At 34.4% G+C, this 144,179-nt stretch overlaps 1 pseudogene; it reads right to left on the bottom strand.

Annotated features, from left to right (window-relative positions):
- TXNL1P1 (thioredoxin like 1 pseudogene 1) lies at positions 20,634-21,152 on the bottom strand (annotated as a pseudogene).

Raw genomic sequence — 144,179 nt, 5'->3', positions numbered from 1 at the left:
TCGTATGCTAAGAAAGTTGAATCATACAATTCTAAATTAGTGTGACAAAAACTTCTTTGAGTTAATATTTCTGTCATATTCAGATTTTTATAGAAAATATGAAGTATAAAAAATACACTTCACCAGCATCTGTTGTCTCCCGACATTTTGATAATCACCATTCTAACTGGCGTGAGATTGTGTCTCATTGTGGTTTTGATTTGCATTTCTCTAATGACCAGTGATGATGAGCTTTTGTTCATATGTTTATTGGCCACATAAATGTCTTCTTTTGAGAAGTGTCTGTTCATAATCTTTGCCCACTTTTTCATGGAATTGTTTGCTTTTTTTCTTGTAAATTTGTTAAGTTCCTTGTGGATTCTGGATATTAGATCTTTGTCAGATGGGTATCTTGGAAACATTTTCTCCTATTCTGTTGGTTGTCTTTTCACTCTGATGATAGTTTCTTTTGCTGTGCAGAAGCTCTTTAGTTTGATGAGATCTCATTCATCAACTTTGGCTTTTGTTGCCATTGCTTTCGGTGTTTTAGTCATGAGATCTTTGCCCATACCTATGTCATGAATGGTATTGCCTAGGTTTTCTTCTAGGGTTTTTTACGGTTTGAGGTTTTACATTTAAGTCTGTAGATAAATAGAAATGCTTTTACATTGTTGGTGGGAGTGTAAATTAGTTCAACCATTGTGGAAGACTGTGTGGTGATTCCCCAAATATCTAGAAGCAGAAATATCATTTAACCCAGCAATCTCATTACTGGGTATATACGGGAAGGATTACAAATCATTCTATTACAAAGACACAAGCACACGAATGTTTATTGCAGCACTATGTCCAATAGCAAAGATTTGGAACCAACCCAAATGCCCATCAGTGATAAATTGGATAAAGAATATGTGGCACATATACACCATGGAGTAATATGCAGTCATTAAAAAAAGGATTAGTTAACGTCTTTGCATGGACATGGATGAAACTGGAAGCCATCATTCTCAGCAAACTAACACAGGAACAGAAAACCAAACACTTCATGTTCTTACTCCTAAGTGGAAGTTGAACAGTGAGAACACATGGACACAGGGAGGGGAACATTATACACCGGGGCCTGTCCATGGGTGGAGGGAGAGTGGGGGAGATCCTTAGGACAAATACCTAATGCATGTGGGGCTTAAATCCTATATGACGGGTTGATAGGTGCAGCAAACTACCATGACACATGTATACCTGTGTAACAAACCTGCACGTTCTGCACATGTATCTCAGAACTTAAAGTAAAATGTAAAAAATACACTTATTCACCCCTCCCTCACCAAGAACAAATATCTTGGTTGATCTGGAAATCTGGGATTCTTCAGTCTCATGGACAGATGTATCCATGCAAATAATCAGCTCATAAAAAACAGAGTTTAATCGTCTGAAAAGAAAGTCCATCCTCCCATAAAAATCAAAACTGTAAAAAAATTTATTTTAATACAGAAGAATGAAAAACAGTAAAAGAAATGAACAGAGGAATAGAAGGATGGAAGGACAATATTCATGTTCTTTAAAGATATTAATGGAAAACAAGATGGGCTTTTTCATGTTCATTGTGTATAGGAAATATTTAGCCACAACTTCTACTCTCTGGAATTCTAAAACTAAAACTTTAACAGTAATCAACCTCAAGTTTTGCATATCTGTAAAAATTGCAGCAAAAAGAATAATTGGTCCTTGATAACATTTTTGAATTTCGATAATCACATTAAAGCTCCAGATTGATCTTTGGTGATCTAATAAATATTCTTATTACTTAACGTAGCTCAGATAAAGTATTCTTTGACTTCAAGCCCAAATAATTCAATAAATATATAAATTAGTTATACTTGTCAATATTGTTATTTTAAAATATATTCTTCAGTAGATTTTATCATGTTTATAATCTAAAATACACATTTTGCCACTGAGTTATTTCCTAATTTATTACCTATAGAATCATCAAAACAAAAACAAAAAATAGATCAACAAATTATATTGTTCTTCTTCTGTTCTTGCCATTTTAGTATATGTTTCAGAAACTCATTTGTATTCCTCAATATACCTAAAAGAAGTCAAATACAAATTTAGAAAAAATAGATTAGTCTGTGTAATTAAGACTAGATATCAGAAATATTTTGAATTTTATAAGCAAAGTTGAATTATATTGACCCTTTTTAAAACATTCTAATGTTTAAAAATATAAACATTATTAAATTTGAATATTCATTTCTTTCCAAATAAACAATTTGATTATTGCATTTTTATAAAAACTTGAAAAATCAATGTAACCCCTATAGTGTCCTTAAAAACTAAATAACTTAAAAAGTAAAAATGCCGATGTAAACTTTATTTATGGCGATGAATTCCAAATATATGTTTATTGCAATTCATGAAAAAATACAATTTCTTCTAACTCCAAGGAAACATTTTCAATACATTTCAAATAATGTATCTTGAAATATTAAATGTATGTTTTGTTGGGTATTATTATTTTTTAACTTTATTTTCCTTGAGGAAAGAGACAGACGTTTTATATTTCACATGCTGAAGGAGGGATTTACCTTGGAAATGTTACCTTCCTATCTTTTTGCAACTTTGGTTTGGGTTTGATTTTTTTTTCTCCTACTAACACTTTGTTACTCCTTCAAAGCTTTTCTAATTTATTTTCCTGCAATTGTAATGAATAAACTGTCGTTCTCCTGGCAGTAAATATCAGGAACCTGGAGATCATTCTTGTCTCCTGAGTATTTATCATACTACAACTATTCTTACTATTGAAATGTCAAAGAAAACATACACCTAACAGAATTAAACAGGTAAGGAAGACTTTATTCAACACGGTTGCAGTAAGTGGGGAGAAATTGAACTCAACTTCTCTGAAACAAAAGGCTGAAGGGTTTTGAAGTTGTGAGGTGAGTTGTGAAATAACTGGAGGACTTCAGGGGTGGGTTGGTCAATGGAATGTGTTGGGTGCATCAAGCAAGCATTTATTCCTGCTTTTTTTTTTTTTTTTGAGACGGTGTCTCTCGCTCTGTCGCCAAGGCTGGAGTGCAGTGGCGCGATCTTGGCTCACTGCAACTTGCGCCTCCTGGGTTCAAGCAATTCTCCTGCCTCGGCCTCCCAAGCAGCTAGGACTACAGGCGCCTGCCGCCACGCTCGGCTAATTTTTTGTATTTTAGTAGAGACAGGGTTTCACCATGTTGTCCAGGCTGGTGGTGAACTCCTGAGCTCAGGCCATCCGCCCGCCTCGGCCTCCCAAAATGCTGGGATTACAGGCGTGAGCCACCATACCCGGCCTATTCCTGCATTTTCATTCCTGTTTCTCTCTGTAATTAGGTCATTTGTGTTTGCTAATTAGAGCTTATGGATGTTAGGCCCTTACCCTCCCACAGAAGCTGGGAGATTTGGATGCTAGCTTTCCTGATGAGTACATTTCAAAGGATGGCTTCCAAGTCCTTGAAAAAGACTGTGGGTTGTAAAACTGGCAAGAGGCTTTCAAGACAATATGTATACATTTCACGAAGGGGTCAGGGTAAGAATTCGCAATGTTAAGTTTTTAAAGTGAATGCTCTAAGATAAGGGAGGTCTAGCGCTTATGGTCAGGAAGAAACATTTATAAAATTTAGTGAAGCTTAGGGGAATATTAAGGATGTCTTGGTCACAATCAACCTCTATATACCATGAATTTGGCTTTCAAAATATACCTCTCAAATTTATCCTTGTTTTTCACTCCATCCTCACTGTTATTACTCAAGTTCTGGCCACCATTATCCACCACCTGACTTCTTGCAACAGCCTTCTTCTCATTGTTGCTTGAACGTATAGCTATTATATACCTTGCAAGTATACCTGCACCCCACCAAATTATTATTTATAAAGTCACCATAATAATATTTCTAGCACGCAAATCAATTTATGCTCAGCCTTCTTAAAAGATAATCCTTTGACTTCAGGGTAGAGCCCAAATGCCTTTTCCAGGCTTCCTGAGTCCTTCATCAACAGGTCCTGATCACCTCTCCAGTCTATACTTTGCCAATACTGCTCCAGATTCCAAACATTACGTTCTAATTATTTGAAACTCCTTTAATTTTCCAGAATACGGTATAGTCTTCTGAATATAGGCAATACTCATACTGTTTTCCTTTTCTTAATTTTCCTTGTCTACTGGATTTGCCTAGCTTGATTTTCTTTATCTACCAGATCAGAAATGAAATATTACTTAATTTGGAAAGCTTTCCTTGAGCATCTTTGGCTGAAATAGATGTTTTGATTTTTCTATAAGTTCCTATGGCACACTGTATTTTCCCCTTCAAATCACTTATATCTTGAATTTTCATATCCCATTACAGTTTGGCTTTCCAGTTACATCATGTCAGAAATGTTTGTGATTGGATCTCAGTCTTTGTAAAATGCAGTGCATATAATAGCACCACTGTTGAATTAAAAAATTTAAATTTATTCAATTTGTTCTGATTCTACTTGACCAAAACTTTTAGAAATACATTTCTCAAAGAAAAATTATCACAATTCAATATCCATCTCTTTATATCTTTTTTATTTTATTTTTATTAGAAAAGAGTCAGCAAGATTCAATTGAGAGCAAGCTGTTTTGGACAGAAATAACTCTTCTCCTCATCCCCTCTTTCTTCCCCTCCCTCCTCTCCTCTCCCCCCAACATCCCCCACACCCTTTCTCAAATAAAATCCATTTTACCACCTCTAGGTGGAGTTCTTCTTTTCTGACAGAATGCCCAAAACTCACATTAGTATTATATTTGCCACTACAAATTTTAAATTACCAGTCTGGTCCCTGACATTTGAATTATTCCTGGCATATAGGATTCTTCATAATGCTTCGCATAGTTTTCACCTGCTTTTGATATATTAGAGAAAATTGGAATCCACGGAGGGCAATAAAATATTATCTATTCAGCAATGTCTAAATTCACAAAATTCTTCTAAATGTTCATGTGACTCAGCAAGGATTTGATGGACTATAAGAGCCTGCTATTCTGCTTTGTCTGTGTAAAACATAATCCTTAACCACAAATGATTATCATTCTTAAATACAAAAGAGATTTACACTGCTAAAAGTGGCATTGCTTAACAAATAATAATATACTAGAGTCATTTCCAATATCATTTTATTCTATTAAAAAATGAAAGTAGCACATTCTGTGTGTGAATCTATGTGAGTGAATGTGAGTTTTAATTTAGGCAGGATGTAACTAATAAACTGAAAACTCATTAACCTAGTTTAGTGAAATGTATGTTTGATGTCCAAAGGAAGACTGCTCTTAAGATTCAGGTATTGTATGCAGTCAAGATGTAGCTATAAATCACACATAAATATTTGACTTCTTTACTCCTACACCTTGACTGTTCAGCTTACTGCAGAAAATTACAAAGTTATGCAGATTGGTGCCCTCATTTGTAGTCATGACTTCAATAACCATCTATATGATGCTGATGCCCAAATCTATAACCTTAGGATAAATCTTTATCCTGACCTCTAGCTTGAAACATATTTTAATAGTTTATTTATTTGTTTGCTTGGTTTACAATATTTTTCCTTGATTGTGCCCTACATATCTGCAAATAGTTGTGCCCTGAGCATTACACATAAAACTAATCCAAATCTAAACTCATTATAATCCTTGAAAAATATATTCTACTGTATACATTCCATATTTTACCATAAACATTTCCTATTGCCAGTCACCATAAAAAGGAACCCCAAAGAAATGTAAAGGTGCATCTTCTATGCACTATTCACATTAAAACAGTCAAGAAATATTTTTGATTCTACCTCCTAAATATTTTATAAATACATTAAATTTCTTCCATACTTAGTATATTTCTTTAGTTATGGTTTTCATTATTTCATATCAGAAAAATAAAAATTTTCATTGCTTCTTTTTATTCAGCTTCCAAACTAATACAGACACAAATATACATTTATACACTAAAATTAGAAATGTTCAGTTAAAAGTAACCTTTATTTAAAATTCTGATAGCAATTGCTTAATGGCTCTGCATAACCTTTGTACCAATCTATACTTCTAGTATTTCTTCCAAAGTGTTATATTTTTTATTTTTTGTGCTGTTGTTAGCTAATAATAGTAATACATAGAAAAAGTGTTCATATACCCTCCTTTTAATATTTTTTTATTGTCATAAGTAAATTTCCCAGACAATGTTCAAGTCATGATATAAAAGCAGGTATATTTGTCTTGTTTCTGAATAGAGGGTTATCTCTTGAATTCAGTAGATAGGAGAAAATTTGAGATAGAATTTTGGGTATGTTTACACAAGCAAATTAGAGGAGATTCAAAAAAGTATTTAATCAGATTAATTCATTAAAATTATTAAAATAATTTTAATTTTAATTTTAATTATTTTAATTTTAAATTTAAAAAATAAAAATTTTAAATTAAAATTATTAAAATTATTTTAATAATTTTAATGAATTAATATATACGTGTATATTCTTAAGTCAATCATAAAGAAGACCATTGTGGAATTCCTAGAATAAAATACAGTTAACCAAAATATATTATTCCTGATATACACTGAAAAAATAACAATATTGCTGAAAATATTTTGATAAGATTTTACTAAGGAAGTGTTATTTTATAAATTAAAAAATGTTATGTTTTGTTTTCTGCTCTCTTCCTTCTCATAATCCACAAGTGATTTGAACTACTTGTCTTCATGTCTCATCTCCCATTAAATGTTGAAACTATTCCAATTATGCTCTATTTTCATTGCTACTTAGAAAATTGTTCATTAACTTCAACGAAGACATAGAGACCACATAATTCTTCATATATATAAATATACACATATGAGTTTATACACATATATAAAAAACGTATGTGTATGTAAGTATACATATATACAAATACACATAAATACATATACACATACAAAATATGTGGTACAATGGCAAGTTAGTTACATAAATTCTCTATATCTTGATTTTAACACATCTAAAATAGAGATACCATTATTTCATAAAACAACTTATGATGAAATATTTATATGATGTATTATATATGGAATGTTTGAATAAAATATTTTAAACTGCTATATAAATATTAGCTAATCCCTTCACACAAAATACATGCAGTTATCAATAATGTGTGCTTGTAATTCATGGATGTCTTGAGAAGACTCACTTGAATAAACTGAAGAAATAAAAGAATATCTATTTCTCACTACTATCTAATATTTTTGTGTGAAGGTTCTGATGAATTTAATTGGCAAATAAATATTACTAGATAATAAAAATTTGGAAAGAAAATATTTTTTGCTAAAAATATAAATACACTTTCAGAATGTTCAAAAATATATAATACAAATTTATTAGAACCAGTATGTTTTATTATTAAGTAGCCCCTCATAAATATAATTATTAAATATTTTCTGTAGATCTAGGCATGATATTATACATGTAAGAAATATTTAAAATAAATATGAAGTCTAAAAATACTTTCCAGACTTAATATTTGAAAATGGATAAAAATTTAAAAATCATGATTTTTTACTTTTAGGGAAGAAATCGGCCAGTTATCTTGCATAGCTTAGATAAATATGTCTAAAAATTGAAATGTTGCTTTTAAAACATTTAAATTAGAAAAAAATGCTCTAAATTATTGATATAGAAGTTTAGTTTATATAAGGCAGTGTAAAATATCAAAAGGGAAATATTCCTACATAAACAAAATTTTTTAAATATCTTGATACATGTTTGAATCTTATTTTGATATTTTTTTAGTATTCTATAAATCCTGTTTTTGTTTGTTTATTCCACAAAGTAATCATAATTTCAAAAGTCAGTAATTAATTTTATTTCCTAATACATTATTAATATGGTTAAGTGAAGTGGTGATTTTCTGCAGAGTTCATCTACTCTACAGATGAATTATTTACGCCAATATTTTGTTTTCTACTAATATTATGCATGAATTGTGGATTGTATGTACAGTTTTATACCAAAATTATGCAACCTCTATGAACCTGATTATATTAAGGACAACAAAAGAAATCAGACAAAAATTTAACAGAAAATAATAATTTTTTGTCTTATGCATATAAAATAATTATTCTGTAATTTAATCTGCTAAAAGCAGAGAATAGAGACAACATACACCAGTGTATTTGTTTTCATTATTTATTAATGGCACATAATGTTTTATATATTTATGGAATACATATGATATTTTGTTACATGCATAGAACAATCAGTTCGAGGTATTTGAGATATTTATAACTTTGAGTATTTATCATTTCTATGTGTTGGAAGCAATACATGTCCCCTCTTCTAGTTGCTTTGATATATACAGTACATTGTTGTCAATTATATTCACTCTACTCTGCTTTCAAACAATAGAACTTAAACCTTTTATCTGTGTTTGTACCCATTAACCAACCTCTCTTTATCCCTACTTCCCTGCATCTTTTCCCAACATCTAGTATTTATCATTTTACTCTACTATAATGACATCAAATTTTTTAGCTCCCACATATAAGTGAAAACATGCAATATTTGTCTTTCTGTGCCTTGCTTGTTTTGCTTAATGTAATAACCTTCAATTTCATCTATGTTGCTACAAATGACAGAATTTCTTACTTTGTTTATGGTGAAATACTATTAAATTGTATGTGTGTGTGTATAGCATGCTTTCTTTATCCATTCATCTATTGATGAACACTCAGATTGACTCCTTATCTTTGCTATTATGAATAGTGCTGTGATAAACATGGAAATGCAGATATCCCTTTGATATCCTTGTGGGGGATCAGTCAGAGTGGTGGGAAAAACTGTAGGGAAAGGACACATACCTTCTGAAAGGTCGGAAGGTTCTGCAGAACCCTGAGAAAGAATAGCTGAAGGCAGCTGTTCTATAACCCTGAGGCAGAGGGCAAGTAGTAGATACAAGGGAGTGTGGGGGAATTTGTCTTAAACAAGCTTGTTTACTTGTGTTGACCAGGAACTGACTTTGATCATCTGTGTGTGACATTCCCTGAAAGGGGAACAATAAATGTTAATTTCCTACAGGTTGTGTTGGCTCCAGGTTTTTGGCATTGTGCCTGCACTGAATAAAAGCAAGCAGCTCCACCTTCTTGGAGCTGCTCTCTGGCCACTACAGCCAGGCAGTCACCTAGCTGCTCTTACACTGCATACCTGTGTCTGAGTGCTCATTTCATCTGTTGACCAGGGTCTGCAGGACAGACTGGGCATATCATGATTTTTTTTAATAGATACCAAATAGATTGCAGGATCATGTAATAGTTCCATTTTTCATTTTTTGAGAAGTCTCCATGCTGTTTCCATAGTGGTTGTACTAATTTACATTCCCACCAACAGTGTATAAGAGTTCCCTTTTCTCCACATCCTTGCTAGCGTCTGTTATTTTACTTATTTTTAAAAAAATAATGACCATTCTAAATGGGATGAGATGTTATCTCATTGTGGTTTTGAATTACATTTCCTGATAGATGATGTTGGGCATTTTTTCATATACCTGTTGGCCATTCATGTATCTTCTTTTGAGAACTGTCTATTCATGTCTTTTGCCCATTTTCAGTGGGATTGCTTTTGTTGTTTTTTTGAGATGTTTGTGTTCCTGGTATATTCTGGATATTAGTTTCCTCTTGGATGAATAGACTTCAAGTATTTTCTCCTATTTAAGAGATTGTCTTCTCACTCTTTCAATAGTTTCTATTCCTGTGCAGAAGTTTTCTGCTTTAATAACATTACGTTTGTCTATTTTTGTTGTTATTGCCTGTACTTTTGGAGTCTTAGCCATGAATTGTTTGCCAAGCCCAATGTCCTGAATAGTTTTGCTTCTGTTTTTTTCTAATATTTTTATATTTGGGGTCTTATGTTTAATCCTTCTTGCTTTGACTTTTGTACATAATGAGTAATGTAGTCCACCTTGACTCTTCTGCATATAGATATCCAGTTTTCTCAGCACCATTTACTGAAGGGATTGCCCTTTCCCCAGCGTATGTTCTTGGCATCTTAGTAGAAAATTAGTTCACTGTAGATGTAAGGATCTATTTATGGGTTCTCTATTCTATTCCATTGGTCTAAATATCTATTTTTATAACAATACCATACTTCATTTGCTGCAGCCTTTTAATATGTTTTGAAGTCAGATAGTGTGATGTCTCCAGCTTTATTTCTTTCCCTCTCAGGATTGCATTTTCTAGGCACTTTTATGTTCCATATTAACTTTAAGATTTTTTACCCTATTTCTGTGAAAAATGATGTACATATATTTATAGGGAATGCATTGAATCTGTATATTGCTTTAGATAGTATGGTCATCTTGACAATACTGGTTTTTTAGATTCATGAATATGGGATTTCTTTCCGTTTGATTGTGTCCTCTTCAATTTATCAGTGCTTTGCAGTTTTCCTTATGGAGATCTTTCACTCTTTGATTAAATATATTCCTAGGTGTAGCTATTGTAAACAGAATTATCTTCTTGATATTTTTCAGCTATTTTATTACTGGTTTATAGAAATGCTACTGATTTTTCTATGCTGATTTGGTATCCTGCGATGTTATTAAATATTTATCAGTTCTAATAATTTTCTGGTGGAGTATTTTGATGTTTCTAAACATAAGAACGTGTCATTGGCAAAGAGGGACAATTTGACATTCTCTTTTCCAATTTAGATGCCGTTCATTTCTTTCTCTCACTTAGTTGGTCTAGCTAGAACTTCCAGTACTATGCTGAATGGATGTGTTTAAAGTGAGCATCCGTGTCTTGTTCAAGTTTTTAGAGGAAAGGCTTTCCATTTTGTCCATTTAATATGATGTTAGCTGTTGGTTTGTCATAAATGACCATTATTATTTGCATATATGATTCTACTATTCCTAGTCTTAGAGAGCTTTTATCATAAAAGGATGGTTGGATTTTGTCAATGCTTTTTCTTCATCTGTCGGGAAAATAATATAGATTTTTGTCCTTCATTCTGTTGATGTGAGTGTCACTATTATTCATGTGTGTGTGTTGAACCATCCTTGCATCCTTGGGGAAAAATCCCACTTGATCATGGTGTGTTCTTTTCAATGTGATATATTTAGTTTGCTAGTGTTTTGCTGAGGAGTTTTGTATGTATGTTGATCAAGGATATCAGTCTGTAGTTTTCTTTTTGTGGTGTGTCCTTGTCTGGTTTTGCTCTCCAAGTAATGCTGATAGCAAATTATCTTGTTGTTTGTCACTCACAGAATGAGTTAGAGTGAAATTTTTTGAAATAATTTTTAGGAGGGTTGATATTAGTTCATCTTTCTACATTTGGTAGAATTTGGCAGTGAATCCATCTGGGCCTGGGTTTTTTTTATTGTTGTTGGAAGATGTATTTTTAATTCTGATTCAATGTCACTACTCATTATTAGTCTCTTTTTGTTTTTTGTTTGTTTTGTTTGTTTGTTTTTTTCTATTTCTTCCTGACTCACTTTTGGTGGGTTATATGCTTCCAAGAATTTATCTCTTTCCTCTAGGTTTTCAAGTTTGTTAGGGTATAGTTGTTCATAGTAGTCTCAGTTAATCCTTTGTATTTTTGTGGTATCAGTTGTAGTATTTCCTTTTTCATTTCTGATTTGGCTTATTTTGGGTTGTTGCTCCTCTTTATTGGTTAGTTTGTCTAGCCATTTATTAATTTTATTTGTCTTTTTTAAGAAGCAACTTTTCATTTCCTTGTTCTTTTGTATTATTATTATTATTATTTTGGCCTGCATTTTGTTTATCTCTATTCTGACCTTTAATATTTATCTTTGTCTGCTAATTTTGGGTTTGGTTTATCTTTGCTTTTCTAATTCCTTGAGTTATATCATTAGATTTTTATATTTGAAATCTTCCTACTTTTTTGATGTGGTGGCTATTGCTATACACTTCCATTTTAGTACTGCTTTTTGTCTCAAAAAAGTTTTGTTATATTTTCCTTTCATTTTCATTAGTTTCAAGAATTTTGTTTTTAATTTCCATCCTAGTTTCTTCATTGACACAATGGGGTACAGCAGAAATTTGTTTTTTATTTTTATTTTTTTGAGATGGAGTTTCACTCTTGTTGCCCAGGCTGGAGTGCAATGGTGTGATCTCGGCTCAACGCAACCTCTGCCTCCTGAGTTCAAGCAATTCTCCTGCCTCAGCCTTCTGAGTAGCTGGGATTACAGGCATGTGAGACAATGCCCTGCTCAGTTTTTTTTGTGTGTGTGTTTTTAGTAGAGATGGAGTTTCTCCATATTGGTCAGGCCGGTCTCGAACCCCCGACCTTAGGTGATCTGCCTTTCTCGGCCTCCCAACATGTTGGAATTACAGGCGTGAGCCACCGCACCAGGCCTTTATTAATTTTTATATATTTGTATAATTTTCAAATTTCCTCCTGGTATAAGTTTCTAGTTTTACTCCATTGTGGCCTGAGTAGATACTTGATATGATTTCTATTTTTTTTAAAGTGCTGAGTTTTTTTTTGTGTGTGTGACCTAACATAAGCTCTGTCCCAGAGAAGGCTCTATATGCTAATGCGAAGAATGTGTATTCTCAAGGTGTTGGATAAAATGTTCTGTAAATGTCTATTGGGTCTATTTAGTCTAGAGTTCTATTTAAATGCAATATTCTTTCTTGATTTTCTGTATTGGTGATCTGCCTAATGCTGAAAGTATGGTGTTACAGTTCCCCACTAATATGTTATTGAAGTCTATATCTTTCTTTAGATCTAGTAATGTTTGCTTTGTGAATCTGGGTGCTCTAGTGTTGAGTGCATATATATTTATAATTGTTATATTCCATTGCTGCATTGATGCCTTTATCATTATATAATGAATTTCTTTGTCTTTTTAAAATGGCTTTTGAAGTAAAGTTTCTTATATGTGATATAAATATAGCTATTCTTGCTTGCTTAGTTTCTATTTGTGTGGAATATCTTTTTCTATCCCTTTACTTTCAATCTATTTGCCTCTTTACAGGTAAAGGATGTTTCTTTTAGGCAACATATAATTGAGTCTTGTTTTGTCTTTGGTTTGTTTTGTTTTATCTATTCGGCCAGTCTATATCTTTTAAGTATATATTTTAATTAATTTACATTTAAGATTACTATTGATAAGTAAGGTTTTATTTGTGTGTGTGTATTTTTTTTTTTTTTTTTTTTTTTTGAGACAGAAGTCTTGTTCTGTCACCCAGGCTGGACTGCAGTGGTGGGATCTCAGCTCACTACAGCCTCTGCCTCCCAGGTTCCAGCAATTCTCCAGCTTCAGCCTCACGGGTAGCTGGGATTACAAGGCACGTGCCACCACGGTCAGCTAATGTTTGTATTTTTTAGTAGAGATTGGGTTTCACCGTTTTGGCCAGGCTGGTCTCAAACTCCTGACCTCAGGTGATCCGCCCACCTTGGCCTCCCAAAGTACTAGGATTACAGGTGTGAGCCGCTGCACCCAGCCTATTTGTGTTTTATTGTTAATTGTTTTCTGGTTGTTTTGTGTATTCTTTATTCTTTTCTTCTCTCTTATTATTTGTCGTTGTGGTTTGGTGGTTTTCTGTTCTGGTATCACTGAGGTTTTCTTTTTCTTATTTGTATGTTTGCTTTACAAGTGAGTTGTATACTTTTGTATTTTTTCATGGTGTTTAATGTCAGAGCCTCCTGTAATTAGATGAGAATCTCAGAGCCTCCTGTATTTAGATGTCTAAATCTCCTGCTAAACTTGGGAAGTTTTTAATTATTATTAGATTTTTGAAACTTTAGTTCTCTCTTTGCCTTCTGGGACACATAATTTGTATATTTGGTTGCTGCATAGTGTGCCATATATCATGAAGACTTTGTTCATTTATTTTTATTTTTTTAAATTTATTTTTGTTTGATTGGGTTATTTCAAAAGACTTTTCTTCAAGTTTTGGAATTATTTCTTCTGCTTAATCTACTCTATTATTGAAGATTTTTAATGTATTTTGTATTTTATTCATGAGGTTTTAATTTCCAAAATTTCTGTTTGATTTTTAAAATAATATTTCTTTCACATTATTTTATATCTTTGCTAAATATCTCATTCATATCTTGAATAGTTTTTCTGATTTCTTTGTATTGTTTGTCAGAAATCTCATGTATTTTACTGAGCTTCTGTAGAATCAATAACTTGAATACTTTTTAAGAGTTTCATGAATTTATTTTTAATTGAGATTTGTTTCTAGAGGATTAGTATGTTCCTTTGGAGGTATCATATGTTCTTGCTTGTTTGTGTTTCCTGTGCCCTTATGTTGATACCTTTGCAGCTTGTATAAGAGTTGCTTCTTTCAATTTTTGAATTTTCTTCCATGGGGAGAGCATTTCCCCAAAGATTTTTCTGTGGTCTTGGTTGGGTAGGGCACTTCGGCTTTGATTCTGGGTGCATGCAGTGTTGTAGCCTCTGTATGATTTCTTCAGCTATAAACAGCCTTAGTGGTTTTTGTGGTATCTACTCACTTCAGGGGCTAAGGGTGCAGTTATTAATGGATGATGTGGTCAAGTTTTTCTGGAGGTTAGGACACCATGTAGGCCAGGCCTTGGGGCCCATAGTGGCAGCAATGGGCTGAGCAGGCATGTCTTTGGGCCAAAGGACAGCATTTGTGGGCACTGATGTTAGCAGATACAATAAGGTGAATTATTGAGTTTCCAGGTGGCTTTGTCAAATGGTAGTAGTGGCAGCAGTGGGCTAGGTGTGTGGGCAGGTTCTTGGGCTTATTGTCAGACAGCATGGGACAGACAATGGAAATGGCAGTGCTAGGACCACCCTTTGGGACCTGAGCAATGCATACTGGCTTTGGTTATGGCTGCAATGGGCAGTTAAGGCCAATCTTCAGGCCTGCAGGTGTCATATGCAGGCAAGTGTCAGCTAAATGGTAGCAGCCTGCTGGCTAGTCCCAAACTCAGCTCCTGCAGAGGAGTATTCAGGTGACACTAATTTTATACTTGGCTGGGTAATCCTCTGTCCCCTGGATTGTGTTCTATGGAGCAGTGCTGGGACAGACAAAGTTGGGCTGGGCAGGCTTGTCCCCAGGCCCCTAAATAGTCTCTACCATCATCAGCCATGGTAGGCAAAGACCTCAGGCTACTGTAGAATGCTCAGATGTGAAGTGGCAGCAGTCATGCCACTACCTTGCCACTGGTGAGGGTGGTGCCACCTTTTGTGGTGGCAGTCTAGGCTGACAGTTGGGGAATGCATGCACCACTCGCACATTCTTCCCAGTGGTGCTCTTGCCCCACCTGGTGCTCTTTCCCCACCCCACATGGTGATAGACCATGCCTTGGTCATGCCTCAGCCCCTGGTACAGGAGCCTGTGCTTTGGTCATGCCTCAGCCCTCATTGTGGTAGCCTGTAGCCACTCTCACCTCAGCCCAAGTGGCAACAGTCCACATTTCTCTTGCACCTCAGCCACAGCACCCCTGAGCTCCAGAACAGTGAGCAATCTTCTGGTTATAAGGGCTCTAAAGTGGAAATTTGCTGTACCTGCCTAAGTCCAGGGAGCCTGTGGGACCCACAGAGACCTTCCTTCCTGGAGTAGTGCCATCAAACCATCTCCTGGCAGTTTCCTATGTTAGTTTCAGAGCCCAGGAGGGTCAAGGGGTTCTTCCATGGCTAGGATTACAGGAGTCCGTGGAAAGAATGTGGAACACTAAGTATAATGTCACTTATACTTTTACCATATTAAGGAGTCTATCTCGGCTTCGAGCCAACCCTGGCCAAGCAGGCTGCCCTGCTTCATTCTCCATCCTTGCTTTAAGTATTTCCTGATACTTTTCTCTTGAATTCCAGTGTTCTTTCTTGGATGATCTATTTGAAGTGTGATTATCTACTCACTATTTTGTTTCTTCTTAGTGGAGGGAGTGAGTACAAAATGTCTTATCTGCCATCTCAAAGCCCCTCCTGTCACCAACGTATTTTTAAAACCTAATTCAATCTTGAAATTAAAACTAGTAAAAACATTATAAAGTTGAGACTGGGCATGGGGGCTCACACCTGTAATCCCAGCACTGTGGGAGGACAAGGCAGGCAAATCACCTGAGGTCAGGTGTTCGAGACCAGCCTGGCTATCATGGTGAAACCCCAACTCTACTAAAAATACAAAAATTAGAGTGTGGTGGCACGTGCCGGTAATCTCAACTACTCAGGAAACTGAGGCAGGAGAATCACTTGAGACTGGGAGGTGGAGGTTGCAGTGAACCGAAATCATGCCACTGCACTCCAGCCTAGGTGACAGAGTGAAAAAAAAAATTGAAAATGCATCATTTTAATAAGATGCAAAAATTCTAAGTTAGACATTAGGAGACAAATTTAGCAATATATTTAAAGATTACTATACCACAATAATAAAATTGTATTTTTTTCACTAAAAATAATCCAATATTAAATATCTTACATAATTTTTTTTATTGGAGAAGCACAAGGAAAAACCTTGCATTTTAAAAACTAACAATCATTTAAGTAAAATCTGTGATTCATTCATTAATGAAACTAATAAGAGAAGGAAGAATTGAAACTTCTTTACATGTAAAAAATACTGTCTCTGAGTTTCATAGCTAACATCTATCCTAAAAAGCTGACATATTACATTTATTCAAATTAAAGTCAGAAACAATAAAAATTGGTAACTTTCATTGTTACTGAGTACCATTGTCTTTAAAATTCTAGTAAGAGTGAATGGTCAGGAAAATAAACATTATTAATCTATTTCTTCTCTTTCTCTATTTGAAATAAACATACAAACACCTTAATTTTACAGAAAAATATTAAAAGGCAACAAAAATAAATATTTTATGTACTTAAACTCAAAAATCGTTGCTGGTCATTTATTCTGCCTTTTCCCCTCTATATGTCTATAGATTACAGTTACTGCCCTCGCTCCTTCTTTCCTAGTTGCATTCTTATTATTGCCTGTGAGAGTCTTTTTATTTTCCATATAATCAGCATAATCAAATGTGATTGAATGGAATGCAAAATTAGTCATGTGATTTCCCCAACTTTTTATTTTTCGGAGTAGCAAGAGAAAAAATTACAGAAATGTTTTGAAGCTTTCTATTAGAAACTGCAAACATACAGTAATTTTTAAATAACATATGATCATTAGATTGTCAAGTTTGTGAAGGTTCTGAGATTTTACCAGACTACAAGTTAACCTCTTAGCTTGCTGCAGCTTTGTGGAACCTAACAGAAGACACAATACTTCTGAGTTACAGAAGTATTGCTCACGGCACAGAAAGCAGCATGGACATCAGCACATACAAGTTACTTCCCCTTGTCCACAGATCTCATGGGAGCAACAGAGAGGTGCCCAGATGACACGTGCACATGAGTGGGTTGCATCACAGGAGAAATTACTTTAAGAGACCTGAAATTTTGTAACTGGTAGTGAGCATGCTTTCCCTTGCTCCAGGCCACAGTTTGTGGAATGCTGCCTTACATCAATAACCACTTTATCATTTTCATACCAAAGGAAAAGAACAATTTTCTAATATCATTTATTATAATCAAATGCATGCATTTGGCTTTTACACATGGCAGTTTTTTTTTTCAAACTAGGATTTAGAATCCGGAATAGTTCATTGGCTATTGTTGTTATGTCTCTTTATTTCTTTTAAAATATAATATTAACACATTTGTTTTTCTTTTCAGTGACTTTATATTTTTAAAGCAAACAGGCAAGTTTCCTTTTAGGCATCAAATATTATGGATTTTCCTATTTCCCTGTGATATTATTTAATTCTGTATCCAAAGTGGATGATAACTTCTTAACTTTAATTCAACTCAGGTTTAAAAATTTGGGCAAGAATTCTTTACAGTGATTCTGGGTACTCAATATTGCATCTCATTAGGCAGCACACACTATTAGGAAGTCTAAATTTCAGTGATACTAATTTTAATTACTTTGTTAAAGTAATGATGGTCAGCTCTCTTGCTCATAAAAATAATTCCCTTTTTCAATTAGTAATATTTATAATAGTAAAGCATTCTCTTTCAACCAAGGATTGTAGCCTATATTGATGATTCTGCTGAATCTATCATTTCAACACTAGTAGCAAGATGATGATTTTCTTAGTACTCTCCATATTTTAAAAAGTGAATTACTTGACAAATTTGTATTAAGAATTCACTAAATGTGAACAACAGGTTTTTTTAGAAAGTTGTATTAAATCTTTATTTCATCTACTGCTTGTTTTTTTCATAGAAAGTAGTTTTTGTCATGGTGTTTCCAATAATGGAAATATTTTTTCTCTCTTAATCCAATGGACAATGAATATTTAGTTTTATGTTTATATTTTCTAAAATGAAGTATTGTGGCATGCTTAAAGCTGTATCTGGTGTACGATGGAAAACCCTATTGTTTATTGTAGATGTCCTTGCTCTTTGGCACAATAAAATCCCGTGCAATCATAGAGTATTTACCAAATCTCCAAAGTCTGTTTCTTTATTCACATTAATACCTGGGTGGAATGTAGTTTATTGCTTCCGAGTGTCATATTTTCTAGGTTCTCTCTGTGGTAAAGATTAGAAAATATATTTTTAAAGTTGATTATAAAAATTTAATTTTCCAAGTCCAATACAGATTTTTTCAAATGTAAACCCTTATGTTATAGTTTTACTCTGAATATTTTTATTCCTAAGATTAGAAAATATATTTTTAAGTTGATTATAAAAATTTAATTTTCCAAGTCCAATACAGATTTTTTTTCAAATGTAAACCTTTATGTTATAGTTTTATTCTGAATATTTTTATTCCTAATTTCATTTATATACTTTCTATTTCCTACCCTAAACATTTATAAAAGTTAACATAGCAATATTGATTACTAAAAGAGAAAAATGAAGAAATTTTCTTATTTTTTCACAGAATATTATTCTTAGAATTCAAGATGAAGAATATACTGTAAGAATACATGTTAGTTACTTATATATGTGGCCAAGCTGACTTATGCTTTAAAAACTGTTTTCATTTTATTTTAAATTTTGGTTTTGATTACTTTACTTTTTAATTTATTTTAGAATATTTTAAAACAATATGCATTGCCAACAAAATCTTGAAAAAGAACAGTTATAGGACACATAATTCCCTATTTGAAAACTTACTACGATGCCACAGTAACAAAAAAAGTGTGGTACTGGCATAAAGATAAACTGATAAATCAACAAAATAGAACCTTTGCATTTATGGTCTTGTTTTTTACAAAGGCACCAAAACAATTGAATGGGGAAAGAATAGTCTTTTCAGCAAATGGTGCTAGAACAACTGCACATACACATGTAAAAGAATGAATGAAGATGAACCCCTACTTCTAATTATATATAAAATTAACTCAAAAGAAATTATAAATGTTAGAGCTCAACTATGCAACTCTTAAAATAAAATACAAGAGTAAATCTTCATGAACTTAGGTTAGGTAATGTTTTCTTAGATATAACACCAAAAGAACAAATGTGGAAGAAAAACAATAGATAAATTAGAGTGGTTTCAAAAATTTAAAACCGTTGTACTTCAAAGAACACCATCATGAAAGTGAAAAGACAATTCACAGAATGGGAGAAAATATTCGCAAATTATAGATTTGATAAAAAATTGTATCCAGAAGATATAGAGAATACTTACAACTAAATAATAAAAAAGGCTAGTAAGTCCATTTAAAATGGGCAAAGGACTTGAAGAGACATATTAACCTTCAGTCTCTTCAATCAGAAGGATATATGGCTGTCAAGTAATGCATCAAATGTCTATCATTAATCATTAGGCAGATGCAAATTAAAACCACAAAGAGATATCACTAATCACTTATCTGAATGGCTTAAAATTTAAAAAAAAATGCCAAATGTTTATGAGGATGTGGAGAAGCTGAATCACTCATAAATAGCTGGTGGGAATGTAAAATGACACAGCCACTCTAGAAAACAATTTGGCAGTTTCTTACAAAACTAAGCATGCACGTTTCACATGACCAAACTATTGTACTCCTAAGTATTTATTCCACAAAAATAAAAATTATGTTTATGCAAAAACAAAAGCAATACAAACCAAAAAGCTGTACATGAATGTACCTATCAGTTTTATTTATAATACACCTAAACTAGAAACAACCATCTTTTATTCAATGGATGGATTGGTGAAACAAGCTATGATACATCCTTAATATGGAATAATACTCAGCAGTAAAGAGTAATGAAGTATTGACATACACATCAACTTGGAAGAATTTTCAGGGGATTATTCGGAGATAAGAAACCTAATTCTAAAAAATATTACATATTGCTTATATTAGATCTTTAGAATGAAAAACTTACGCAAATGAAAAACAGATTAATGGTTTCCAGGGGCTTGAAAATGGGAGCATATGGAGATTGTTTGTGTCTACAAAAGGGCAACAAGCGGGATCTTTGTAGTGATGTAAATGTCCTATAACTTGACTGTATTAATGTTGGTATCCTGGTTGTGATATTGCACTATAATTCCGCAAGACGTTTCCATTGTAATAAACTAGGTAAAAGGTGGAGTGATATATCTGCATATGAACCACCAGTACCGTCAGATACAAAGTTAAACAAACTAAACACCAAATGAGAAAACAAAAACAAAAACAAAAACGAGATCTGTGTTAATAGAAGTGTTTACAAATTTGTGACCTTGACTATTACTGTGACTTCTCAGGAACTAAAGTTTTCTGGTTGTTTTAATGTCATAATAATAAGCAGCTGTTCATCACAGATTTCAAGATCATTCCTCTTTGTAACTGTTGACAAATATCCTCCCATTACTTTGATTTAGAATCTCACAGCCAGCTTTTTTGGGGAAAATATATTATGTTTATATATTCTTTTCTCACTGAAAATTAGTTTTCTCACTGCTTTCATTGGTATTTTCTAATTGCTAGTTAATTTTCTATTGTAATTCCATAGCATCTGCTCTTTGATACTGTTTGACTCTCATTTTCTTTTGGAAAAATAATCACAGATATATGGGTGCTAGTATTTAGTTGGTGGAAGTTGCTCCATGGCACTGATTCACATCCATTTCTAGGTAGACTGCCTGTGGAAAATTATGCCTTGTGGAACTTAATGCTGAAATAATTCTTAAACAAGGTTAGCATGTTCTCATGGGGAATTTGATAATGATGAACCAACAACCTAAACTGGTGAGCTTCTCCCAGAACTTGGCAAATTCGTTCATTATGCCACCATCTTTGTGACTGAAAGTAATCAAGTCTCAGGAAAAACAGACCAAAGGCCCAGGGAGTCCATGGCAAAGTCAGGAGAGAGGGTGGCCATGGTGTCTTCACTGGCTCTCAGTTTCATGTCATACCATTTAGAAGGGGTGACGGACAGAGTGAGATACCCAGTAGCCACCACAAGGGTGGGCAGGACCACCACATTTGCACAATCAAGCATCATTTCTGTGTTGCCTTCTACATTCCTTTACCTCTTTTTATAGTTACAATTGTTTCTCTTAGCTCTTGAAATTTCTATCCACCATTCGACTTACTCTTACTTTTGTTTCTCTTGCCAGCTTGTACAACCACAGGAACATGAATATGAATTTTATGTCCTATAATTTTGAATAGTGGTAACATAGGAATTTAGGAGAAAGCTTTTTTGGGGGGAAATAATATGAAAGATCAAAACATTTCTCTTGCTATTTATTCACTTATTAAATTCTAAGATTCTGGTATCATTTTCCTTCTGGCTAAAAAACTTTCTCTAGCAATTCTTTTAGCACAAGTTCGTTTACTTCAAAGAGGTTTTTTTTTTTTTTCGTCTGAGAATGTCTTTGTTTCATCTTAGTTCCTTACGGATGTTTTCTGTATATATAAATACCAGAGTTCATTTTAGCAACTTTAAAAATATTGTGGCACTTCCTTTTATTCTCCATGATTTCTGACGAGAATTTCAGTAACCCAAATTATTGCTCTCCTATAAGCAAAGGATTATTTTTCCTCCATTGTTTTTCTTCCTCAGGATTTTTGCTTTGTGTTTATTTGATTATAATGTGTCTGGGTATTTTTTGGGGGGGTTGTACTTTTTTTGAAATTTACCACGATTCCTGAATCTGTAATTTTATGTCTTTTGCCAAACTTGAGGGGTTTTTGAATATTACTAGTTGAAACATATTTCAACAATACACGTTTTTCTACCTCATCTGGGACCCCAAGACACAAGTGTTAGACCATATGTTATTGTTATACAACTCCATTTGACCATATTCATTTCTTTTCTTTTGATCTCTTTTCTCTGTGTTGTTTGGATGAGTAATTCCTGTTAATCTATTTTCAGGTTTACTGATTATTGTGTTCTCCATTTCCTATCTGTTATTTTTCTAAATTGTTTATGTTAAAATTATATAAATAACATAAATTTAACCTGTTAACAATTTAAAGTGTATATTACATCATTGTTAATTATATGTAAATTGTTGTATAGCAGATCTCAAGAACTTTTTTATCTTGCAGTACCGAAAATATGTACCCATTGAACAAATCCCTGTTTCCTCCAACCCCATCTCCTAGCAACCTCTATTCTATTTTCTGTTTTTCTGGTTTGATTACCTTACATACATCATATAAATGGAATCATTCATTATTAGTTTTTTTGTGATCTCAAGGTTCTTCCATGTTGTAGCATATGCCAAGATATCTTTCTTTTGTGAGGCTAATTATATTCCATTGTATGTATGCACCACATTTGCTTTATGCATTCATTCATAGATGGACATTTATTTTGGATCCACCTCTTGACTATTGTGAATAATGCTGCAATAAACATTGATGTGCAAATATCTCTTTGAGACCCTATTTTTAATTTATTGGATATATAATCAGAAATGGAACTACTGGGCCGGGCTCAGTGGCTCATGCCTGTAATCCCAGCACTTTGGGAGGCCGAGGCAGGTGGATCACCTGAGGTCAGGAGTTCGAGACCAGCCTGACCAGTATGGTGAAACATCCTCTCTACTAAAAATACAAAAATTAGCTGGGCGTGGTGGTGTGTGCCTGTAGTCCCAGCTACTCGGGAGGCTGAGATAGGAGAATTGCTTAAACCCTGGAGGCGGAGGTTGCAGTGAGCCACTGCACTCCAGCCTGGGTGACAGAGCGAGACTCCATCTTATAAAAAAGAAAAAAGTGGTAGAACTGCTGAGGCATATGGTAATTCTATTTTTATTTTTTGAGGAACATTCATGCTGTTATTCATAGTGGCTATATTGTTTAGCAATCTCACCAACAGTGTGCAAGAGTCCCAGTTTCTCCAGATTCTCATGACTTATTATTTTCTGTTTGTCATTGTTGTCATTTGACAGCAGCTATCCTAACAGATGTAAGCTGATATCTCACTGTGGACTAAATTTGCAATTATTTGAATATGATTTTGAACATATTTTCATACATCTTTGGCCATTTGTATAGCTTCTTTGGAGAAAAATCTCAAGTATTTTGCCCATTTCTTAATTGAGTTTTTTTTTATTATTATTAGGTTGTAGAAGTCCTTTATATATTGTGGATATTAACCCTTTATCTAATATATGCTTTGCAAATATTTTCTCAGATTATGTTGGTTGCCTTTTCACTTTATTGTTTCCTTTGCTGCACAAAATATTTTAAGTTTAATGTAGTATAATTTATTTTAGTCTTTTTCACCTGTGCTTTTGGTTTCATTGGACCTTCTAATGCCCTGAAGCTTTTCTCTTATGTTTTCTTCTAGGAGTTTTATGGTTTTAGGCCTTATGCATAAATCTGTGAGTTAATGTATATATATGTTGTAAAATAAGACCCATCTCCATATTTGGCATGTGGATATTCAGTTTCCCAAACACCACTTGTTGTTGTTTTATGTTTAACTTTACTTTCACCAGTTTAGTATAAAGGATACAATTCAGGAACAGCCAAGAGGAAGAGATGTAAATGGCAAGGAAAGATGGAGCGAGTAGGTAACCCTGCTAAATAGCCATGATTGAGAAAATCCCCCTTCAGTTGTGCTCTCCAAGAGCAGCTTACTGCAAAGAGACATGCTTACCATTATGACTTATATGACTTATATGATGCTCACTTTGTAACTATCACAAAGCCAGACACAGACTCTGCAAATTCCCCTTTTTCTTCCACAATCAAATGAACAATTTTATCTTCAGTGGTCAGAACAAAATACTTGTTAAACAAATTTTGCTTAAGATTCTCTCCTTCCCACAGGCCTTGAACTTTGATTCACCCTCAGTCTGAGCTTACATACAACTTATCTTTATGCCTCCTCCTAAGAATAGGCTAACTTCAGGGTGAAATATCCTCTGATCTGGGATCTAATTTTGCCACACTCCATACTGCCCTCCAGCTTTCATCTTTTTTCAAATCTTTTTTGCTCCTCCCTGTAAAAGGAACCCCTTATCTTCTTAACCTTTCAAATACTTGCAGATATTTTGCTTGGTGCTTCCCATCTATTGCAATACCCCTTTAGATAAAGTCAATTCTTATCTAAAATCAAATTCATTTTATTTGACAATGTTTACAAACAACCCCAGGACGATAACAATTACACTCTCAATACTAGCATCACACCTTCACAATTACACTAACCCCAACCATATCTGCCTGTTGGTCCCTAACTTTCCAGGGCTCCATAGCTTCTCTCAGTACAAAGGCTCTGCCATGGCTGGTGTGAGCCAGCTAGCAAACCTGCAGAAAACATCCCCAGAAAGAATTAACTGGGCCTTCAGTGATCTTTTGCAAGCTCAAGATTGGCTTCAGCTGGGAGTCATTGGGCTGATGTCTCTGATAACTGGTCAAGGTTACCCACTTAGTTTTAAATGAGAAAATATCCAGGGTCTGAAGAATCAAGTAAAACCACTCAAATTCAGTTTTTATGTTTACTAAGAGGGAAGGAAATTGTAGAACACTTCCATTTCTTACCTCAACAGGAAAAAAAAAAGTATCTATTTACTTAAGACATGTAATTCAATTCTTATTTCCAGTGTAACAAATCATTTAGTAAACAATTATGTCTGAACACTTCTAGGAGTTACCAAATCTCATGACATAAAATTTAGCATTAAACTCTGACATTCAGATGACAAAATACAGAACAGATTTTCCACTGTCATAAATTCTCCAATCTGAAAAAAAAGAAAAACATATTTTTATGAACGTTTGCAACTTACCAGTTTATCTACCACACTTTATAATGGGAATGTATTCATTTTTCTGCAGCTGTAATGAGAAAGATACGTTTCCTATTTCTTTTCCTGGGTAGCATTCTCAAAATTAAGCCCTGGGATTCTGTTCAAAATTACCCTAAAACAGACCAGACTTCAGAACCTTGCCACAATCACTCTATGAAAGAAAAAAGGTAAATTAAAATATTTAACAAATGGATTATAAGACTAGATACTTATTGATTTTCTTCTTTGCAATTTTTAACTAATTTATTTATGTTAAATTTCAACTTTTATTTTAGATTCAGGAAGCACATGTGCAGGTTTGTTACACAAATATATTGCATAATGCTGAGGTTTGGGGTTCAAATGATCCCATCACCCAAATAGTGAGCATAGTACCCAATGGGTAGTTTTTCAGCCCTTGACCCACTCCTTCCCTACACCCTCTAGGAGACTCCAAGGTTCATGTGTGTCCAATGCTTAGTTCCCTATTTTAAGTGAGAATAGGTGGGATTTGGTTTTCTGTTCCTCTGTTAATTCACTTAAAATAATGGCCTCCAGCTGCTTCCGTGGTGCACAAAGGACATGATTTTTTGTTCTTTTTTATGGCTGTGTAGTATTCCATGGTGTATAGGTACCACATTTTCTTTATCCAATCCACTGTGGATGGGAACCCACCTTGATTCCAATGTCTTTGCTATAGTGAATAGCACTGCAATAAACATGCATGTGCATGTGTCTTTTTGGTAGAATAATTTATTTTTCTTTGGGTATATACACAGTAAGGGATTACTGGATTGAATGGTAGCTCTATGTTAAGGTATTTGAGAAATCGAACTGTTTTCCACAACTGATGAACTAATTTACATCCCACCAACAGTGTATAAGCATTTCCTTTTCTCTGCAGTCTTGCCAGCATCTGTTGTTTTTTGACTTTTTACAAATAGCCATTCTAACTGTCCAAACACCATTTGTTGAAGCATCATTTCATCATTGCATAGTCTTGACAGTCTTGTCGGAGATCATATGGCCAGGCATGTGAAGGCTTATTTCCGGACTTCCTATTTCTATTTCTAGATTTATTTATATTCCATTTGTCTTTGTGTCTGTCTTTATGCCAATGCCATACAGTTTTGATTTGTAATATATAGCTTTGTAATATACTGTAAAATCAGAGTGTGAGGTGTGAGGCTTCTAGACCTTTGTCTTTCTCAAGATGGTGTTGGGTATTTGAGGTCCTTTGAGATCCCATATTTCCTGTATTTTCCAAAAATGCAACTAGAATTTTGATTGGGATTGGATTGAATATAGATTATTTGGAGTAGTATGGACAGTTTAACAATACTGAGTCTTTCAAATCATGGAAATGTGATACCTTTTTATTTATTTGTATCTTTTTTCATTTCTTCAACAAATGTCTTATAGTTTTCAGTGTACAAGTCTTTCACCCCTTACATTTATTCTTAAGTATTTCATTCATTTTGAGGCTAATGTAAATGGAATTGCTTAATTACATAGCTTTTTGTATTGTTCATTGTTAGTATAGAAATATGACTGACTTTTGAATATGATTTTTTTTTTTTCAGACAGAGTCTCACTCTGTCACCCAGGCTGGAGTACAGTGGCCCAATTTTGGCTCACTGCAACCTCTGCCTCCAGGGTTCAAACAATCTCCCTCTGCCTCCTGAGTAGCTGGGATTACAGGTGTGCACCACCGCACTTGGCTAATTTTTTTTTGTATTTTCAGAGAGACGAGGTTTCACCATGTTGGGCAGGCTGGTCTTGAACTCCTGACCTCAAGTGATCTGTCTCCCTTGGCTTACCAAAGTGCTAGGATTACAGGCATGAGCCACCAATTCCTACCTTGAGTGTGACTTTTCATCTTGCAACTTTGGCAAATTTGTTTATTAGATTTAACCGTTCTTTTGTGGAGTTTTTGGGGCTTTCTACATATAAGATCAAATAATCTATAAACATAGAAAATTTTAGTTCTTTCTTTCCAGTTGGATTCCTTTATTTCTTTTTCTTGCCTATGCTCTGATTAGGACTTCCAGTACTGTATTAAATAGAAGCAGTGAATATTAGCAACCTTGCCTTCCTCCTGATCTTAGAGGGAAAGCTTTTGTTTTTCCCCATTAATACAGTGCTATCTGTGGGTTCTAATATATATGACCTTTATTATGTTGAGAAAGTTTCCTTCTAGTGCTAAATTGTAGTGTATTTTTTAAATCATTAAGGGATGTTTATTTTGTCTGCAATTATCATGCATATTAGTTTGTTTTGTGTTGCTATAAAGGAATACGTGAGACTGAGTAATTTATAAAGAAAACAGGTTTATTTGGCTCACGGTTATGTAGGCCGTACAAGAAGCATTGCACTGGCATCTGCTTGGCTTCTGGTGAGGGCCTCAGGAAGCTTTTACATATGGCAAAAGGTAAGGGGAGCTGGCATGTCACATGGCCAGAGGAGGGGCAAGAAAAGGGTAGGGATGCCATGCTCTTTTTTTAAAAAAACAGTTCTCATATAAACTAGTAGAGTGAAAACTGCAAGAATTCACTCATTACTGCAGAAAGGGCACCAGCCATTCATGAGGGATCAGCCCCCATGACCCCAACACCACCCAGTAGGCCCCACCTGCAACACTGGGGATCACATTTTAACATGAGGTTTGGAGGGGACAAAATCATGTGATTTTTATCCCTTATTCTCTTATTGTGGTGTATTATATTCATTGATTTTCATATGTTGAACCATCCCTGCATCCCAATGATAAATTTGTCTTGGTCATAACATATGATCCTTTCAATATGCTACTGACTTCTATTTGCTAGACTTTTGTCGAGAAATCACGTGTATTTGTTTATTGGGTAATGTTGGCCTTTAATTTTCTTTCCTTGTAGTGTCTTTGTCTGGCTTTGGTACCAGAGAATAATGTTGGCTTCATAATATGAGTTTGGAAGTATTCTCTTTCCTTCAATTTTTTGAAATAATTCTTAAAGGATTGTCATTAACTCTTCTTTAAATGTCTGGTAAAATTTATCTGTGAAGTCATCTTGTCCTGATGACATTTTTTTAATGCATTGGAAAGTTTTTCTTTGCTGATTTAATTCCCTTATGTCTTGTAAGTCTGTTCAGATTTTCTGTTTCTTCAGTCTTTGTATTTTCATTCTTGATTCAGTTTTGGTACCTTGTATGCTTTTAAGAATTTATCCATGTATTCTAAGTTATTCATTTTGTTGACGTATAATTGTTTGCAGTATTCTCTTATAGTCATGTTTACATCTGTGGCTACAGCCTCTTCTTTCATTTCTGATTTTGTTTATTTGAGCTTCTCCCGCTTATTTCTGTAGGTAATCTTGCTTAAGATCATCCATTTTGATCTTTTCACTAAAAATTTTGATTTTTTTTTTTTTTTTTTTTTGAGGTGGACTCTCACTCTGTCATCCGGGCTGGAGTGCAGTGGCACAATCTCATCTCACTGCAACATCTGTCTCCCGGGTTCAAGTGATTCTCCTGCCTACAGCCTCCAGAGTAGCTGGGTATACAGGACACCGCACCAGGCTATTTTTGTGTGCTTGTGTGTATTTTTATTAGAGATAGGGTTCACTGTGTTCGCTAGGATAGTCTCGAACTCCTAACCTCAAATGATCCACCCTGCTCAGCCTCTCAAAGTGCTGGGATTATAGACGTGAGCCACTGGACTGGGCCCTGTTGATCTTTTCTATGATATGAGATATTTCTTCTTTTTTAAATGAAGGTGACTAGTATTGTGTATTTCCCTTATAGTTCTGATTTTGCGTCATTGCATGAGTTTTGATGTGCTGTGATTCCATTTTCATTTGTTTCAAGATATTTTCTAATTTCATTTGATTTCTTCCATTATTCATTTGTTTTTCAAAAGTGGGTTACATAATATTCACATAAATTTTCTAATTTTCCTACTGCTATTGACTTCTAGTTTTTTTCTCTTGTGATTGAAAAAGATATTTGTATTATTTTAGTTTTCTTAAATTTGTCATACCAGTTTTAGTGGCCTAAAATGTGATCTGTTCTGGCGAATGTTCTTTGTGTGCTTAAGAATAATGTGTATTCTGATGCTATTGCATAGATTATTCTGTGTGTGTGTATTACTTTCAAATGTTCTGTAGTGTTATTCAAGTCCTCTATTTCTTTTAAGATGGAGTCTCGCTCTGTCGCCCAGGCTGGAGTGCAGTGGTGCAATCTTGGCTCAATGCAACCTCCGCCTCCTGGGTTCAAGCGATTCGCCTGCCTCAGCCTCCCGAGTAGCTGGGATTACAGGCGCCCACCACCATGCCCTGCTAATTTTTGTATTATTAGTAGAGACAGAGTTTCACCGTGTTGGCCAGGCTGGTCTTGAACTCCTGACCTCAGGTGATCCACCTGCCTTGGCCTCCCAACGGGCTGGGATTACAGGCATGAGCCACGGTGCCTGGCCTGAAGTCCTCTATTTCTTACTGATCCTCTGTCTCATTATTTTGTCTTTTTTTTGGAAGTAAAGCATTGAGCTTTTCTACTATTATTGTGTTACTGTTTATTTTCCCCTTTAATTCTATGTTCATTTCATATATTTGGTGCTCTCATATTAAATGCATATATACTTAAAATTATTGTATCTTCCTGTAAATTGACCTTTTTATCATTATATAATATTCTTCATTGCATCTTGTGACAGTTTTTGTCTTAAAATTATTGTATCTTCCTGTAAATTGACCTTTTTATCATTACATAATATTCTTCATTGCCTCTTGTGACAGTTTTTGTCTTAAAGTCTATTTTATCTGTACCTATATCCACTGCTGCTCTCTTGTGGAAAATATTTCTCATTCTTTTACTTTAGGTTTCTGTGTGCCTTGGCAACTAAGGCAAGTCTTTTGTAAAAAGCATTTGGTTCTATATATCTTTAAATCTATACAGCCACTTTATGTCTCTTGATTAGGAAGCTTAAGATATTTAAAATTAAAGTAGTTACTTTAGCAAAATTCTTAAATTATTTTAAAAATAAAATGTTGTAGAATTAAATAATACTTAGTAATAAGTTACTTTATTATTATTATTATTATTTTGAGATGGAGTTTCACTCTTGTTGCCCAAGCTGGAGTACAATGGCACGATCTCAGCTCACTGCAACCTCTGCCTCCTGGGTTCAAGAGATTCTCCTGCCTCAGCTTCCTGAGTAGCTGAGATTATAGGTGTGCACCACCACACCCGGCTAATTTTTTGTATTAATAGTAGAAATGGGGTTTCACCATGTTGGCCAGGATGGTCTCGATCTCTTGACCTCATGATCACCCTGCCTCGGCCTCCCAAAGTGGGAATTACAGGAGTGAGCCACTGAGCCCGGCCTCCATCTCTCTTAGTTATTTTTTTTCTCACTTTATTTTGTGTATCTCACATCGGTATTTTCTTTATGATTAACAGGTTGCTTATATCAAACATTCATAGTTATGATGATCTATTTTCAGTTAATAACACATTAGCTTTTATTGTAGACAGTAACTCTACTTTTTTACATCTCCCCACCCTCACTTTGTGTTATTGATGTCACAAATTACATCTTGGTGTATTATGTATCCATTAACATCATTTTATAGTTATAGTTATTGGTATACTATTTTCTTTTACATTCTGTTCTAGAATTAAAAGTGCTTTATACATCACCATTTCAATATTGCCTACGTATCTATACATTTACCTTTACCAGCAAACTTTATATTGTTGTATGTTTTGTTTGCTATATAGCATTCTTTTGTTTTGACTGACAGGATAATTGGCAATGTATATTTTCATTATTTTAAATAAATCATTCCATTCTCTTTTGACATGTAAGGTTTCTTCTAAAAGTCCACTGATAATATAAGTTCCCTTGTACATGACAAGTTGTTTTTCTTTGCTGCTTTCAAGATCCTTTGTCTTTTATTTCAATAGGTTGATTATAACATGTCTCAATGTGGTCCTTTTTATGTTCATCCTAATTGGAGTAATTTGAGTTTCCTGAATTTGGATGTTCATTTTCTTCCTCAGTTAGGGGGAGTTTTTGGTCATTATTTCTTCAAATAAGCTCTCTTCCCCTTTCTCTTTTCTTCTACTGGATGTCCTATAATGCATATATTGGTCAGCTTGGTGGTGTCGTATATGTTTTAGGCATGCTTCACTTTATTTTTTCTCTTCTGATTTGGTAATGTCTAATGACCTGTTTTCTAGTTTACTGAAACTAGAAAACTATTTCTTCTGTTTACTCAAGTCTACATCTGTAGCCATGTAGTCAACTTCTATTATTTAGCTAGATAAATTCCTTTTTTATATATTTTCTTTCTTTTATCTCTTTTTTCTTTTCTATGCTCTTTTTATTTATGTATTATTTTCCTCATTTTATTTAATTTTCTATCTGTTCTTTTGTAGATCATGGACCTTCTTTAAGATTATTATTTTGAATTCTATGTAACACAATCAGTTGTTCTCTGTTTTGTTGGGGTTCATTGTTGGAGATTTATTTTATTTCTTTGATTGGGCTGTGTTTCTCTTTTCTCCTGTGTGTCTTCTGAATCTTTACTTATTTATTTGCTGAGTTTTATGTGTTTGAAAACAACTGCCACCTCTGCCAGTCTTTATAGACTAAGGGCTTTATGCAGGGAAGACCTTCAGTAATCAGCTTGAATAATATTTGGGGAGGCAGTACAACCTTTTGGGGGGATACAAATTCTCTGGGATTTAATGTGTAATTTCTCAGTTAGAGAGGTTTGCTGGTTTCCTTTTCAGGAACTCACAAATTTTTTTCACCCTCTGGTGCCTGTCGGTGGTACGTCAGGCTCTCTGGTGCTACAGTGTAAGGCATACCTCTCTCCTTTCTTCTCAGTGACTCTGAGGCTTATAAATTATGCAAGTTCTCCATCATTTTCCTAAATCAGGCAACACACATTTCAGTTCCTTGAGAAGCTATCAGAAAACCCAAAATTCTAGATGCATGCTTCATTTTCCTCCCTCCATTCTGTGAGAGAGGCCACGACTCCCTTAGGTTGTGCTGAGCTATACCGTATCTGTAACACTGTATATGTAGACATGTATCTGTAGACCTTCTGATCCGTAGCACTGTATCTGTAGACCGTCTGATGCTGCAACAAGCCACCCTTGCCCACCTTTGCTTTCAGCAGCCTGGAGACATTCAAACTATGTTGGTTCCATTAGTGCTTTGAGTCAGGCAAACAGAACCCTGTTCCTCAGGGTAGCCCTGTATAAAAGCTACAACATTGAATGCATATTTCACTATTCTCCACCCACTAGTCCAGAAGGTACAAACTGAGCTGAGCTGTGTGGGCTTGTGGAAGGGGTAATATTGTAGATAAAATTAAACAACTCTTCTCACCTATTTCAATGCAGCTATTCTGAGCTTTGTATTTGCCTGGCATACTGCAAATTCTTAACTGGTTCCTAGAATTCCCATAAAGATTTTTTTGGTCTGTACATTTTTGTTAATTTACTTTGTCTGTGAAGGAACCTGGGCTGGGACTTTTTATTCTCTCATCTTGCTGACATAGCTTCCCCTTGTTTCTGCTATTGAGTCCATCTGGTAAGTGTTTTTAGATATATATTTTAGTTTTTATATCTTTTTAATACTACAGCTTTTGATTTTTATTATTTTATTTATAGAGAATTCATATTTTCTATTTATGTCGAGTGTTCATATTTGTATATTTGAGCATTTTTGTAAGCTGCTTTATATTCTTTAATGAATTATTTCCATTTTTTAATTCATCATACTGATATTCACTGATTTTCTTTTCAAATTCAAGTTGAAATTGTCATGATTCCTTTTACGTTCTTCTATTTTGGATTGTATCCTTCACCCAGAGGTGAAGACTTTAGTTATTTTACTAAACGTGATATATAATACTGATATTTTACCTTAGTAGGCAATCAATTTGGGGCTGCACTTTATAACCTACCTTTTGTAGTCTATGGTTCCAAGGTTAATTTTTTAAAGATGCGAAAGAGCTATTTAGTTTTGTTTGGTGCTAACAACACACGGTGATCCATCTGAGATGTTGATGGATATCTACACTTTTTTTTTCAATTTACAAAGTCTTACATTTGCTAACTCAAATCAGATGCATGCATACACAGTATGAAGTTGTGCCCAGGAGTTCAAAGCCTTTCACCTGCTTCAAAAGTCTCTTTCCTCTCTGTGATTTTTCAGAAATTTTTCGGTTTCCAAACATTCCATCTTTTAGTCCTCTGGGCAAAAGCCACTCACTTTCACTATATCGCCATGTTAGGCATTATGCAGAAAGAAGACAAAGAGAAAGAAAGTAACAAGGGTTATCCCTTTCTGTTGCAACAGCTGATCAATCTTGAGATAATTCAGCTTCACTCATCAACATGATTTTGCCGCATTGAGAGAAATCCTGTGCCACAGGACCAAGAGGAGATTTCAGGTTTCTGATGACAGAAATGGAAGGATAAATGTTTTTGTTTTATGCTGTTGTATTTTGGGATGATTTGCAGCATAGTAATAGATAACAAATGCAATCTATGATTTTGAAATAATGCCAACATTGGAAATTATATATGAGATTATGTTACTTGAAATTCTGTGAGGACTTACTCACTGATTTTATTTTTGTTCAACAAAATTCCTGAGTCAGAGTTGGAGCTAACTTCATGCATTTGCCATCTGCCTAAAATGACCCTAAATATGCCTAGAATTCAGTGCCCAAGGAATAGCATTTCAAACTTCAGGATATACAGTGTTTGAGTGGGTTTTGGAAACCCACTCAAAACCCACATTATTATTAAATATAAAAAAAAGGGGATGTCACAAGCCATAGCCTAAAGTAGTGTTCAACTTGCTCACTAAAAACATAGGCAGCTCAAAATGCATAGAAATATTTACTACTTAATTTTAATGAACAACTCAATTACCTAACGCTTAAATTAAAAAAAAACCTTTTCATTGGCATTAATTTATATATAATATTAAACTTCCAAAGATAAATAAAATGTAGTAGGTGTATATATATATATTCAAAATACTTATTAATAAAAAATATTCATTATTAATTTGTAAACTGAAGGGTCCTGTATATTGCATTGAAAAGAAAACAAGAATAGTTTACTTGGTTCTGTGTAAACTAGGAAGTTCATCTTATTAGTATGATATATATAAACCGTAACACATTTGTGTCAATTTGCCTCTTGTGTCATATCTCTTTACTGTAATAATCACATGCAATCATGATCAGTTTTTCAAAGTAAACCATTCATGAAGAGTTAAATTGGAATGTCTTGGCCTTAAAAGAATCTAATTAACTATTACAAATGCCCAGAATGATTATCCTTTACTTCCTTGATTGAATCGCTTAAATAGTTGATGATTAATCAATGTGAATGTTTAGCTTGCCTATGCCTATCGACTTCAACCAAAGAATTAATGATTTTTGAAAAGAATAGACTGAAAGCATTTGAACCAACATTTGGTAACTAGTAACTAACTTGGTATTTTAAATTGAGAAAATTGATAAATTAAAATTACTTGCTTTCTGCTGTCCAGGTTAATCCAGAATGTAGTTTTAACTTTAACAGGGAAAGGAAGAGGCAAAAATGTAGGATAACAATTTTAACAAAAATGTCAAACATGGAAGCAGAATATAATACCTTAATAAATCATGACACTGATCAAAAAAACCTTTCAGAGGAGCTACTTAAAATGTAATAATTATAATGGATTTGCATATTTTATTTTAATTGCCTGATGGTCTTCTGCCTGGAATACCTTTTCTATCATTATTTAGATCTCTGTTGAAATGCTGTATTTTTAGAGAGAAAGTTCTATTTAAGTTACACTCTAGCCGTGATTCAACATATAATATGGTGCTACTACTATTTGAGTATATTAACTGCCTCTGTAAAGGACATGGGCTTCTAAATCAAGAAGTCAGGGGTTTAGTCAATTTTATTTATTATTCCATTCTAAATGCCTGGCAGATAATAAGTTTTCTGTAAATATTTGGGGCTATGTTTATTTTTTTTGAATATTTGTCTCTTCTGCTAAACTGGACTGTTCACTTGATTTGGCAGAGAGTGATAACTTCATCGTGTTCTCACTGCCTGGGTGTGCACCTCGCACCTAACAGGAACTTAATAAAAGTACGTCAACTGAATGAGCAAATGGCTATGCAAATGGATACATTTAATTATTCATTCTAACTCCTATAGACATGAATTTGAATTTTTGGGAGAGATAACAGTGAATGAAAACCTGAAAGATATGTTGCACTAAAAATCTCTGTGAATCATTAGAATCCTGGGGTCGCTGCTGGAGAATAATTAAACTACTGTGGATGGTCGCACACCATAAAGAAACAGAGGCACAGGGGAGCAGCTTCTGCACATTTCTGCATTGGCACTGTCTGCAGTTCTGTAGGCATTAACATAACAACGTAATGCAGCAGCTGCCAGCAGTAAAGATGTATGCTCCACAGTAAATATAACCACAGGGATGGGAGCCAGAATCGAAAGGAAAAATAAAAATAGAAAAATAGTGGATCCAGAATGTTGGTGCTGACCATGGTAATGGAGAGCACGTAAGAGATGCTCCCAGGCAGCAGTGTTGGAGAGTGGTGTTTGAGGAGCCGTATAAGTCCCCAATTCCAGGCATTTAAAAAAAAATTATATATATATATATATATATATATATAATTTGCTACTGTGCCAGTAAACATATATAATAAGTTTTTCCTAGGCAACTGATAGCAGAGTAAACACACGTTACATAGACATATTTGGAGAAGGCTATTTTCAAGGAGTTAAAGGTGCATAATATCTAATCTCTGTTGATATTCTGTGCATTTTAAGAGATATTGGAAAACAAAAATAAAGACATTCAATGAAAGAGCTCCTCCTTGAACAAAAATTCCTTTTATGAGGTCATAAGCAATTACTGTTCACCTAGGATCTATGAACAGTTTATTAATACATATATTGGTGATTCTCAGAAGGTATGCTAAAGGTTGCTCTGAATATTCACTTTTAATATAGAAATAGTACTTTAGTGATAGCAAACTAATAATGTAAGTTAAGGTATTTTCTGGTGATGCAGAGAGCACACTAATGTCACTGAGAGACTGGCAGAGGAAGGTGCAAAGACTTTTTGTAAAATGTATAATTAAAACTGAAACATGAAGGATGAGCAAGAGTTAGCCATAAAAAGAAAAAGCAGTTGAGGAAAATGTCCCAATATGTGTGATTATGTGCTGTAAGAATCAGAGATCACACAGTGTGTGGCATGAAAGAGGAAATGAAAGTTTTAAGCATTTCTGCATTTGTAGGCTGATCATATGTAGAACCAGAGGATTGAAAAAGGCCAGAACATAAAGGTTTATTTTAGGCATTAAAGCTTTATAAAAATTAGTTTTAATCCACTGTTACTCCCCACAAATAAATATTGCATGCTAGGTAATTAAACTGTTTTCCAGGAGAGAAAGTTATAAGTAGGAAAACTGATGGACATCTTTTTTTGTTTTTTTTTTTTTTATCTTGTGGTTTTTAATGTAATTCAAACTGTATCGGAAGTGCCTTGCTTCCAAAACCTTGAGTTTTTCTATCCCACTTACAGAAAATAATTTTGTATTTTCCTAGTTGTACTGCAGTTTATTATGATCTAGCATTATTTTTATTTTTTGTTTACCCTGAAATTTATGGCTAATCATTTCATAGTTTTTTTTAGAATCATCCTCAAAACCTTTGACACTGCCCTATCTTTGTAAATCCTTAAAAGCCCATATCCTGAAAGTCAACCTGTTGTCTCTTTTGTGATGCTATTTCCATCATGACTTAATGGTTTACCCCAAATCTCACAACCATACAAATAGTAGAGTCTTCAAACTATGTTTTCTAATTTCTGTTGGAGGCTCAATAAAGTTTCTTAAAGATTATACTTTTCTTTATCTTTTTACTCAAGTCATAATGTAATCATTGGATCGTGGTCAGGTATGTTGGCTATTATGCAAGCTCGTTTTTGATCTGGCAATGGTCTGCTACCTCAGCCTCACATTTCAATACTGAATTAACATTTCATGACTCTATAATCCAGAAACAGCAATCTGTTTGCGGTTTTGCAAACACACTATTCACACCTTTGCACATTTGTTCATAGTACCTATGAGTCAAATGTTTTCATGCTGTGTCTTAATCCATTGAGAACTCGAAATCATCAATTCAAATGTAATTCCATAATCGACTCTTCTAGGCAGCATTGGCTAAATATCTGCCAAGTACTCAATTAAACCAGCACTGAATCCCAGTTATACTTTCTTATTTCATTAGGTACATACCTCTATGAGAATCCTCAAAAGAATATTAAAATTGCTCAGTGTATTTTCTTAAAAAGTAATAAAGAATAGGAACCATGTTATACTACTTTTAAAATCCATAGAGCATAAAATAAGATGTGATACAAAGTCATTACAAATATTAAAATGAAATAAAATAGAAATCTTATATATATATTACCCAGCACTTTGAGAGGCCGAGGCAGGTGGATCACCTGAGGTGAGGAGTTAGAGACCACCCTGGCCAATATGGTGAAACCGCGTCTCTACTAAAAATACAAAAATTAGCTGGGCATAGTGGTGGCTGCCTGTAATCCCAGCTAATCGGGATGCTGAGGCAGGAGAATCACTTGAACCCGGGAGGCAGAGGTTGCAGTGAGCTGAGATTGCGCCATTGCACTCTAGCCTGGGCAACAAGAGTGAAATTCCATCTCAAAAACAAACAAAAACAGATAGTGCATCAAAAACAGACAATCATACAATGAACAAAATATGTAAAAATCAGTTTTCAGGACATTCAACTTTAAACAACAAAGAAAAGTAATACATCAGAGAAAAGGAAAAAAATGATAAAAAATTATTCCTATGATTACACCAGATCAGTGACCTGATAAGATTTGCAGACAATGGTGAATGAAGAAAGAGCCTAGAAGAAAATAAACTGACTTACTGAGTCTTGAAGAAAGATCTAAGACTACAGGGATACTGAGACTAGAGTTCATTAAAAAGATACATACAGATGAAAGAACTACAGATAAAACTTTGGAGTTGTTTAATGGGTTCTTGTTGAGCATTGAGCAGTGTACTGAAAATAGTAATACATATATGTGAGGAAACTAGCAGAAACCTCTGAAAGAATCATCTGAAAAGACTATGACTAAGAATGCCCAGTGCTTGAGGCTGACCAGGAATATTCTCACCAGCCACTAGAGAGCCTAAAGATTCATGGGATTTTGGGGAGAGTGTGTGAAAAATCTTGATCCAATAGTGAGGAATAATTAGTCCTACAATAAATATGGCTCAATGCCTGCCTAATAAATTATACAAGCAAGACCCCCAAAAGATACAACTTCTTGCAAGTAACTAAACTGTATCACACAAAATAGCCAAAAAATATTTTTAAAAGTACAAAAATTATCAGGTGTGACAAAAGAAGGCAAATATAAACTATAATGAGAAAAAAAATTAGCTAATGGAAATTGACAGACCAGACACAGATATTTGAATGAGCAGAAAATGACATGAAAACAGTTATTTTAACTGCATTCTATATGTTTAAAAAGTTAAGTAGAGACATGGAAAATACATAATTTTTAAAAAGATAATTACACATAAACCAATGAAAATCACAATATGTGAGATAAAAAATACACTGGGTGAGAGCAGCAGTTAATTAGATATCACAGAAGGAAAAATTAGTGAATTTGAAGTAAAAAAAATGAAACCTATCATAACTGAAAGACAAAGAGAAAAGAGAAAAAAACAAATGAAAGAAACACTGCTGAACCGTGGGACAACTTTAAGAAATACAAGGTAATTATAATTTGAGCTCCCGAGGGAGAGAAATGATGATAGGTTAAAGTAAAAGTATGTGAAATTATCAGGGGCCATATTTTTCTAAATTTGATGGGAAGTAGTAAACTATGTATTCAAGATGTATAATAAAACTTAAATACTAGAAACATGAAGAAATCTACAGCAAGGAACATTCCAATTAACTTGCTCCAAATTAGTAATAAAGAAAAACTATTGACAGCAGAGTAACAAACAACTGTTTCATGCAGTGAAACAAATATAAGATTGACAGCACATTTATTTGTTGGAAACAACATAAATGAAAAGACAAGAGTGTATACCTTTAACATACTGGAAGAAAAAAATCCACCTGGGACTTTATATGTACTTTTCAAAATGAAGTCAAAATAAATATCTGCAGAACAACAAAAGCTAAAATAATTCATCACAAAGAGAAACACATGAAAAAAATGTTAAAAGAAGTTCTTCAGAAAGTCGAAAAAAGTGATAGCAGAGTAAAATGTGGATCTATCCAAATCAATTAAAAGCACTGCATATGATACATACGAGAGTAAATATGAAAGATTATTTTCTGTTAGTTTAGATATTTTAAAAAATAACTGAATGCTCAGAGTAAAATTAAAAAGTACAATAGGGTTTATAATATTGAAAAGTAAAATGTATATTAATAGTATCACAAGGTCAAGAAAGAAGACACAAAATTTTTTTCCTACACTTCTAAAAATAGTTTTCTTTTTTTATATATATATATATTTTATTATACTTTAAGTTCTAGGGTACATGTGCACAACGTGCAGGTTCGTTACATATGTATACATGTGCCATGTTGGTGTGCTGCACCCATTAACTCGTCATTTACATTAGGTATATCTCCTAATGCTATCCCTCCCCCCTCCCCCCACCCCACAACAGGCCCCGGTGTGTGATGTTCCCCACCCTGTGTCCAAGTGTTCTCATTGTTCATTTCCCACCTATGAGTGAGAACTTGCGGTGTTTGATTTTTGTCCTTGCAATAGTTTGCTGAGAATGATGGTTTCCAGCTTCATCCATGTCCCTACAAAGGACATGCATGGTGTATATGTACCACATTTTCTTAATCCAGTCTATCATTGTTGGACATTTGGGTTGGTTCCAAGTATTTGCTATTGTGAGTAGTGCCTCAATAAACATACATGTGCATGTGTCTTTATAGCAGCATGATTTATATTCCTTTGGGTATATACCCAGTAATGGGATGGCTGGGTCAAATGGTATTTCTAGTTCTAGATCCCTGAGGAATTGCCACACTGTCTTCCACAAATGCAAGAGACATAGAATGACATACAGTAATTCGTAACATAAATATCTGATAGTATTACACTATTATCCCACTCTATCCACATACTTAATTATCAAAATATCAGCACATCTCCCAGCTTTCTTCAGGATTTATCCTGTCTTTGGCCAGAGCAAAATAAAAAAGTAGTTTCAATCAGATAATTAGAAAAAAATTAGCATGTAATTCTGTTTACTGTGAAATATAATTTGTGGTGTTCAAGTGCACATCATAAGGCTATTTTGCATATTCTTCAGTCTCTGACAACTGCTGACTTTCTGGTTGTCACATGTATGTGTTAAAATTATGTTCTCTTTTTTGTTTATACCAGTACCATGTTGTTTTAGTGATTATGGTCTTATAGTATAGTTTGAAGTCAGGTAATGTGATGGATGCCTCTAAATTGGTTATTTTTGCTTATCCTTGCTTTGGCTATGCAGGTTCTTTCTTCATTCCATATAAATTTAAGGATTTTTTTTCTAGTTCTGTTAAGAATAATGATGGTATTTTGATGGGAATTGCATTGAATTTGTAGATTGATTTTGACAGTATGGTCTTTTTCACAATGTTGATTCTACCCATCCATGAGCATGGGATGTATTTTCATTTGTTTTTGTCATTTATGATTTCTTTCAGCAGTGTTTTGTAGTTTACCTTGTAGAAGTCTTTTACCTTCTTGGTTAGGTATATCCCTAAGTATTTTATTTTATTTTTTGCAGCTATTGTAAAAGGGGTTAAGTTTTTTATTTGGTCCTCAGCTTGGTCGCTGTTGATGGATAAAAGCTCTACTGATTTGTGTACATAAATTTTGTATCCTGAAATTGCTGAATTCATTTATCAGTTCTAGGAGTTTTTTGGAGGAGTCTTTAGGGTTTTCTAGGTGTACCATCATATCATCAACAAACAGTGACAACCTGACTTCCTCTTTACCAATTCGGATGCCCTTTATCTCTTTTTCTGGTCTGGTTGCTTCTGCTAGGACTTCCACTACTATGTTGAGTAGAAGTGGTGAGAGTGGGCATCCTCATCTTGTTACAGTTCTCAGCAGGAATGCTTTCAGTGTTTTCCCATTCAGTATTATGTTGACTGTGGGTTTGTCATAGGTGGCTTTTATTACCTTATGGTATGTCCTTTGTATGCCAGTTTTGCTGAGGGTTTTAGTCACAAAGGGATACTGGATGTTTTCAAATGCTTTTTCTGCAGCTATTGAGATAATCGTGTGATTTTTGTTTTAAATTTTTTATGTGGTGTATCACATTTATTGACTTGAGCCTCGGTATGGTCCCATTCAGTTCTAATGTATCAGTGAACTGGGAACAGAAGTGAAGTGGACCTCTGAGGCATAAACAGTTCCCTAAGGTTTTCATATTTTTTTTCTACGTATGTATGGCAGGCAGGCAGAACTATAAGGATGGCCACCAAACACAGGAGCTCAGTTAAGAACATCCACATCAGTCTTCAAATGAGAAAAAAAAAAAACACTTTATCTGTTAAATCGAAGGAATTTGAGGATTGCATTTTAAACCAACTAGATATAATTGCACTGATTAATTCAGAATACAAGGGGATTACATGTTTATCATAAACTGTTCCAGAAATGAATAATATCCTATTCTATGTATGGTATTAAAACATTCCTGCAACTCTGGTATGAAATCTATGAGTATATACTTTAAAGACTGAAAATATATACTAAGAAATATATTTATAAGAATTATACTACAAAATTATTTATTTAGCTCTTAGCACATAGCAATGTTAAATTGGAAGATTATTGTAAGTGTAATTACTAGTAATCCAAATATTTAAGAAAAGCATAAAAATATAAAAACAACGTTAGAATTTTTGGAAGAATGAAAAATCATAAATGCTGGGCAATATTATTTAACTAATTTGAAAATTAGGGCAATATATCCTATAAAGGCAAGAATGCATATGTTTCTGTTTTCATCATATACTCTACTCAGCGCATTGTGTGTGACACACTGAAGTTACTCAATAAATATTTATCGTATTAATAAAAAATATAGCACCACAGTGGGTCAGAACTTTTCCCCTTATATTGTTTAATAATATAACTGAAATATCCAAAAATGTTCTAGAAAAGCAAAAAAAAAAAAACATAAGAAATGGCTATATATTAGTATAATATCAAGAGTGTTTATTCTGCATTATATTTTAAAATGTTATGAAAACTATGCCATAATAATAGGCAGAACTCTAGATTCTGCCACAGACACTATGGAATTGAGAGCCCACAACTATGTTTTTGTTGGTGAATGAAGAAATCTAAATTTTTTTTTTCTGTTAAGTAAAACTCAGTCCCACCTCAACTCTTATTCCAGGCTAGCCGTTTAAATCTAATTATAAATATGTGCCAAATAAGAAAAGCAGAATTTTGTGATAATTCACATTTTCCCTCCCTCAGAGGCCTTTTATTGTAATGGGCATGTTGTCTCATTAAGTGAAGCCAAAAGAAATAAAGCAAAACACAACACAAAAAGTAAAACTTATGAAAATGTTCTAGGTGACTCAGAAAAATAAGGAAATAGAAAATCCACCAAAAATAATTTGGAAAAACTTTCTTTAGAGTGCTATAATAATTTGATTCAGGGAAAATTTATAAAAGGCTAAATAAAGAGAATGAAAAAAGTACTAAAATGATAATTAATGAAAAAATAAATGTAATCTTTAATAAATGATAAACAAATAATGTTCATTATATGTATATGACAAAACAGTTTTTGTTGTAGCAGATATTCATACATCACCAAACACCATATAATATTATATATGATGCTTTCCTTTGTTCAGTAGCTCAGCAGGACAATATATTTTGCCAAAAAATAAGTCAATATTTCAATGAATAGGGGGACATGGCCTTTTTTTAACTTTTATTTTAGTTTCAGGGGTACATATGAAGGTCTATTATGTAGGTAAATTGCCTATCATGGGGATTTGGTATACAGATTATTTCATCACCTGGCTAATAAGCATCATATCCAATAGGTAGTTTTTTTTATCCTCTCCCTTCTCCCGTTTTTCACCTTCAAGTAGGCCCTGCTGTCTGTTGCTCCCCAATTTGTGTCCATGTGTTCTAGTGGTTTAGCACCCACCTACAAGTGAGAACATCATAACAGACATAATACAATCAAAGAGTTATTTTGTGAGAATTAGCAAAATATGACACAGAAAAATAAAATGAGTACCTGCTGTTGGAAAAATGACACCAATAGACTGTTCAATTCAGGGTTTCCACAAATCTTCAATTTGTAAAAAATGTAATATTTGGGAAGAGTGATAAAGTACAGATTGATCTGTCTGTAATCTATTATTATCTATCTGCCTTTATGATTTGTCAATGTTCTATCAACTGTGATGGTTTTTATTTATTTATTTCTTTTCTTAGCCCTTACTTTGGAGTCTACATTACATAGGGCTAAATAACAAAAAATTAAAAAAAAAAAAAGATCACCAGAGAGACCTTTAAGATATTGACTTTAAACTGGAGCTGGCATATTAGAAAAAGTCATTTATAAAGCAGGGATAATATTGGCTTTGTCGTCTTTGTTTCTTAAATTAAATTTACAGGAACTTGATTGTAGTGAAATCTACATGGGAACATAACTGTGGGTTTAGCGAAGTCCAACCTGTAGCTATGTGATTGCAGTAGACAGAGTTTGGATGTGAAAATGATATATGCAGGTAATTTTCTTATGACTTAGTAATTGGTCATGTCTCATGATGTTGAATAGAATTATTTCAAGATACATAGTGACTATTTGAAGAATCATGAATGTCTGGCCATGGAAAAAATGTCTCTGAACTTAGCTACTAATCATAGATTGAGTATTATCTGATGCATGCACAGCAGCATTCCATCTTTAAATAGAAATGGCATATACAAACTAGATCCAGACAAGCCTGAGAAGATGCAAATAAATTACATGAACAGGTGGCTCAGTCTACCATAATACCTACTCATACTGTTCTATCACATTTCCTTCACAACACTGATATGACTTCATGGGGTGTCCACTATGACTGTCAACAGAAGAAAAAAAAATATATGGCCCTGGTTTGCAGCTGAGTCTGTATGTTAAACTGGCATCATCCAGAATTAAATGGCTGCTGAAAAACAGCCTTACACAGGGTTTGTTTTGAAAACCAATGTTAAACAGTGAACTTCACAGTGGGCAGAACTTTGAGCAAAATATATGATTTCCATGGTTAGGAAGAATTTGTGACTGGAGGCACAAGTCTTGGGTAGTGACTTCTGGACAGTGCTAATGGATTCACTGGCTGGTTGAGGTTTGAGAATTCAAGATTAAAGGATTGGTGACTAGGATATCCAGAGAAGATTTTATGGATATATCTCTTGAAATAAACAGAAAATATATTCTTATAGATATGCTTATTAGAAGACATTCTTTACACAAATGCATCCCAACAAACAGATTGATAAGACACATCTTGCTGTAAATGTCATCTTTCTTCATTTATTCAAGTTTATCTAACAGGCACAAATACAATATATTCATAGATGTACAACTAAAAAGGCTTCATTAACTTAAAAATGTAATAGATATAGTCTTGTATGCCACCACAGCATAGCAAGCAAACCCAAATTTATGCCATATATAAGAAACACTGACCCCAGCTAGTAATAACCTCCTCTTTAAGCCTTCAGTTCACCAACCTGAGTAACCTAAATTTTCCTAGGGCCAGGTCACTTTAGGAAAACCATAGCTGTGTTCACTGAGTTAAGTATACCTTTTTGGATGCCAGAGTTTGCATACATGTTGAATCAAAAAGTATGGTAATGGGAAGTAAAAATTCTCAAACAACATGGCTTAATGCTGGTCATCGATAAGTTTACCTCCTCTACTTTTTAAAAAATACACTATTATTCAGAGAAGTTTCAGGTTCTCAGCAAAATGAGTGGAAGGTACAAAGATTTCCCATATACTTTCTGCCTCCACCCATGCATAGCCTCTCCCATTATCAATATGCTCCACCAGAGTAATATATTTACCACAACTGCTGAACCTACATTGACACATCAGTATCACCTGGAGTCCCTAGTTTATATTATGGTTCACCCTTGGGGTTGTATGTTCTGTGGGTTTGAATAAATGTTTATTCACATATCTGCCATTATAGTGTCATTTCAGTGTATTTTCCGTGTCCTAAAAATCCTCCGTGCTCTGCCTAGTCATTCCTCCCTCAACCCAACTCCTAGCAACCACCAATCATTTTATTGTCTCCATGTTTTTTTCTTTTCTAGAGTGTTCTATAAAATTACTTGAAATTCTACAGTTTGTAGCCTTTTCAGATTGACTTCTTTTATTTAATAACATGCATTTAAGTTTCCTTCATTTATTTTCATGGCATGATAGCTCATTTATTTTTAATGTTGGATAATATTCTGTCATCTATATGTATCACAGTTTATTAGCCCATTCACTTATTGAAGGAAATCTTGGTAACTTCTAAATTTTGGCAGTTATGAAAAAAAAAGCTGCTATGAATATCTGTGTGTAGGCTTTGGTGTTTTCAGTTTCTTCGGGTAATTTTAAGAAAGGTGATTACTAGATAATACAGTAAGAGTATGTTCAATTTTGTAAGAAACCGCAAAGCTATATTCCAAAGTAGCTGTGCCATTTTGTATTCCCTCCAGCAATGAATGAGTTCCTGTTGCTCCACATTGTCACCAGCATCTATTGTTGTCAGCTTGACATTTGGTGGTGTTTTGCTTGTCCTAGATTTTGGCCACTCTAACTGGTAGGTAGTGGTATCTCATTTTAATCTGCATTTTCGTGATGATACATGATGTACGGAATCTTTTCACATGCTTACTTCCCATCTGTATATCTCCTTTGGTGAGAAATCTGTTAAGGTATTTGGTCTACATTTGGTCATGTTTTTTCATATTTTTATTACTGAGTTTTAAGTGTTCTTTTTATATTTTGGATAACAGCTCTTTCTCTACTGTATCTTTCACAAATATTTCTCCCAGTGTATGGTGTGTCTTTTTATTTTCTGGACAATGTCTTTCACAATGCAGACATTTTTATTTGTTGCTTCAATGTTTAACTCATCAATTTGTTACTTCATGGATCGCACTTTGGTGTTGCACCTAAGAAGTCATTGAAAAACGCAAGTTAACTAGATTTTCTCCTATGTTGTCCTCTAAGTATTATATAATTTTATGTTTTACATGCAGGTCTGTGAGAAATTTTGAGTTAATTGCATGAAACATGTAAGGTCTGTGTCTAGATTCATTTGTTTACAACTGGACGTCCAGTTGTTCTAGCATGAATTTTTCTTTTTTTTTCTCTCTCTTTCTTCAACTTTTATTTTAAGTTCTGGGGTACATGTGTAGGTTTGTTACATAGGTAAACATGTGCCATGGTGGTTTTTGCTGCACAGATAAGCCCATCACCTAGGTATTAAGTTCGGCATCCATTAGCTATTCTTCCTGAGGCTCTTCCTCCCCCAGCTCCCACCTATAGACCACAGTGTGTGTTGTTCCCCACCATGTGTCCATGTATTCTCATCCTTCAACTTCCACTTATAAGTGAGAACATGCTGTTTTTGGGTCTCTGTTCCTGCGTTAATTTGCTGAGGATAACGGCTTGAAGCTCCATCCATGTCCCTGCAAAGGATATTATCTTGTTCCTTTTTATGGGTGCATAGTATTTTACGGTGTATATGTACCACATTTTCTTTATCCAGTCTATCACTGATGGGCATTTGGGTTGATTCCAAGTCTTTGCTATTGTGAATAGGGCTGAAAAGAACATATGCATGCATGTATCTTCATAATAGAATGATGTATATTCCTTTAGGTATATACACAGTAATGGAATTTCTACCATGAATTTTGAAAAGACTATCTTTTCTCCATTATATTGTCTTTTCTCCTTTGTCGAAGATAAGATGACTATATTTATGTGGGTCTATTTCTGCACTCTTTATCTTCTTCCAGTGATCTATTTGCCTATTTTACACCTATACCTCACTTTCTTAATTACTGTAGCTTTATAGTCAATCTTGAAGTCAGAGAGTTTTAGTCCTCTAACCTTGTTCTTCTTCAATACTGTTTTGGTTATCATAGGAATTTTTCATCACCATAAAAATTTTAGAATCAATCTGTTGAAATCCAAAATATACATGCTTGAATTTTTATTGGCATTGCATTGAGCCTGTAGATCAATTTGGGGGCAAAAATGACATTTTGAAAATATCATGTCTTCTCATCCATGAATGTAGAGTTTTCTCCATTTAATTCCACTTTTATGTCTTTCATGAGAGTTTTGTATTTTCCTCATATAAATCTTGTACATATTTTGTTAGATTTGTGTGTAAGCATTTCATATTTTAGGGTGTTAATATCAATGTTATAGTGTCTTTACTTTTAGTTTTCGCTTGTTCATTGCTGGCATATAGGACATATATTGACTTTTGTGTCTTAATATATCCTGCAACCATACAGTGATGACTTTTCTATTCTAGAAGTATTTTGTTCATTCATTTTAGTTTTCTGTATAAACAATCATGTCACCTATGAACAAAGGCAGTCTTGTTTATTTTTTCCCAATCTTTACACCTTTTATTTTATTTTCTTGCCTTATTGGATTAGCTAAGACTGCCAGTACAAGATTATAAAGAATTATTGAACTTACTGGGAATGTTTTTCGTGTCTAACCATTAAGTATATTATATGTAGGGTTTTATAAATATTCTTTACAATGTTGAGGAAGTTCCCCTCTATTCCTAGTTTACTGAGAGATTTTATCATGAATTGTTATTGAACTCTATCAATTATAATCATGTGATTTGTCTTGTTTGGCCTGTTGATGTGTTTAATTTTCAAATGTTGAACTAGCTCTGCATAAACAAATCTCACTTGGTCATGGTATCTAATTCTTTTTATATTAGTTGAATTCAATTTGCTAATATTTTGTTAATAAGTTTTGTATCTATCTTCATGAGTTATTTTGATCAATCGTTTTATTTTCTTATAACGTCTGTCTGGTTTGGATATTAGAGTGTCACTGGCCACATAAAATAAGCTAGGCAGTATCTCTCTGCTTCTGTCTTCTGAAAGAGACTGAAAAAAAGTGGTATCATTTCTTCTTTAAGTGTATGGTAGCATTACCAATAAACCCATCTGAGCCCGGTGCTTTCTGATTTGGAAGGTTATTATTTATTGGTTCCACCTCCATTTTTAGAGCCCAGCTTGTCCACAGCAGAGGCCATTGTGGAGCCCTATGAGAAGAATCACATTGTATCATGCTTTCATGGAAGGGGCAGCAATGTGTCTTCTAGCAGGTACTTACATTATGTGGATAAACATGTACCTTCACTGCTGAAAACATTTTTCCCAACACCATAAACTCTAGTACTAGAGATGAAAATTGAATTTTCACCTGTCCAATGATACAGAAGCTAGTAGTAATTTTTTATATTCATGGTAATGGGAATAAAACTTTCTTCAACTTATGGAAGAGACTAATTGTTGAACAAAAAAGCTAATGAATTGTTCTGTTTTTCTTCTACATAACACTCTAGATAAACTACCCTTTTGATCCATATAGACTGCATTAACTAGGCATGCTTGCTCTGTGACTTTTACTTACTTTTGCTTTTACTTAGATTGAACCAAGGGCAAACACCAGAAGAAAATAAAAATGAAGAGAAAAGTCAGTTATTTATATTTTTCCCTCTTTCTGTTTTTCCTTTTGTGTGTGTGTGTGTTATTTTTGTTTTGTCTCGTGTTGTTTTGCTACATCTTAAGCTGTAATGTGGCTACATTCCACGCTGGATGGCCACTCCATTTTAGAAGCCTAAGCTTATTATATGGAAAAGCTACATTGAGATACACCAATGCTAGCCTACTGCTGGTTTTACTAATCATCCCAATTCAGATGCCGGGCATGGAAACTGAGCTGCCTTGGCTCCTCTATACCAGCACACTTATTGGCTGAATATCGCCAAATTTAATGTGATATGGATCCAAGTAATTGCTCAACTGAGCTTTACTAAAATTCTTGACATAATATTTTTAAACTACTAAATTTCAGATCAGTTTGTTACACCACAATAAATAAGGAGCAGAAATTGGTAACAGAACTGGAGTGTTATAAAAATGCCAAAAAGATATAACACTTTTTATAATGGTGGCAGGTGGAAACTAAAAGGTCCTGAAAGAGAATGTTCACAACAGTTGTAGGGGCCTCAGTAAGGCTGTTGTTGAAGGCTTGAAGGAGAGTGAGAAAAATGGTCTTGGAGTCTGAAGAAAACAGAAACATTCTAATGTACTAGCAGAAGTTTGTCAAAACTATTTGCTGTTTGCTGTATAACATGGAAAATAGAAAAAATGATCTCATAAATGTTTGTATCTCACAGGGGATATTTCAGGCATTATCAAAGAAGTCCCCTAGTCTTCTAGCTTCTAATGATAAAATATGAGAAAGAATGAATTAAATAAGTATTGGTTTAATTTTTGAAAAAATATTAGAGAAAATACACCAGCAAGACTTGCTGGTTTTACAAATGCGACTGGTTCTCATATCCATTTTTTTGTTGCAAAAGACTTTTAAACTAAGAAATGGAATAAAGGTGGAGATCAAGTCCAAGGGGACACCAGTAAACATAGCCTCAGGGCTAAAATGTCAGCTGTGTGGCTGTAAGAGCCTTTGTGCAGACCCCAGAAGAATTCATGGGCCTATCCAATATGGCTTTTAAATCTCTTAAGGGCATTGTAAAATAGCACCCTGCCTCTCAGCTTCATGTAAAGATAATTGGTCTTGTTAAGTAATGTAAAAATTAATAATAAAATGAATTATAATTGAGTACATAGAAACCCAAAATATTTTTAAAGTAGGTATACTTGTTCAACTCAAAATATGAAATGAAAAGAGGCCTTTGGATATCCAAATTTCTGTAGGGAATAACAAACTGAAGAAGTTATTTGAAAACATTTTTTATTAAAAAGTTAGAATACTAGAATAGTACTCTATTGAAATACAGCAGACAGTAGGTCCAATAGCCACACAATTTACACCAAGGAAGCATGACTGGGCACTAGTCACTGATCATATTCTCAGCTGGATTCACTTCTGTGTACCTTCCTTCACAACCTCAGTTCCACTTTTTGACTGAGAGTGTCTATTGTTTGATATGGTTTGGCTGTGTCCCCACACAAATCTCATCTTCAATTGCCACGTATTGTGGGAGGAACCCAGTGGGAGGTAATCAAGTCATAGTGGCAGGTCTTTCCTGTGCTGTTCTTGTGAGAATGAATAAGTCTCATGAGATCTGATGGTAATATAAGGGGGAGTTTCCCTGCACAAGCTCTCTATTTGCCTTCTGCCATCCACATAAGATGTGACTTGCTCCTCCTTACCTTCCACCATGACTGTGAGGTCTCCCTAGCCACGTGGAACTGTAAGTCCAATAAACCTCTTTCTTCTGTAAATTGCCCAGTCTTGGGTAGGTGTTTATTAGCAGCCTGAAAATTAACTACTACAATAAATTGGTACCAGTAGAGTGGCACACTGCTAAGAAATATACCTGAAAACATGGAAATGACTTTGGAATTGGGTAATAGGCAGCGGTTGAAATACTTTGGAGGGCTCAAAAGAAGATAGGAAAATGTGGGAAAGTTTAGAACTTCCTAGAGACTTGTTGAATGGCTTTACCCAAACTGCTGATAGTGATATGAACACTGAAGTCCAGGTTGAGGTGGTCTCAGATGGAAATGAGGAACTTGCTGGGAACTGGGGCAAAGATGGCTCTTGTTATGTTTTAGCAAAGAGACTGGGAGGAATTTTGCCGCTGCCCTAGAGATTTGTGGAACTTTGGACTTGAGAGACATGATTTAGAGTATCTGGCAGAAGAAATTTCTAAGCAGCAAAGCATTCATGATGTGACTTGCGTGCTGTTAAAGGCATTCAGCTTTAAAGGGGAAACAAAGCATAAAAGTTCAGGAATTTGCTGCCTGACAGTGCGATAGAGAAGAAAATCTTATTTTCTGAGAAGGAATTCAAGCAGAATGCAGAAATTTGCATAAGTAATGAGAAGCCAGATGTTAATCCCCACGACAATGGAGAAAATGTCTCCAGGACACATCAGAAGTCCTCAAGGTAGCCTCTCCCATCACTAGGCCTGGAGGTCTAGGAGGAAAATGTGGTTTTGTGAGCTGGGCCCAGGGTCTCTGTGCTGTGTGCAGCTTAGGGGTTTGGTGCCCTGTGTCCCAGCATCTCCAGCCATGCCTGAAAAGGGCCAATGTAGAGCTCAGGCTGTGGCTTCAGAGAGTGCAAGCCCCCAAACCTTGGCAGCTTCCACATGGTGTTGAGCCTACGAGTGCACAGACATCAAGGATTGAGGTTTGGGTACCTCCGCCTAGATTTCAGAGGATGTATGGAAACACCTGGATGCCTATGCAGAAGTTTGCTTCAGGAGTGGGGTCCTCATGAAAAACCTCTGCTAGGTCAGTGCTGAAGGGAAACATGGAGTGGAAGACCCCACACAGGGTCCCTATTGGGGAACTACCTGGTGGAGCTGTGAGAAGAGGGCCACTAGCCTCCAGAATCCAGAATGGTACATCCACTAACAGCTTGCACCATTCACCTGGAAAAGCCACAGACTCTCAATATCAGCCTGTGAAGGCAGCCAGGAGGGAGACCGTACCCTGAAAAGGCAGAGGGAGGAGCTGCCCAAGGCTATGCGAAGCCACCTCTTGCATCAGCATGACCTGGATGTGAGACATGGCGTCGAAGGAGATCATTTTGGAGCTTTAAGACTTGACTGCCCTGCTGGATTTCAGACTGGCACGGGGCCTGTAGCCCCTTTGTTTTGGCTAATGTCTCTCTTTTGGAATGGCTGTATTTACCCAATGCCTGTACCCCCATTGTATCTAGAAAGTAACTAACTTGCTTTTGATTTTACAGGCTCATAAGTGGAAGGGACTTGCTTTGTCTCGGATGAGACTTTGGACTGTGAACTTTTGAGTTAATTCAGAAATGAGTTGGGACTTTGGGGGACTGTTGGGAAGGCATGACTGGTTTTGAGATGTGAAGATATGAGATTTGGAACGGGCCAGGGGAGGAATGATATGTTTTGACTGTGTCCCCACCCAAATCTCATCTGGACTTCCCATGTGTTATGGGAAGGAACACAGTGAGAGGTAATTGAATCATGGGGGCAGGTCTTTCCCGGGCTCTTCTTGTGAGAGTGAATAAGTCTCATGAGATCTGATGGTAATATAAGGGAGTTTCCCTGCACAAGCACTCTCTCTTTGCCTGCCACCATCCACGTAAGATGTGACTTGCTCCTCCTTGCCTTCTGCCATGATTGTGAGGTCTCCCTAGCCAAGTGGAACTGTAAGTCCAGTAAACCCCTTTCTTTTGTAAATTGCCCAATCTCAGGTATGTCTTTATCAGCAGCATGAAAACAGACTAGTATGGTGTTATATATTGTCTCTATCTCAACATTGTATATTGAATCTTTCAGTCAAAGATAATCTGTTGTTAAGTTTGCAAAATATGAGATTTGTAGAAATTGTGATTAAGAAATTATATCCAAGGAAACTTATGTGCACATTAACAAGACCAGGAGCTCCATAACATTTGAGATGCTATTATAATGAAATGAGACTTTTGGGGGTTTCTGTAAGGGATGAGTGTACTTTGCACATGGAAGGGATAAAAATCTCTGGGGCTGAGAAGGCCGACTGAGATAGACAGTCTATAATGGTCCCCAATGAACCACATCTTTTCATATTCACTTAGACTATCCTTATGTTGCCAAAGGAATGTCGTAAAAATGGAAGAATGCAGCCTGAATTTAGGCTACATGAACTGTTGCAGATTTCATGTAGATCTCTTGGAACATTTTAAACTGCCATATAAGAAGTGTAAATACCCTGAGAAAGCCTATTCCATGAGGAAGCCAAAATTTGTCATACAGAAAGAACATGTAAAGGGAAAGAGAGATTTTGTCCAACCTCCATTGTCTCAGTCATTCCTAGCACAAGTGAGAGGCTAATAAGTTAAGCTGTCTTGAATTTCCCAGTCAAGGTGAGTGACCAGCTAAATGGCAGCAAGTGAATCATGTTTGCAGATGAAGGGCCCAACTCAACTCCTGAAACACTGTTCCACAAATTCCAGAGCAAAATTAAATGGTTTCTCTTGGCTACTAAGCTTTGCATAATTTATATGATAATACATCATACTACATTATTGAATGTCATATGACACAAAACAATTAAAGAAAACTGTAATTCCATGGCTGCTATTATTTAAATGCATTCTTCTCAAAATAAAAATCTGTATCACATGAATTCATATGTTGATACAATGCTTGATTATTTGAGTCATTATGCTTTTAAATAATTTTTAAATCCTTAGTTTTCACCACTAATATAAAGGTAAACATGAAAAGAACTGTGATTTTAATATTTAAAAGTTCCAAAGGCATAAAAAACAGATATAATTAAACTGTATAAAAGGTTCATAAACAATGGTTTATATCTGCTGTATCATGACACCCCTCAGAGAAACAGCTTTACATATATTTTATTTTTTGTCATCATAAAACATGAACCAATTTAATAAATGATATATATCTCATGTGGTCAGACTCAAACCATACTCTTAGTGTGAAATGCACAATTCATGAAGTTGGCTGGTACAACCAGTCCTATCTCAGGAAAATGTCCACAGGTTGACAAGTTAACTATTTTCCTGACTGATGGCCCTTCCGTGGAGAAATGAGTGACAGAAGAATAGATTAAACAACAACACATTTTATTACCTACAGTGCCTTCAAACAAAGTCAGATGTCAAAACAAATTCACGTCCATAATAGAAGCTCAATCTGTCTTGAGCATACAGTCAGAGATTAAACCTTGTAAACTACCTGCATTTCCTACAGCATGACTTTATAGCTATTTTTCATTATAAACACTTTAAAATGCATTCCCAGACTGTCCCCCAAGATCAAGATAAGTAATTAATATTCACTTTAATTATGATTTACATCATTTTTATGCTCATTATAATGTCAGTAATGTCAGGTAGATTACTATTGCCACGGCAACCTGCAGTGCTATGGATGTGACCTAAAGTCAATACTAATTAGGCCTTTGCTCCAGGTTACATCAATATAATAGACAAATGAGTGTAAAATATGGCACAGTTCTACCTTTGTTTTAAATAATTTTCTGGTCATCTACAAAATTTATCCAAATTAAAATCTCATAAGACTATCCCTACTTTTAAATCAGGAATATATATCTTTTCCACTTAAATAAAAACTCTTTCTAGATTATCCCACATTCACTTATTTCTCAGTTTCTTTCCATGGATCAATGCATAACATATACCTGAAGAAAAAGAGCTTTAATTATTTAATTTATACATTAAAAAGTGTAAATTTATAAGAAAAATGCACATTTCTTACTTATAAGACAATGTTATTGATAAACTTCACATGATAAAATTTCATTAAACATAAAAAGTGGAAATACTCAAATTCTGTAAAAGAAGAAATGGCTTCAAGTTGCATGTTCAAAATTTTTTTTTTTTCATTTTATGCTGGGATGAAAGCTGAGCATTGGAAAATAATTGTTGCTACAAGTGATATGATATACTACAATTTCTCATACTTATACAATATAATAAGTAGATTCATACTAAAGAGTAAAAACTGCTTTCATTAAAAATGTTGGTGTGTATGTCATATTTTATAACAAAAGTATTAAGGTTAAAGTATTGAATTTATTGTGATTTCGTTACTTTAATACATAAAGAACATTTGATTTCAATATCTTAATGATTAGAAAATTTTTAAAGCATACACATTAAATGTATTTATCAGTTCTAATAATAATTTTGTTTATAATATTCCTGCTATTTAAGCACATATTTAATTTTTAGCTGCAATCAATTTCCTGCAAAAGATTGTAATTTTCAAAGGGTCATAATGCAGTAAGTCTAGGAAACTCTGTCTTAACAGTAATATTGGTTTTAATAAAGTAGGCAAAATGCAAGCAACATACCAAGCGTAATCGATAAAGCTCTAAAATATATTCATATAGCTACACATAAGTCATTAAAATTCTTCTATATGATGATAGCCCATTTAGATAATACAATCATTGGCTTTACAGAGTATATTTTAAATGTTTTAAAAAGAAAATTTTTATGATTTTAGTCTTCTGTAGGTATAAAGCAGTGGTTGAAACCTTATTGTGCATACTAATACACATGATATTCAAATAAATCATAAAACTACAAGAGAACATATATATGCTAAATATTTTGGAGTGTTTTAAATTGTAATGGGTATTACAATCTATCTCTATAGGAGAGATTAATATTTAACTAACAGTCATAGGTTAAAAAGGGGGAGGAAATTAACCCAACCTAGTGTTATGCTCAGATATATACATGTAGACATATACACAGACTATTTTACACATATAGTGTAAATATTTATATGTGTATGTAGTGTATTTTATATGTGTGTGTGTGTGTGTGTGTGTGTCATTGTGTGCGTGTCATTGTGTGCATATATACGCATAAACACAATATGGTGCTTTAGTACCAGAATGTTTAGGTTTAAACTTCAGCCTCACCCTTTTGGATTGTTAATGCATCAGGCTATTTACATACATTTTCCCACTTCGTGTCTAAACTGAGGATAATTATAGTACCTGTTATACAACTAAGGTAAATATATATGTATGTATCACACTTAGAATAATAAATGATGCTTGTAAGTACTACATTAGGCTGGGTCCAAAAGAACACCAAGGATTAATTAATAATAAAGTAAAATAAATAAACAAGTCAGGAGTGTGTTTAATTTGTTTAATTCAAGATTGTTTTTCATTAACCCTTTCAACAGCAGAGTACTAGCTCAACTCTGTATTTTGATGAATGTTTTTCTTGATGCTGTTTTGGAATAAATATCAGTTGTTGACATTATCTCTGTTGCATATAGATGAGTAGAAGTTGAAAATGAATATCAGGCCACAAAATAACTATCACATCACATCCTGATGGATGATTGTTTATAAGGTTTCAACACTCCTGAGTCAGGACCAGCATTAAATATTCAAAGACCTCTAAGCACTAAATTAAGATTAATTAATCAAAACTCGCCATGAGAAACTGTGGCATTCAGATGTGCTCTCTGCTTGAGCCCAGGCTGGACAATCTGTTCACCTCAAATCAGTTTCTGAAACATTGCCACTTAAATCTCTGCCCTTCTGTATTCTCAACTTTCATCAATATTTACTACTTCTTTGAACTCATTGAAACAATTAAGGAAAAAAAGAGTCAGATTGTCGCTAAAAGAGGCTACTGAATTGAGGGAATCATTACACAAAATGAATAGTTTATAAATTTTAAAATAATTTTGTCAATCTTTCAAGTTCATTTTCTCCTAAAGCAATATAGCTATGCTAATATTGTAAAATGTACATAGCATCACTAGTAGTGCTAGCACTTGCCTGTTGAGTTACTATGTTGAATAATATTATGTGAAGTTTGTTTTATGCCCAAATGGAATTTGAAAGTTTCCTCTGCTAATTTGTCTAGTTCATAACATTTGTTTGCATGATTTTAAATTTTATTTGGATCCCATACAAGTTTATGATGTGTCAAGTGGCAGCTGTGTCTCTGAGGGGTGCCATGATATGCCAGATAAGAATCACTCCTCTAGAATATAAACAATTCCATGGCAAAGCAATCATGTTCATAATCAAAATGTCATATATATATATATATATATATATATATATATATATATATATATAAATTGTGAAAGAGTTGTTATATTTTTTTATTAGTTTCATTTCAGTTTTATTAAGTATACTTCATTTTTGAAACTTAAAAGTTACATGACATGCTCTTATAAAAGAAGCTGTGAAAAATAATACTTTTTAAATAACTTTTTAAATCCCTAAGAAAATATACAGAATATAGACTAAATATTTTTGAAATTTGATTATGAAAATATAATTATTGATTATATGTAAGTGTGTTTGATTCAAACTCTTATTTAAAAAGCAACAATTCCATATGAGCAGAACTTGAAGATTAGTATATACCTTGCAGAAAAAATGTTGAAAACATGATTTTCACATTCATATTTTGTCAGTGACTTCTCTTCTGAAATTACAAGCAAATATTCTAACATTTTTGTGATTTAAAACGAACTCTTATCATTTCTGTTGGTATTATCTGCAAAGTAAAGTAATATTTCTTACTGCATTTCACAGAAATAAAACATAAAATATCTACTCAACATTTTCAACTTTTGAAAATCCAAATTACCACCTGCAAAATCCAGTAATAAAGTATAAAATGGTGTAAATGGCTTTGTATGTCCTGATTTAGTGGTAGATTGCCTTTAACTTCAAGAATAATGTAAATATTTATGTAATTCAGGAACATTGATATAAAATAACTGGTACTAAGTACAAATATATATTCTGGGTTTTGTGCATTTGCTAACCTATTATAATAGTTTTGCATATTCTTCTTTGATACCATCATCTTTGATGGTATTCTGTAGTGTCACCTTGCTTTTCTTCTAAGTTTTTCCACACTTTAAAAGTAGATTTATGAAAATAATCTACTACTTTGTACATAGCATAAATCTCATCAGCTTCTAAAGAGTTTAAAATAGATATCAATATCCTTAGTGTTTTCTCCTAAGGAATTCTATTATGCTCTAGCTTATGACTGCTTCTTCAAACTATACTCTTCACAACCTCATACCCATTTATTATGGCAAGTAATACGCTATCAATTTTGAGATCCTTATGCCTCTCCATATCAACCACGCTGTTTTAACGTCTTTGTACTTAAAATTCTTCTCCCTTCTTCACAAATTCCCACATACACTCTGTATGCTTTGGATACTTCCAATATATTTCACACTTAAAGTTAGATGTGCCCCTTTTAGAAAAATATCATTTCCCAAAGTTCATACAGTTTTGCTGAACCATAATTGCTTTTGCAATTTTAATTTCAGTGAATTAAAAAATAATGTACGGGATGAAAATATCAGCACAATATCTACATCATTGGGTATGTATAATTTATGTGATGTAATTTTAAATTTGACTGGCATATTTTTAAGAGTTCAATATATGTTACCTATTCTCATTTCATTATTCATGTTTATTTTCATGTATTAACTTATATTAACTTGCAGCTACAAGAAAAAATAATTCTGTGATCTTTTAAGAGAAACTTACGGGGAGAGAACACTTGTCATTTAGTAAAGCACTTTTATAAATCAATTGAAATAAAAAGAGAGTTCATGAGAGAAAGTAATTTCCTGAGGAGACAGGCAATACAAGATAGCTAATGCCCTCTGCCTTAAAAAAGAAAAGGAATTTAGAAGCAGCTTAGAGTGAAGAGGAGAGTGGTGAATTGGCTGAGAACCATGGCAAACTGACTGCAGTACTTTTGAGAAATGGAATGTCTGAAACTGAAAATTAAATTATTTGTTTTGTTGCTATTCAAATCCCCTGTGACTCACCTCAAAAATGAACTTATGGGTTTGTGCAATACGCAGGGACAGGTAGTTGATTTTTGTCTTTTTTGGTTTGTTTATTTTGTTGGATTTGTCTATATTAATTATGAAAAGGGGCCAAGATCCAACTTCTACTCTATGCCAGATCAGAAATAAAGGCAAAGCTGTGGGTTGGAGAATATACATTCAGACAGGAGGGGAAAAAAAGAGCTAGAGAGACCATGACATAACCTAAACCTTCCAGTATTTGGAGAAATAGTGGACAAAACATGAATAGGGTTGCTTTAAATTATATTTAGATTTCAATTGTCAGAGAAACCTCAGCTTAAATCTGGATTACGTTTACATCTACCAAAAGGACCATAAGAATGTTTTACATGTCTGCCTCTTCTATTTAACTGTTTGGTTTTGAAGAAAGAGCTGTGAACCTTTTTATACCTATATCATTAATAACTAACATAGAATCTGGTGCAGGTGTTCACCCACAAATATGTGTTTTGAATTTAATCTATTCACTGTCAAACTCAGGAAAAATGATGTGACCGTAGACTCATAACAAGTTTTTGTTTTTTACTATGATTCTCTTCATAAATTCACTGCCAACTTTTTGTCCCTGCCAAATCCTGTTTATATTGAGACATTGCTGATACATAGCAAAGTTTGTTTTCAGCGTTATGTTTTTGTTCATAGATGGCATCATTTATAAAAGCATAGCATCCTTTTTCTTTGTAATCAGGTAAGTTTAGCTGCTAAAATGTATGCTGAGAAGGCAGTACAGAAAAACAAATTTCATAGAATTTGACATATAAATTTCTTTGTAATAAAATGATAATTCATAATGAATTTTAATATTTCCTCTATAGACTTAGGAATGTATATTCTCACCTACTAATTTAAAAATGAGAGATTTTTTGAAAAGAAAATTATTTCATAAATTCTCAACAATATGTGCTATGTGGGTAATCAAATTCATAACTATAAAAATGCAGTAATCTGAATGTGTAAACATTTATATTGTTGGGGTTTTATAATTTTTGCCATGATTTATATAGTTTTGTCACAGTACTTATTCCTGTTTTGGAAAAATGGTTGATTCTAAAATATAAAAATTCATGTGATTTATGCTACTTTGCAAATAATTTTTGCTATGGAAAGAAGAATATTAGTGTCACAGTTCCTTCTCCCAAAGCCCAATGGCATACATAATGACCCTATACATTTGGTAGCAATTTCTTATTTCCTGGTTTTGATTTTCCTTGATTTTAAATTCATAAATTTATATTATTAAACGTAACAATATGCAGTCTCCCATCTTTGGGTGTATCCATATTGAGTTATCTTCTCTATTGCATGGAAATCTCTTCATTGGTGATCACCCTTCCAAGAAGCCTCCTGCCCTCTTCTTCAATCACTGAAGTCTCATTTAAAGGCTTTCTGCCAAAGCATCATTCTGGGACTTCTTTTCATTATTTTTCTTGGTTAGAACTACACTCCTCAGTATTCTGGGTTTTTTTCCCCCAATTTTTCTCTATTATTTGGCTAGAATATATCCCCATATAAATTCATTTAAAGGAAGAATGGAATATCAAAAACACATAATAGTAGGAAATTTATTGGTACGTTCATTTATATATTAAAAATAATTTCTCTCTGAATTATTTCCTCTAACACTTGGTGTGCCTGACAGAAAATCTGTTGTCAGGTTGATAGTTGCACTTAGGTAACTCAACTGTTTTATAATTAATTTTTTAAATATTAAACTTATTGCTCATTCAATTTTAGATTTACAAAAAATTGTGAAGCTACTATAGAGTTCCCACATACCACACACTCAGTTTCTCCTATCATTAACCTATTACATTAGTATGATGTATTTGTGATATTTCATGTACCCACAGTGATACATAGTTATTAATTTCATTAATTATACCTAATGTCCTTATTCTGTTCCAAGATCCAATACAAGATATCACATTTTGTTTGGTTGTCATGTCTCCTTAGGCCTCTCTTGGCTATGATAGTTTTTTCATACTTTCATTGTTTTTGATAACATAGAGAGTGTTGAGGAGTGTTGGTTAGGGATTTACAGAATGTCCCTCAATTAGGATTTTTCAGGTGTTTTTCTTATGACTGGACTAGGGTTGTGGAATTTTGAGAGGAAGACCACAAAGATAAAGTGCCATTATCTTTCATTTATATCAAGGGTCCATACTATCAACATGATTTGTGACTGCTGAGGTTGAACCATGGTTGAGGACTGTCAAGTTTCTCAACTGTAAAATTATTTTTTTCTTATTTCCCTACTGTGATTTTTATTAAGAAGTCAAGATGTGCAGCCCACACTTAAGAAGTCAGTAGTTGTGTTCCACCTTTTTTGAAGGCCAAATATCCACATAAATGATTTGGAATGTTTCTGCTTAGAATATCTTTGTGTTCCCCTTTATTTATTTGTTTATTCAATCATTTGTATATAACATTATATCAGTATAAACTTATGAATGTTTGTTTTCTATGTTGAGTTGCAATCAATACTAGTTTGTTGCTCAACTTATTTCAACTTTGGCCTTTGGGAATTCTGTCAGTTAACTCTTTTGTACCTTTGAAACACTCCAATCTTTTTTTTTTTTTTTTTTGTACCCTTTTTACTTACTAGCACTAGAAGATGCTATAGCATCATTTTGTGTATATTTCCTGCTCTAGTTCGGGAGCCAGACACAAGCTTTTATTTGGGAGTTAAAATTTATGAGTGGAGATGTGTGTTTCTCTAGAAGCTTTAATATTCTTTAATTTTGTCACACTGTATTTTAGGGTGTCTTTTTCAAATTCATATACTAATAATACAAAGCATTTTATTCTGAAGGCTTATGTCAGTTTTTATCTTTAGAAGTCTTTTGTTTTTCCTTGACAATTATCTTATTTGACTCTTCCTTATTATCGTATCCTTTTTCATGCTTTTTATGAATGCATATTTTCTTCCTTTAACAATTCATTTTTATTCTCCTTGATTATTTTTGTTTTAATCTAACTGTTTAAATTGATCTCTCTACTTCATTCTATTAGCTTTTTCTTGTTTGTTTTTTGAGTCAGATTGAAGGAAAAAAGACTTGGTTTATTTGACTAGCTGCTGTGGTTTTCCTTGGCTGCTATGTAAGTAGGTCTGCTTCCTGAATGGACTCCTCTCATGAATGGGAAGTTGGAGCTCCTTTTTTCTGAGATTGTAATTGAGAGCTCTTTAGAGTGCAATTTAGGAGTATTATTGTCTTATCTTATGTGGATATTACAATAAGCAAGTACTGTACCTGGAGAAACAAATGCTGACTTTTCATGCCCTGCTTTTTGTGGTTTAATTCTAACCAAAAGTTTAATTACTTCTGCTAGCAACTCTATAAGCTGAAATGGAAATGAATATTTTAATAAGTGACTGGAATGCTCTACTGTTGACTGCCTTTCAAGTAAATTCCCAATACTTTTTACTTCAGAGATCTTAGAGGTTAACTTTGATAGGAAGATCTTTATGATTCTCTTGAGACAAATGACTTTCACCTTTATGAAGAGTCCTTATGTGATAATACTGTATTGCAGCCTCTTTCTTTTTTTTTATTTTATTATTATTATACTTTAAGTTTTAGGGTACATGTGCACAATGTGCAGGTTAGTTACATATGTATACATGTGCCATGCTGGTGTGCTGCACCCATTAACTCGTCATTTAGCATTAGGTATATCTCCTAAAGCTATCCCTCCCCACTCCCCCCACCCCACAACAGTCCCCAGAGTGTGATGTTCCCCTTCCTGTGTCCATGTGATCTCATTGTTCAATTCCCACCTATGAGTGAGAATATGCGGTGTTTGTTTTTTTGTTCTTGTGATAGTTTACTGAGAATGATGATTTCCAATTTTATTCATGTCCCTGCAAAGGACATGAACTCATCATTTTTTATGGCTGCATAGTATTCCATGGTGTATATGTGCCACATTTTCTTAATCCAGTCCATCATTGTTGGACATTTGGGTTGGTTCCAAGTCTTTGCTATTGTGAATAGTGCCGCAATAAAAATACATGTGCATGTGTCTTTATAGCAGCATGATTTACAGTCCTTTGGGTATATACCCAGTAATGGGATGGCTGGGTCAAATGGTATTTCTAGTTCTAGATCCCTGAGGAATCGCCACACTGACTTCCACAAGGGTTGAACTAGTTTACAGTCCCACCAACAGTGTAAAAGTGTTCCTGTTTCTCCACATTCTCTCCAGCACCTGTTGTTTCCTGACTTTTTAATGATCGCCATTCTAACTGGTGTGAGATGGTATCTCATTGTGGTTTTGATTTGCATTTCTCTGATGGCCAGTGATGGTGAGCATTACTTTAAGTTCTAGGGTACATGTGCACAATGTGCAGGTTAGTTACATATGTATACATGTGCCATGTTGTTGTGCTGCACCCAGTAACTCCTCATTTAACATTAGATATATCTCCTAATGCTATCCCTCCCCCCTCACCCCACCCCACAACAGGCCCCAGTGTGTGATATTCCCCTTCCTGTGTCCACGTGTTCTCACTGTTCAATTCCCATGTATGAGTGAGAACATGCGGTGTTTGATTTTTGTCCTTGCGATAGTTTGCTGAGGATGATGGTTTCCAGCTTCATCCATGTCCCTACAAAGGACATGAACTCATCAATTTTTATGGCTGCATAGTATTCCATGGTGTATATGTGCCACATTTTCTTAATCCAATCTATCATTGTTGGACATTTGGGTTGGTTCCAAGTCTTTGCTATTGTGAATAGTGCCACAATAAACATATGTGTGCATGTGTCTTTATAGCAGCATGATTTATAATCCTTTGGGTATACACCCAGTAATGGGATTGCTGGGTCAAATGGTATTTCTAGTTCTAGATCCCTGAGGAATCGCTACACTGACTTCCACAATGGTTGAACTAGTTTACAGTCCCACCAACAGTGTAAAAGTGTTCCTATTTCTCCACATCCTCTCCAGCACCTGTTGTTTCCTGACTTTTTAATGATCACCATTCTAACTGGTTTGTGATGGTATCTCATTGTGGTTTTGATTTGCATTTCTCTGATGGCCAGTGATGATGAGCATTTTTTCCTGTGTCTTTTGGCTGCATAAATGTCTTCTTTTGAGAAGTGTCTACTCATATCCCTCGCCCACTTTTTGATGGGGTTGTTTGGTTTTTTTCTTGTAAATTTGTTGGAGTTCATTGTAGATTCTGGATATTAGCCCTTTGTCAGATGAGCAGATTGCAAAAATTTTCTCCCATTCTGTAGGTTGCCTGTTCATTCTGTTGGTAGTTTCTTTTGCTGTGCAGAAGCTCTTTAGTTTAATTAGATCCCATTTGTCAATTTTGTCTTTTGTTGCCATTGCTTTTGGTGTTTTAGACATGAAGTCCTTACCCATGCCTATGTCCTGAATGGTATTGCCTAGGTTTTCTTCTAGGGTTTTTATGGTTTTAGGTCTAACATTTAAGTCTTTAATCCATCTTGAATTAATTTTTGTATAAGGTGTAAGGAAGGGATCCAGTTTCAGCTTTCTCCATATGGCTAGCCAGTTTTCCCAGCACCATTTATTAAATAGGGAATTGTTTCCCCATTTCTTGTTTTTGTCAGGTTTGTCAAAGATCAGATGGTTGTAGATATGCAGCATTATTTCTGAGGGCTCTGTTCTATTCCATTGGTTTATATCTCTGTTTTGGTACCAGTACCATGCTATTTTGGTTACCGTAGCCTTTTAGTATAGTTTGAAGTCGGGTAGCGTGATGCCTCCAGCTTTGTTCTTTTGGCTTAGGATTGACTTGGCAATGTGGGCTCTTTTTTGATTCCATAGGAACTTTAAAGTAGTTTTTTCCAGTTCTGTGAAGAAAGTCATTAGTAGCTTGACGGGGATGGCATCAAATCTATAAATTACCTTGGGCAGTATGGCCATTTTAACGATATTGATTCTTACTACCCATGAGCATGGAATGTTCTTCCATTTGTTTGTATCCTCTTTTATTTCATTGAGCAGTGGTTTGCAGCCTCTTTCAATCAACATAGTTTAAAAGCATGTTTATAGAATGCATTTGACTATTGGTAATAGAGGTTCTAAGTAACTCTGACTTAGCATTTACAATGACCATTATTTATTTAACAGAATGTATAAATGTGGGACAACTTGTCTGTGCACGATGTGATACCTTCATTTTCTAGTCTGCGTGTAGGTGATGCTTCCTCATATGATCACAAGAGAGCTGCCACAGGTACATGCATCACATTTACTCAACCATATTCATAGGAACCAGTGAGGCCTCTCTCTCTCTTCTTCCTCTCTCTTTCTCTTTCGCTTTCTCTCTCTCTCCCCGCCCCCCACCTTCGCCTTCCCTTCTCCTCTATTCTGAGGGTAGAAACAAATCCTAGTGTTGCCAGCAGAGGCCAGATAATATGTGTGTGCATAAATTGATCATGGGCAAAGTAGAAAGGGATACCATCATTGATTTACACTTACCATAGTTTCCTTTCCTAGGTGCAAACCTCCTTAGTAAAACTGGATTTCTCTTAGCAAGTAACAGTAATATGTAGGCAACCAGTATCATTGGCCACGAAGGTTTATCTGTATTCTACCACAGAAAGAATTATTGGACACTTTTCTCTCTACCTCTACCCTTTTTATTATTACTAACTTGTCCTATTTTATGACCTCACATTTTTATTCTAATATATTTTCAGGTTAAAAAGGAGTCTGCCATTTTAAAATGGAAAGTCTGTACTTTTTGAATAAATTAACTCTGGGAACTAGAGTTTTGCCTTGCAGAAATTATCAGCCACATCATGAACTGAATATAAATAGTAAAACCAAACAACAAAAAAAGAAATTTTCCATTATATTCAGTAATGGCTCCTTGATGAGGATAAAAATGTATCTACACATGAATTAGTATTTAAAAAATCAGAATTTTTCTTTTTATTTTATGTTTATTGTATGTGCAAATTTGAATACTATAATGTGTTTTTATTTAATTCATTTAGATGATTTTTTTCTACCTGGGAAAATAATAACTTCATTTCAGAGTTGCAAATACGCAGAGTACATGTACACATTTTAATTATTTTCTTCTGAAAATCATAAAAATTCTTATTGATTATATTGAGAATGTAAATGTTTTCATAAATTATGCTACATAAAATATAAAATCAAACATGATTTGTTCTGAGAAATTTGTTTAAAAACTTAGCTTATTCACAAATAAATGCCCTCACCAAAAAATGAAATAATATACTTGATTAAATATATTTTATCATGTTGGCATAATTAACAATTTAGAACATAGTCCCATATTAATGCACCAGTCAATGTGCTCCTGAAATTCAATGTCATTCCTACTAATACCATTTCTTTGGGCTTCTAGGCCATGGACAAGTTAAAATGAAACAACTTAATGGGCATAATACGTCATCTGATAAATTAAAATATAGCTAATTTTTTAAAGAATATAATTCCTACAGATAAAAAGCAATCAAAATGAGAGAAAAGTAGAAGAGGAAGTGGAGTGCTGCAACTTTCATGGTTAATATATAGAAACATTTACATATGAAAATGCTTCAAGTATCAATGTAATTTTTCTTTGGCTTTAATAAAATGGTAACTCTGGAAGGATCTTTATAAATGAAGGCTTTGAGGAGCTTAATTACAGTAACCTAGAATCACCCTTTTAGTTGTTAAATAAAAATTGTGTAAGGAACTCTGTCATTATGTTTTTAATAATGCATTCAAATTGAAATGTTTAGACACTTTTAGCATTTAGCAATTTTCTAAGAGTAAGTCAGCAGGTTAAAAATTAACATATTTCTTCAATGCAGGATAATTTAGTTACAATTTACATAATTTACTTAACACAGATACTTTCTGAAACATTCAATTTTTTAACCTTTAATGAAAAATCTAATGTCTTAGTAATAATGTAGTACTCTCTGAAACTGATAATTTGTAGAAATTATCATGTAATTTATCTTTTTGCTTTCAGTAATCAACAAGTTTCCATCCTTTTTTTGGAAGTAGTAAGTTAAAAATATTGCTCCTCTAAGACTATAAAATCACTTTAGATTTTAAATGTGTATATATAGTGCTCTAAAATGCATACATTGCAAAGAGAACAATCACATGAATAATAACAAATTATTTTTAAAAGTCATTCTATTCAATTCTATTTCATTTTTTAACTTGCCTATGAAAGTTTTTTGATCACTCACAAGTCTCAGTAAATATTAATATTATATTTCTTTGGTAGAGCATTTTAACTGCCATATATTAGTTTTTGTTAGAAAAATAAATTCACATAATTTACCAAATGAAATTGATGATTTCATGAAAAAATTGAGGTCAGAACACAATAATTACTTACATTTTTTCTAATTTGAGTTCTATGTGAACCTGCAGATTTTTGATAATCTAGCAAGAGTTTAGGCAATTACAAAATTAATATCCATTGAGCAGTTTAATACATTAAACATAATAGTCGAAAGTGTTTGGGCCGGGCGCAGTGGCTCACGCCTGTAATCCCAGCACTTTGGGAGCCCGAGGCAGGCAGCTCACGAGGTCCGGAGATCGAGACCATCCTGGCTAACATGGTGAAACCCCGTCTCTACTAAAAAATACAAAAAATTAGCCGGGCGTGGTCGCAGGTGCCTATAATCCCAGCTACTGAGGAGGCTGAGGCAGGAGAATGGCGTGAACCCGGGAGGCGGAGCTTTCAGTGAACTGAGATCACTCTACTGCACTCCAGCCTGGGCGACAGAGCGAGACTCCATCTCAAAAAAAAAAAAAAAAAAAAAAGAGTATTTGGGCACTAGTTATCTAATATGTAATGGTAAAAGGGTTTCTTCTTTAATAATTCTTAAGTTCTAACTCGTGTCTGAGAATTTTATGATTTTAAGACATTGTTCAAACAGAAAATAATGAAATAAAATTCTTAATAATTATGTTGAAGGCAAAGATTAGTAGTAGAAAATATGAATATATAATGCATTTTTAAGTGTAGTGGGTTGGAGAGTGGTTCCCAAATATGTGGCCACTCAGAACCTCAGAATGTGACCTTATTTGGAGTAATTGTCTTTGCAGATGTAATTAGGATAAGAATTACAAGATGAGGGATCATTTACATTTTGAGAGATCCTAAATCCAATGACTAGATTCCTCATAAAAACTATAATAAATGAGGACCCACAGAGACAGAGGAGACAGGAGAGAAGATTAAGTGATGAGAGAGGCAGAGATTATAGATATGCTTTCACAAGCCAAGAAACTCTAGGAGCTGGGAGAGGCACTTCCAGAGCCTTTAGAGAAAGGGTGTCATTGCCAGCACCTTAATTTCAGACATCTGCCTGCAAAATCATGAGAGATTACATTTCTATTGTTTTAAACCACCAAGTTAATGGTAATTTTTTATGGCAGGCTGAGGAAACTAATGCATTAAGAATTGTCTCTTGATTTCACAGCACATTAAAAAGAGTAATCTTACTTTTTACCAAGCGAAAACATGATGTTTGTATACACACACATATATATATAGTCATATATATATATAGTGACTCCTTGCCCACAAATCCACGAGTTTCAAATCCCCCAAATCTGAAAAACCTAAAGTTTTTGCTTTGGTTTTGGTAAGTTTGAGATCAACTCCACTGGGAGCATTGACTAATTGAATTTCCTAAAGTGATAAAAAATAATTATTTTGATTATACAGTAACTTTACATTTTATGACTGAAATGTGAAATAACATGTTAAGGGACACTTTAATAAAAATTTAAAATCAAAACTTGAATTAAAGTTTAATAACATGTGATATTGTCCATATATACAAGGCAAATGATGTGATGAATATATTAAAATGGGAAAAAGGAAATTTCCCTAGAATCAAGGAAATATGCAATAGCTAGCTTTATATTGAACTTCATTCATCATTGATGAAGACTGTCTCTAATACTTTCTCATCCTTAAAGTATCACCATTATTTTATAACCCTATCTTACTGCTGTTTAACTTGAATAAAATATTATTTTTTCTGTTTTTACATTTGTTTAATGTTTTAGTCTTTCATCAATTTATACACTATACATTCTCAGAAAAAATATGTATATTTATTATATATATGTATCCATATATCTTTATATGCCAATATCCGCATGTGTACCTATATGTGTATATGTCTCTGTATATTCAAAATAGGTTGCCAGATAAAAATATAGGACACCCAAATAAGCTTAAGATTTGCATAAGTAACACATTTTTAATATAAATATTCACTAATTATTACACTGCACATACTTAAACAACAAAGACAAATTGTGATGGTATTAGCAAAATGTATAGCATAGGTACTCATCCCTCCACAGCACCTAAAATAAAAAAAAAAACTGTCAGAATCAATATTGTCAGAACTCTGGAAAGTAGTTAAAGGTTAGCAGCAGCCAACCAAACAAAATTTTTAAATAGCACTTAAAAATGGTAGAAAAGTTTTGTAGTGTTTTTACTTGTTCTTGCTGTTCCTCCACCTCCCTAGCTCAGTGATGGTCTTGGACATGGCAGCCCATGTTCCCAGAGTGGTTTGATGGTCCTTTGTTCCAGAAGTAAATTAGATCTTATTTCAAATAGTAGTGTTTGTCCATTGTGACATTCTGGGAGTTCCTTAAGAGACTCAGGCAATTTGCTGGCCTTTGTTTCATGTAACTTAGAACTCTCAGGCAGAAAAGTGGCTGTACAGAGGGAATTCCTTTAAATGACTCTACAGAGAATGAATAACTCACTGCCACTTATGGCAAACAAGTAAGCAAGCTAAAAACCTGAGAGGAAAAGTTGATAATCTCTTTGAGAAATAAGGAAATGGAAAAGTTTCCACGTGTATGAGGGTTTCAAGAAGCCACACACATGCTTAAAGTAGAACACATACTTAGGAAACACTACGGAATTCAGCTTTTACCTTTACTCATCTCTAGGTTCAGAACAAGCAAAAAGTAAGACTATTGCATAGTTTCACGTGGTCTTGCTAGGTCATTGAAGGTGTGCCCAATGACAGATAATCTGTGACTACTGAGTCAGGTTTTCTTTTTTTTTTTTCTTCTGCCTTTCAATTTTTCTTTATGTGTCCTTTATTTTCTATCTTTCTTTTTATTTTCTTACTTTCTTTTCTTTCTCTCTCTTTATCTTTCTTTCCTTTTTCTCTCTCTCACTTTCATATCCAACATTTTAAGGAAATCTCTGCCAAACACTAGCTGACCACTATCTAAAAAACTTGGAGACTTCAGAAACCACTGATAAACTAAACACAACAAAGAATACAGACTTTATAAAGAAAGTTTTGAAAAGTCAAATAAAAATAAAATTACAATATACAGCAAATTATATGTAACAAACCTGGAAGAGAAGAAAATATCTAATATTATGCTGCCACATTGTGATACTAAAAATATTCAGATTTTAGAAAAGATTATAAATTATATAAAAATAAAAAATAATGGCCTTTTGCAGGAGAAGTTAAAAAAAGTTACCCCAAGGAAGCACACATATTGGTCTTCTAGACAAATATTTGAAATATAGTCTTAAATGTGGTCAAAGAGATAAAGAAAGCCATGGACAAAAAGCTAAAGGAGGCCTGGGGAAGAGTATCTCATAACTTGTTTTTAAGTTTTACAGGTCTTCAGACAAAGAAGAATTTTAGCCCCAGATGAATCATACCCAGAGTCTTACCTGTACCTGATTTAAATAATATTTGAGTGTTTTTGAATTGATATTTAAATGAGTTGTTGGGCTAGAGTTGATGTTGGAATGATTTAAACCTTCTGTGGATTCTCGGATGGGATGAAAATACTGTGCATGTCGCAGATTGTTATTGGTTGCATTGTATCTCCAAAATTAAATGTTCAAGTTCTAATCTGTAGTACCTGTAAATATAATCTTACTTAGAAATAAGATGTTTGTAGATAGAAACAAGTTAAGGTCATAATGGAGTAGGGTGGGCTCTAATTCAGTGACTTGTGTCTTTATAATAAGAAGGAAATTTGAACAGAGAGACACAATGGTAGACAGCAGTAGCAATTGGAATGAAGTGTGTAGAAACCAAGGAAAGGCAAGGATTGTTGGAACCACCAGAAACTGGGAAGAGGCATAGAACAGATGCTCTTTCAGGGTTGCCAGAAAGAACCATCCCTGCTTACACTTTGATTTAGGACTGCTGTTCTCCAGAAATGTAAGATAATACATTTATGTTGTTTTAAGACATGCAGTTTGTTATAATTTGTTACAGCAGGAAACTAAAAAAAGAAAACCATTGCCATTAATGAAAGACATGCTTTTACATACAGAATGCACACACAAACATACAACTATTTATTAGGTTCAAAAAGTAAATTCAGAAAAGTTGCAGGGTAAAAGATTTACATGCAAAAATCAGTTGTATTTATATATAAAAACAACGACCAATCTGAAAGGAAAATTGAGAAATCAGTTCCCTTTACAATAACATCTTAAAAAAGCCTGGTAATAAATTCAAATAAGGAACTGAAAACTCACACAACAAAAAGCTACAAAACATTGCTGAAATAACTTAAAGAGGATCCAAATAAATGAAAGGATAGCTCATGTTCATGGTTTGGATGACAATAATGTTAAGATTTACTTACTCGCGCAAGCAATCTACAGATCCAATGCAATGCCTCTTAAAATTTAAACAGCCTTCAGCTTTGCCTATCTGTTTTTGTTTGTTTGTTTGTTTGTTTCTTTTTTTTTGAGTTGGAGTTTTGCTCTTGTTGCCCAAGCTGGAGTGCAGTGGTGCAATCTTGGCTACTGCAACCTCTGCCTCCCAGGTTCAAATGATTCTCCTGCCTCAGCCTTCTGAGTAGCTGGGATTACAGGCGTGTACCACCACTCCCGGCTATTTTTTGTATTTTTAGTAGAGACGGGGTTTCACCAAGTTGGCCAGGCTGGTCTTGAACTCCTGACCTCAGGTGATCCACCTGCCACGGCGTCCCAAAATGCTGGGATTACAAGCGTGAGCCACCGCGCCCAACTGCCTTCCTTTTTAAAAAAGAAATATAAAAGACGATCTCCAAATTCATGTGGAAAGTAAGAAATTGTGAGTAGCCAAAACAATATTGAAAAGAAATCAATATTGGACAAATAATTTCTCTTGATTTCAAAACTTACTCGAAGCTACAGTAATCAAAGCAGTGTAACAATGGAATACAATAGGCATACAAACCAATAGAATAAAACTTAGAGCCCAGAATTTATGCCAAATGTAGACAGTCAATTGACTTTTGACAAAGGTGTCAATGTGGAAAAGAATAATCTCTTCAACAATTGGTATAGGCACAACTGGATATCCATTGTCAAAGAGTGAGGCTGGAACCATCCCTAACTCACATGGTATGCAAAAATTGACTCAAAATGGATCAGTGACCTAAACATGACCTAAAAGTGTAAACTTCTCAGAGAAAAACATAGGAGTAGATCTGCATGATGATGGATTTAGCAATCCTTCTTGGAAATGACACCAAAAATATGAGTAACAAATAATAAATTAGATTTCATTAAAATTGAAAACAATGAGCATCAAATGACATTATCAAGATAATGAAAAACAACTTACAGAACTAGAGAAAATATTTGAAGCCAATATGTCTAGTAAGGGTCTAGTCTCCAGAATTCTTATAGAAACAACTTAACCACAGAAAGACAATCTTCTTAAAAATAAGCAAAGATTGAAATAGATATTTCTTCAAAGAAAATAAACAAATTGAGAACAAGCACATAAAATGAGGTTCAACATCCTTAGTCATCAGAGAAATGCAGATCTCAATCTCAAGGAGATACCAGTTTACACCCATTAGGTTGACTATATTAAACAATTTTAAAAATAAAAATAATGAGCATTGGCAAACATTTGGAAATACTGCAACCTTTATATATTGTTGGTAACAATATAAAATGGTAACATTATTGTTGAAAAGAGTTTTGCATTTATTTAAAAATTAAATGTAGAATTACCATATAACCATGCAATTCCATTCCTACATATATACCAAGAAAGAATAAAAAACAGGTACCCAAATAATATATGTATATAGATGTTCATAGCAATAGTACTTACAAAAGACAAAAGATGGAAACAGTCTACGTGTCCATCAATGGAATAATGAATTAACAAACTCTGATAAATGCATACAATATCGTATTTTTCAGCCATTATAAAGAATGAACTATTTACATATGTTACATCATGGATGTAACTTTCTCTCACTCTCTGTGTTTTTTTTCTTTTTTATTTTTTTTTTTTTAGCTCATCAGCTACCATTGCTTTTAGTGTATTTTATATATGACCCAAGATAATTATTCTTCTTCCAATGTGACCCAGGGAAGCCAAAAGATTGGACACCCCTGCTCTAAAGCATTATTCTAACTAAAAGAATTCTAACTAAAAGAACAGTAGAGAGTGACTGTTTAATAGGTATGAGATTTATTTTAGGGTGATGGAAATGTTTTAGAAATTGATTTAGTTGGTGGTTGCAGAACACTGTGGATGTAGTAAATGCCACTGAAATGTACCTTTTAAAATGGTTAATTTCATGCTCTGTAAATTTCATCTCAATAAGGAAAAAAACCTTATTTGTTGTTTACTTGAAATTTCAATTTGACTGAGTATCTTGTGTTTTACCTGGCAATGAACATATGTATGTGTATACATATATGTGTGATATATTATCTGTATCCTTAATCAAAACACTATACAAAAATAGGCATTGAAAAAGTAATCTTTAAACAGCAAATTGCTTAATATTGTCAGTCTTTTAGTCAATTAAAATGACACAATCATTTCCCTTGCATATAATAGCTATTTTTGTCTTTCAGACCTACATATGCTACTCTGCAGAGCATAGTTTAAATATCTTTATGTTTACAAAAAATGATTTAACAATTCTGTATACAAGTCACTGTTCTCTTTTTAATTTTTGTATATAGAAAGCACTACTGTTAATTACCTTCCTGTACTCCTGTGCTACATATCTTTTTCCTTTCTGTACTCCTATTCTTCACATGTTATTTTTATTACCAATGCAGCCTTAAATTTATATTTTTAAATTGATGTTTTTGAATTTTGTTTTTTCAATGACATAATTTCCTGTGGCCACTGCACCTGTGTTTCTTATATCTGTTGCCTTTTGGAGCGTATAGCACAATACCACCAGATGACCCAAAATTATGGAGACAAGTAAAATAAAAGATTGAAATTTTTATTTTGTTTTTCTTTTATTTTACTATAACTGACTTTACCAATAGTTTCTTTGTCCAACAGCATAAGAAATATAGCAATGATTTTACAATCTCTTTATAATAGAACAAAACAAAGCGCAGAAGAAATGGCTGTGTACATAAGCCAAACTTGATGCAGCGAGAGGTAGAGCTGGGGTTACATGACAAGCATATTAAAACATGATTTGAAATGAGACTTAGCAAATTTTTTCTGCAAGATGATCCTACTAATAGGAGGGCAGCATGGATCAAGAGCTCTCTGCCCACTGTGGAAGCAGGGCTAGCTGAAGTGAGCACTGGCTTAGTAGAAACCATAGTATTCAAAGAGTGCCAACAGTGGAATTAAAACATGAAAGAGATGAGCTCAGCAAGTCAGAGGGAACAAATCTTTTTGGGTACTTTAATTTTGGGAAGTTTTTTTTAATGTTCTGAAAATAATTTCTGAAAGCAATATAGTTAAAATTTAGAATTTTAACCCCTTTAAAACTAAATTATAGTAAGAGAGCACATTTATTTTGCCTTTCCATTTTTCATAATCTCTGTAGGCTTGTTAAGAATGCTAAAAACAAAGCTAAATATCTGTCCTATCTTTGAAAGTAGATATCATACCTTCTAAACATAAATCAGTGTTTTTCTTTCACATAATATATTTTGTAGAAAACATTTTCCTTTTGAGAATGAGCTTGAATCTAGGATTTAGTGTAAGATACAGTACTAATCAAAATCAAAGTAGTGAGTGTTTATATTGAAGTGGTGATCAGAAGGTTCTATCTAAACCTTCTGAGCTTTACAATAAAATGCTATATATTTGAAAAAAACAGGTTGTGTCTTTTAATAATAATACATGTATTTTAGTTAAATTCAAGTAAAGCTCATGCAATACAAAGCTTTGAGTTTTTAAAGAGTAATGGTTATTAACTGCTGTTTCTAGGACGGGCACAATATAAATATCATGACAATTCAAAATCAGGGAACATAATTTTGTTATATACTCTTCTTAAAAAGTGCCAACTTCTTTCAGAGGATCTTAAAGTCCCTCTCTCATTGTTGTAACAGCAGAAATAACGCTGATGCTATTTAGCCAACCCAGGCATTGAAGAAAGAACATAGGCAAGAAAGATCACAGTATAGAACCAGAATAATGCAGTGATGGCTCTTAGAGGTAAAACAAATAAAAGGCATTTTGCACAATAAAAAGGAGAAAAAATAAAGCCTTCTGTAGACAGCAGAAGATTTGACTCAGCAATTAGAATTGGCCCTTTCATTTACCATAAAACATACTACTGTCTAAACATCATTTCTGTGTTTGGTGTTATGGCCACAATGTTGAATTGGATTCAACAACCAGATAAAACTGATAACCTGGAAATACTTAGATTAATACCATTTTCCCTATGCTTCACTTGATTGTGCTTCACAGATATTGCATTTTCTACAAATTGAAGATTTGTGACAATTCTGCATTGAGCAAATCTATCTAACAACACAGGTTTACTCCTTATCTCTGTTTTACCATTTTTGGCACTTTTTGCAAACTATTTTAAATTTTTCATTATTATTATATGTGTTGTGGTGATCTGTGATCAGTGACCTTTGCTGTTGCTATTGTAATTGTTTAGGGGTGCCACGAACCATGCCCATATAAGAGGACAAGCTTCATCAAAAAATGTGTGTGTTCTGACTGTCCCACCAAGCCGCTATTAACCCTTTTCATTCATTCCCTCTTCTCAGACCTCCTTATTTTCTGAGGCACAATGATACTGAAATTAGTACAATAACCCTACAGTGGCCTCTAAGTGTTAAAGTGAAAGAAAGAGTTGCATATCTCTTCAAATCAAAAACTAAAAGCGATAATGCTTAGTAAGGAAGGCATGTTGAAAGCCAAGATAGGCCAAAAGCTAGGCCTCTTGCACAAAGCAGTTAGCCAAGCTGTGAATGCAAAGGAAAATTTTTGAAGGAAGTTGAAAGTATTATGCCAGTTGAACACAGAAATGATAAGAAAGCAAAACAGCCTTATTGCTGATATGGAAAAAGTTTTAATGATCTAGATAGATCAAACCAGTTATAACACTCCCTTAAACCAATGCTTAATCCAGAACAAGGCCCTAAGTCTCTACAATTCTATGAAGGCAGAGAGAGATGAGGAAGCTTCAGAAGAAAAATCGGAAGCTAGCAGAGGTTGGTTCATGAGGTTGAAGAAACTCATCTATCTCGATCACATAAAAGTGCAAGGAGAAGCAGAAAGTACTAATATAAAAGCTGCATCAAGTTATACAGAAGATCTAGCTAAGGTAAATGATGAAGGTGGCTACATTAAACAACAGATTTTCAGTGTAGACAAAACAGCCTTCTACTGGAAGAAGGTGCCATTTAGGAATTTTATAACTAAAGAGAAGTCAATGTCTGGGTTCAAAGCTTCAAAGGACAGGCTGACTCTCTTTTTAGTGGTTAATGCCGGTGGTGACTTTTAAGTTGAAGCAAATACTCATTTACCATTTCAAAAATTGTAGGTCCTTTAAGAATTATACTAAATCTACTATTCCTATGCTCTCTACACAGATTAACAAAGCCTGCATGACAGCATATCTGTTTGTGCTATGGTTTACTGTATATTTTAAGTCTACTTTTGAGACTTACTGCTCAGAAAAAGTCTTTTCAAAATAATTGCTGTTGATCGAAGATGCACCTCGTCAACCAATAGCTCTGGAGATGTATAAGTAGACTAATGTCGTTTTCATGACTGCTAACACAACATCCATTCTTCAACCTACCAATCAAGGAGTCATTTTGACTTTCAAGTCTTATTTAGGAAATACATTTTGTAAGGCTAGCAAGGTAACTACAATTAGAAGTAGAATCTGAAGATGTGACTGAATTGGGGCAATTTTGTGATAATACTTGAATGACTGAGAAATTGCTTCTATGGATGAGTAAAGAAAGTGGTTTCTTGAGATGGAAACTGTTCCTGGTGAAGATTCTGTGATCAATGTTGAAATGACAATAAAGGCTTTAGAATATTCTATAAACATAGTTAATAAAGCAGCAGCAGGGATTGAGAGAATTGACTTCAGTTTTGAAGAAAGTTTTACTGAGGCTAAAATGCCATCAGGCAGAATCATGCTATAGACAAAACATTCATGAAAGGAAGAGTCAATGGATGTGGCAAGCTTCGTCGTTATTTTATTGTAAGAAATTGCCATAGCCACCACAGCCTTTAGTAGTCACTACTCTGATCAGTTAGGAGCCAACAATGTCAGGCCAAAACTCTCCACCAGCAAAATGGGATTCACTGAAAGCTTAGGTGATTATTAGCATTTTATAGTAAAAATTATTTTAAAATTGTGTACATTGTTTAGACATAATGCTACTGCACACTTAGTGAATTATAGTACAGTATAAACATAACTTTTTATGTTCTGAGAAACCAGAAACTTTGTGTGAGTTGCTTTATTGCAATATTTGCTTTATTTCAGTGGTCTGGAATCACACAGTATTTCTGAGGTATGTTTGTGTAATAGACAGAGTTACAATTAAGAAAAATAACAACAAAGAACAGAAGATATTACCATAGACTTTAAGAGACCTTAGTGGAGGTCTATTCTACTTTAGAGAGAAAATTTTATGATGCAGAAAGAGCATATGTGGGGTGGATTTCTGGGAGACAAAGCTGTTCTACATAGCTAAACATGGGGTACAAGCCATGGGAAAAAGTCAAAGGTGATATTGAAAAGGAAGGGCATGCTGTGAAGTGATTTTCATGCTCTGTTAAAAATAAATTTAACTGGCCGGGCATGGTGGCTCATGCTTGTAATCCCAGCACTTTGGGAGGCCAAGGCAGGCAGATCACGAGGTCCGGAGATCGACACCATCCTGGTTAACACGATGAAACCCCGTCTCTACTAAAAATACAAAAAATTAGCTGGGCGTGGTGGCGGGCGCCTGTAGTCCCAGCTACTCAGGAGGCTGAGGCAGGAGAATGACGTGAACCCAGGAGGCAGAGCTTTCAGTGAGCTGAGATCGCACCACTGCACTCCAGCCTGGGCCACAAAGTGAGATTCCATCTCAAAAATAGATAAATAAATATAAATAAATGAATAAATAAATAAATAACTATTTCATAAAAACAATGTAGTCATTGAAATTTTTTATCAGGAAATTAACAAGAATGGACTAGTACAAATTATTCTTTCTGTGATATGAAGAAAACAGTTGAGTCTTGTGTTAAAAATACAAAAGAAACACGGGCAGAATAAAAGGGTGTAATGTCAGTGGGAATAGGGAGAAGTTCAAACATTTAAAAATCAGTAGAATTTAGTGAGTGGTTAGATATTGGCGTAGGTAAAAGAAGACTCAAAAATAGCATGCTGGTTTCTGAAATGGTTGGCTATTTGAATGGTGGTAAAATTAAATGAAACAGGTCAAAGTGGGAGAAGCAGGTTTAATTTCAGATGTAGCGAATTTGAGATGCCTGTGGCTCCAGCAAAGTAAATTGATCTAGATGTTTAATCCTAATAAGTTGTAGACTAAAATATCAGTGGATTAAAAAGACAAAAAGTTTATTGCTCACTTGTGTTATATGTTCATTATGAATAAGCAGTGTTCTCTGGATTCCAGATGCCTACTTATTCCAGTGAGATCCATTCTGAATTCAAATGTTTTATGGGAAGAGAAGCAGAGGCTCTAATTATTCTAAAAGAGACACTATTTTAGAGGTACCATAATTATTGTGTTGGTGCATTAGAAAAAGCCTAGCCTGAGATCATCTATCATATTCTTATAAGCTCTATTTTGGTCTTATTCTCATTAAACATTCCTGCATAAGTCACAGTAGTTCTTAAGGAAGGAAGACTCTGCTTAATTAATGACAAACTCAGTAAAATATACTCCGTATTTAAAAGACCAACAGTAAAACTCTGTAATTGACATTCACAAGTTAAACTATCTTCTAAAAGTAGAAACTGAACTTCCATTGAATCAATATGGTTTCCAGGCTTCATTTCACACTTTTCCATAATTAGAGTTAGCTGAATGTATTTAGGCCCTGGAATTCATGCTGAATTACCAGACAAGACTTTCTTATCTTTAAAGGTAAATTATATTTTAGCACTTTATTGTATTCTAGTGTAGCTGACTTGAGACTATCTCAGTGAAGAGGTACTGTTAATGTTAAAAATTGAAATAACAACATTCAAATATTAGATATCTTAGCTTCTAGGAGTATGCTAGATTGCTATAAAGAATTATTCACCTCTTTATCTACCCAGGGGAAAAGAACTCATTATGCAAAAAAGATACTTGCACATGCACATTTTTTGCGGCCCAATTCAAAATTGCAAAAATATAGAACCAACCCAAATCCCCATCTATCAATCAGTGGATAAAGTAACTGTGGAATACTACTCAGCCATAAAAAGAAATATAATAATGACATTTGCAGCAATCTGGATGGAACAGGAGGCCATTATTCTAAGTGAAGTAACTCAGGAATGGAAAACCAAACATCGTATGTTTTCACTCATAAGTAGGAGCTAAGCTATGAGGATACAAAGGCATGAAAATAATGCAATGGACTTTGGGGACTCTGAAGAAGGGGTGGGAAGGGGATGAGGAATAAGAGACTATACACTGGGTACAGTGTCCACTGCTTGGGTGCACCAAAATCTCAGAAATCACCGCTAAAGAACTTATCCATATAACCAGACACTACCTGTTCTGTTATCCCAAAACTATTGAAGTTTATATATATATATTTCTCTCTATATGTATATGAATATATATTACTTATTCACCCCCTCTCCAAAGGCCAGCCATACATTCCAAGAAAGTCCTGAAAGATATAGTTTTGCTAAGACACATGAAAGACCTCTAGTAGATTAAGGTTGCCTGTGTGTGAATAAGGTTATGACACTTCCTCACTGTCTGATCTGACAAATTACCTAAGTTATATACCTCAGTTTCCTCACTTCTAAAATAAGGATGGAATTCTATGTGAAAGAGATTTTGTGAAGACTTTATATGCCAATTCATGGCAAATGCTTAGAGTTATAACTGGCATATAATAAGTGCTAATTATATATGCACTTATGTATATGCATATTATATATATGCAGAATAATAATATCTGTCACTGTTATTACTACTATCAATATTACAAGTATAGTCACTTGCCTGTCATCTAAAAACTGAAGGGTATCAGAAATACTCTTTCGGGACTAAATATCATCTGCAAAAAGATGATTAGCTATAAACAACTAGGGAAGTAAGTAGTTGCCAATGTTTGTATCATAGTTTGGCTCCATTGAAACATTTCAGACAATACAGTAACAGGTAAATGCCATCCATTACCTAAGGGAAGTGTTCATTATAAGGAAGATAGAAGCATATTGATCTGGGCATAACAGTGGGGAAATGATGACGTGGGCAAAATTTTCAGCATTGAAGTGAATAAAGAGCTGAAAGACTGCATTCACTTGAGAAATGCAACTCTCATAGTGATTGCATTCACTATGGAAAAAGTATGCGCATGCAAGGATCATATCGAGTTTCAACAGAAAGAGGAAGATAATACTCAGAGAAAATATTGAGGTTATACATGCTTTTTCCAGAGGGCATTATGAGAATATTTTGGAAGGGCACAAGCAGAGGGGGTTGAAAGAAGTGAAACAAAGCTCAGAAGAGAGTGATTAATTAATTCATAACTTGGTGATGATGACCATTAATTCGTAACTTGGTGATGATGATGATAATAGAAGAATAGGAATGAATGCAGGAGGCGTACAAAGAAGCCATCTCGGTATGGCACACTTAAAAGAGAAACTGGATTGGACTACAATTGTACCCAGCCAGATCAGCAAACCTTTAGTGCACTGGCTTTCAAACATGTTTAATCATGGCTAACTTAGGCAAAAATAAATATTCAGCTGTCCCATTACATAGATTACATAAACATATTTTTAAAACAAAAATGTTAAACCTGAAAATGTTTCAAAATGTGTCAGAGATTATCCCAGAAATATAGCAATTTTTAGTTTCAGAATTCCAAAATTTAGTAACATCAAACAGTAGGTTCCTCTAAAAAATTATTTGGCTCTATATTATAAATAACAGTCTAAATACCCACCACCTAACAGTAATGATCAAAGATAAAATATATTACTTGTACTTGGAAATATAGTACTTTGTAGACTCAAAAGTATATATATATATACTGACATGGTTTGGGTCTGTGTCCCCACCCAAATCTCATGTCAAATTCTAATTTCCAGTGTTGAAGGAGGGGCCTGCTGGGAGGAAATTAGATTATGAGGGCAGATATCCCCCTTACTGTTCTCATAATACTGAGTAAGTTCTCATGAAATCTGGTTGGTTGAAAGTGTGTTGCTCGTCTCTCTTTGCCATCTCTTCTGTTCCTTCTGCTCCTGCCATGTAAGACATACTGGCTTCCCCTTTGCCTTCCACCATGATTGTAAGTTTCCTGAGGCCTCCCCCAGCCATACTTCCTGTACAGTCTGTGGAACTGTACCTCAATTAAACCTCCTTTTTTAATAAATTACCCAGTCTCAGATAGTTCTTTATAGCAGTATGAGAACAGACTAATACAGAAAATTGAGACCAGGAGAGTGGTGCATTGCTATAAAGATAACTGAAAATGTGAAAGTGACTTTGGAACTGGGTAACAGAGTTTGGAACAGTTGGAAGGGCTCGGAAGATAGGATGATGAGAGAAACTTCAGAACTTCCTAGAGACTGGTTGAATGGTTGTGACCAAAATGCTGACAGTGATATGGACAGTAAAGTCCAGGCTGAGGTGGTCTCAGATGGAGATGAGAAACTTATTAGGAACTGGAGTATGGGTCACTCTTGCTACACTTTAGCAAAGAGACTGGCAGTATTGTACCCCTTCCCTAGAGATCTGTGGAACTTTGAATTTGAGTGAATTGATTCTGGGTATCTGGCAGAAGAGATTTCTAAGCAGCAAAGCATTCAAGATGTAACCAGGATGCTTCTAACAGCAAAATATCATATTCATTTGCAAAGAAATGGTCTGAATTGAACCTATATATAAAAGGGAAGCAGAACATAAAAGTTTAGAAAATTTTCAGCCTGACCATAAGAAAAACCCATTTTCTGGGGAGGAATTCAAGCCAACTGAAGAAATTTGCATAGAGGGGAGGTAAATATCAGTAGCCATGACAATGGGAAAAATGCTTCCAAGACATTTTAGAGACCTTCATGACAGCCCCTCCCAACACAGGCTTGGAGGCCTAGGAGGGAAAAGTGGTTTCATGGGCCAAGCCCAGGGCCATGCTGCTAAGTGCAGCCTCAGGACATGGTGCCCTACATCATGGCTGCTCCAGCTCTAGCCATCACTAAAAAGCACCAAAATACAGCTACGGCCATTGCTTTAGAGAGTGCAAGCCCCAAGCCTTGGCAGCATCCATGTGGTGTTAAGCCTGCAGGTGAGCAGAGAGTAAGAGTTGAGGCTTAGGAGCTTCTACCTAGATTTCAGAGGATGTATGGAAACATCTGGAAGTCCAGGCAGTAGTCTGCTGCAGGGTTGGAGCCTTCATGAAGAACCTCTACTAAGTGAGTGCAGAGAGGAAACGTGAGGTTGGAGCCTTCACACAGAATCTCCAACTGGACACTGCCTTTTGAAGCTGTGAGAAGAGGACCAATATCCTCTAGACCCCAGAATGGTAGATCTGCTGACAGCTTGCACCGTGCACCTGAGAAAGCTGCAGGCACTCAATGCCAGCTCATGAAGCAGCCACAGGGGCTGTACCCTGCAGAGCTACAGGGGTGGAGCTGCCCAAGCTCCCTTTGGGAGCCCACCCCTTGCATCAGTGTGGCCTAGATTTAAGATATGGAGTCAAAGAAAGTTATGTAGAAGGTTTAAGATGTAATGACTGTCTGCTGGATTTTGGGCTTGCAGAGGGTCTGTAGCCCCTTTGTTTTGGCCAATTTATCCCATTTGGAAAAGGAGCATTTACCCAATGCCTGTACCCCCATTAAATCTTCGAAGTAACTAACTTGTTTTTGATTTTACAGTAGGTGGAAGGGACACTTGCCTTTTCTCAGATGAGACTTTAGACTTGGACTTTTGAGTTAATTCTGAAATGAGTTAAGACTTTGAGGGATTTTGGGGAAGGCATGATTGTGTTTTGAAATGTGACAGAAACATGGGATTTTGGAGAAGTCTGGGGCAGAATGATATGGTTTGGTTTTGTGTCTCCACTCAAGCCTAATATCAAATTATAATTTCCAGCGTTGAAGGAGGGGCCAGGTGGAATGTGATTAGATTGTGGGGGTGTATTTCCCCTTTGCTGTTCCCATGATAGTGAGTGAGTTCTCATAATATCTGTTTGTTTGAAAACAGATGTGGCACTTTCTCTTTTGCCCTCTCTTCTCTTCCTCCTGCTCCCAACACGTGTGGGCTTCTCTTTCACCATCTGTCATGATTGTAAGTTTCCTGAGGCCTCCCTAGGTATGCTTTTTAGACAGCTTGTGGAACTGTGAATCAATTAAACCTCTTTTCTTTATAAATTTCCCAGTCCCAGGTAGTTCTTTGTAGGAGTGTGAGAATGAACTAATACATATACTATGCATAGCACATGGTCATTTTGTTTTTGCTTTTAGAGCTTGAACAAAAGAATAACGTAAAAATTATCTTCATTTTATCTGGTGGATTGTATGTTACATAAATCCTTTTATAGACGTTATTGAAAACCTAAATGGCATGTCTTAAGAAGGCTTCAGAGTCAACATTTGACATTAGTCATAAAAAGAATAAAAAATGTTTTGGAATTATATTAATAATTGTGTTAGATAATTAGGTCTATACATCATACAAAAATAACTGGCTTAAAATGCTATGTTCTATTTTATTTGAATTTATTATAATATAAAAATTATATTTTAATATATATTCTTGATGATTAATTATACTGTAAAAATTAATTATACTGAGTTCTTATGTTTAAAAACATATTTATGTGGTTTTCTTAATACTGGATCCAAATTTTTTAACAACAGACAGAAACAAATAGCTGGGTTTCACAATATTACTCAGTTTCTGAATTACGAAAATCTTCATAGGATTAAATAATTTGATTTTATTGCACTGGCGTCTTTTGATTATATTGTTTGCTTTGTTATATATTGTCTTTTGAAATTTTACTTTGTTAAGTTTTTTGTTTGTTTGTTTGTTTTGAGACAGAGTCTTGCTCTGTTGCCCAGACCGGAGTGCAGTCTGCTCACTGCAAACTCTGACTCCTGGGTTCAAGCAATTCTCAAGCTTCAGTCCCCCAAGTAGCTGGGATTACAGATTTACACCACCATGCCCAGTTAATTATCACATTTTTAGTAGAGACGAGGTTTCTCAGTATTGGCCAGGCCGGTCTCAAATTCCTGGCCTCAAGTGATCCACCTACCTTGACCTCTCACAGCGCTGGAGTTACAGGTATGAGCCACCATGCCTGGCGTTATTACATATTTTATCATATTTCATCATTCAACCTTAAGTGGATTTCTCTGTTTTGTACTCGACACATAATAATGAAGGATAACCCTATTTTTATATTCTGTGCAAGCACATACAAAGATCAAATTTAAAAAGCCCTTTTTAGTTCAAAAAATTATACCTGGCCAGGCACTGTGGCTCACGCCTGCAATCCCAACACTTTGGGAGGACGAGGTGGGCAGATCACCTGAGGCCAGGAGTTCGAGACCAGCCTGGCCAACATGATGAAACCCCGTCACTACTAAAAATACAAAAAATTAGTTGGGCATGGTGGTGAGCATCTAATCTCAGCTACTTTGGAGGTTGAGACTGGAGAACTGCTTGAGCTGGGGAGGCAGAGGCTGCAGTGAGCTGAGATCGCACCATTGCACTCCAGCCTGGGCAACAAGAGTGGAACTCCATCTAAAAGAAAAAAAAAGCAACTTTAAATACCCTAACCTTTTTACAGAAATATATACCTGTTCTTTACACAAACATGCATTATAAATTTTGTTAGGCTCTACTTGTACGCACAGAGGAACGTTAAGACTGAGTATACTTTATTCCCACACTCTGAGGACTTTTGGTAAAGGAGACCATAAGAGATGATAGTAGCATGTTTTCGTTTCACACAGAACCTTTTAGAACCAGAGTATTAATAGTAATTATTATATAGTAATCAACGTCTACCACATCCCTGAAATGAGCCTTACAGACTCTCTTTAAAGAGAAATGTGATTCACACTCTTTTATGTGTATGCAAACACACATATTTTGTTACTGCTATTAAACTCATAAATTGACAATTTATTAGTTATTTCAAGATTTATATATTTATTTACTACACCTCTGTGTTTATGATAGAGCATCTCAAATATTATATCATATCCTACAAATCCACTCCAAATTTTGATATGAGAAACTACAACAATAATTTGAGACTGGAGCTAATAATACAACACCAAAAAGATTCAAATATAACCTCTAAGATTAGCTTTTAGTATACTGCTCTCCATGCGAGATTTGTCAGTAATTTTTAAAAATTGTTTTGCTTGTCCAGATATTTTGAGGTTACTCTGTTTTCTTTTGTTAAACTACAAAAACCTCAATTTAGGGAAAATCCGATATATGGTTATGATATATAAATGTACTGAGATTATTTAATTTTTAAATAAATATTTAGATTTGATTTTAAAAGGGAAATTGAAAACAATAATTAAGATGTATTAGTGAGCCTTCAAAAGTATAATTTAGTAAACATGGAACTATATTTAAAATTTATACAGTTATTAGAAAATAATGCAATACTGATATTTTTTAAAGCAACAGCAACTGATTTTAAATATTTTAATTTAAATTCAAAGTACAAAATATTTTTAGATATTCACAAGTCCAAAAATTTAAGGTTAGTGAAAAAAATGACATCTTATTAGATAGACAAATATAGTTCTATATTACAATAATGTACAAAAGTAAAGTTTTTGTATAGGAAATAGAGAAGGGATCTTCAAGCAATTTTATTTATTGATGGGAAAAACTGAAAGAAATATGAGCCAGAAAGAAGCAAGCTGTGAAGAATGTTTCATATTGGAGTGAAATGTGATTTTTGAATAAGTGAGATGCAATAGAGAAGACAGTGAGAAGATGAAGTGTCACATTATCCTATTGTACATTGAAGCATAAGTGAGTCCTATACTAATCTATTTCATCTGCTAGAGGATAGATTGGCTATCATCTGAGGAGACCTGAACTGTCAGGAAAAATTCAGTGTAAGAAGAATTTTTTTTCCCTTTAACCTTTCAAAAGCAGAAATAGGTCTTTCAGTCCGGAGTGCTTATGTGGCAATCAAATGAAGAGCCAGAGAGTCCTCAAGGAATAACTGCTGGGAAATGAACTCACTTAGAATTTATAAAAGTTATCTAAAAGCTTGGTGAAATTTAAGCTCAAACAATAAATTACAGTTGTAGAATGCTGAGCCATAAAATAAGAAACATCAGATGCAAATAATAAAACACACAATTATTCACCTTCCTAATGACACTGATGGTCGACATCAGGGGAAGAAGCCAAGGTCATTTCATTTCAATTTGGGAAAATCACTGGTCAATCAAGGCAGAACATATATATCCATCCATCATTCAAGTCCGGTAAATCCAGTCACCACGGGGAAAATGTTTCATAATATCACGTTTGAGCATTTACTCAAAGATGAATATTTGGGGCGGTAGGTAGAAGTTTACACCTCCGAGACACCAGGATGGATGCTCACGTGCGCGCACGTACACACACACACACAGACACATCAGGTATTAGGTATGTTTTTCAATGTGAGTATAATATTTATAAAGGTTAGATTTATACCCTGAGAAATAATGGTTCATTTTATAAATATTAATAGGTTCTTAAATTTTTCAGTTTTCTGTTTTATAAAATTCAGAAAATATGAAGAACCTCAGCCTACAAAAATATACTTCTGGCCGGGCGTGGTGGCTCACGCCTGTAACCCCAGCATGTTGGGAGGCCAAGGCAGGAGGATCACAAGGTCAGGAGTTCAAGACCAGCCTGGCCAACATGGTGAAACCCTGTCTCTACTAAAAATACAAAAATTAGCCAGGCATGGTGGCATGTGCCTGGATTCCCAGCTACTAGGGAGGCTGAAGCAGGAGAATCAATTGAACCTGGGAAGTGGAGGTTGCAGTGAGCCTAGATTGTGCCACTGGACTCCAGCCTGGGCAACAGAGCGAGACTCCATCTCTTTCTTTCTCTCTCTCTATATATAATATCTGTGTACATATACATATATTCACACTCTTTTATGTGTATGCAAACACAGATTTTGTTATTGTTATTAAACTCATAAATTGACAATTTATTACTTATTTCAAGATTTATTTATATATATATAAATTATATATATATGGTTTTTTTTTCTGATATGTCCTAATCTAGAGGGTTTTTTCTTTTTTCAGGTAGATTAAAATACAGGAAATCGTATGGAATCCATTCTCAATGGACACCATTTCTTTTTGATGCTGGGATATAGACTCTACTGTTTCTTTTTATATAGAAAATAGAGAAGGGCCTTTACTGTATAAGTTAAATGCTTGAAGAGGGTGATAAGTGATTTCGTTAACACAATCATTGGATAGATATCAGTTTATCACAAACAAAAATGTACTAGGCACTGTGAAAGGAGCTGGGTTCAGGAAAGAAATGACATAGCACCAGGCTTCATAGAACTTACATCTTACTATGAAAGATATGTGGAAGTAATTACAAAATAACAACAAAGATCAAATTGTATGTTCTAAGAAAGAAATTCTGAAGAATATTATAATGGGAAAACAAAGCAGCAATAAGGATATTTTTCATAAGTTATTTGATAAATTCCTTTTGGAAAAATGATATGTAAACTGAGGCATGAGTCCCAAAAAATGAGAAACTGTGAGCCATGAAAAAGGATGAGAATGTGCATTTCACACCTAGGACCTAGCAAGGACAAAGGTTCTGCATTAAAGAGTACTTAGCTTGTTAAAGGATTGTGAGAAGAAAAAGAGTATATTAAGTTAGCATGAGAATGGCACAAAGTGAGGTTGGGAAAAAAATTTGCCCTGTAAAGAGTTGAAATTTATTTTAGGAGCAATGGCATATAACATGACCTTCTTTCCCGAAAATCTCACTCTGTGTATACTAATGCTTGGAATGGAAGAGTGCAAAATAGGAGGCTATCTCAGTAGGCAAAAAATTATGGACATCCACAATAACTATGGGTATCTTAAAAGGAAAGTAATTGACATAAAAAAAGCATTTTCATTTAGTCAATATGTCAAAATTTGTTGTGATGAACAGCTAAGAGTAAAAATGGAGGCTATATTATGCATTAAACGTGAATTTGTTCTTTAAAGAAAAAACCTGAACAATATTAAACACAATCCACATATTTCAATGAGCATTAAAATACAATCTGCACTTAAAGACATCAAGAGAAAAGATAACAAAATGAATTTATAAGGCAAACAATAAAACCAATAATTTTAAGGAAATGATGAAACCTATGTGCAAACTAACAAAACATGCACAGACGTGGGCTTAAAATAAGAGACCTTGATGAGAAAACACCAGCAAAAACCGCAAAGCTAATTATCACCTGTGTTCACCTCATTGTGCTCTGCATCTGATGAAGAAACTTACACATTATAATATGGATTTTATAAGTACCAACCAGTAAAGACAGAAAAGGGAGGGAGAACATTAAAACTGAGGAAAGAATAGACTGATTTGCAATAAATTTGCCAGTAAAAGGAGAGAACAACATGACCTTAATGTGGACGTGGGAATAGGGAGGTCATTGTATTAGTCTCTTATTGCTGCTGTGACAAATTACCATAAATTTAGTGTTGTAAAATAATATAAATTTATTATTTTATAGTTCTGGAGTGTAAATGTCCAAACTGGGTTTCTCTGGGCTGAAATTAAGGCATCAGCAGGTATGTGATCCTTTCTGAAAGTTCTAGGTAAGAATTCATTGCCTTGCCTCTTCCAGCTTCAAAAGGCTGATTGCAAAGCATCCTCTCATGTTCAGAGCCACAATGGCAGGTTGAGACTTCCTCACACAGCATCTCTCTGACACTGGCTCCTCTGAGGCACTCTTCCACATTTAGGAACTCTTGTGTTTACCTTGGGCCTACCATAATAATCCAGGATGATCTTCCTATTTTAAGGATTTCCCATTTTAATTCTATCTGTAATCTTAATTCTCCTTCACAATGTGAGATACAGGTTCTGGCAAGTATAACTTGTAGTATATGGACATCTTTTGTTGGAGAGGAGGATGGCATTATTCTGCCTATTATAAATATTTTGGGTGAGTAAAAGGCATATATCATTATTTTATGGAAAAACAGTAGAAACAAAAAATAATTTTAAAATGAAGATTTAGTTAAGTGAGAGAAAAGTAAGGACAGAGTGCAGGGCTTATTTTAGCAAAGAATGAAATCTCTAAATCCTTAAAAATGTCTTACATGTATTTAGACACCCAGCTCAAATATCAACACTATCCTTATATAAAACTTTTTTTTGAAAATGTGGCACATATACACGATGGAATGCTATGCAGCCATAAAAAAGGATGAATTCATGTCCTTTGCATGGACATGGATGAAGCTGAAAATCATCATTCTCTTCAAACTAACACAAGAACAGAAAACCAAACACTGCATGTTCTCACTCATAAGTGGGCATTGAACAATGAGAATACATGGACACAGGGAGGGGAACATCACACACTGTGACCTGTCGGGGGGTGGGGGGCTAGGGGAGGGATAGCATTAGGAGATATACCTAATGTAGATGATGGGTTGATGGGTGCAACAAACCACCATGGCACGTCTATACCTATGTAACAAATCTGCACATTCTGCACATGTATCCTAGAACTGAAGTATAAAAAAAAGTGTAAATCAGAAAACTTATATTATTTCTATGATTATTAAATTAATATAAATAGTGGCTTTCTTATTTAAAAAATTTTAAAAATCGTTTTATTTTCTACTCTGGTAATACATAATAATTATTAATCACTTAATTAAAGTACTTTGTCAAATATATTAATTAATTGAATACTTGCTGTTTTAGTCAAAACAGTGTTCTAAATACTGTGAGTAAAAGAAGAGTGAGTCATAAAATTTTGCGCTGACATTTACAAATTGATAGAAATATTATCATTTATTTTAAAATACATATGTAAAATCACATAAAGATAAATTTGTATTCAATTAAAAAGAAAAATAAAATAGTCACAATTTCAGAGTCTAAGTCTCCAAATAAAGGAAGTCTGGCAATTGTTACATGAAATTTGGACCAAATTAAAGATGGCCACTCTAATTCCTTTATGTTGCGTCTAATGTGGAAAATGATGTGCTTGTATGCTTCAGAAAAGACCCGATAAACCCCATTGTCAAATGGAAACTTGAGAAAACTAAGTGTGGTAGACCAAATTATGGACCCAAAGATGTCCATGCCCTAATCCCTGGTACTTATGAATATGGTTGTTAAACAAAAAGAGGAATTTTGCAAATGTAATTGAAGATATGGACCTTTAAATATGGAGATAATCCTAGATTATCCATTCAGATCAGCCTAAATCTAATCACATAAGCCCTGAGAGACAGAGAACTTTCTCAGTCTGGTGGCCTCAGGCATGAGCCAGAAAGTCAAGTCAGCGATTCCACGTGTGAGGATTTTACACACTGTTGCTGAATCTGAAATAGAGGAAACCATGTGCAAGAACTTGAGAGAGGTTTCTAGAAACTAAGAGAAGCCACCAGCTAACAGACAGAAAGGAAGCAGTAATTTCCGTTATATAGCTTCAAAAAAAAAAAAGAAAAAAAAAAGAAAGAAAAGAAAAAAGATAATCTAATTAAATTCAAAAAGTGATTTTTGGACTGGGTGCTGTGGCTCACTCCTGTAATCCCAGCACTGTGAGAGGCTAAGGCATGCGGATCATGAGGTCAAGAGATCGAGACCATCCGGGCCAACATGGTGAAATCCCATCTCGACTAAAAATACAAAAATTAGCTGGGCATGGTGGTGCGCATCTGTAGTCCCAGCTACTTGGGAGGCTGAGGCAGGAGAATCGCTTGAATCCAGAAGGTGGAGCTTGCAATAAGCTGAGATCGTGCCACTGCACTCCAGCCTGGAGACAGAGTGAGATTCTATCTAAAAAAAAAAAAAAAAAAGAAACCCCCCCAAAAAAGCAGAGTTTTTCCCAGAGCCTCTCCTAACTGCCCAGCCACCTGAAAGCTACTTCAATTTTTGCCTTAATAAACATTGAGCAAAGACACTAGTCAGGTCAAACTTGACTTCTGACAAACAAAACTGAATTGGTGTTGCTTTAAACCAGTAAGAGTTAAAGAATAATAACAACCTTAAAATATATCAAATGGAATGAAATAAAACAGAAATAAATAAAATGTCCTTAACAGAAATACCTGTTAAATGAAATAATATTCAGGGAAGATGAGTATCACCAACATAAACTGAGTGACAGAAGCCAGAAACAAAATAGCAAGTAGTATCTGAGTCCATTTGTATGAAATTCTACTATAGAAGGGGTAACATTTACCTCTAATGACAGCAGATTGATGATTCTCTGAGATGAGGATGGATGTGGGGGGTGATTGCAAAAGAGCACAATGAAATATTTTGATGTGATGGAGGATATATTCTGTATCTTGATTATGGTTCTGGTTACATGGGTGAATACATATTTTCAACTAATCAAACTGTACAATCAAAATGTATTTGTTACAGTTTATGCATATTATACTTAAAAGCCTCTCTTTTTACATGCCACTCTCCAAACTCTTCTCCACATTAAAAAAAGTATTTTTTGTCATCTTAATTTATCATCTTAATAAATTATCATCTTAATTTATGCTTTAACAATGTTCAATGCCTTGTCTCAACCCATTTGAATATATTATTTTCATCTCTTCTTCCCATACCTGCAACACTCTAATAATAGACATGATTTCATTTATTTGAAATCACTGACATCACCTCTTCATTTTGGTCTCCTTTCCCACAAATAGATGAGAAAATATCTGCTATTTTGATCATTTATCCTTGTTTCTTTGGTCCTTTTGTTGCATATATGATGGATTATATTTACATCTTTATTTGACTAATTTTGTACTGTCTGCACTTTATAGTAAGCTGTATATGTCAAAACAGTTTCTACATTCATTTTTCCTGCTGATACGTATTCAGTGCCTAACGCATTGTGTGCCATATATGTTCTGAAATAACTGTGTTGAGTGAAACATTAGGAATTGACAGAAGTAAAATATACCTATTTTAATTATCCTTAGCTCTGCTTAGTTGACAATTTATCTCTGCAAAGTTATAAGTACCTTTAGAGCAGAGGTTATATCGTATTTCTTCACTATATGATCAAGATCAGACACCTAGATATTTGATGAATGTGTTTTTCAAATATTAAATGAAAAAAATGAATTCAGTAAACTAAAACTATAAATGTAAAGTTGTAATCATTTTTCTTCAACTCTCATTTTTTTAAATTAAAAAAATGCAATCTGAAAACATTTTCAATTGTGACAAAACAATAACATATATTTTTAAGATTAGCCCATAAAAATGCCTGTAAAATATACATGTTTGTTATCTGTTGCTGTAATAGTCAAATAACTATGCAGCATTAATTTATAATGAAAATTATCAGTCTTGTTAATATAAAGCCTTTTTTGTTATTTAAGGAACAATTAGTAGAAATTCTGTACTAACTTCAGGTGATTTATCACCAAGAGAATGATGAAAATGGAAAATGATACAGTTAATTGTTTGAACCATAGAACTATCATATATGTCTCATTTGACTGGTTAAGTAAAATGTTGTCTGCCAGTGTCATGAGAGTGGAGTAAAAATGTGTTCTAAATATTTTGAAAGAGAAAAAAATACTCAGCCTACATTTTAATGCTGTATAATTGATTGGGCGTATAAGGGTTGTCTTGAAGAAGTTTATACATTATATTTTATATGTTATGGTAGTATTCTTAGGTATGGGCAATAACTTGTTTCTAGAGATACCAAGTTTTATTAGCATCCACCTTCAAGTGTAAGGTGCTCATACATTAGGTCATGGTAATTTTCCCTGAGGAATCTGGCAGATTATGCAGACAATGATAATGACTATAATGTTCTTTTGACAAGGAAATGTCACACCATAAATGTGTCATTTAGAATTCTTCATTGAATAAGATCATCACTGACAGAGCATTTTTGTTTCCCTTTTAGAAAATGACCTCATAAATGATAAATGTCTTCAAGTTTCTGTGTTCTGATATAAATGGCACTTCCTACTGAAACATGAACTTTTAACAGATCATTCATGAGTACTCTGACAAAGTAAGGGCTATAGACACCCTTAGAAGCACAATAAGAGTCCAACACTTTCCCAAGAGAAAGCAATTATAAGGGCAAACATATCCATTAAGAATGGCTTCAAGAGTGTTCAAATATTGCAATATACAAATTTATTATTTTTAAACTATTTATTGAGTTCCTTGCATGCTCTAGGCATGATTTTAGGTGCAGAAGTTTTTTTTTTTTTTTTTAAGTCAATATGTTTTTTAATAGAAAAAGAGATCCAAAGGAGAAGTGATGTGTTCTTCCAAAGTGGCTGCAGGGGAGATGCAGCAAAGTTGTCAGGGAAGCCATCCATTGAAATGTATGAATATAAATTCTGGATGATGAATATAAATTATGTAAGTGGAAATGAGGAATGAATTGGATGGTGTCATGTGTGAAAATTATGAAGCAACATCTAATAAATCGAAGAAGTATTGGAACTACAAGATACCCTAGATTTAAATTCAATAAATAAATTATTGGAGTCTTCTAACTTTGAGGGTATTCTTTGCACACTTTTATTAATTATCACTTAGGTCAACACAATGTGGGTTAGGATGATAACGTGGACTCTGTTGTTCTAAGTTGCCAATTTGAAAGCTTTTTTATTAAATAAAATCCCTAAGCTCACCTATTATATCCTTTTTCAACATGATTCCTAAGATAGAATTTGCATATAATAAAATGCATCTATTTCAAGAGCACTGTTTTATTTTTGACAAGTGTGCGTACTCAGGTTTCTACTGCCGCATTCAAGGTATTCAAATATTCATCAGCAGTGAGGCCTCCTTCTCTCCTATGATTTTATGTGTGAGTTCATGGGAGAGTATGCTCCATGGGACTATTGAATTTCTTCATATAATAAGAGTGAGACACTGACTTACCTTTATTCCAGATCGACTTTTAAAGGTTATTTTTTACAACAAATGGATTTACAGGAAAGAGAGAACCTTCCCTAAGAATAAATGGCAGGCATATTTGCTATCATTTACGATAAAGTTAATGTCTTCCACCAAAAAAAAGGACAGGCATGTGTATTGCCTATTTTTAAAGATTCAAATTCCCTAAGCTCAGAGTCCCCCACTGTAACACAGCTGAGTGTGTGCAGGTGTCATCTAACCCTCCTCTCCAAGCCATGTGGGAACTGGCTCAGGAAACTTAAGGCTAAAATGCTAATACTCTGTCAACTGCTATTTTATTTCGGTGAATAATAAATTAAAATTTGTCCTTTAGAGATTTCCCCCTTTTTTTTTTTTTTTAGGCGGAGTCTCCCTCTGTTGCCCAGGCTGGAGTGCAGTGGCGTGATCTCGGCTCACTGGCAAGCTCCGCCTCCCGGGTTCACGCCATTCTCCTGCTTCAGCCTCCCGAGTAGCTGGGACTACAGTTGCCCACCACCACGCCCGGCTAATTTTTTGTATTTTTAGTAGAGACAGAGTTTCACCATGTTAGCCAGGATCCTTTAGAGTTTATCTGCTTTATGAGTATTCGTGAAACAGCAGCTGGCTAAATTATTAGCTGGCAAGTATATAAAACCTCAGACCCAGGTGCCGTCTGTCACCCCTTTCTTTGACTAGGAAAGGGAACTCCCTGACCCCTTGTGCTTCCTGAGTGAGGCAATGCCTTGCCCTGCTTTGGCTCACGCACAGTCTCGCTGATTGCTAGCACAGCAGTCTGAGATCAAACTGCAAGGCAGCAGCAAGGCTGGGGGGAGGGGCACCCGCCATTGCCCAGGCTTGCTTAGGTAAACAAAGCAGCCTGGAAGCTCTAACTGGGTGGAGCCCACCACAGCTCAAGGAGGCCTGCCTGCCTCTGTAGGCTCCACCTCTGGGGGCAGGGCACAGACAAACAAAAAGACAGCAGTAACCTCTGCAGACTTAAATGTCCCTGACAGCTTTGAAGAGAGCAGTGGTTCTCCCAGCACGCACCTGGAGATCTGAGAACGGACAGACTGCCTCAGGTGGGTCCCTGACCCCTGACCCCCGAGCAGCCTAACTGGGAGGCACCCCCCAGTAGGGGCAGACGGACACCTCACACGGCCAGGTACTCCTCTGAGACAAAACTTCCAGAGGAACGATCAGACAGCAGCATTCGCGGTTCACGAAAATCCACTGTTCTGCAGCCACTGCTGCTGGTACCCAGGCAAACAGGGGCTGGAGTGGACCTCTAGCAAACTCCAGCAGACCTGCAGCTGAGGGTCCTGTCTGTTAGAAGGAAAACTAACAAACAGAAAGGACGTCCACACCAAAAACCCATCTGTACATCACCATCATCAAAGACCAAAAGTAGATAAAACCACAAAGATGGGGAAAAAACAGAGCAGAAAAACTGGAAACTCTAAAAAGCAGAGTGCCTCTCCTCCTCCAAAGGAACACAGCTCCTCACCAGCAACGGAACAAAGCTGGACGGAGAATGACTTTGACGAGTTGAGAGAAGAAGGCTTCAGACGATCCAACTACTCCAAGCTACAGGAGGAAATTCAAACCAAAGGCAAAGAAGTTGAAAATTTTGAAAAAAAATTTAGACGAATGTATAACTAGAATAACCAATACAGAGAAGTGCTTAAAGGAGCTGATGGAGCTGAAAGCCAAGGCTCGAGAACTACGTGAAGAATGCAGAAGCCTCAGGAGCCGATGCGATCAACTGGAAGAAAGGGTATCAGTGATGGAAGATGAAATGAATGAAATGAAGTGAGAAGGGAAGTTTAGATAAAAAAGAATAAAAAGAAACGAACAAAGCCTCCAAGAAATATGGGACTATGTGAAAAGACCAAATCTACGTCTGATTGGTGTACCTGAAAGTGACGGGGAGAATGGAACCAAGTTGGAAAACACTCTGCAGGATATTATCAAGGAGAACTTCCCCAATCTAGCAAGGCAGGCCAACGTTCAGATTCAGGAAATACAGAGAACACCACAAAGATACTCCTCGAGAAGAGCAACTCCAAGACACATAAATTGTCAGGTTCACCAAAGTTGAAATGAAGGAAAAAATGTTAAGGGCAGTCAGAGAGAAAGATCGGGTTACCCACAAAGGGAAGCCCATCAGACTAACAGCGGAACTCTTGGCAGAAAGTCTACAAGCCAGAAGAGAGTGGGGGCCAATATTCAACATTCTTAAAGGAAAGAATTTTCAACCCAGAATTTCATATCCAGCCAAACTAAGCTTCATAAGTGAAGGAGAAATAAAATCCTTTACAGACAAGCAAATGCTGAGAGATTTTGTCACCACCAGGCCTGCCCTAAAAGAGCTCCTGAAGGAAGCAGTAAACATGGAAGGGAACAACCGGTACCAGCCACTGCAAAATCATGCCAAATTGTAAAGACCATCGAGGCTAGGAAGAAACTGCATCAACTAACTAGCAAAATAACCAGCTAACATCATAATGACAGGATCAAATTCACACATAACAATATTAACTTTAAATGTAAATGGACTAAATGCTCCAATTAAAAGACACAGACTGGCAAATTGGATAAAGAGTCAAGACCCATCAGTGTGCTGTATTCAGGAAACCCATCTCACGTGCAGAGACACACATAGGCTCAAAATAAAAGGATGGAGGAAGATCTACCAAGCCAATGGAAAACAAAAAAAGGCAGGGGTTGCAATCCTAGTCTCTGATAAAACAGACTTTAAACCAACAAAGATCAAAAGAGACAAAGAAGGCCATTACATAATGGTAAAGGGATCAATTCAACAAGAAGAGCTAACTATCCTAAATATATATGCACCCAATACGGGAGCACCCAGATTCATAAAGCAAGTCCTGAGAGACCTACAAAGAGACTTAGACTCCCACACAATAATAATGAGAGACTTTAACACCCCACTGTCAACATTAGACAGATCAACGAGACAAAGTTAACAAGGATACCCAGGAATTGAACTCAGCTCTGCACCAAGCGGACCTAATAGACATCTACAGAACTCTCCACCCCAAATCAACAGAATATACATTTTTTTCAGCACCACACCACACCTATTCCAAAATTGACCACATAGTTGGAAGTAAAGCTCTCCTCAGCAAATGTAAAAGATCAGAAATTACACAAACTGTCTCTCAGACCACAGGGCAATCAAACTAGAACTCAGGATTAAGAAACTCACTCAAAACCGCTCAACTGCATGGAAACTGAACAACCTGCTCCTGAATGACTACTGGGTGCATAACGAAATGAAGGCAGAAATAAAGATGTTCTTTGAAACCAACGAGAACAAAGACACAACATACCAGAATCTCTGGGACGCATTCAAAGCAGTGTGTACAGGGAAATTTATAGCACTAAATGCCCACAAGAGAAAGCAGGAAAGATCCAAAATTGACACCCTAACATCACAATTAAAAGAACTAGAAAAGCAAGAGCAAACACATTCAAAAGCTAGCAGAAGGCCAGAAATAACTAAAATCAGAGCAGAACTGAAGGAAATAGAGACACAAAAAACCCTTCAAAAAATTAATGAATCCAGGAGCTGGTTTTTTGAAAGGATCAATAAAATTGATAGACCGCTAGCAAGACTAATAAAGAAGAAAAGAGAGAAGAATCAAATAGATGCAATAAAAAATGATAAAGGGGATATCACCACCAATCCCACAGAAATACAAACTACCATCAGAGAATACTACAAACATCTCTACGCAAATAAACTAGAAAATCTAGAAGAAATGGATAAATTCCTCGACACATACACCCTCCCAAGACTAAACCAGGAAGAAGTTGACTCTCTGAATAGACCAATAACAGGCTCTGAAATTGTGGCAATAATCAATAGCTTACCAACCAAAAAGAGTCCAGGACCAGATGGATTCACAGCCAAATTCTACCAGAGACACAAGGAGGAACTGGTACCATTCCTTCTGAAACTATTCCAATCAATAGAAAAAGAAGGAATCCTCCCTAACTCATTTTATGAGGCCAGCATCATCCTGATACCAAAGCTGGGCAGAGACACAACCAAAAAAGAGAATTTTAGACCAATATCCTTGATGAACATTGATGGAAAAATCCTCAATAAAATACTGGCAAACCAAATCCAGCAGCACATCAAAAAGCTTATCCACCATGATCAAGTGGGCTTCATCCCTGGGATGCAAGGCTGGTTCAATATATGCAAATCAATAAATGTAATCCAGCATATAAACAGAACCAAAGACAAAAACCACATGATTATCTCAATAGATGCAGAAAAGGCCTTTGACAAAATTCAACAACTCTTCATGCTAAAAACTCTCAATAAATTAGGTATTGATGGGACGTATCTCAAAATAATAAGAGCTATCTATGACAGACCCTCAGCCAATATCATACTGAATGGGCAAAAACTGGAAGCATTCCCTTTGAAAACTGGCACAAGACAGGGATGCCCTCTCTCACCACTCCTATTCAACATAGTGTTGGAAGTTCTGGCCAGGGCAATTAGGCAGGAGAAGGAAATAAATTGTATTCAATTAGGAAAAGAGGAAGTCACATTGTCCCTGGTTGCAGATGACATGATTATATATCTAGAAAACCCCATTGTCTCAGCCCAAAATCTCCTTAAGCTGATAAGCAACTTCAGCAAAGTCTCAGGATACAAAATCAATGTACAAAAATCACAAGCATTCTTATACACCAATAACAGACAAACAGAGAGCCAAATCATGAGTGAAATCCCATTCACAATTGCTTCAAAGAGAATAAAATACCTAGAAATCCACCTTACAAGGGACGTGAAGGACCTCTTCAAGGAGAACTACAAACCACTGCTCAATGAAATAAAAGAGGATACAAACAAATGGAAGAACATTCAATGCTCATGGGTAGGAAGAATCAATATAGTGAAAATGGCCATACTGCCCAAGGTAATTTATTATATTCAATGCCATCCCCATCAAGCTACCAATGACTTTCTTCACAGAATTGGAAAAAACTACTTTAAAGTTCATATGGAACCAAAAAAGAGCCCGCATCACCAAGTCAATCCTAAGCCAAGAGAACAAAGCTGAAGGCATCATGCTACCTGACTTCAAACTATACTACAAGGCTACAGTAACCAAAACAGCATGGTACTGGTACCAAAACAGAGATATAGATCAATGGAACAGAACAGAGCCCTCAGAAATAATGTCGCATATCTACAACTATCTGATCTTTGACAAATCTGAGAAAAACAAGCAATGGGGAAAGGATTCCCTATTTAATAAATGGTGCTGGGAAAACTGGCTAGCCATATGTAGAAAGCTGAAACTGGATCCCTTCCTTACACCTTATAAAAAATTAATTCAAGATGGATTAAAGACTTAAACATTAGACCTAAAACCATAAAAATCCTAGAAGAAAACCTAGGCATTACCATTCAGGACATAGGCATGGGTAAGGACTTCATGTCTAAAACACCAAAAGCAATGGCAACCAAAGCCAAAATTGACAAATGAGATCTGATTAAACTAAAGAGCTTCTACACAGCAAAAGAAACTATCATCAGAGTGAACAGGCAACCTACAAAATGGGAGAAAATGTTCGCAACCTACCCATCTGACAAAGGGCTGATATCCAGAATCTACAATGAACTGAAACAAATTTACAAGAAAAAAGCAACCCCATCAAAAAGTGGACGAAGGACGCGAACAGACACTTCTCAAAAGAAGACATTTATGCAGCCAAAAAACACATGAAAAAATGGTTGCCATCACTGGCCATCAGAGAAATGCAAATCAAAACCACAGTGAGATACCATCTCACACCAGTTAGAATGGCAATCATTAAAAAGTCAGGAAACAACAGGTGCTGGAGAGGATGTGGAGAAATAGGAGCACTTTTACACTGTTGATGGGACTGTATAAACTAGTTCGACCCTTGTGGAAGTCAGTGTGGCGATTCCTCAGGGATCTAGAACTAGAAATATCATTTGACCCAGCCATCCCATTACTGGGTATATACCCAAAGGACTATAAATCATGCTGCTATAAAATTCATGCACACATATGTTTATTGCGGCACTATTCACAATAGCAAAGACTTGGAACCAACCCAAATGTCTAACAATGATAGACTGGATTAAGAAAATGTGGCACAGATACACCATGGAATACTATGCAGCCATGAAAAAGGATGAGTTCATGTCCTTTGTAGGAACATGGATGAAATTGGAAATCATCATTTTCTGTAGACTATCACAAGAACAAAAAACCAAACACCGCATATTCTCACTCATAGGTGGGAATTGAACAATGAGAACACATGGACACAGGAAGGGGAACATCACACTTTGGGGACCGTTGTGGGGTGGGGGGAGGGGGGAGGGATAGCTTTAGGAGATATACCTAATGCTAAATGACGAGTTAATGGGTGCAGCACACCAGCATGGCACATGTATACATATGTAACTAACCTGCACATTGTGCACATGTACCCTAAAACTTAAAGTATAATAATTAAAAAAAAAAAAAGGAATAGGCAGGCATGCAGTAACAACAGGTATCTGAGAAAAGTAATAAAAAAGAGAATTTTGAAAATAAATAAATAAATAAATAAATAAAACCTCAGACCCTTCACAGTCCTTGCCAGTTTTGGTGACAATGATGAGATCCTGAAAGAAATATGGCTTCCAGAAGAGGAAGTTTGAGGATACACAGGCCAAGTAATGGGATTTGAGGGAAGACCAGGGAAACAGGTAAAGAACATGTTTGTTAAATCGTATACTCAATCAGGTAATAAGTTGTCCTCTAATTTATTGTATTCTAATGAGGAAGAATTGAGGAGGTGGGTGCTGGCAAATTACTGGAAAGCAGATTCGATAGCAGATGTTGCCAAAATGGTGCTCTGGTTGTTTTAAACCTATGCAGGATTGGAAGCCTTTCTTGATAATTTGGTGTTCAATCTCAGGTCCACCTATTTCGGCCACAGAGTTTTAAAATATGTCCTAAGCTGGAAGTAGTTTCTGATCCTTTTTCAGACAAAATTACAAACATCCATGTACACTGCTTGCAACAAGATGAAACTTCATGATTGCTCTGGGAAGAAACCAGGCAAATTATTAGAACTTTGGATTCTTTGTTTTGCAAATGAGGGAGCATAATGTGTAATGCAAGTTAATGAAAATTGCGACAGCTGAGAAGTCTCATTAAGTAATCCTTCCTACAGTTTATCACACCTACAGTCCATCTAGTGCTAAACTAAGCACTAGAAGACAATAGTAAACATCTCAGAGATTGTTTGTTTGTTCATCCCAGTGGGACCTAGCTGCTACATCTTCTCAGGAAGATTTCCTGAGACAAACAAATTTTTGTAGGAAAATATAGATGGTGGTATGGACTAGTAACTGAGATCTTGTTGCCCCAGCCTAGGTTTACTATGCTGATTAAATTGACACACTAAATAATGAGAAACTGATGCAAAGACATCTAGGTAAAATCTTGATGACCTTCAGCCATGAAAAAGTTCCCAAGTCATTATATTGTCACTAGGCAAGAAGCAAAGAAATACTTTCATGTTAATGGGGCTGCAAATGCCCCCAATTTGCAGTCATTGGTAAAGTTTCTGCAGTGTGAGCTAAGTTTATATAAATTACAGAGCACAAACTTGTGGTTCCAGCCAGAAAGTAATGTAGCTATAACTGTTTACAAAAGTTTCACAAAATTCCCAATGCTGAAATAGAGTGACTGCCATGAATACCTCACACCTGATAAAAAGTGAATGGCAGGTCAAAAATAATTGAAAGTTTCTTTGGTTGAATCATGAGCCTCCACTAAACCAGTTGCTACCAAAAGCACATCTAAATGATTGTTGAGGATTTTGGAGCTAGTCTCTTCCTCCATACTCCTACCAATCCCTCTGATATGGTTGGGCTTGTGTCCCCACTCAAATCTCATCTTGAATTGTAATTCCCAGGTGTTGAAGGAGAAACCAGATGGGAGGTGATTGAATCATGATGGCGGTTTCCCCCATACTGTTCTCGTGATAGTGAGTTCTAATGAGAGGTGATGGTTTTATAAGCACCTGGCATTTCTCCTGCTCACAGTTCTCTCTCCTGCCTCCATGTGAAGAAGGTCCTTGCTTCCTTCACCTTCTGCCATGATTGTAAGTTTCCTGAGGCCTCCCCAGCCATGTGGAACTGTGAGTCAATTAAACTTCTCTTCTTTATACATTACCAGTCTCAGGTAGTATCTTTATAGCAGTGTGAAAGTGGACAAATACACCCTTCTTCTCCCTCTATCTTCATTTCAGCCTCTTCAAGGACAACGGCAGTTATAAGGTCTTTGGCTGAGGTTTCCCTCCGCCTGAGGAAGACAGAAAGTCATAAAAACTTATCTAAGTATGCTGAGTAATTTCAAGGAGAGGCAGACTCAAACATATGACACCACTGGATATGAGCACAGAAATCAGGACTATGGAAAAAAGAGGCAACTAAACTAAGCTAATAGCATTTGTGCAGGGCTCACAGTAGGGAAGTGCAGTTAAGGAGAACTTGAGGCTGAGGTCATCTGGGCTAATTCCACATACTGTTTTTTTACTGTTTGTGTGTGTGTGTGTGTGTGTGTGTGTGTGTGTGTTCTGCATCTTGACGTATAACTAAAATTGATACGTTATATGTGTGAACTTCCCAGTCTCATAATTGCTGGAAGGAAGCCTTCTGATTGGAAGAGTCATATGTCGAGAAATGCTAGTAGTACACGTGAATTGCTTCCCAATTGTCGGCCTAAGTGTTTTAACAAAATTAGCTCAGGATGCCAGAAGGAGAAAGGAAAATCATAGCCTCAACTAAGGACTAAAATATGCATGGGTAAAAGAGATATAATATGTCAATAACAGCCGTCTACACCTAGTCATAAAGGATATTAAAAATTGGGGATTCAAAGTGCATTATCTTCTACTGAATTCATCTTTTCTCTTATAATTCTGGTGGTTTCAGACATTGTGAATATAACTGAACCATTATACAAATTTAAGATACTTTTAAAAAAGATATTGCCAACATTTTCTTTGCCAGTAACAGAGAATGAAGATCAATTTGCATGTACTTGGCAATATCTCCATTATACTTCGTAGTATCCCCTCTCTTTTGCTACTACTCGGTGGAGCAGAATTTAGCATAAGTGATTCTACACTCTAATGTTAAAAGTACTCAAGTTCAATAATAAGATTTAAAATTGGAAAGAGAGATTAATGTGAATTGTGGGTTGGTTCCTTTGGGCTAATTGAATATAATTTGATTGTTGCTTCCATGTCTGAATGTGTCTTAGAAACTTAATTGTTCTTGACAGTATTCTTAGTCATCTTTCTAGGTAGAAGGTGGATAAAAAAGGAATATTACTTAGGCATTAGATATGTTTCACTAACTTCATGTGTTATTGAGACAGTATCCTGACTGACTAACCTCCAAATTGCTATCACAATGTAAAGATTTTTACTATATTTTAATAAGTAGGAAAATCTTGGAGATAGTTGGAACAAAGCCACTTATATAGCTGGGAAGGGAAAAATGAAAGTAATCAATTTACATTTTTATGTTTTATGATTTCATTAGTAAAAAAAGATAAAAATATACTTGTAAAATATGTATTTAATCATTTTTGCTTTTTTTCAGAAATGTTTTTAAAACTGGACAAGTATAATGCAAACTAAGATTCATTTTCAAAGCATCTATTTTCACTTCATATTGCCTTTCATCTAGGATCTAAGAGCATTTCATGGCTTTTCATGATTTGCCAGAGGCTCAAGATAAATCCAATCTGTACTCATGTCTGTGACACTGTCTGCCCTTTTTTTAATGAACACCCATAGCTTTACTACTATGGTGCAAAATTCTTGACCTGTTATTCTAAAAACAAAACATTCATTAGTGTAGGAGTTTCTATCTAACAGGATTTAATGTTCGAACTGGTTAGGAATACATGTACGGTTAAGAAAGAAAAAGAGAAAAAATATACTTTTAATGTGATTTCTAAAAACCTCCAATAATTGAATATATAGTTAACATAAAATATTGTGTTTACTGTGCTTTGACCTGAGATAGTTATTAAAAATATTGCACCCTTTTTACCTATAACATTCATGCACAAGGCCAAAGAAAAATAAACTAAAGAAATTCAACTTTTCTATCTCTTTTTCAATTGTACCTCCAAGAAAACTGAAAAACATATACTTGCTACCCGCTGCCTGGTAACTCCTCCTGAAGTTTTGTAATTTAGCATTTTTTAAAAGTTTAGTTAGGGAATAATAACAATTAGAATCCTTGGTACCTAGTAAGTAGTTGACAATAATTATTTTTTGTTACTTGTGATGTACAGATAACATGATGTAATATATAATATATTAGAAATGTGCATATGAATAATCCATAAGCAGTTGATACTATGAGGTAAGAAAGAAAAGACGATGTATAGTCTACTGTCATATACAATCATTATTCAAGCAAACTTTGCATTTTACAAGAATCACAATAACAGTAACAGTAATGCTGGTGAATATAATCACAGTCATAAAAACAATTACATGTGTTAGGAGCCATACTAATCCCAAATCATGCACACGATTATTAATTCTACTCATGGTAGAAAATGTAATTAGAAAATAGAATTATGAATTCCTTTTATTTCTGTACTGGGAAACTTGGGTAATCCAGTAAACATCTAAGTCTTAACGTGGCCTAATATGTAAAAGTAAATACCAGTAATTCCTGCTCTAAACAATTTATATAGTTTTCCAGAGAAATAAGTCATTTTGCATGAAAATAATTTACACACTGCAAGGTAATACAAAAATAAAAAAGAACTAGTCACTTTATTAATAATATTTATGGAACCTTCTGCTTGATCCGAATATGAACCAAGGAGCCACAAAAGGTTGGGGGGATAAGAATCGATTGTATATTAAGGTTATATAATGGACAAATTCTATGCAAATGTTCAAGCACACTGCATGCTTTTGTTAAATTCTGTAAGAAACATGTTTATGTAATGTTTCCTTCTTAGTACATGTAGAGGAGAAAATTGACTGAGGGAAGCAGTTTCTACCTGAAAAAAGCAGAAACGAAGGGATGCAGTTGAAAAGAGGGGGCATTTTAAGTGGCTAATGTGAGACAAGTTTTTCATGGCCAGCCGACAGTCCAGGCTCACTGGAGATGTTAACAGGTCTCAAGATGAGAGCTTGGAACCAAAGCAGTTGAGTTTCCTGGGTAAACCTTGTATAGTCATTATGTCTCAGACATCAAGCACAGAGGTCATCTTCTACAATTGCCTTGTAAACATGATCACTCCATATTCTGGGGTTTTAGTTGGACACTATTAAAATAATTCCTCTTGAGAAAGGTTAAAAATAATATCTATGATAGCTAATATAAAAAGATAATATGTGAATGCATATGCATACATATTATATATATACATATTATATGTATGCATATGCATTCACATATTATCTTTTTCTTTCAGAGTGACAGGAATTATATATTATCTGAGTCAATAATTTATATGTAGGGGTCTAGATTTGGAGACTCTTTGTCATGTATCTAGCTAGAGTTATTCTTTTCTCATAAAATATCAGTGTTGTAGAATATTTGACACAATGAAAATCCCAGAGGAGAAAGTGGTAACTTTCAGACATATTGCAGGAATGAATTGAACACAGATACATTTCTTCAATTCCAACATATTAACTATAAAGTACAACAAACAAAAAAGGCAATGACAAAAATGGGAACGTTAAGCCATTTTTTATGAAACAACTATGGATTTAATGTAATTGCTAATCACAGTTTGGTAAAATGAAGACAGCTTTTCAGATGATGAAGGTGTGAATTGCAAAGAATATTTAGTAGAAAGCATATGATGCAAATAGAATATAACATGAAGTAGGACAGAAACATTATCTTTAATAATATATTGATTAGGGTAACTCCAAATTTATGAATTCGAGAGACTAAAATAAAATAAAATAAAATAAGGTATATGTAGTTTATGCATAATAAATCTATTTGTACTCTATGTATTCTCGACAACTTTCAATGTTTCTATTAATTTCTTAAGCATTTGTTGAAATGTTCCTGTTTCCTTTATTTCCTTGTCCCAGTTCAGTCCTTCACTTGATCTTAGCATGTCCTGTCAAGTCGCTGTTAAAAGGGAATCAGCAGTTTACAGCAGATACACTTATGTTAAGTTCTTTATCTTTATCCCTATCTGATCCCAGAAAGAAAACTTAGAGCTATGTATCTTAACAACATTTCATACTATGGAAGCCTATCTTGGAAAAATGAAATATTAAAGTTGACAGTCAAGCTCTTTCTATAAATTTGCTTAAAAGCGACTGACAAAAATAGAAAGGAGTTTATTCAACAAGCATATTTCTCACGCAGCATATATGAGCTAAGATAAATGTTTAAAGCATTAAATATTTTATCCATATGGAAGCACCTAACACTTTTCCCCCAAAGATAGTATGGCTGCATCACTTACAGGCATCTCAAAAATCACTTCCCTCTCCTCGTACATTTCAAAGTTTGCTTCTTATAAATGTTCCTTACCAAAGAGAGCGCTGAACTTCTGCAGAAACAAAACAAAACAAAACAAAACAGACAAACAAAAAACTCAGTCACTTATATTATTCTAAGTAAGCTACCATAATGCCATAATGCTTTTTACATACAAATTGTTAAAACTAATTATGAAGTATTTGAAACTTTGAGTGTGAACTTATGTACATTTTTACTTAAAATTTTATTGACACATATATCTACAAATTTTAAATAGAATATTTAGAGCACCCATTTAAGAAATGTATTACTAGAGAGAAAAGTTATTTTTATAGCAGTAATAAATGATTAAAATTATCTTCTACAAATTGTTAAATTTCCTTTTCTTTGGCTATAATAATAATACATATGCATGTTTGTAAATACATATATATGTGTGCATAGACATATAAACAGATATTTTATTCAGACACACATATGTATGGATATATGTGTATGCATATGTATATAAGTATATATAAGTTATTTAATAATGCACAATAAGTTAGAACTTCTCAATGGTTAAACTCTCTTGAATTTAAGCAATAAGGTTATTTCATTTAGAATAACAATGTTATCTTATTCATTGAAAAATATACCAGGATAAAGGCTAAATACTTCCTAGGAATAAAGCAAAATATTTATTTCATTTTAGTTCTACATAAGTAAATTTAAAAATGTGCATCTGGTAACATTTCCGTTAGACTTGAATCTTTACCTATCCCTAAGTTTGGAGAATAAGTAGTTGAGTTAAGATAAACACTGGGTTCCTGGGGAAACTATTTTATTTTTTTCTAGAAAAGGTCTGAAAGGCAACTTCAAGGACAACAAGTTTTTCTAAAACTTCAATGTATTTTTACATTTAATATAACTAGCTAATTATTTTCCAAACTTGATAGCGTAACTTAAAATTAGATTATAAATTTGTAAAATCATCAATTTTATCTTTTCCAACATTGGGGAAGTTCCTTGCCCTCTATTGTTTCTCTAGACTAAATGTCCCTGGACAAACATGCAATTGTACGAGAAGGTATAGCTTGGATGAGAAGAGAAGACACATATATTACCCAAAGAAATATTACCTTCACTGAGGCTATTAGTTAATCATTTCCCATGGAACAAATAAATCCTTAAAGAGACAAAAATGTTTATTGGAAATAATTACTTGAATAATTATCTTGAATGATAATTTGACAATAAACATAATTTGCATATTTTAATTTATATAATTTACTACAAATTTAACTTGTTCATCTGAACTTATTCATATTTGTAAATGAAGATAAACTAGTATTTATACCTAAAAACTTTTTCTCTCAGAAATATTTTGTCTTACAATTGAGAATCATAAACAATTTTAGTTTTCACAATGTATTTGTTAATATGAATGAATGTTCAGAAATTAGAAAAAATCATGACTGGATCAAGACTATGATATACACAGTGTAATAAGTGAGCTACCAACTGGTTCTACCCATTCAAATATTTAGATTTTCCTAACTCTTAAAAGTAGTAATTGCCAATGCTCATTACATCTGGTACCTCAAATTATGGTGAACTTGTATGATAACCCATAATTGGCTTTTCTTATGCATTTGTACAGTAGCCATCTTTTATTTCCATCCTCTTTTGAAAGTTTTTATATTTTTGTCCCTCTGTGAGGGTGCTTGTCCCTCTTGTAATTTGGCTCTCCTGGCTGTTTTGTTTCTCAGACGCAGTCGAGAAAAGTTGAGATTTAGTACATATTTTCCAGATTAATTTAGGAGGATTTTTTTGTAGCTTCTACCTTTTAAGAAGTAGGACTCTCAAATAACAATTGAATAGGAGGAATGTAGGTGTCAGGCTGATGAAGATGGTTGATGTTAATGACTCACTGCTCGTTTTGCTCTGCTTAGCATCTGAACACACTTATTTTATGGGAGGTATATAGGAATCTGGGTCCTTCCACGTTCTTTGCATGCCAAAGAAAAGTCAGGTATGTGTATATTTTCTGGTAGTAGGGTAAAAGAATGTGAACAAGGGTTAGCCCAAGAAATATGCCTGGCCATAGCACCCAATGTGGAGGAAAAGACCTGTACAGTGGGTCAACTTTTCTTATCTGAAGGTTCAGCAGGACTGACTTCAGGACTTGAGAATGCAGGTTTTGATATCCCTGGGGGGTCCTAGAACCTATCAGCTGCACATCTTGAGAGACAACAATATTAATAATATAGTTACCATTAGAATAGGGAGATATTGTGGTGCATAGTAGTAAGAAAATAAGTGCTCCTGTCATAGCAAAGAATTTATGGCTAAGTCATCAAAAGAAATAGCAATGAAAACAAAAATTGACAAGTGGAATCTAGTTAAACTAAAGAGCTTCTGCACAGCAAAAGAAACTATTAATAGTGTAAACAGACAACCCAGAGAAATGGAAGAAAACATATGCATCCAACAAAGATCTAATCCAGAATTTATAAGGAACCTAAAGAAGTCAACAAGCAAAAAACAAATAATCCTATTAAAAAGTTGGCAAGGCGGGGCATGGTGCCTCATGCCTGTAATCCCAGAACTTTGGAAGGCCCAGTCGGGCAGATTGCCTGAGGTCAGGCGTTCTAGACCAGTCTGGCCAATATGGTGAAACCCTTTCTCTACTAAAAATAAAAAAAATATTAGTCAGACATGGTGGCATGCACCTGTATTCCCAGCTACTGAGGAGGCTGAGGCAGGGGAATTGCTTTAATCAGGGAGGTGGAGGTTGCAGTGAGCCGAGATTGTGCCACTGCACCCCAGCCAGGACAACAGAGAAAGACTCCATCTCAAAAAAAAAAAAAAAAAAAAAAAAAAAAAAAAAGTTTGGCAAAGGACATGAACAAGCACTTCTCAAAGAAGACATGCAACACAAAGAGCAGTGAACGAATATAAGAAAAATTCTCATAATCACTAATCATCATCAGAGAAATGCAAATTAAAATCAAAATAAGATACCAGCTCACACCAGTCAGAAGGGCCATTATAAAAAAGTCAAACAATAACAGATATTGGTGAGCCTGCAAGTAAAGGGGATGCTTTTATACTGTTGGTAGGAAGATAAACTGGTTCAGCCACTTTGGAAAGCAATTTGGAGATATCTCTAAGAACTAAAAAGAGAATGACCATCCTACCCAGCAATCCCATTACAGGGTATATACCCAAATAAATAAATTGTTCAAAATAAATTTATTTTGAACCAAAAGACCAAAAAGACCCATGCACTTGCAAAAGACCCATGCAAAAAGATCGCAGCACTATTCACAATGGCAGACGTGGAATCCACCTAGGTGTGCATCAGTGGAGGATTGGATAAATAAAATGTGGTATATACACACCATAGAATACTATGCAGCCATAAAAAAGAATGAAATCACATCCTTTACAGCAACATGGATGCACTGGAGGCCACTATTCAGAGCAAATTAACTCAGGAACATAAAACCAAATACTGCATGTTCTCACTTACAAGTGGGAGTTAAACACTGGGTACACATGGACATAGAGATGGCAACAATAGACACTGGAGACTACAAAAGGGTGAGAAAGATGGGGAAAGGGTAGAAAAACTACCTATTTGGCACTCTACTCGCCTCCCGCATCATGAGTTCAAGTATACCACAAACCTCAGCATCACACACTATACCTTTGTAACAAACCTGCAAGTGTGCACTATGAATCTAAAATAAAAGTTGAGAGAAAAAAAGTGCTCTTGATTTACTTTAGGTGGATGACTGAGTTGGTCCTGAAATAGGCTAAATTAACAGCAGAGCATGAGGAATACAACTACTGCAGAATGAACTAACAGCTTCTAACTCTGCTGCAGAGTAAAGGAAAAGAACTATATTCTCTAGGCTTAAATTTTCTACTCAAGGGCTGGCTATATAACAGCATATTCAATGACTACTCCACAATATCTTTAATCACTTAAACTCACTGAGTTTTTGTAATTAAGAATCTGATTCTGTTTATTCTGTTGTTGAGAGTTGCTGAATCACAATAGCTGTATTTGAATACATATATTCCTAATATGTGTAATCTCAGCCTAACATAGAAAACTAATGACCAAGTAAAACAAAACTTCAAGCCTTATACTCTAAAATCTTCAATTTTTTCAACTTTTCCACTCACAAAACTAAATCAGGTAAATAGATATAGGTTATTGACAATTTATGAATAGGTGTATACTTACCAGACACTGTTTTCACGACGTTAGCTCCAATAGGATTGCATCCAAATCTTTGCTGCCGTGAAAGTAGCACCATATTCCTGGGGAAACTGCCAATAAAAGTAAGAATCACCATTAAAAACTTAAAGGATTCAGGAGTGGCAGTTTTTAATCTCTTACTTAATTACTTTGCCCAAATTGGCCTGTTCTGATATCAGATGGTTCTTAGGTTCTGGCAAGGCATTATTGTAATCTGAATCAGATGGTGTATACAACTGCACTGTTGCTGTTCTAGTTATGTTCTTTTTGCTGGAGAAAAGCAAAACAGTCACTTGGACCCTGGCTTCTAGCTATTGCCTATCAAACGCCTTTTCAGATGAAAATAAAATTTAATTTTTCCTAACAGTTCAGAAAGTATAGCTCAATGGTTTTGTGTTAATGCTTTGCCTTTCTGGATATGTTCTATAACTTATTCATAGGGATTTTTGAGGAAATCATGCTGATCCACTAAGTAATAAAATGGTTTTGTAGAACTTGCTAGAGAGGAAATATGAGATAAAGTACAAGCACATAGGGTGCCTTTCTAAAATACCTTTCCCTAGAAGTTAAGATGTACACTTCATTATATTTAATGTCATGCCACCCCCATAATCTAACTTTTGTCTGCTTTTCTAGACTGTATCAGGATGTCTTCTCAAAAAGTAAAAGTCAAATATAGATATCTTATGTTACAAAGACTAAGAAAGTACTTGATGGTCTCTTAACTTTGTTGGTAACATAACTGCATTCAGTTTGTGACTTCTACCCAGTGAGGAATTGAATTTGCCAAGGGATACACAAATGGATCTGTTTAATGGAATATTTGGATTGCAATTTGAACATTATTTGTAATCCTCATGCCACTGGCCAAATGGAGCATAAGTAAAAGAGAAAGAATGTTTTGCTGTTGGAACAGAAGAACAAAAGAGCAGGAAGGATGATAGAAATAAATAGAAGAGAGAAAGAGAGGAAATTATTTTTGAGTTGCATGAACTGAAGGTGATTAAAAACAAAAATAATACTGTATTGTATGAAAGAATATAAGCTTTTTTTTTTACTACTCCATCATAGGATAAAACCAAAATTAGGTCAAACCCCAAAAGAAATTATTTTCAATAATAAAAAAATGAGTCATTCATGAAGTAAAAAATATCCCTGATGAAGATGTTGAATGACAAGAGAAATTGTAATTAGTAACTATATCTTTGCGGCTAGTTTTATAAACAAGAATTATAATATTTGCCCATGTTTTCCTTAATAGACTCCTTTGTTTTAGTATGCGATCATATATTTAGCATTTTCCCTGCTCCATTTCACCAGCTCTTCATGATAGGGCTTGTGGGTGAAGATTGTAATTTAGCTCAGTGATTACAGGCTAGGTTGTGATTTTTAATAGATGGGATGTGAACATTGCCTAAAGATGGATTTAGTGACTGATGATACTTGGATTTTCAGTCTTAAGTGGCTAATGTGATTATAATTATTTGAAAGAAAGAAATATTATGCTACATGGAAGCATGCTGTTGGTTGATATGTCTGTAGTTGCAAATTGTAAGTTAGAAGAAGGCTGTCTATGGGGGTTTCAGAAACAAATGTTTGGCCTATTGCTGATTACTGCAGATTGGCTCACTTAGTACTAATTCCATATAACTATATTTAGTAAGTCCCTTGCAGCTTGAATTCACATGACATAGGTTTTGCCAAGCAGAAATAAAAGAGAAAGACAAGAAGGATGAAAGTAAGCACTGTGAATTAGTGGGCACAAATGGGTCATTGTTTTATGCCTTAGTGGTATTTCGTGATCTTGGATCACGTGTGGCAAAGGAACTACTATCCAGTCCCTAGCATTGTGTCAGAAAGAAACCATTAACAATAGGAATGCTTTCCTACCACAGAGTACATTAGTCTAGTTAGGTGTTTCCCCTAGCTGCCCCGTTACTGAATTAAAAACAAACAGTTTCATTCTCTAGCCCTACCAGAAATTCCAATAAATGCATAATAGATTATATTAAGTTCATTATGGCTCAAATTAATTGTCAGAGTTACCTGCTATTAAGATTTCCAATAAATACATTGACAAACTAGGGTACATTCCAGAAATGCAATGATGGTTTAGTTGTATAGATTGTAACATATTTCCTTGATTTAAAGAGACAAAGGAAAAAATAAGCAAAGATATATTAGTTTCCTAATAGTTACCTCAAAGCAATAGATAACTATTTTCATGTATCCAGATATAAAAATTAAAAATTAAATTAAATTACACATTTGTCTAAGTGGACTAGATACCCACTGCACGTGTGATGGAGCTTAAATACTAAGAATGTAATTAAAGTTAGAAGAAAAGACAAGAATGCTTGCAATCACAGGTAATACTCAACTTCCTTTGGCGGTACTCTTCATTAACATTAAATCACTAAAAAGATATCAGCATAAAAATTATTATCTCACAATGTTTATAGTTTGAACTTCTAAAATGTCCAGGGAAATCAACTACAACAAAAATAAAATTAGTAATAATTACCAAAATTTGGCAAAATAATTGGTAAATGCAAGAGAAACAACTTTCTTTTTATGCCAAAAAATAAATAACAGAAAATGTAATGGGAAATAGTGCATGCAGTCACAAGAATTTTAAATTAGGCAAACATTGGCTGAAGTGCTGGGTATTGATTGGAGGGTGTGGAAGGAGCTCAGAAAACAAAGGAAAATTCATAGTGGATTCTATACCTTTGGGATCTTAGCTCAGACTGAAGCCCACCTATTGCGTTGGTTTCAGGAGGAAAAAGTGGAGAAGCCCATGTTTGGGAACCATGATGTCTTAGATTCCACTGAGACTAAAAACCAAAGGACATTCCCAGTGATATGAATGTTGTATAGCCCCTGCTAAATTAGTATAACCCTAGGGATGTTAATAGACTTTACCATTGTCACCAAGTTTAATTGCTTGCCTCGTCTTTTGTCTATCTATCTATCTATCTATCTATCTATCTATCTATCTATCTATCTAATCTATCTATCATCTATCTATGTGCATGTCTTTGTGTGTTAACATCCCTTGAGGGAAAAAATTCCATATTATTTTCATTAGGGAAAAACTCAGATCCACTACTTTTTAGCACTTCTTGGGGTATATTTTAGAACTGTTGGAAGCAGCTGCCCTAAACCCAGTGCACTATGATAATTTAAACCGAAAGTTTATATTCAATATTTGGAAGACTATATTTTTCTGATATTTTCCTTGATTGATCACTTCACTACTAAGTAAAAGTATTCAAAATTACTCAGTTTGTATTAAAGCTATACTACTTCACTATACTTGAAATTTAGCTAATTTTCAACCCCAATTAATTTATTGTAGTTGAATTATTTTTTTGTTTGGAACATATCTAATGCTAATGAAATATTATTCTATTAAAACACAATATAGGTCGGGTGTGGTGGCTTACGCTTGTAATCCCAGCACTTTGGGAGGCCGAGGCAGGTGGATAACCTGAGGTCAGGAGTTTGAGACCAGCCTGGCCACCATGGCAAAACCCCGCTTCTATTAAAAAATACAAAAACTAGCCGGGTGTGGTGGTGCACGCCTGTACTCCCAGCTACTTGTGGCGCTAAGACAAGAGAATCGCTTGAACCCAGGAGGTTCAAGTGATTGAACCTGTGGAGGTTGAAGTGAGCCAAGTTCGTGCCCCTGCACTCTAGCCTGGGCGACAGAGCGAGACACAGTCTCAAAAAAAAAAAAAAAAAAAAAAGAAAACAATATAACTAAAAATGGCAAAAACTGCAATTACGTTTGCAACAACCTAATATTTTTGTGACTCAAAATAATAGCATGTGTTCAAAGGTGTTAAGGGGTGCTTTGCAGTTGCTTCGTAGTGCAAAAAAATAGAAACAAAATGAGAAAATAGAAAACAGGGAGTTAACTGACAAATTTTTCCCCATCTAATCATCAGATGTTCAAGAAATTATAATTTTTAAAAACACCTAAATAACATTTTTGAAGGTGCTTTGAAATCAAGAAAAATATATATATTCTTCTATTGAATATCATTAGTTATAGTCATCTAAAATAGAGCTTTATTATGATAATTTTTTTATGCATTCAATCTTGAAAGTTTAAAAAATATAATTCTGCTTTGGGAGTTTATGCAATATGAACTGTGTCAAAATAAGAAGAAGCAGAAATATTCCAAGCAGGAATCTGAAAGGTCTTTTAAGAACTAATCTATGTTTAATAGTCAACCAAGGGTTTTATTTGCATTGTTATAAATTATATTGTAAGAAAAGCAAAAAAGAAACACTTTTTTCCCAAATATATAATTTAATTTCATTCTTTCAACAATACATGTTCAGACTTCAGAGTACCGATCATTGCACATTAAAAAAATAAATAAATACAATTTAAAAATACCAATATGTATTCCTTATGCATCAAGTATATGCCATTATCTCAGGTAGTAGGAACTCAGTGGAAATCAGTCTCATATTTTACTTTCATAGTGCTTATGGTGTAATGACAGGGAGTGATTTAACTATGCTGCTATATCCCTTGTTTATATTTATTTGTCCTAAAGAAGACACACACACACACACACACACACACACACACACACACACACACGTTCTAAGTTTGCTTTGAAAACATGCACTAAAAGTGTAACCCCTATGGTAGAATAATTAAATAGTTTTGATGAAGGATAGAATATTTTACGCAGTTTTACTCTAATTTGTTATTTCTTGCTACACATTTTTCTAAGTTGACACCAAGACTGAGCCTCTCACTAAGAACTTATTCACAGTTTTCAGTTGTTCCCTATCAACTGCACAGTCAACCGCAATAAACAGTCCAGCTATCTACTGATGTAGGGGTGCCCTTTACCTTCCTGTGCAGAGTAGAGTCAAAGACATTCAAGTGTACAGATAAAGGTTCAATTCTGTACAGACCGGTAGCTGAAGTTCAGAGAAACGTTCAATTGTGCAGGTACCAGTAGGTGAAGTTTGGTGTTTTTGTTCCTTGCCTCTCTCCCCAAATTTTTGAGAGAAAGATCTATCATTTCTATCTTCAGATCAACTTTTCCATGGCAATTCAACAGAGAAAAGTTAACTTTTCCAATAAATGGCTCTCAAGCAATTGAACATTCAGAAGGGGACAGAATAAAGCTCAATCTAAGTCTTGCACCTTATAAATAAAATAAATCAAAAATGAATCACATATAAATGAGAACTTAAAACTAAAATGAAATTAAAAAATGGATTTAAAGCTAGGCAAAGAGGTCTTAGACTTGACACCCAAAAACTTTCTATAAAAGGACATTTTCATAAATTGGAGTCTATCAAGATTAACTTTTACTGTGAAAAATTCTGTTAGGAAGATAGAAAATGAGAAAGTAATGAGTTGCAGACATTTCACCAAAAAATATACGTAAATGACAAATAAACCTGTGAAAAGATGTTCAACATGATTACCAATTAAGGAAATATTAATAAAATGTAAAATAAGAGATCATGACAGAGTAACTAAAATGAACAATAGTAATTACACATACTGATGGTGAGAAGAGGGGGAAACTGGATTATTCATACATTGCTAGTGGAGATATGCAATGGTACATCCCCTCTGTAGCACAGCACAGCAGATCTTCATGACGTTAAACATGCAACGACCACATCACACCATTTCTGGGTGTTTACCCTAGAGAAAGACTGACTTATGTTCACGTAGTAACCTATATACGAATATTTATAGCATATTTATTTATAGTAGTCAAAACTGAAATTAATCCAGATGTTCTTCAACAGATGAATACATTGGTACATCCATGTTATGTACTATAACTTGGCATTCACATGGAACACACTGTTGATACGTACAATAATCTGAATGAGCCGTCTCCTGAGTAGGGAGAAGAAGTCAATCCTGCAATTTTTAATTCCATTTCTATAACGTTTTTCAAAGGACAATACTATATAAAGGAGTAAAATATTCGTTGTTACCAGGGCTAAAGGAGGAATGGGAGCAGGAGGTAAATGGACATAGCTATAAAAAGTAACACAAGGAATCTTTGTGGTGAGGATGTTTTCAAAATCTGGAACTATATGGAATAATATAATTTGCTTTACTGGAATGAAAAATATTATTTGGAAACAATATAAGATTACTAAATTGTTATTTTGGGAAAAGTACTCTGCACGATATGTGTTTTGAGACTCAAGTATTCATTCGACTAATGTTTAAATTGTTATTTTATTGTTGGATATTATGCTTGAAATTGTGTGATATCGAATGTGTGTTAAATTTAGTAATTTAGTGGGGACTTGATTACAAACAATAATTAAAGAACTTTATGAGTTAAAATATGAAAATATCGTGATTTATACCAGTTTCAATTCAAGCAAAGTAATGTTTAATTGTTACATATCCCAGTAACATTAATTTCACGACCCAGGTGACTCACTTAAACCTGAGTTTTTTATTTGTTCAACTTCAATAAAATGAAATTGGGCACAATAATTTCAAATTGTTCCCCATGAATATATGGTCATCCCACTGTTAGGCTTCATTTAATTATTTAAAAATATTTAACAAACAGATTATATGATGGGCAGTGAAGGTAAATGTTGACCTAAATAGAATCTTTAGTTGCCATTGTGGCAAGAGTACCTATTTTAAGATATGGCCACTTTGTTTGACATATAAATTCAAATTGAGGTAAGTGCTGTAAGGGGCTACCTAGGCTGGTAGGCTGGGACTGGTACCAGTCCGTGCCCTGTTATGAACTGGGCTGCACAGCAGGAGGTGAGCGGCAGGAACCAGCATTACTGCCTGAGCTCCGCCTCCTGTCAGGTCAGTGGTGGCATTAGATTTTCCTAGGAGCACAAACCCTGTTGTGAACTCTGCTTGCCTGATATCTGAGGTGGAAACAGCTTCATCCAGAAATCATCCCACCCACTCACCATCCATGGAAAAATTGTCTTCCATAAAACCAGTCCCTGGTGCCAAAAAAGGTTGGGGAATGCTGGAGTAGTGTATTAGATTCCAGAAAGCAAAAATAGACTATACCAAGCATTGAGTGGAGGAGGGAAAGAAAGAGGAGAGAAGGAAAAAAAAAGATTTATAGAAAATGGTTTATAGAATGAAATAAAAGTAGGCTGGTAACGATGAAAGCTATTAATCAATTGAGAACTAGGCAAGGGAAAAACTGGAATGGCAGATCCTATTCACTTTATGGATCAAGTTACAATGTTTGGGAAGCATTCAAACAGCAATGGAAATTTATGGACAGACTTTAAGCAGGAAAGTTACGTATTTATTTTTGTGAAGTTACTCCAACTGCTTTTGGAAAGTGCATTAGAGTGGCTCAAAGGAAGAATTGAAAACACGATGGCTAAGTGAGTTTATTTTGCAGTAGTTTAGGAGATATGTTGGATTCTCTGATAAAGTAGTTAGTAAAAGAAATAGCAGGAGATTGGCTGAATCAATAAATGTTTTGAGTTAGAATTGCTGTCTGTTAATTTTGTGAAAGTAAAGCACCAGCAAAAAATGACTACTTGTGTGTAGTATGATCAACTGAGTGTATGGAGGTGTTTTTAAATTGATTTTGAAACAATGGAGGAAGAATTTAGAGGAAATAAACACTATTATTTTGGACGTGTTAAGAAATTTACATGGGGATCAGAAAGATGAGGAAAATTTGTGGTAACATCCCTCTAGTAAATATTACATTAGTAAAATGTTTAAACATATACAAGAATATTATTTGATAACATATAATACTTTAGATTAATCTTGATTCACATGGGGCAAATGACTACCTAGTTTATTGTGATTTATAATATAATAAATTTTAGAGTATGGTTATAGCAATGGATTGAAAATTCAAAGTAGAATAATGCCTGATCTTCATTTATCAACTATTAATTGCCTTATTTACTAGGGCTGGCTATTGAGTTTCTATTAGATTTAGGATTACCAGAATGATCATTCTGAGAATTAGATCCAAACAGTAAGTACTTTTTATGAGCCATGTACAATGAGTTTGAAGTAGACTTTAATGATTTTTATCCACAATTCATTGTAGCATAGGGCATGAAATTATGTGAAAAACACAAACCAAATCATTTTTTGACTACCTTTTCTCATGTCTCATGAAAATATGTATTTATACCAAGACATTCATGTTTGAGATATGTATCAAAATTGTGTTATGGGAGAAAAGATGAGAAATGAAAAATCGCAATATTATTTTCTTTTAAGCATATGTGAAGACTAATTTTTATTTATTTTTTTTTTTATTTTTTAATTCTTTTTTTTTTTTTTTTTTGAGACGGAGTTCTACTCTTGTTGCCCAAGCTGGGGTACAGTGGTGCAATCTTGGCCCACTGCAACCTCCACCTCCCAGGGACTGATTTTTATTTTTATGGGCATTATTTTTATAGGCATTTCCTATGGTTGTGGAAAGTTGCACAAAAATTTAATGATATTTATTTAAAACCTATAAACATATGTGAATTTCAAAACTAGCTCAAAAGTTAAATGGATTAATATTTTGGATTAATGAAGAATTTACATCTCAGAAATTAGGTGGCTTGTTCAATATCACATAAAAATACATGACAGAGTAGGGAATCAGAGCTAACTTGTCAGATTCTGAATCTTATATTCTTTCCACTATTCAATTATATTTCATAATTAAAATAATTATAAGAGTAATAATAACAATAAGAGGACAACAACACCTCCATACACTCAGTTGATCATACTATACACGAGTAGTCATTTTTTGCTGGTGCTTTACTTTCACAAAATTAACAGACAGCAATTCTAACTCAAAACATTTATTGATTCAGCCAATCTCCTGCTATTTCTTTTACTAACTACTTTATCAGAGAATCCAACATATCTCCTAAACTACTGCAAAATAAACTCACTTAGCCATCGTGTTTTCAATTCTTCCTTTGAGCCACTCTAATGCACTTTCCAAAAGCAGTTGGAGTAACTTCACAAAAATAAATACGTAACTTTCCTGCTTAAAGTCTGTCCATAAATTTCCATTGCTGTTTGAATGCTTCCCAAACATTGTAACTTGATCCATAAAGTGAATAGGATCTGCCATTCCAGTTTTTCCCTTGCCTAGTTCTCAATTGATTAATAGCTTTCATCGTTACCAGCCTACTTTTATTTCATTCTATAAACCATTTTCTATAAATCTTTTTTTTTTCCTTCTCTCCTCTTATTGAGCTAGTTTATTCTAAACTTTTCTGGGGAATTGGATGGAATTTTTAAATTCGTAATAGAAAAATATTCTTGTAGTTAGTGTTATTAAATGTTTAGAAAAAAATAACATTTTTAAAGTTGTTAAGTGGTCTCCATCTATATATTTTTTTATTTACCTGATTTTAATGTCTTTACAGATTAACATTTTTCTGTTTCCTTTTATATACATCAAATATTTTTGGAATGTCTTTTACAAAGCAGTCACTGTACCACATATTAGATTTTGCTAACTTATTTTTATTAGATTTATGTGGTTAATGTATTTCAAAACTCACTTCACATTCGACAGATATTCAATAATAATAGTTTGATACATTCTAGATTTTGTAATTGTTATGCCATATAACTATTATCCATTTTTGAAAGCTACATAAGCAATTACAATGCATAGCAAAATAATTTTAAAAACTAAAATGCTATTAAACACGATTAAAAATATTTTGAGGAGGCAATAAATAACCTTGGAGCATAGTCATTACTAAAACTGTTAATCAAAGTTTTATTGTAATATAAGAAATTCCCTTTTAAGTCGATAGATAACTCGGTGACAGAGTTTATTATATTCCTTCTAATAGTTTATTAGTATAGTTATTTTTAATTACAAACATTTCCATAGCTAAAAAAATTCACTTCATTATAGTACAGTTTCCTTAATGCTGCAATTTCTATCATTTTACACTAACTACAAGAGATTCCTATTAGGGATAGAAGTGGTGATATCCATTAAGAAAGAACAATATAAAAATAATGGACTTGTCCAAGTTCTTTTAATTAGTTATTTTTTAAAACTGAAGTAAATGTAACTACTCTAGAACCCTTTCTTTTCTTTTCTTTTTTTTTTTTTTTTTGTGATGGAGTCTTGCTGTTGTCACCTAGGCTAGAGTGCAATGGCCAGATATTGGCTCACTGCAACCTCCCAGGTTCAAGCGATTCTCCTGCCTCAGCCTCCCCAGTGGCTGAGATTACAGGCACCTGCCAGCACGTCTGGCTAATTTTGATATTTTCAGTAGAGACGGGCGTTCACCATGTTGGCCAGGCTGGTCTCGAACTCTTGACCTCAGGTGATCCACCCGCCTCTGCCTCTCAAAGTGCTGGGATTACAGGCGTGAGCCACTGCCCCCGGCCTAGAATCTTAAATGTACTTTTGAGAAATTGACTATATTGATCAATACATAGAGTCCAGCTGACTTTCACTGCAAAGAGCATTCCTGTTGCTTTCACATGATGCATTTGAGATAGCCATCAGGGATGGCTTCATAGGTGTGGGATCAGTGCATTGGCACAGAACTCTATTCCAAAGATAAGAATTGAATATTCAATGGTTGCTGTTTAGTAGTTCTTTCTAATTTATCTCTGAATTTGTATGTTGTGAATAAAATCTGATAGAACGAGGTTGCCTGCGTGGGTGGCTTTGCTCATACATGATCCAGCCTCCTGTCTCTCCCTGTCTGTGCAGGATAGGTTCTGGCTGCTTCCAGAGTCTTGGTGGCACAGGGCTCTCCTGGCCTCCTGCATTCCTCTGCCCACCCATCCTTGGGCATCCTCCTTGAAGGAGGAAGAGGCACAGTAGCAAGGGGGATAGTGGTTAGGTAGGCCCACTTTCTTTCATCTCTAGGACATTAGTGCAGGCCCACGGAAGATGGGGAAATGGTGCACAGAGCCAGCAACATTTTGGGGTAGGACACTCTAGCAGCGTCCATCCTAACCCTGGGCTGCCAGTGCCGAAGACTCTAGGCGGAGAACTCAATGGTGTACGTCTCTTGCTCATGCTTGCTCGCTCTGACCCAGGTACTAAGTGTATACCAACAAGGAGTCACAACGTGGGGCCCCTGTGCACCTGTGAGGGTCTATACTCGCTCTACAAGTATCGTTGTATTCAAAGAAAAATACCATTAAATAACAAATAAAAAACCAAAGTGACAAGTCAAGAGATGAGCGAAGAAATAAAAATGTTTTATATTTTAGTATTTTTAATGACAATGTTTGCCTTATTTTTGAATGAAGGCTCCTATGTTTTCATTTTGTGCTAAGTCCTGCACATCACGTAGCTGGCACTGGTAGTCTTACATTTATTTTAGGAAAAGACAGCTCTTAAAATATAAGAATCCCCAATATTCCACATAGTCCTTTGGAGTTTAGAAGCATATTTTTGTATATGTTATCTTATTAAAAATTAACAATATTCCCGGCAGTGAGGTGGATTGTTACTATTATTTGTATTGTGAACTGATGAATTGTAATACATAAGTGACTATTTTCATTTATGTTCCAGGAAAAAAAAAATATATTTGTGTGTTGGAATTAGTGAATGAATGAATGAATAGTCTTCTCTTTTTTAATTATTGAAAATATACTGATGTGAAATAAATCCATTGTCCAAGTAGCGCTGTAACACAAATAATCAAGACCAGGTATGATGAAGATTAACATGCATCTTTATAACTCTATGCATTGCTGCTTCATATTTGGCTTTTTTTAAAAGCAGAGATCAATAATTTTACTTTTCTTCCCAAGTATAATCTCTCCATGTTTGAGGGTCACTGATGACCCATGAATTTGAATGATTTTAGAACCTGTATTGGAGATATAGGTAAAAAGCATTCTGGCTATAAAAAGAAGAAAATGACAGATTCCTGGATGGAAATAAAGTCAAAATGAAACTAATACTGGAGAGGGGCAGTCTTCAGTCATTTCAAATAGGGTTGTAAATCTTACCTTCAATTTGCCATTGATCGATTTATTGTTTGCTGAAAACAAAAAAACAAATGCCTTAAAGCCAGCTGAATTTCTTTTACTGTTTCCAAAATTTAGTTCATATACTGAAGGAGCACGTTTGTGTTCAAAATTCATAGCTCCTGCCTATTCTTTCTTTATTGTTTTGTCCTCTGGCACACACAAAATCCCCCAAGCCTTTCTGTGAATCCTGATTTGCATCTGTTGTTCTCCTCCTCATCCTTGTTCTCAGAGCAGCCACTGAGAAGTGTTTTACGTGTATCTTCTTTATTGTGATTAGCTTTCTGATATTCAGGATTGTATTCTCACTTTTTTCCATGTTCAGGATCTTCTGTCTTCTAAATTCTCTCCAAAGCTAACTCTAGTCTTACTCTTTGAATTCATGCCTTTTATTTCATGAGTACAATGGATAGTAGCATGAAATTGTTAGAAAAGGAAAACAGCAGGTAATACAGAATTACTCTATTAATCTTGGGGCATATTAGGCACCTGATCAAAGATTCTGAAAAAAAAATTATGAGGAATAGTAGAGGTAGATAAAATAGTTTCAACAAGAAGAAATGCCAAATTGGAAAAAATGCTGTATGGTAATATCCTGGCTTTCAGAAATGCTTCAGTTAAGGCACACAGAGCCCCATGGTGTCTTGTTTTTTCATTCTGCATAAAAAATTTCAGAAAAGCCGTTTCATACTTAACTTTATTCTAAATCTGACAAATATATTTAAAGTGAATTTTTGTAGAATATATATATAAAGGATGAATGAGAAGTAGTATTTGCCTTTAAATAGTTGAGTAGGAGCTGGGGAATGAATTCATTCCAGCTATCAGATTTATTTGCACTATATAGAATAAGTGAGAAGTGATTCATGATTATGATTTTCTAAATCTTGAAAGTAAAAAGTGAGTTTTAGCAAGTTTATCATGAAGTTTTCTGGAACTGTTTTAATCAAGGCCTGAGAGAATAATAAAAAAATACTGGACAATAAAGCAAATGAATGCTAATATGACTTGAAATTCATAAGGATGGCTATTGATTGAGCCAGTAATTCAATCTTACTAGCTAGCATCCTACTAGGAATGGAGAATGCTCATTAGGTGTGGACAGATTTTAATACTTAGAATCCAGTGAAGTCAGTGAAGTATATCAGACAATAAGAAAAAATGGAAGTCAAACGGCAGAGTCCTGAGTTTAAATAATCAGGTTATATCTGTATTTTAGTCAGTGGTGGATAATAGTGAAATAATATAGTTTTTGACAAAAATCATCATTCTGTTTTAGCAACACAGACTGGTTTTTATTTTCTCACCCATCATGGACAGTCTTGGTGGAGCTGACATCAGGGCAACCTACCTACTCACTGCATGGTATAACAGTGGCTGTCTAGTCTGAATCTTTTTACAGATGCTTCAAAACATACAAATTTACAGGAGGGAGAAAAATATTCATTGCTATGATTGCATTACTGTTAGGGAAAAAAGGTAATATGGAAGAGATTATTTGTATATAACTAGGAAAGTAAATATCTGAAACCAGAAGAACCAACTCTTTTTCTCACATCTGACCTCAGAGATTAGGTGAAGACTGTAGAAAAGAAGAAAAATAGCAAAGTTTTAACCATTGCAACAAGAAGGCCCCCGAAAGGAAAAATAATGAAAACAGACATGATGACACTGACAAGGAACTGAAAGGAATCGATTTAAAAGCAGGTGATGGCAGGCATGACATACATAGAAATGCACAGTTTAAGGAGATGGGGATGTGGCTTGGAATAGACATACATCTATTAGAGGTTTGATTATGAAGAGAACGAAGAATGGAAATATTCAGAAATAAGTGTTTTACAGAAATGGAAAAGGCAGTATCTGAAGATACTTTAACCACACTCTAAAATTTAAATAAATAAATAGCATGTTTCATTAATGCATTAATGTTCATGCAATTTTATTTTGCATCTTTTTATGTTGATAAAGATTGTTATTGTTTTTTTGGAAAACTAAAATTGTAGTTTCCCAAGTAACCATTGGTTGTTTGAAAGCTTATTTTTTTATTTTTTATTTTTCTTTATTTCTTAAAAACAAACAAAAAAATGGGATACGTGTGCAGAAAGTCCAGGTTTGTTACATAGGTATACGTGTGCCATGATGGTTTCCTGCACCTATTGACCCATCCTCTAGGTTCCTTCCCCTCACCCCTCACCCCACAACAGGCTGTGGTGTGTGTTGTTCCCCTCTCTGTGTCCATGTGCTCTCAATGTTCAACTCCCACTTATGGGTGAGAACATGAGGGGTTTGGTTTTCTGTTCCTGTGTTACTTTGCTCAGGATGGTGGTTTCCAGATTCATCCACGTCCCTGCAAAAGACATGATCTCATTCTTTTTTGTGGCTGCATAGTATTCCTTGGTGTATATGTACCACATTTTCTTTATTCAGTCTATCATTGATGGGCACTTAGGTTGATTCTGTGTCTTTGCTGTTGTAAATAGTGCTGCAATAAATATATGTGTGCATGTGTCTTTATAGAGAATAATTTATAATCCTTTGGGTATATACCCAGTAATGAGATTGCTGGGTCAAATGGTATTTCTGGTTCTAGATCCTTGAGGAATCACCACACTGTCTTCCACAATGGTTGAACTAATTTACATTCCCAGCAACAGTGTAAAAGTGTTCCTATTTTTTCACCACAGCCTCGCCAGCATTATTGTTTCCTGACTTTTTAATAACCACCATTCTGATTGGCATGAGATGGTATTTCATGGTGGTTTTGATTTGCATTTCTCTCATGATCAATGATGTTGAGCTTTTTTCATGTATTTGTTGGCCACATAAATGTCTTCTTTTGAGAAGTGTCTGTTCATATCCTTTGCCCACTTTTTGATGGGGTTCCCCTTAAAGTGTAGATGAAAAAAAGCAAATATGGTAGCTGTAAATTCATACCTTTGATTTGGTCTGAAAAATAAATTGCAAACACATTTTAAAACGGAAAAGTATGACACGGGAGCATATAACTTGCTACAGAAAATCAAATTCCAAACAGCATAATACATTTATGATTTTGTTCATTGAATCTTCCCCGTAACAAATATTGGAACCTGAGATGAGCTACGGAAAATAAGAGTCAACATGAAAAATTAGAATGAAAATATAAACATGATTTTTACTTATGTATTTACAACAATCTAGTTTATCATGTCCCATATATTAAAAATATATTGTCATTGCTGAAGCAGAATGTCTGAAAATTCCTAATAACTTGTTTTAAAACTTCACCATGGTATTATTATGTGAAAAGAAAATAATGATTTTGAATTTATTGGCAGAAGACAAAAGTGCTGTGAAAAAATGTTAATTTTATAGGCATAAACTTTTTTAGTTTGGTGCAAAAGTAATGGAGGCCTTTGCCATTAAAAGTAATCTTTTCACATTGCTAAGCCTTTATTTGCTAAAAACCAATATTTGTAATACATATTACATTTAATTTAAATAATTTTTTTCATTGGTTTTCAAAAGTAGTTTTCTTTTTATCAAGATGATGATAAATTAAGAGGCTTTATGTTATTAGAAATATGATTACTACTGTTTAAAAGGAATTACACCTGATTTATAAACATCTACAATGATTACATATGTGCATACACCCTTGTTCATTGAAATACATTTTGTTCTGAGTAGGACCCTGTTCTAAGTGATTAATGTGTATCAATTATTCAATCAGTACACCAACTATATCAGGTATATATTGCTAAATATCCTATTTTACAGATGAGAAAACTGAGGCACTAAGAGTGTAAATAACTTCTACAAGCTCATATAGATAGGAAATTTAGGATCCTGCATTTGAATCCAAAAATACATTCTCAAAATACCTCAGTTTTTACTATTACGTAATGCCAATAACTTAAATTTTACACAAGTGTATCAATGTACAAAATGGCATAGAGGCAAATAAACGGGATTTCTTATATATAGTAGAAGAAAAATAACTAAGTTCTGCATGGAAGCTAAAAATAGCAAAATATTTTCTTTTACATTATCCTACAGTAATCATTAAAATAATATTAATCTTATTCATATTTTCATGATCCTACAAACCATGTAAAATGTTAATGTTTGAAAATAACTTAAAGAACAACAATAAAAAAGTTTTGTCCCACTCGACCTCCACCACTATACATAGGTGTATTAGGCCATTCTCACATTGCTATGAAGAAATACCTGAGACTGGGTAATTTATAAAGAAAAGAAATGTAATTGGCTCATGGTTCCACAGGCTGTACAGGAAGCATGATGCTGGCATCCGCTTGGCTTCTAGAGAGGCCTCAGTGAACTTACAATCATGGTGAACTGGTGGGAGTAGAGAGTAGGCCCATCTTACATGGCAGGAACAAGAGCAAAAGAGAGCAGCGGGAGGTGCTACATGGTTTTAAACAACCCGATCTCATGAAAACTCACTATCAGGAGAATAGCACCCAAGGGAATGGTGCTAAACCATTCATGAGAAATCCACCCCCATTATCCAACCACCTCCCACCAGGCTCCACCTCCAACCCTGGGGACTATAATTCGACACAAGATTTGGTGGGACACAGATCCAAACCATATCAATAGGACATTCAATATATTGAAACAGTGTATTATATTTTCATAACTTTGTGGCAAATTTAGATGCACCTGTAGAACTTGAAAGGGTTAATCCAATTTTATAACGTGCAAAACTTTTCCCAAGATCTTCAGGTATGTACTGACATAACATAACCTATTATATCTTGATTAATTTCTTGTGTGTGACATGCTATCACTGACTTTATCAGTCCATTATTTTATTATGCATTGTTTTGCCTCATTGCATTGTATTGTTTTGATGCATTTTGATCCACTGGTTAAGCATTTTTTTTCTCTTATACCACTAATATGTTATTCCTTAAAAAGAAATGCACTAATATAATGATCCTGTGTATTCGTATTAGTTAACTTTATAAAGGATATTTTAGCTGTATATTCTTCTAACAGCTTTATACCTAATAGATGAAAGTAAATATTGCTTCCAGGTAATGATAATAGTAAACAGTAAGAGAGAAAGAGATGCAAATACATGTTTCCATTTGTTTTACTTGTTTTGTAGAAACTAAAAAAAATTCAGGGAAGATGTATAGTAAACATGTCAATAGGTGGATTTAAATCCTTATGCAGTTTTGCTTCAAGTCACAAGAGTTGAGAAACATTTTCTATAAAAATGCTACAATGAAAATATATCAAGCTTGCAGCCCAAGGGGCAAAATTGAGGACATTATCTAGGTGCTTATATAACTACTTAAAATGAACCATTTAAAAATGTTAAAAAACATAAACAACAAAAATTCTTAACTCACAAAACAGGTGAAAGGTCATCAGATTTGGTCAGTGGGACACAGTTTGCCTACCCTAGATTAGGAGGATATGTTGAAAAGTCAATTAGCAATCTTCTTCGATGACATATGGAAAGAAAAACCTCTCTTAGCATTGCCCTTGAGATAGATTTTTATTTTATTTGGTATGGTATTTTCAAAATTCCCAAGTTATTTTATACATTTTAAAAAGTTAGGTCTCAAAATGGAATCAATAAAAATGGTTCAAAATTAACTTTTAAAAATGTTAGCCACTATATTTGGAAGAATTACCCACTGACTGCATTCTTTAACTGAATATCTAAAACTACTATATAGTATGGAATTTTTTACCTCGAAATCAAATTAACTACTTGGATTTTTGTGCCTCTGCTTATTTTGTTGTTTTTAAGGCATGAGTGGTGTCAAAATCATTATCTTCTAAACCTAACTCAATACACGCATAATATTTTGAGTAAAATATAATGACATTGTGTTAAATATAATGATATGCAAACTATTATGTAAAGAATTCATTTTATAATGTCATTTCATATATTTTTTCATTTTATAGGGAGAAATAATACACTGTAAAAATGTTATGTTAATTCATTCATAGTATAGACATATTCTGTGGTATCTACAGATAAACACAGCTTCTGGGCTTCATGCAACACTGCAGATTATTAACTTTCTTTTTAAAGGGTATATTACTTAAGTTTTGCTTTTTGTTTATTATCTTTAAGATGAATTTAATATTTAGTTCACTTTCTAGAAACATTAATAAATCTACTGTAATCATTAACTGTCATACTTGAGGAAGCTTTTAAATTAATTTGTCTTTTTGCAGAGATATCAGATTCAATAGATTAAGAAACCTGCTGTTCCCCAACTTATTTAATTAATAACTATATAATTTGAATTATATGATTAGTTTTAAGTATACTATTTCTATAGCATAGTTTTTAGAACTTATTTGTATAAGTAATATCTATTAATATATAAGCTTTTTACAACTATCTTACTAATAACATTTTTTCCAGAATTCTAATATTTTCTTTTTTACAAAAATGGCTTCATTTTGTGAATCAAATGAATGCATGATAACATAGTTACTTTCTTAAGAAAAGTTACTGATGAATGTGATTGTAATTATTATTTTATTATGGCCATTCACAAAATAACAATGATATGTTCTGGCTGTGTCCCCACCCAAATCTGTCATCTTGAATTGTAATCCCACCATCTCCACATGTGAAGGGAGGAACCTGATGGGAAGTCATTAGATCACAGGGGCAGTTTCCTCCACGCTGTTCTCATGATAGTGACGTCTCATGAGATCTGATGGTTTCATAAGGGTTTGACAGTTCCTTCTTCAAAAGCTCACACTCTCTCCTGCCGCCTTGGGAAGAAGGTGCCTGCTTCCCCTTCTGCCACGATTGTAATTTTCCTGAGGCCTCCCCAGCCATGTGGAACTGTAAGTCAATTAAACCTCCTTTGTTTATGAATGACCCAGTCTCAGATGGTATCTTTATAGCAGTGTGAGAACAGACGGACACAAATAATTACAATCACATTCATCCTGTTTCATACAATTTGTTATCCCTCATTCCAACAACCCCAAATTTGATTTCCCATGTCACATGTGCAATATATTTTCAGTCTGCATATAAAATGCTTATATGATTGATTGGCAGAGGATGCAATTTAATTGCCACTCAAATATTGTCAATTTAGAAAACAGAAAAAAAATAGATTTTAAAATTGAAAAATGAAATGCAAGACTTAAAACTGATATAATCAGCACTTTTTAGGAAATAATTAAAATTCAACATAAATATTCACCAATTATATACAAGTTTTTATTTACCGTAATCTCATACATTTGTAATGTGTTGATTGAAATCACCTAATAATTTTCTTCCAAAATATAATTTATTTGAAAAGTAGAAGATCTGTGTTAGGAGCAGAACTTATTTCATAATGATATCAATTTTAAATAATATATCAAAGGTCCTCTGTGGTTTTAGTTTTGAGTTTATTGTTAATTAGATAATCATTTGTAAAATTCCTTATAGCATAAAATAAGAAAGAATAAAACTATGCATTTTGAATAAAGAATATTGGGCATAGTATTTGAGCCAAAACTTTGATAACTTTATAAATGAAAATACAAAAAATTCATTTTGTGCCAGGTGCAGTGGCTCACATCTGTAATACCAGCACTTTGGGAGGCCAAGTCAGTAGGATTGCTTGAGGCCAGGAGTTAGAAATCAGCCAGGACAACATTGGCAGAACTCATCTCTACAAAAAATTTAAAAATTAGTCTGGCGTGGTGGCATGTACCTGTAGTCATAGCTATGCAGGAGGCTGAGGCAGAAGGATTGCTTGAGCCCAGGAGGTTGTGGCTGCTGTGAGCTATGAAAGCACCACTACACTCCAGCCTGGGTAACGGAGCAAAACCCTTTCTCAATAAAAAACCAAAAATAAATAAATCTTTTATTTTACATTGATAATATACTACAATATCACAAATGTAAAATGACAGACTCGGTTGACCCAGGGTGTCTTATAGAAAGGATGAGATTTAAGATATAACTTCTTTCTGAATTATAAACAGGAAACTTTAGAAAGTCTTCAATGTGAGACAGGATTTCAGCTTTCATAAATCCAGTCAAAATATGAGAGTAAACAACAACAGAATGGTGAACAAATTCAATACCTAATAAAATGTCATAAAAACATACAACTGAATGGTTAGGCAGCTGCAACAACCCATACTGTCTTTTGAAAAATGAGGGAAACTGCTATATAAATGTAAAAATTACATGAAAATATGGAACCAGTGAATTTGGTGATAAGGCAGAAATGAAAACTGCTGCAGCCTCCTCAGGCTGCTATAACAAAGTACCATAGACTGAATAACTTAAACAACAAACATTTATTTCTTACAATTTTGGGGACTGGGGAGTCCAACGTCAAGGTTTTGGTAGATTTTGTTCCTGGTGAGGGCTTTCTAACTTGTAGGGGACTTCCTTCTTGTTGTGCCCTCGCTTGGTAAAGAGAGAGAGAGCAGGAGGCAGGTGGCGGTGGGGACTGAGATCGAATGAGCCAGTATACAAGCACTCTGGTCTCTTCCTCTGCTTAGAAGGGCACTAAGTCTCTCATACAGACCCCACTGTCATGACCTCATATATATCTAATTACCTGCCAAAGTCCCAACTCCAAATGCCATCATACTGGGGATTGTGCTTGAACATGGGAGTTAGAAGGTGGAAGGGACAATTATACGCCCCACAACAGAAAGATAAGAGTGTTCAACACACGACAGATTTTTGAATGGCTATTCTGACAGATAGAAAACCTTGTTCAGACAGGAACACAGGCAAGTATGAAAGAAACTCTACTCCTTGTTGTGGGTTTTGAAGGTGGGGGTTGCAGGCCCTGAACCAAGAAATGCAGTGGCTTCTGGGTGGTGACAACAACCTTCAGATGACAGCCAACAGGGAAAATGTCCTATAACCATGGGAATTGAAATATGCCAGCAATATTAATTAACAAGGAAATGGATTCTTCCTTAGAAACTCCAGGAAGGAGACCACCAACACCTTGATTACATTAGCCCACTGTCACCCTGCTCAGACTTTTTATCTAGATATAATAAATTTGTGCTGTTATAAACCACTAAGTTGGTGGTAATTTTTATGGTAGCCATGGAAGAATAATGCATATACCCACCGAAAAAGTAAAATGTGATAAAATATGCAAGATATTTAATAATAAAATGTGCTGGTACTCTTCAAGTAAGAAAATACTTAAGAAAAATATTTTAGGAAAGCATTTCATTCATTAAATAAATACTGGCTTTTTGGGAGCAAGAAAAATCAGACAAGATAAGTACTTGGGACAAATATGTAAAGCAGTGTGTGTGTGTGTGTGTGTGTGTGTGTGTGTGTGTGTATTATTAGAGTTTAATAAGAGAAAGCTAAAGCAATGAAGTGCAATATGCTAGATTAGATGTGCAATATAAAGGTTTGTTAGTCCACATTCACTAAGAAGGAAATGCCAAGATGGAATGAAGAGAGAGAAAAAAAAGAAAAAACACCTGTAAGAAAGAAAATAGGAGGAGTCAAGGGAGGCTGAAATGCAAATGCAGTCAGAACATGATGCAAAGCTGATCCCGAGTAAAGGACAGAGGGAGAGAATGTTTGGTGAAATCATCTCGCAGGTTGGCAAGGCCTTCAGGAAGTCTACAAGTCCAATTTGGGTTTCAGGATTCACATGGCTCCCAGGAAAGGGGCAAAGGTATTGATGGTTTTCAGAGCACAGCTGCTGGGATCCTTGATCAGTTATCCTCCCTGCAGTTGGAGGTCTGCAAGGGACATTCTCTTGGCCTCAGTAAAGAAAAATGGGAACATAATAGAGAACAACTGAAGTATTCAAAAATCTTTTAATAAAACGTTCCCTACACCAATAAAAAATGAAATTTTATAATACTGAAGACAATGAAAAGGGCCTAATGCCAGAGATCAAGAAGGAGGAAAAAAAATGTGTTTGTATCCAATGTACAGGTTTGTATCCAATGTACATTACAAGAACAGGCAGTAGGAAAAAATTGGAACAATTATTTTAAAATTCTGAATAAAACTGTCTCAGAAACTAGATATTAAAATTCAGACAAATAATCAAATTTGACAATATCAAGAAAGCTTCAGGAAAAAAAATGAAACTTTCACCATACCTTTCACCATATATCAAATTAACTCAAGATATATTAAAGATGTAAATGTAAGACATTGAACTGTAAGTATCCTAGAACACCTAGGAAACACCATTCTGCCTATAATCCTTGGAAAATGATTTATTACTAAATTCTCAAAAGCAATTGCAACAAAAACAAAAAATGACAAGTGGGACCTAATTAAGCTAAAGACCTTCTGGGAAACATCATTCTGCCTGTCATTCTTAGGAAAGAATTTATGACCAAGTCCTCAAAATCAATTACAACAAAAACAGAAATTGACAAGTGGGACCTAATTAAACCAAAGAGCTTCTGCACAGAAAAAAATAAAAAAATCCAAAAACAAACAAAAATGATTTACAGAGTAAACAGCCTATAGAAATTGGAGAAAATATTCCCAAACTATGCATCTGACAAAGGTTTAATATGCAGAATGTATAAGGAACTGAAAGAATTCAACAAGCAAAAAATAACCTCATTAAAAAATGGGCAAAGGACATGAACAGACATTTATCAAAAGAAGACATAAAAATGGCCAACAAACATTAAAAAATACTTTCAGCATCACTAATCATAAGAGAAATGCAAATCAAAACCACAATGAGGTAACACCTCACATCAATCAGAATGGCTGTGATTAAAAAGTCACAAAACAACAGATGCTGGCGAGGCTGCAGACTAAAGGGAATGCTTATACACTGTTGTTGGGGATTTAAATTAGTTTAGCCACTGTGGAAAGAAGTTTGGAGATTTCTGAAAGAACTTGAAATAGAACTACCACTCGACCAGCAATCTCATTACTGGGTATACATCCAAAAGAAATAAATCATTCTACCAAAAAGACACATGCACTTGTAGGTTCATCGCAACCCTATTCGCAGTAGCAAAAACATAGAATCAACCTGGGTGCTTATCAACAATGGATTGGATAAAGAAAATGGGATATATACACCATGGAATACAAGCAGCCATAAAAGGAATGAAATCATGTCCTATGTAGCAACATGGATGTATCTGGAGGCCATTATCTTAAGCGAATTAATGCAGGAACAGAAATTCAAATAGCAAGTGTTCTCACTTAAGAGGGAGTTAAAAGTTGGGTACTCATGCACATAGAGATGTCAACAATAGACAATGGAGACTACTAGAGGGGAAGGGAAGGTGGGAGAAGGGGTTGAAAACCTATTGGGTACTATGCTCACTACCTCTGTGATGGGAGCACTTGTACTAAAACCTCAGCATGATGCAATATACCCATGTAACAAACCTGCACATGTACACCCTAAATCTAAAGTAAAAGTTGAAGTATTTTTAAAAATGAATAATTAAAACATATGAAAAAATAAAGTTTCAGAAAATTAATAATACTTAACATGTACCCTTTTATATGTACATAAGTTAGAATTAAGGAATTCTCTTAGTCTCTTCAGTTACTTAATTTCTCCTTGATAACACACATAAAATGTTGTACCAAAATTCTTGAAAGTAATGTTACCAAAATATAACGTATATTTATGTACTTATACTATATTTTTACATATAAATGTTTTAAATGTTCATGTACTAATATCTATCAATTGTTTCCCTTTTTTTTATTATACTTTAAATTCTGGGATACATGTGCAGAACATGCAGGTTTGTTACCATGGTAGTTTGCTGCACCCATCAACCCATCATCTACATTAGGTATTTCTCCTAATGCTATTCCTCCCCTAGCCCCTCACTGCCCAATAGGCCCCAGTGTGTGATGTTCCCATCCCTGTGTCCATGTGTTCTCATTGTTCAACTCCCACTTATGAGTGAGAACATGTGGTATTTGGTTCTGTTCCTGCCTTAGTTTGCTGAGAATGATGGTTTCCAGCTTCACCCGTGTCACTGCAAAGGACATGAACTCATCCTTTTTTATGGATGCATAGTATTCCATGGTGTATATGTGCCACATGTTCTTTATCCAGTCTATCATAGATGGCCATTTGGGTTGGTTCCAAGTCTTTGCTATTGTGAACAGTGCTGCAATAAACATACGTGTGCATGTGTCTTTATAGTAGAATGGTTTATAATCCTTTGGGTATATACCCAGTAATGGGATTGCTGAGTCAAAAGGTATTTCTGGTTCTAGATTTATAATAAAATGATTTGGTGGTTAGGCTTTAGGGCCTGGATAATCATTTCTTTGAAAAATTATAAAAATGCTATCTACATTTTTATTAGGCAATGATTATAGATTTATTTATTTCATTCTGAGATATTCTTAAGCATACCAAACATTAGTAAATAGTATGAGTGATGATGTTATCTACCATCCTGCTTTACTAGATTTTAAATATTATAACATGTTATTCATGACATTTTCAGTAAGATAATGTTCTAAATATATTTGAAGCCCTCAATCTAAGTCTTTTCCCATATTCCCCTGCAGGTATTACTATCCTGAATGTGGATACCTATATCATTACAAATTGGAATTTATTGAGTCTTAGCAAAACTTTCTTTCTTCAGTATTACATTGTATGATGGTATACACATTAGTAGATATGCTTCCATTTGTGTTGATTTATTAGTATGATTATGCCATCTTCTACTGATGAACATTTAGATTTTCTCAATTGTTTGGGTTATTGCAAACAATACTCCAATAAACTGTCACACAATTGGATTTCCTCTTTTGTCACATATGGAAAAGTATCTCTAAATGTAATAAAAGGAGTGAAACTAAAAACCAGATGACATGCATGTCTTAAGATTTAATAGATGTAGGAAAAGTGTTCTTCAAAGAGTTTGTATCATTTACACTCCCACCAGCAAGTACAATGCTCGTTTTCCAATACATCACTTGATTTTGACACTTACCTTAAAGTTTGGTGTATTCAAAAGTCACATTTTATTAGTAGAATTTTTCATTTCTCAGAAAAGTGAAGTAGATTGTATTTATTTTCTATTTTGCTTATTTATTTTATCTTCTATAACTTGTTAAGACATAACTTATGTTCAATCATTCTAATAACTTATTTTCACTTTATAGACAGATAGATGATGGATGGATAGATAGATAGATAGATGTTTTATTCTGGATACCTATGTTGTGCTGTTTATATGAGTTGCAGTTTTTATCTCTCAATCATTTCTTGTCTTTTGGCTTTATCCATGATATCTTTGTTGAATATAATTTTTTTAAATGTAAATCTATACATCTTTTCTTTAAAGGATACATTTTATTTACTTTGTGCAATTTGTTTATAGGCAAGAAATGGATGATATTAAAATAAGAGTGGATCACTTGCTTCTTACTTAGGCTAGAGAGGGCAGGTGACTTTTTGAGAAAGGCAGTACCAGATTTTGTCAGAGCAAAGATGTGTGTTGACTGTGGCCCCATGAGGACTAAGGCAGGAATCTGAAGTAGGTGCCCCTTAAAAAGTCATCCCATTTGTGAGAGGTATTGTCTAGATCAATAAAATTGTGAGAAGTCACACTGGTGGGAGTTCTCTGAAGAACCTATAGAAAACACATCACAAAAGAAAAAACATTAGTGTTTGGAATATGCCATAGCTAGAAACCACCAGTGCACATTAAACTACATCTTCGAGGGGGCCAGGCTTGGGAGGCCAAGGTGGCGGATCACAAGGTCAGGAGATCAAGACCACCCTGGCCAACATGGTGAAACCCCATCTCTACTAAAAATACAACAAATTAGCCAGGTGTAGTGGCACGTGCCTGTAGTCCCAGCTACTCAGGAGGCTGAGGCAGGAGAGTGACGTGAACCCGGGAGGAGGCAGAGGTTACAGTGAGCCGAGATCGCACCACTGCACTTCAGCCTAGGTGACAGAGTGAGACTCCGTCTCAAAAAAAAAAAAAAAAACTACATAGCGCAGTTATGTCTCCTACCTCTCCTGCCTCTCTGTCCTCTTGTCCCAAATATAGTAAAGCCACAAACAACGGCTAAGATAGAGGATGAGATTAAGCAAGAAAAAGAAAAAGGAAGCACCAAGTCCTTCCTCCCCATTGTGATTTTTCTGGCTTTGGATAGCCGTGAATTTCACTTAACTTACAAAAAGTTTGGAATTTTCATGTCTCTTTATTTTATTATTAACGCAATAGAATATGGTTTTCTAATGACTGACAAACCAGATCTTTTATCCTGTGTAAGAAAAGCAAGCTGAGAGACTAAATCAATGACAGGACAATTTTGGGAAAGAATAAAGTGGCTTTATGCTGCCCCCTATGTAATTTAGTTCATTCAATAAACTGTTCTGTGTGCATGAGCCAAGTAGGCCACAGAGAGTGTCATGGTCCTTCTGTTACAAGCAGAAGGTTACCAGCATGTTTCATGGAGTTCTTTTAACTCCCTCAGGGTGGAGTTCCCTTGGGAATGATGGTGTTATTTGAAGACACTCTGTATCCTGCTAATTAAAACACTTATTTTTAAAAACAGATGTTCAAAATCTCACTATTCCTCCTAATAGGAACTGAGCATGAAATATGTGAAAACGAGCTTTTCGCATAAACTATACTGTATTTGATATTCACTGATTAATTTTTGCCTAGGTATAATGAATAAAATAATTTGTTAGTATAAGATTATTCAGATTGTCGCTTTCTAATTGAAAACAAATTAAGAACACCAATTTTAGGTTTTGCTGCGTGGAATTATTTTAAAATAGATTCATATAATAAAAAATGATTTTGTGTCATTTTTTTTCCGTGAATATCCACAGGTATCTTTGATCCTCCAAAGAACTTATTGTTGTTCAGATGTCTTGATAAACACTTTCAGAATAAATAATAGGTATTTCTGAGGCAAACCACAATATCAACTCATTTTTGAGACTGTATGAAACCCAATGTTACCCCATTAATTAATGATTTCTGCCATTTCTGGAAAAAAGAAAACACACATCCTTAGAGAAAGCTCACATCTACAACAGAAACACTTGTGTTACAAATATTATTGTTGTTATTTCTTTTTAAAAAAATTTTTAAAGAAAGAAGTTTATTTGGCTCACAGTTCTGCAGGCTATACAAGAAGGATAGTGCCAGCATCTGCTTCTGGTGAGGCCTCAGATAGCTTACAATCATGGCAGAAGGTAAAGAGAGGAGCAGGCATGTCGTATGTTGAGAAAGAAAGCAAGAGAGTTATTTGTGATATTGTTATTTTTACTTATTTCTCAGATGTTCTGTGCACAACAAAGACAAGCTCTGAATGTTTTCCCTGAGATAGGTGACATAATGTTATTGATGATAGGGTAGTAGCTACATGCTAAGAATTTCACAAATAACAACAGCTGTGGTTATAACCACCACGTAGAAAGCTGTCCATAATCTCCTCAGATGGTCTTTCTAAATTATGTACATGTGTGTGGTTGTGGAATGATGACAATCACGGTTAGACGGAGAGTCCATCTGTTGCAAAACTTGCCGTGAACATTTCTATTGACCAATATCTTAGGTCGCACAGTTTTCTGAGTTAATGAACATCAGTATGTCTCTTTTCATTTGTTGTTATTGCTTCTCATCTACAAGCTCTTTGGTTTTTACTACGTATCAGACCTCACTTTAGGGCTTCAATACCATTCAAAGCAGACATCAGAACTTTCAGGCCTATTGTATAATTAGAACATATATATAAAAGGACACATACTATACTGTTAAGTATACACACACATACACACACACAAACATAAACACACACACATACCATGCACATTTTCCTTTGCTAATACTGATTTCCCAGTATCATAATTGATATGGATAATGGTCATGCCTGATTTTTTTCCATATGCCATAAAATGAAAGTATCTACATTACAAAAATCAAACAAAAATCCCATAATACCCATAGCACAAGGAAGAAGTGATGAAAAACAATTATTAAAATGAGAAGTAAGAAATGTCTATGGTCTTGAAAATTCATAATAATTACCTTATTCAATTAATAATACTGGTAGTATAACATTTATTGAAAACTACCATACAATTAACATATTTCAGTTTTCATAATTCCAAAATTGGAAATAAATTCTACATCTAAAAATATGAGAGAAATAAGTAAATATGATACTATGAAATTATACCCAGCCCCTACATAGTGTAAATTGAATTTGCTTATAGAAAAATATTTACAATTATATGAATAAAGAATACTACTTAAAAGTATGTTACTGTGATATACATGTGGTAAGAAAAAAATGGTATTTTTTCTTCTCTGGTCTTTCATGAGACATCTGAAAGGATTTGTAAGCCAAATATTTAGTAATCAATTTCTGCACTCAAATATTTAGAAATCAATTTCATCTTTTATTGCCCTTTATTTCCTCATTTTGATTAATCTAACATTTAATTTCATAAAATAAATTTAACAATCATGTAATTGAGTACAGAAATGAAAGATAAGTTGACACACAACTCTATGGACAAAGATGAAATATACTCCATTATTTATTTCAAATATTTTTAGATTTGTTTAACTGTTTCAAGCACATGCATATGCAATTAATCATACACTTTGCTAGATAAACATAATTTATTTGGAAAAACAAATGGCCCAAGTGATTATTTGTTCTTTTCAACGAGTACATTCTACATTCTACAAAGTATATTTAAACTTCTGGTGTAGAATGAGGAGATCCCACCTGGAAAACATACGCAGTAGAATTCATGTATTCTCACTATGACCAAATTTATATTGCTCTGTGGCAGGCTACTCAATTGCATCTCTGAAAAAACAGGCATTGCCATTTTTTTAGCATAAAATATAATGAGAGCTAGAGGTAGGAGGAATGTACATATGATAAATATGTGCATTAAAAATTTTGAACAAGACTCATATGGACATATCTGATGCATAATAGTGTGAATCAGAAAAATCTGGTAAAAGTAACCTTATGAAAAGTACATTTATCATGTCTTTAAATGAAGTCTGTATTCTTTCTCATTTTTCATTCTTTGAACACTGTCTTTTTTTGCATAGGTTTATGGTCACAAGATGTCTTCCTGTGCTCTAGGTGTCATATGTATACCAAAAACAGGAAGGGGGTGATTGTAGCAAGAACATATATTCTGCTGAAATCTATCCGTTTTCTAATGCAACCAAAACTTCTTCAAAGCTCTTTCATGAACTGATTAGAATGTGATGGCTTGCCTAAAAGCAAGGGATTAAAGGAAAGTGAAAGTTTAAGTCAAGACTGACCTAGACATTCAATACTCTTTACTGAGGAATGGGTAAAATATTATAGGACACTATTGAACACTTATGTGTACTGTATGTGTGTGTGTATCAGTGCAATTCAGAAAAGGAAAAATGTATTTCTGAATCATGTATCTAACCTACATAAATCTACTTTAATGTTACATTTTGAGAAGAAAGAAAGTCCTGCTAAAGTAGAATGTGGTAAATTTATATACTAATTATTTTTATATGAAATGGTATGTAAGTCCTCACTTAACCTTGTGGATAGTTTTTGAAAACTATGAGCTTACATGAAATTATATACAGAAGGTTCTAGATTAAATTTGTTTCTTTCAATGACATTTTTTATAATGTTGTTGAGAAAAACAATTGCTTTGTAATACATCATTTCACTTAAAGTCAATTTCCCACAAACTACAGATGATCTTAACTCAGAACTTACTATATGTATATATATGGCATATTTTTATGAAATTTTATAAATCATACTATAATTTCTAAAAATGTAACAAATTTTATTATAGCTTTGCTCAGCATTCTAATTATGTTTTGAACATTCATACTTATTTTAACAGTAATCTCTATATCACTGAATTAGAAGCATACATTTTAAAAAGCCTAAATTTTTAATGCTATAACTTCTTTATTATTATTATGTAAGTTAAAAAAGCAGGGTTATTTTCTGTTTTATGTCCTGTTATATCATCACAACAGTGCTTATAATAAGCAAATACCTATTGAATGAATTAATAAATGAATGAACAAAAGCATATAAAATAATTATAATTTGCCTAGACCTTTACTACTAGCATTAACAGTATTACTATTTCTCATTTAGTAATAATTCTATTCCTATAACTGTCTTTAATCTACAATGGTAGACCAAAGATCATTAAGAGTAAAAATTTCAGAAAGGAAATAATAATAATAATAACAACTTGAAAGAGAAGACAGCCATTATATTTTGATAGCTTGCATAATGTTTCTATGATACATGGTGCATTATAATAGCATTTTGAATTACTGTGTTGTTATTGACAATCTGTGCAAACCATTTAGAAGATAATTCAGTATATGGCTCCTATCATCACCAAAGGCTAATGAGAAAGACAATACTTTAAAGCTCTGTAAATGTGAGCAGAGAGAAATAACTAAAAGAAAATTTCAGCGCTATATTTTTTAAAAGCTTTGATGCTGAAAAATTACAGTTTTTATTTTATTCATTTTCTAACCAAAGGCTTTTGTGAGAAAGACACATAAATGACAGCAAGGAAAAGCTGAATGTCTGCAAAATATTTTTTGTCAAGTGGAATACATCACTCTTTTTAAAATATTGCTTTGTTATGCATTTGATGCTGCATATAGTGAATTTGTGTTAGCACATAAAATATAGAAGAGTCATATATTTAGAGGGACAGGTTAAAGAAAAATTATAAACACTAATATTAGCAGAAGTGTGAAAAATGACACAAGATACAGAATACACACATATTATAATTTCTGTGAGAGAGAATTAAACCAGAAAATACAAGAAAACTTACATAGAGGCCTGAGTTTTCCTTGTTGACAGTGCTGCACAGTGACCAGGGTAAAATTACTGCAAAAAAGACACAGCTTTGGAACTATTTCGAGGGGACTTCTGAATTCCATGTGTAAGGAGGAATTCTTACAGCATGACTGTTATGTTTCCCTCAAATTTGGTCTTGGGGTCTCTTTCTGGAGATGAACTCTCTCCCTACCGTGATAGAATTCCAAGGGAATTGGTGCTTGATATTTATGGTGTGCCTTCCACGGATACATCTTTATCCTGACAGATAATCCAATGCCTGTAACCCGGTGTTTTTTTTCACAAGACACTTTTTATGCTGGCAGATTACCTTGTGGTTCTTGTTTGATATGTGCTTAGTTTATCTCCGCCAAGATCGCCACTCTCTAGGAGAGCTCAGAACAGGAAAAAAGTTAGGTTTGGGTGAGTTGGTCAGGTGAGACACAGAGGAGCAACTCAACAAAACACATGAAATAACAGGAACAGTGTATTTCTTACAGATCAGAGGGAAGAGGGCAGCACACCTCACGGAGTCGATGGAAACAGGAAAGTCAGACAGGACAGGTGTGCTCAACCAGCAGGTAAGAAGTGTGTGTGAGAGAGAAGAGCAAGTTTGAGCAAGAGGCCTGTGGATCAAGGCCTTTCTTGGGGTCCAGCATGTTACCCAAGCAAGTTTCCTGGGGGAGCTCTACTTGGTGGCTTTAGAGCAGGCAGGGGCAGGTTCCATGGGGTCATGCTCTGACTAGTGGCCATTGCCATATGTCTACATAATTTATGTGGGATATCAAGGTCAGTGGGGTGAGTTAAGTAGGTTGTATCTAGCTCTTACATAGGGAGGGGTCACCAGGAGGCAGTTGTACAGGTAAATATATAGGTCAACCACCTTGAGGAATTGGGAGGAGACAAAAAACTGGAAACTATGTCAAGGTTGACTGATCCCTACTTGTGGTACAAAAAAGTTAATCTATATTCAAAGTGGATGACAAAACAACATAAAATTATAAGGATTCATGATAATTACATGCATAGATTGTGGTTTACTTTCAAAAGTGCAATCAAATTCACACAGAATTATATATCTAAAAAATAAAAGGTCAAATTTAATCTAACATTTTTGCATTTATTTTAACACAATTATTAATGTACAGAAAGACGGCAATAATGTTTCAAAGAATTCTTTTTCTGAGAAATTGGAAAATACACTACTGACATCAAACCTCCACCACTGCCTGCATCACACACTAATTTTTTAATGTGTATTTTTTTATGAAGGATCCATTATACATTCTATTTTACAGACCTTATTTAAATTTTGGTACTTGTCCAAGATACTCTTCTGTATAGAAAAAGGAAAGGAAGAAGGATGGAATAAAAAAATAAAGGAAGGAAGGAGGGAAGGTATGGAGAGAAGAAGAGGGAGGGAGGTAATATTCTAATATTAAAATTATTAAAAGAAATATTTTTAAGAAATACACTCAGCCAAGGTATTATTTACCAGCCAGAGCAGAGGTAAGACATTTCTATATATGCAAGTATTAGATCACTACACAATTACTTGATGTACCATAACTGAATAAAAATCATATCCAAAAAAGAGGTAAATTGATGATAAAACACATAAAAAGAGGAATGATATGTCTAATATTGTGGGCTAAATGTAAAAAATAAACTCCAATATTACAATAATGAAACTGCACTGCAATATAACTTCTAAAAATGGTCCTTTACGTGAAAATGGTCTCATAAAGAAAATAATAAGAGCACCTTTGAATTTTACATTATTTCTGACTGCTTGTGGGTTAAGCAAGTAGATGAGAGTTGAGCTTGCCAGTAATAAAATATATTCTAAATATTTTATCTCAATTAAGGCAGGGTTTAGATCATAATATTTTATTGGCATATTAAAATGTTTTCATTGGAAAAGGCATATTTGTATTTAATGTTAGATGTTTTTATTTAAAAATGCAGATTAAACTAT

Source organism: Homo sapiens, chromosome 13 (assembly GCF_000001405.40).
Source record: "Homo sapiens chromosome 13, GRCh38.p14 Primary Assembly".
Lineage (NCBI taxonomy): Eukaryota > Metazoa > Chordata > Mammalia > Primates > Hominidae > Homo > Homo sapiens.
The sequence above is the reverse complement of the archived record's forward strand: the minus strand, read 5'-3'. Positions and strand labels throughout refer to the sequence as shown.